Below are 144179 nucleotides of genomic sequence, written 5' to 3' on the forward strand. Positions count from 1 at the left end.
GACAATGTATCCGTTGGGGTTGCAGTCGACTCGCTCGATCTGGAGTCGACTCGGCTGTTGCTGGAGTCGACTCATGCTTTACTAGAGACGACTCGCCCACTGTTCAGGATTTGAGTTAAAGTGGCGTCCCAACCTGGAGTCGACTCGGTCCAACCCTGGAGTCGACTCGCCAAGATCTGGAGATGACTCGGCATTTTGGAGATGGCTCGTTCTCAGGATTCCAGAGATCTATTTTTCCGCATTTCTCTCTCGAGTCCACTCGGATCTTTTTGGAGTCGACTCGGCTCTCAGAGCCCGAAAAATCGATCCTCTGTCTGTTGATCCGAGCTGCCTCGGAGTCGACTCGCACTTTGTTGGGGTCGACTTGGCTGACTTGGGGTCGACTCTGGAATTCTCGGAGTCGATTCGTTCACAGGGTCACTGAGTTTGTTTTTCTGCCTTTCAGTCGGCTTTCCTCTGAGAGTCGACTCTGGAATGATTAGGAGTCGACTCGCCAAACATTAGAGTCGACTCGCATCCTTCTGGAGTCGACTCGCATCCTTCTGGAGTCGACTCGGTAACAGGGTCTAGAAAGCACTTCTCTGTCTTTCTGTCTGTTACTTCTTGGAGTCGACTCAGAACCGTCGAGAGTCGACTCGGCAAGCATCGGAGTCGACTCGAAGCCTTCTGGAGTCGACTCAGTGATAGGGTCTGAAATTCATCTTTCTGTCCTTCTGTTTGTTCTCAGTCGGAATCAACTTGTAGTGTATCGGAATCGACTCGATCTTGTGCCAAAACCTCTGAAACACTTAGAGTCGACTCGCAATCTTCCAGAGTCGACTCGAGCTTCAGACTTTGGCTCAATTTAGTTCAACACTTAGCCAAAATACTTTGAACCAAGGCTCGATGCTTTTAAAGATAAATTCACATATATTCGCCTGAAACACTAGATTGAATTCATTAGTACAACATTAAATATACTCAAATGCTTTGAGCTCATCAAAATCAAATAGGTGTATAATCAATCACTTCTTTGACTAGCCAAGCCTACCATTGGCGACTCCTACAATTCCAATCCAATTCCAAGACAGGAGGTGAGAAAGAGATGGACAAAGGCTAGGAACACTCCCAATTTTAGTCCATCTGATACAAAGTCCAACATCAAAACTAGTTCAAGTTTCTAACTTATGGTCTCATAAAAAATTAGGTTTTTGCATAATAATGGGAGGTCATAGAAACTACACTGCCCTTTGTATCAATTATCAACCCTTGATCACGAAGGAGTTGGATGTTTAAAGAACAAAAAAGAGAGTTGTAGAAGTGGATCCCCAAATCCCAAACTGATTAGCTTTTAAAAATACTTTTAAATTAAAACTTGGTTGAACTGGTATGCGTGTCCCATTACCTATTTTGCCCTTCACACCTAGATTTATTATTGTGAAGAATTCAGAAGAAAATGTACTGAAACAAATCTCCTATCTTAAAAATAAGAACATATTATTATTATTATTTTTTATTTTATTGTCTTTATTTTTAGTGGAGAGTTATTTTGGTTTTTGTACAATTAGATCCTTACCCCAACAAAGTTCCTGATGAGATTTTTTGTGAGATCATTACAAAATTATAGTATCCCGGTTTGAGGCACAATTCCTACTTTTGTATGACGGAGTTGCAGTTTTTAGCAAGAATTTTGTGGGGTGCTCACGATTGCTACTTGCAAAACTATAATCTTGGTTGTATCCACTTGGAGGTGCATAGCTAGAGCTATCAGCACACTTAAAACATTAAGCCATACTTTGTTTACGTTTCTCATCTTTCATGGTGATCTCACTGCCGCCATCCTCTAACATTACTTGAGTTATTAACTTTATATTTAAACTTCTTGCTTAAAAGGAATATAGATATAACTAATATCTAACTTGTCGATTATCTTTTTAAAACGAACAAAGACAACTAGAATCCAATTCATTTTTGTTTGGAACGAATATGGATAAAAAATTTATTTTTCTATTTTATAACATTTCTCTTCAACGCCTTTGAAAGGGAAAGACCTCAAACCTCAGTTTTCTTATGAACCAACTACGAGGGTTACAGGAGTGTCCATGTACTTTCTCTAGCTCAAGTTAGGCAACGACACATCTGTCTAAATTAGTTTCATGTATTAGATCTAGGGTTTCTTGGGTCTCATATGCTCTCAAAATGTAGCTGCCAGCCCTTCCTGCCCCAGCCACTAGTTTAGAACTAGCCCTAGCACCTATAGGCTGGGATGAAAACAACTACTCATATATTATAAATTTCAGTTATTCGAATTTTCACTGCAAGTTTTCGGCGAATTCTCTATTTTTCTCATTATTTTGTATCTTTCACCATAGCCTACAATATTTACTTTAGGTAAGATACTCGCAGCATGCAATCACTTGGCAGACCATGCACCTCAAGATCAGTCGACATGTGCTTCACCAAGAAATAGGAGAAGTGAAACACCCTGTGGAAGGCAACAAGTCGGAATGATCACTAGCAGCTCCAGTATTTACAAAGGAATTGGTCAACTAGCACAGCAAGCTGAACGGTGGCAGCCCATGCCCTTCTGGAAACAAGATCAGAACTGTAGCTATCCTAGCTGAGAGATGCATAACAAGAGATTAACCAGACATATACAATATTTTAGTTAATTAAATACTCTGTACTTAGCAAGAAAAGGAGAAAATCCATAAACCATTATTTTAGCATTAGCACTGTATCCATATCAGATCCATCACCACAGCTTAAGAAGATGAAAACCACATGGTGAGCATATTCAAATTTCTCAACAAAATGAATTGCTAGTTCCAAACTCCCATTTGCGAGAGCTTTATCATCAATTAACTATTCATGGAATCTCCATACCCTAACAAACTTCTCATTGTGAGTAGTGACAACCTTCCTCATGCCAACAGCCAGACAGGTGATGGGAGGCCGCAAGTATCTAGGAATGCTTTCCACAAAGGAGACTCCAGAGAGCACACTTGCCTTCTTCTCAACAACCTCCTTATTGTCTTTCAAGGAAGCATTTACCACCAAGCTGGAAATGATTTCACCAGTGCTTTGATTCAGAATGCGAAGTACACCATCAAGTCCCCCAACAACCAACGTCGATGTGTCACTTGATAGATGCTGCGTAGCATAGATGACATTTGAACTAGCCCGTACCTCCCAGAGAGGTCTCAGAGTCCTACGAAAAAGGTTAAATAAACCAAGGTACCTTTAGAAGATTCTCAAGCATCCAAAACACAGTTACAGATGCCTAAAGTTAATACAAAGTTAAAACTGACACTGATATTCTGTTCAATGGAAAATTTTCTCAAGCAATATGCACACCGTCTGACTTGATGTGTTCGAGCTGGAGAGATCTACATTAAAACATTAGGTCCTAAGGTGTGGGCCTCACATATAATGAGGCCCCCAAACAACTTCCTAATGTCTTGCAAGTCCCCAAGTTTCCTAGTTCTCCTGGCTTTCTTTACAAAACCTGGACTACCGAGCAACTTTTGGTTGCAAAATAAATTTTGGAAGGATAAGCAAGCTTATCTAGATAAGTTTGAAGGGAGAGGACTTGTTCCATGGAATACAAATTTTGTACTTTTGGTTGGAAGGATAAACACCAGGAATAAGTGCATACATTTAACGCGCATTTGATGCAATGATTTAGATTTTATCACAAGAACAAAATTACCCTTCCCACTTTTTGTATCATCAAAAAGTGGACGAAGACAAAAATATAATTGGAGAGGGAACTTTTCCCTTTTCTTCTGTATAAGACTATTCCACCAAAATGGTGGAATAGAATTACACCATCTCTCTCCAACTTATCCTGTGTTAGGATATAACCTTGTTCCGAGTGGCAACAAATGTTTTTTGACAACATAAACTGGGAATAAGAGGCGGCCATTCCACCTCTACCGACCAAAAAGGTCCTCAGTAGTACAATACCAAAATGAAACCAAGAACCACATAAAAATATACTGCATTTATTTACATGACGTACATTTGAAATATAGAATTGATTATCAACCATATTTTCTTATAAACTTGCCATAAGTTTGTGCTAAAATAACTTCACAAGAGCACAAGTTTTGACAAGCCATATCCCTAAGTTAGTCTTACACCTATTCACTTCTTATTGTCCACTTCCCATCATCTCCATATTTCATCATGTAGATTAATCCAGTGTATTGGCTTTTGAACTCCCTCCCTTCCTCTCCCATATGCACAAACGGCTAATCAAAAGCTAATAAATGCATTCAAATTTGTTTTCATCAGTTTGTCTTTGATACTTTTTTCGCAGCTTGCTCTTCTCTCCTACTTAAAGCAACAACACAGATCCATTCTGCATACCTTGCATCCTTTCTCTCTGTTCACATGTATGAGCATTTTCCATTTGCAACCTGCAATCCTACTGTGGGTCCTTGTCTGCTCGAAATCAAGATGCAATAATCATTGAAGATTTGCTACTAAGGCCTCTGAAAGGGTTCAACAGCCAAAAAAAAAAGTCAGCTCCAGAAGTGCTCAGATCACTGTTGTACCAGTGGAGGCTGAACTCATGCATTTGGACAGCAAAAAAGGTGACATCTATGAAGTGAGCACAAATGCTATCTCATCCAACATCCCTAGAGATTTGAGAAGCTTTATATTTTATTTGTAATAAATATTCAGATTAGTTTAAAAGTTAATAAGGGATGAGGTATTGTTCATGCATCACTGTAGCATAAATAATGGTCATAATAGTGCTCGGCATAGTCGAGAGCCGGATTAAATATGAAATAGAATGGCTCGCAATCTTGGTACCAGACCCCATATGGTCATAATAATGGTCATAATAGTGCTGTTGTTACCCAAGGGATGAACCAACCCTCCTGATTTATACACCACTCAATCAGCCTCCAATAGGGGTTTTACAAAGATAAAAACAGAAAATCAGAAACCCCCACAGTACAACCAAAACAAAGGTGTTATATGGACTGCAGAAATTTCCATATGACCCTAAACAGCAGAATTTTAAGATGTAGAATTTTACTCCCTTCAGATCAGCCCCTAAAACCTCCTGTGGATGTCACCCAAAGAAAGATCCAACCCTGCCTTGGTTGCTGCCTAATCCCTGAACAACCTCACCTCAAAACAGAGATTTAATATGGACTGAAAAGGGTTTAAAAAATTTTGCGAATACACAAGTGTATGTGCCGCAGAATTTTCTGTGGGACACGAAACAGCAGAATTTTTTTGTTGCAGAATTTTTAGACCCAATCAAACTCTACCAATCCCACGAAATCAATCTCCAAACCTCACATGATGGGGTTTACAATGATCGAATTCAGAAAACTAAAACTCCCACCGAACACAAGCAACCAAAGGGGAGGTGCAGAATTTGCAATATGTCTCCAAACAACAGATTTTATGCAGAATTGTGACTCTATCACAAACACTATCAATCCCTCTATTGCAGAAAGTTTTAAACACCCCCTATCTAGACAATATAGGTTGCAGAAAATTCAGAACACCCACTGATTCAGGATTTATGTGTTGCAGAAATTCTAAACACCCTCAAATCAGGATATATGTGCTGCAGAAATTTTAATCACCCTCAGATCCAAGCAATATGAGTTCCAGAAAGTTAAAACAGCAATGGATCCAATATTTTCAACAACAAATCCAATCACCAAACACTCCAAATCAGATCTGAAAATTTCTGCAGAGTCCTAAAAGATCAAGATGTATGTGTTGCAGAATTTCAGATCAAGGACATGTGGTTGCTGAATTTTAAAACACTCCAGATCCTACAATATACTCCACAAATCTATTCCCCCAATCACGAAAAATCAGATCTGGAATTTTCTGCAGATGAGAACGTTACCTCCAAGTGCAGTCTTTGACGGAGTTTCTCTTGGAACTCCTCCCGACGAAGATCTCAATGAAAGCACCAATTGATGGGGGCTCATGGTCCAAAGCCCCGCACCAAGCCCGCCGCCTTGTGCTCCTTGCGTGCGCCCTTAGAAATCGCTGGATAATTGGACCGATTTGAGGTAACGCCGATAGTCAACAATGAAACTAAACTGAATTTTATTGCACTCCAAATTGAAGAACAAACAAGAACAATAAAAAGCAAAACAATCTAGTAGCGCAATTAAGTATCTCTACGAGCCCAAATCTAGCAAAGGATCGTAAAGATCCCCTCCTAGCCTAATCTAGTGGAGATTGATGTATCAACCACTAGCCCAAGTCCAAGGCCTAACCCCTAGACCGAAATCGGCACAATGCTGCCTAAACCTCTCGGCCGAAGAACTCTCAACAATGAGAAACAAGACTCAACTAATGGGATCCTCACAATGGCCCCTTACAACCCCTTTTATAGACTCAAAACCCTAGGACTCCTAAGAACATTGAAAGACAAGATAAAGTAAATCTTCCTAACATAGAAGCTAAGATAAACATGAAAAACAACCTCCCCAAGGCCCCTTGCTGATGTGGTTGGCGTGCAAGGCCCTTAATCCCCTTGATTTGGCATGTAATCATTGATTTGGGAAGTCCTAAAGGATCTCCAACTTGTTCTCCCGGATCTGCATGGGATACGCGTCCCGGATGCACGGGATGCACGTCTCGGTTGGCCGTCGCGTCTCGGTTGACTTGTTCCTCCTTGGCTGATGGGGGGGATTGGATGGCTGGGATGCGTCCCCTGAATGGCCGAGACTCGAGTCTTGGTTGACCGGGTCACGGATCCCGGTTGGCCACTGTGGAAGAAGACTCCTTGCCCAAGGAGGATTCCTAGATGAAGGATCCTGCGGACCAGGATGCGAGTCCTGGTTGAACTCAAACTTCGGCTGGGGAACGCTCCTGCGGGTGACCGGGTCGCGTGGCTAGGCTGGACTGGGACGCAGGTCCCATTTGGCCAGGCCCAGGCTCTACTGTGGCGCGCGGGCCCATGCGGTGCTGGGGCCCGCACGACCGCGTGCGGAAAAGAGTGCCCGCATGCGAGGCAACGCACCCACACGGGCTGGCAGACTGCATGGGCCATTTAATGCCACAGAGTGGCATTTAATGCTACTTCGTGGAATTTAACGCGTCCGCGAGCGAGAGCCGCACGCCCAGCTCGCACTTGCGCGCGATTCCCCACACCCATGGCCAGTTTCCTTGCATGGAATCACGCCCGTGCGTGGATCCCCATGCGGGGCAGTGTGCCTATACGGCCTGGCAGCCCACGTGGGCCATTTAATACTAATGCCACTCTGTGGCATTTAACGAGTCCGCGCGCAACGCGTTGTTTTGGCTTTTCGCATCTACGGTTCGGTAACGATCCCAACTGGTACCAAACTGGTACCGGTGCCCACCTATACGTCGGTACAGTCGGTCCGACAGACCTTGGTGCAAACTAGTAATATAGTACGGGTTAGGTACTATACTATACCAATCCTTGTCCAGTAGATAACTAGTACCGAAACAACGGACCTTGGTTTCTTGCTTCCTGTTCTCGTCTTGGATAGCCAATGACTGATCCAGTTAAAATCCTATTCCCCTAGTTCTTTTGCACAATGTAAAACCACTCTTATGTTGTCCTGCATCAATCCATCCACTTTCTTTCTTTGGTCTCTTTTCCCCTTTTCCCACCATGATCTCCAATGTGGAATTAGACAATTGACTTAAGGCCTTTGTCCAAGTCTATGAGGGAACTGAACAAGAAGTTGTGCATCTTCAATAGGAAGTATGGGAAGTGACTTCAGCAGAATCAAATACGATAAAGCAAACTCTTGCATCATTAGTTCTAGAGATGAAAGATTAGATCTTCTTCAGTTCCACAACTTCCATAGATCAACTTTCAGATACTACATGTCAAAATTCATGCTCGTATCAGTGGAGATCAAAGAATTGTTGAAATAGACCATGAAACAAGTCTCGAGGTCGCTGATTTCGTGGTGGATATAAGTGAATATCAAAGAGTTGTTGAAATAGACCATGAAACAAGTCTCGAGGTGGCTGGTTTTGTGGTGGACATAATCCTGGGGCTGTCTTGATTTGCATTTATGCTCTTGAAAGCTACTTCAAGTGGGACCAGCTTTTAAAGGAGTGTTGACTTCTATTTATTGAAATGAAGCTAGCGATGAAAAACAGATGGAAATTAGATCTTTTCTATTCCACAACATCCATATGTCAATATTCAGATATTCCCTCTAGAAATTCTGTCATATGAGTTGAGATCAAAGAATTGCTGCAATGGATTGTGAAACAAAACTCGAGGTGGCTTATTTCATCATGGATTTATTGTCAAAATCTAGAGGTGGTCCTGATTTGGGTTCATTCTCTTGGGACCAACTTTCACAAGAAAATCGACTTCTGTTTATTGAAATGAAGTTAGAGGAGATGACACATACAAGGTGAATGACATACCAAACATCACCAACTTAATCATGCCACCATGAACACATGAAGCAGCAATGATTCGTTGATTCATGCCTCCAAACTACAAGCAATTGCTCCTACTGTAGTTTACACATTTCATGGCAAAGTTCTACATCAATCAAGAAGTATATTGCCAAGTTCTACAGCATGGCGATTCATTCTGAAATTTCATGGGTCAACAATGCTACGATCTTAATTGTCAAGTTTTAAACCCCCAAGTCTCAAAAGCTTAGCTATAAGCAGATTTTATGCCAAGCTTTGCAATCTCAGTACAGGACCACGTACTGATACCAACTTGACACAGTATCGGCATGCCTGGTACAGGATTGATTCAGCATACTAATATTCAATACATCTCCCATACTGCATACCAATTTGGTATCAATATGATATGTCATTGCCCGGTATAGTATACCATCCATTATACACTAATGAATGCTGTGTATATTGCTTAACATATTAAGGAATAAATGAAGAGATCAGCTGTGAAGTTTCTTCAGTTTTTTTTCAAATCTGAATATGTTGTACCAGAAATTAAACCAATCGAAGACACCAACAGCTTCCACAGCCACTAGCAACAAGCAAGGAAAAATATATCAATGCTTTACTTGCAAAGGATTTGAGCACTTTTCAATGATGCCCTAAGTAGTTGGTAACATTTGTTGATAAGGGCTCACCTCATCACCAATACTAGCTCTGGGTAGAGGGCCAAAGAGGTTGTCTGTCTCAAAGCCAAATAAAGTGATGAAAAGGGCTTTAGCAGTGAAGTAGGAGAAATATGAACTGCATCATTCTTTAACTTCACTTCATTACACATTAGGAAGGTGATCATGAAGATTTAAGATTGTTGCCCAAGGTGACAAGCCAAGAGGGGGGGGGGGTGAATTGGTTTCTTCTAAATTTTGGTGCTTTAAACGTTTTCTTAATTAAGTGCGGTGGATGCTTCCTTAAACTATTTGAATGATTTAAACTAGTGCAAAGATAGAAGATGATGCAAGAATAAACGTAAGCACAAGCACAACACAAACACAACAATATATAGTGGTTCGGTGCTCTCCTTAGCACCTACGTCCACTCCCTAAGCGTCCCCTTGGGAATTCACTATAATTCCGCGGATTACAGTTTGATTGTTTTCCGGGCTCACAATCCAAAAACCTTTGTTGGTTTTACGGGCTCACCAACGAACCTATACACTTTGGTTTTCCGGGTTCACCAAAAACCTTTGTTGGTTTTACGGGCTCACCAACGAACCTATGTTGGTTTTACGGGCTCACCAACGAACCTTTACACTTTGGTTTTCCGGGTTCACCAAAAACCTTTGTTGGTTTTACGGGCTCACCAACGAACCTTTACAAAGTGTTTAATAAACAAAGGAAAGATTCAAACTCCTAAATGAGCATATGAAACAATATAAGCTACAAGGAAGAGTTAGAAAGTATTTATCGCTTTGAAGTGGCTTTGCTCTTCTTTGTCAAGGATGCTTCACTCTTTAAGGGGGATGGAGCTTTTGATGACTCTTTGAATCTGCTCAACCCCATTCTTTTGACTCTTGAATGAAGCACTTGGATGAAGCTTGCCTTGCTAGGGTTCTCTCTTGAATGCACTTGATGTATTTTCCCAAAAGCTTGCTTCCTCTGATGAATACTCCTTCTTAAATACTTCTCCAACCTCCAAATAGTCCTTTCTGACCGTTGGATTGAAGAAACTAGCCGTTTATAGCCGTTGGGAGTCCAAAAAGCATTTCTGCACAACTAGCCGTTATGTTCAGCCCGTGTTTGGGTCGGCTCAACCTGTCCTTGGGTCGACCCAACTTTGCCTTGGGTCGACTCAAACATTCCTTGGGTCGACCCTCTCAGAAACCACAGAAACCTCAATTTCAGCCTTCCTTCCCATGGGTCGACCCAACCATTCTTTGGGTCGACTCAAAGTTCACTTGGGTCGACTCAACTTCTTCTTGGGTCGACCCTCTCAGTAATTCCAGAGAACCATTTTCTGTCTGTCTTTCTGTCTTGCCTTTGGGTCGACCCTCTCAAGGTTTGGGTCGACTCAAGCTTGGGTCGACTCAACCACTGTGTGGGTCGACCCTCTCAGTAAATCCAGAGAGCATTCTTCTGTTGTGTTTTGAGGTTCTTTGGAGGTTGGGTCGACTCATGCTTGCCTTGGGTCGACCCAACTCACTGTTCATTTGTGCCATTTTTGCAGGAGTGTGCCAGATGACTTCTTGATGTGCCGGGGTCGACCCAATCAACCTATGGGTCGACTCAAACCACACTTTGCTGCATTCTCAAGGTTAGATTCATCCAAATGAACAAGGCCATTTATCCATTTTCAATTAAACAAATATACTGAGAGTAATGAACTTATAAATGAAGTATCAATTTAACTTATAGCATGCTCTAGATAATTGCTTGTTAATCATCAAAATAACACTATCATCCTCAATCTCCCCCTTTTTGATGATTACAAAATAAAGAGTATAAGCCTATTGATACTTGTCTTTAAAATCAGTTTATAAAAGGGATTAAACTGCTGAATTTCAGCTTTTCATATATACTTGTGAAATCTCCCCCTATATCATTTAAATGTTGCCAATTTGACTCTTTGAATTGCTCCCCCTTTCATTTATAATTCATTAGCGATGAAACTTCAAAAATTTGAGATAATATGAGTTTCAGGCTATGTATCGGGGTACGAGAGGTGCGTGCCAAATTCTGAATTTATGTGTGCCAAATTCTGAAATTTGATATAAATTTTTGAGTTGATCATTTTCATTGTTGCAAATTGCTCCCCCTTGGATGTATATGCTTTCCTATATGATTTTCAATTTGTTTTACAAATTATTTCTCTTTCTTTCTTTACTTCTCCTCTTATTACTCTTTCTTTACTTCTCCCCCTTTTTGTTACTCTATTAACTCTAAAGATATCTTTACTTCTCCCCTATTACTCTTTCTTTACTTCTCCCCCTTTTTGTTATCATCAAATAGGTACATGGGAAAAGATGCAATAAATACCAAACTTCAAACTTCATTGATCAAAATAGGAACATTTTAGTATATCAAAAGCAAAAGCAAATACAATATTCCTCAATCAAAGTTTAAAGATGCATGATAACCACCAAATATATATGAGAACTAGATACATATTCTAGTCTCTAAACAAGATCGTGAGACTCTCCCGGATCGCTTGGCTACGGCTCTCTCGGGTCCCTATTTCTCCAAGATCTTGAAGTAATCTACTGTTTGGAGATGATTGGAGAAGATTTGAGAGTGGAAAATAAGGTTTTCGGAAGAGGACAAAGGGTAAACAGTGCCCTAGATAGCTCACGGGTCCCCCTTTTAACAGTGGGATCCCGACGTTGGGTCGACTCAAGAAACCTCTTGGGTCGACTCAACGTTGGGTCGACCCTATTCTGGGTTGGGTTGACCCAAGTGCAGAATTTTTCTTTTCTCTTCCTTTTTGCTTCTAAAAATTTTCCTTGCTTCCAATCCTTATAAATTCTTTCTGGGACAATGATACATGAGTAAGGAATCTATAGATAACAAGTTTGACTCATGTTTCATGGATTTTTAGAAATTGGAGGAATGTATCATGAGACTACTGGCTCCCTTTTATATTTCTTCAATAAAAAGGATCACATATACCTAATTCTCTCCTTAGCGTGCAGAATCTATCTTCACTCAAGGGTTTTGTGAATATGTCGGCTAATTGTTTTTCAGTGCATATATGCTCAATACATATGTTTCCATTTTGCACATGATCCCTAATAAAATCATATCTTATTTCTATGTGTTTGGCTTTAGGAATGAGATATTTAGGATATAAGCCAGAAGTGATCTCTAAATGTAGATTCCAAAGATATTTTTCAAATCAAGTGTAGATGGAATCTTTTTCAAGTTATTTCAAGGAGTATCAAGAATAATATTCAAAGAAGGCACGAATGAAAACTCAACATCTTTATATATATATATATATTAAGTATATAACAAGATGAGAGCAATCTAATTAATTTTCAGAGTATAGTATAAGAGCAAATAAAGATCAAAACTTATATACTCGAAAAAACATAAGATTATGTTGAATCCTTAATTCTTAATGACTTCAAAGTTCTTTCATGATATAAAAGTATTGGGGCATATATACCAAAACATGAATTTATGCAGTGTAGGATATAAAATTCAAGGCTTTGAAAGTTCTTTTAGAGCTCTCTTAAAAATTTTCTTTTACTCCTTTAAAGATCATAGCATCAAAATCAATTAAAATGAATTGGCTCAGGATTGAAACACCAAAGTGCAAGCCAATAAGAACTCATAAGTAGATTCCAAGATAAATTTTCAAAACTAAGACAGATGGAATCCTTTTCAATTAAATTTTCAGAAATAAATGATTTACCGATGAATACAGATGGAAATCCAACTTTCAAAAGATATTCAATGAAGCACAAAGTTTAATACCACTTTACATTTAGTATTCTTTGTCTCATCTTTAGATGCGAATTTATACGATTAAGTTCTATATGATCTCTCACTCTGAAATTTTCTTTCTCCCCCTTAATTAATCATTCCATTTGAGAGTTTAGAGTTTGAAGATAATTTTCAATAAAGAGATTGAGTATTTAAAGCTCCCCCTCAAAAGATGCATTTTCTTTCAAACCTTTTTTTTTTTGTTCTTCTATGATATCAAGAATGTAGAGTGATCTAGAATTTTTCAAAATTTATAGCAATCACTCTTTTTAATCTTTCAAGAATAAATTATATTTCCTCTTATTTTTTTGAATATGTATGGAAATATTAATCAGAAAATAATTCTTTTGAAGCTCAAATTTCGTTCAAAAGTAATTACATTTTCTTTCCTATAAGAATTATTGAAGTGAGTTGAAATATTCTAAGCTTTAGAATCATTAACTCTCTTCTTAAAAATAGCTTTTCTTTTTAATGATAGAAGCATTTAATTATGTAGGAGTGTATATTCAAAATATTAATTTCTTAGTCATAGTTTTTCAGCAATGTATATATGAAGCACCATAAATCTTTTTAATATCAAAATAATATCATATGTTTAGAACCATTTATTTGCAATCAAGATCATTGAAAAACGCATCATTTAGACTAATTTTAATAAACTTATAAGATAGAAAATGATATGTTTCAGATGCATATCGGAGCAAACAATCAAGGCATCAAAATTAATTCTATTTTTCTTAGACCGTAGTTTTCATCTAGGAATCATATTGAGTTATTCCTCAAAATGATGCAATCATTGAAGCATATAATGAAAGTTACAAAAATGCAATGATAGAAGCATTTTTTTAAATTAAGTTTAAGCTTTTATACAAAATCAGATTCTGAATTTCATAAAAATTTTCAAGGAGGCTTTCAGGATTATAATTTGAGATATGCATCTTCTACATTGTAGCTCATCTTAAATTATTAAGATTGAAAACACATATTTCAAGAACATTAGAGCACATCCAGAATCTTTGTAATTCATATTGAATTTTGGTACAAATTGGAGGACATTATGTACTAATGTTAGACAAGATAAAAGATAAATCAGAATCAATTCATTTTGCCTAATTTGCAAATTCAAATTATTCTTTTTTTTTATTTTTCAAAATATATTTATTAAAACAAAATGATGTTGTTGTTGGTAATAACATGTTTCAATCAAATTTTATAGGCATGAACCATTACAAGTTATATTTAGGAAAGATCTTTGTTATTTGAATATTGAAAACACATAATTCATAACATCATGTTACATGCAAAACATAATATGCATTAAGTCATAACATCATGTATTAAAACATTAAGAGCAAGCATGTCAAGGATCAAAATTTATTCTTTTTAAATAAACTCTCCCTATTTATATATAATTCTACACTGATTTTATCCTAAAGGTGTGTTTTCAAGTGATCGAAACTTCATTTGGTTTTTCACAAGCTTTTTATATACTTTCATTTATCTTGTCATTCATTTCCTCATTTTTGAATTTCTTCCTTTAACCACTTAGTGAACATTCTAATCTTTATTTCTTTTGGTTTTACTTTTCTATGCTCTATACTCTATTTGCTCCCTATCCGGTGGAGTTGGAAGGGGCACGAGGTACTACCACTAGCCTCCCTCTTGTGCCGTCCCTAATATGCCCTACACCGAATAGTTGGGTCAAATAGTGTCGGGTACTACCACTAGCCTCCCCATTGACACCATCCCTATGATGAGCAATATAGAAGGGTTAAAATGTTCACTTCAAACTTTTCTTGTAATTAATTACGGATTTTATCTCTTCCAAAGGAATGTTCATATTAGTCTTACAAATGTGCCAAATATATTATGCTTGTTTTGCTTTTCCTAAAGATTGAAGCATTTGCCTTTACTTAGATTTTACTTTCCTTGAATAATTGTTCATTTTCTTTTCTTTATCTCTCCCTCTTTTTGTTATTCTCAAGTAATTTACATGAAAGAGCAGAATAAAGAATTAATCTAATATGCTGCATATAAATGTATATCATGCAAACAGCATTTTCATTATGCCCAATGATTCATAGCTTATCACAAGTTATTTTGAATTAGAAACTTGAGGCATAAACTTGTGTATTTCATGGTTAAGCATTATACAGGCAAAAGTGAACTTCAATTTAATCATACCATGAAACAATTATCATTAGCATGAGAATGAAGCATGATATCAAGAAGATTAGCAATTAAATGTTTAATCATGCTACCATATAATTTCAGACTATTAATTTTGCTCAACTAACTCACAAGAGAAGGGTTTAGATTACCAATGCATTTAGCATTCTTCAAGCCAAATATCTTTTAAATTCTTTACATCCTTGGCTGAAGAAAATCTCTCTTTTTTTTTTGTTTGCAAGGGGATGTTTATTGTATCTTTCATCGAGGTGTCCTTCAAGTTGAAATTTCTTGCTCATAAGTCCTGTATCATTAGCTAAATTTTTTTTTCTTTTCTTGAAGGCAATTCATTAGGTTCTCTAGGATACAAAAACATTCATACAACATATTTCTTAACTAGATGACTCAACATGAGACATGATAATAATTGAATTTGAGTCACTTTACTCAAGAGATTGCCTAAATATAAGCAAGCACAAGTCACTTGAACTAAAGAGATAACTTCATTAAGTAAAATGGTTCAAGGACAAGCATGTGAGGCAATAGAAGGATTCATCAAGGTCAAATCAATTTTTTTTTTATTTTCAGAATTAATTTAGCTTAGATTCTATTTGCTTAAGATAATTATCAATAAGATATACAAGTTGAGTTTTAATCAAATTATCTTAAACAGTTGTTTCTATCAAAAATTTTGATTATGATTTAGTTTTCAACACTAATAATCATGTTTCAGGGAGTTAAACAATCTTCTTTTAGAGCAATTAGGATTTTATTTTGACTTATGAGTGATAGTTTAAAAGAATTAATATTCATGCTTTAAAAGATTTTTATGATCAAGTTAAGCATGACATGTTACAATTAATCAGTAGAATTTGAAATAATTTTAGAGAAAGATATTAATCATGGATACAATGATTATACTAAATGAAACACTTTAAAGATCAGATTTATTAATCTTAGATTTTTAGAATAGTCTTGAGAATTACTTATAAAGAAAAAACAATCCATTGTTATAAAACTTTTTAGTAGAATTCTCATTATGATCACGACACATTAATCATTTATGATTGAAACATATGATGCATACATGCGACTTATAGAGTAAATCATAATATATTTCAAATAATCACATAAGGAATGAGTGATATAATGATAAATTATACTCATACCTTTACAAATAATGAAATAAGATTTCATAAGTATTATGCTCAATAAAGTTTTAACATGAAGTCAGCATCAACCATTTATATTAGAGCAGAAATTTAGATTTTGAAAAACTTAAAGGAGAAGGTTATACATATTCATTCATTGTTTTCTTATTATGATGCAAGCACTAGAAAGTTTCATGCTAAAATCGTTGAGATAAGATTTAATGAATAAATTGAGACTTATCTTTAATTATGTGTCAACGCACCCATTTGTATGAAAATTTCATTTATTCCATGGGTAGCTTGGCACACCTACATCTACACCCTCATATTTTCATTTTGGGTACCCAAGCTTGCTTGGGTCCTTGAGGGTTAGTGCATATGGTTCCCTTTGGAATCCAAATCTGTTTAATCGTAATAACTTTACCATTTGATTTATTCGTATTAGAACCATAGGTAAAGTTTTTATGCCCAATCTTTTTATGTTTGAAATAAGTTATCTTATTTGATGGTTTGCTTGGCGAATTGATAACCTTTTTCTTTAGGGGTTTATTATTGAGCAAAGGAATCCAGCCAAGTCTTGATTTATCAAAAACAGCATGTTGGCTTTCAAACATCGTTTTTAATCTTTCTGAACTTACAGTGAATTTGTTAATAAAAGATTTCAATTGGTTAACTTCTTCACTTAAGTTTTGATTTTCTTTAATTAAATTTTGATTTTTCTGAATCAATTCTTCCGAATTTAATCTTAAGCGTTCATTCTCAGAATTTAATTTGTCTTTCATTTCAGCGGAAGAATTTCTTTCTTCTGACATTTCCAGATTTAGCTTTTTAAGATTTTTATTTTCGTAGCTAATTTTCTACATTCACCATACAAATCATGAAAAGCATTTAATAGTTCATCATAAGAGAATTCTTCCTGAAATTCATTAGGTATGAAATCAGATTCAGATTTTACCTTATCTTCTTGTGCCATAAGGCATAAGTTAGTTACCTCTTGTAGTTCTTTGAAGCTAGTATCATTATTGTTGCTCCTCACTTTTATTTTCTTGCTTGACTCTTCCTTGGTCAAGGCTTTCTTGCTTTTTATCTCTTTCTTCCTTTCTTCTTGCTTCCTCTTCTTCTTTGTCTTTAGGAAGCTTTTGAATTTTTCGGTGTTTGGGAATGGGTCCTTGTTTTCATCACCGAATTCTTCATTTGTTGTTCTTTCTTCCGGATTGGGAGATTCAACATCTTTTTCTGCAGGCTCACTGTTAGTGTGTAATTGAAGCACATGTGAGCTAATCTGAATTTTGTCATAAATATTTTCTAAAGTATCCCAGATTTTCTTAGCAGATAAGCATGCAGAGATTTTATTAAATTCAGTTTCATGGATAGCACAATATAGTATGTTCATAGCATTAGCATTCAATTGTGCTAAGTCTTTTTCATTAATAGTGTGAGAGAGTGAGTGAGGGCCTCTAGTAACAATGTACCATAATTCATAGTCTAAAGCTTGAATGAATATCCTCATCCTAGCTTTCCAGTATGTGTAGTTTGTGCCATTAAATAGAGGTGGTCTATCAATTAATTGTCCCTCACTCATAGAACATCCCACTTGGGTTGTCATGATCTTTAACTCTTGATTGTGAGATCAATGAGTACTATTAGAGAACCTGGCTCTGATACCACTTGTTGCCCAAGGTGACAAGCCAAGAGGGGGGGGGTGAATTGGTTTCTTCTAAATTTTGGTGCTTCAAACGTTTTCTTAATTAAGTGCGGTGGATGCTTCCTTAAACTATTTGAATGATTTAAACTAGTGCAAAGATAGAAGATGATGCAAGAATAAACGTAAGCACAAGCACAACACAAACACAACAATATATAGTGGTTCGGTGCTCTCCTTAGCACCTACGTCCACTCCCCAAGCGTCCCCTTGGGAATTCACTATAATCCCGCGGATTACAGTTGGATTGTTTTCCGGGCTCACAATCCAAAAACCTTTGTTGGTTTTACGGGCTCACCAACGAACCTATACACTTTGGTTTTACGGGCTCACCAACGAACCTTTGTTGGTTTTACGGGCTCACCAACGAACCTATATTGGTTTTACGGGCTCACCAACGAACCTTTACACTTTGGTTTTTCGGGTTCACCAAAAATCTTTGTTGGTTTTACGGGCTCACCAACGAACCTTTACAAAGTGTTTAATAAACAAAGGAAAGATTCAAACTCCTAAATGAGCATATGAAACAATATAAGCTACAAGGAAGAGTTAGAAAGTATTTATCGCTTTGAAGTGGCTTTGCTCTTCTTTGTCAAGGATGCTTCACTCTTTAAGGGGGATGGAGCTCTTGATGACTCTTTGAATCTGCTCAACCCCATTCTTTTGACTCTTGAATGAAGCACTTGGATGAAGCTTGCCTTGCTAGGGTTCTCTCTTGAATGCACTTGATGTATTTTCCCAAAAGCTTGCTTCCTCTGATGAATACTCCTTCTTAAATACTTCTCCAACCTCCAAATAGTCCTTTCTGACCGTTGGATTGAAGAAACTAGCCGTTTATAGCCGTTGGGAGTCCAAAAAGCATTTCTGCACAACTAGCCGTTATGTTCAGCCCGTGTTTGGGTCGGCTCAACCTGTCCTTGGGTCGACCCAACTTTGCCTTGGGTCGACTCAAACATTCCTTGGGTCGACCCTCTCAGAAACCACAGAAACCTCAATTTCAGCCTTCCTTCCTATGGGTCGACCCAACCATTCTTTGGGTCGACTCAAAGTTCACTTGGGTCGACTCAACTTCTTCTTGGGTCGACCCTCTCAGTAATTCCAGAGAACCATTTTCTGTCTGTCTTTCTGTCTTGCCTTTGGGTCGACCCTCTCAAGGTTTGGGTCGACTCAAGCTTGGGTCGACTCAACCACTGTGTGGGTCGACCCTCTCAGTAAATCCAGAGAGCATTCTTCTGTTGTGTTTTGAGGTTCTTTGGAGGTTGGGTCGACTCATGCTTGCCTTGGGTCGACCCAACTCACTGTTCATTTGTGCCATTTTTGCAGGAGTGTGCCAGATGACTTCTTGATGTGCCGGGGTCGACCCAATCAACCTATGGGTCGACTCAAACCACACTTTGCTGCATTCTCAAGGTTAGATTCATCCAAATGAACAAGGCCATTTATCCATTTTCAATTAAACAAATATACTGAGAGTAATGAACTTATAAATGAAGTATCAATTTAACTTATAGCATGCTCTAGATAATTGCTTGTTAATCATCAAAATAACACTATCATCCTCAAAGATGAAGCAATATTTTCCACAAAAGAGTACATTGCACAAATATTTTTCAGACAAGAATACATTGCAATGGACAACCATGCAGCATAGTGATTGATTCTCGGAATTGTACCAAGTTCATCTCCAAAACACCATTTGTAGTGTGAAGCTAAACATCAAGCCTACCTCAGAAATACCAATCTTAAAGTCCATAAGAGGTGTTTGGTTTTAGATAATTGGTCACGTCGTGGATGCAAGACAGTGTCACATCATGTACTTCTTAACAACCATGGCTTTTTTTATAGAAAGGTACACCATGACGTCTTCATGGATACAAACGCTTTTCAGCATGGAGGTCTCCACATATGTACCTTCCAAAGACCTCCAAACAATGAAAGTAAAGCAGGCTACAGCAAGTTATCCGCTCAAATAAAGATGCCTCATTTGGTCCCTACCCCAATTACCTGAGTTGAGTTGTTTTACAGTTAATTAATGTAATGATCATTGAAGATCAGCTGCAAAGGCCTAAGGCAGGCATAATTCCTATCAGCTTAAAAGCATTCAAATCACAATTCATACCTACAGAGGGCTGATGATGCAAACTAGGGCAGCATTTGAGGTATGTTCAGGTCCCACCTTGCTACAAGGAACATCTGGTACAACTACTGTTAGAAGTATGCTCTATAAGCCAATTTGGCAGACGCATTGCATTTGTTCTGGGGCATAAAATTTGTACTTGACCTTTTTATTAATTAACAAAATTGGGCATTTTGTTCATTCATGTTATTATGTGTCCATGAATCGTCCTAGAAATTAATAAGATAATAACACATTCTCAAGAGTTGAGAATTTAAGACATGTGTCATTAGGTAGTTAATTTCTGAATTGCTCCTGATCGATGGATCATCACGAAGGACATCAGATTAGTGCACAGATCACTTTCCTTGATGGACGAGTCTTAAGTCCACAGTGTGGGGACACTGGAGTGACTATGCAAGTGCTTATTAGAGAATAAGGGTATGGAGCGTGACCAAAGCAAGAAGTCACCTGGAGGTCTATCTACTCGTCAGTGACTTACTTGATGCTGCAGTTGTATGATCAGTACTTAGACCTGAGATGCCTCAGCTAATCACGGTGAGGTTGCTGTAGTTTGACGAGCACATAAACATTGGCCCTAAGGGTCCTTGTGGTGCAGATTGGCTGCAGTAGGTTCACTGTTGGATTAGGATTGCATCTAGATGGGATCTATCGACCTTGATAGATTAGGAGTGATCCTATGTGATTTATGAGACTAATAAATTTAACATATTACAGACGATGGGATTTGACGAGTTATCCATAACCTCCGTTATGTCGGAATCCACGATAGAGGTTGTGAGGACCCGTGCAGGCGTGTGTTTAGGTTATTCGCTGGGTAGATCTTGGATACTCATACAGGATCAAGGAGCCTAAATAATAACTTCCGGCTAGCCATTTTGGGTGAGATCCTAGGTTGTTACAAATGGTATCAGAGCGGACCTGGCCCATAACCTATGTGGACTGGGGGACACTGCAGCACGGATCCATTGGGGCTAACCACGGGCTGATCGTGATGTTTGTAATTAGATTTGAATGGATATGAGCCCTTAGCCTGACGAGAACATCAGGGCTTGAACGGAGGGAGTATATGAGGATCTGTGCGGGCGTGTGTTTAGTCCCACATCGGTTATTCGCTGGGTAGATCTTGGGTACTCATACAGGATCAAGAAGCCCAAATAATAATTTTCGGCTAGCCATTTTGGGTAAGGTCCTGGGTTGTTACAGAGGTACTGCATTATACGCTAACTGCACCTAGAGGTTTATTCATTCCGTTCTGTTGGATTGCCACTATATGTTGCTAGGTGTCACTAGTGGATTGTGGGACTCAAAGGCATTCACTTGATGATCAGTGAACTCTGATGAGTAGAGTTGAAATTGTTTCAACCCATTAAAAGAAGTTTCAATGATATTATCTCATTACCAGACAGAATAGAACCTATAGGGTCACACACAATAGAGGTTTTGATCGTTCCGACGGTTGGATTGCGATTTAGAATCGCAATAAATCGTGATTGTCAATTTGATTGACAATTGGTTTAATCCACTAAGAGTTAGTGAGTTAAAGAAGAAAAATTTGCAATTGGATTGAAATTTAATTCATTCAATTGGACCTAATTAAATTAGGCTTAACCTTATTGGATAAGGATGGGAAGGCCTAATTAATTAGAACTCCTTATTAGATAAGGAACTTAATTCATGAAGTCCAATTTGGATCCTAATTGGATTAGGATTCATATAAATCAAATTGGAGGACACATTGGGTTCTAATTGGATCAGAATTCAATTGATCAAGAGGGACCAAATATTTCCTAATTGGATTAGAAAATTTGAGCATGAAAGGATGGGATTGTCCCATCCTTCATGCGGGCCACACAGGGGAGAAAAGGCGGCCTTGTCACATGCCCAAAGAGAGGAGGGAGGTGTCTTCCTCCTTTCCTACTTTGGTCCCACATGCCACATGGAGGGCATTCCCTCCTCATTCACGCGGATTGCCACACGGCGCAAGCTCATCCTTTAGATTCTTTCCAATCTCTTTTAAGTAAGGAGTGTGATAGAATTAAGTAAGGGATGTGGTAGAATTTGGAGGAATGAATCAAGGAGTGATTTATCATTGAGATTATTCCTTATTTGAATGGGTATGAGATGCCTATAAAAGGGGGCCTGGCGTGGGACATTAGGAGCATTGGAAGTTCTATTAAATTAGCCGCCAACCCCCTTCCTCCTCCCTGGCGTGAGCAAAAGAAAGAAGAGAAGAGGCGTCTTCTTCTTCTTCCTCTTCGTCCTTCTTCGTCCTCCTCTCAAAGTAATCAAGGAGTTGATTAAAGGGAGAGAAAATCAGCCATCAAAGCGATCTCTGCAAGGGAGCTAGCACCCCAGTGAGATCAAGGAGCTTGGAACGATCTACCTCGTGTAGATACCTGTAGAGGCCGGACGCTTGTGCGGCTTCAAACAAACCAAATCCAACTATCATCAGATAGCGGTGAAGTTCTACCCGCTCAAAGGTAAAGATTAGATCTTTATAAATTACAAATTGTAGTAGATCTGAAAATTAATCTAGTCTTTAATTTTAATCTTTTCTTTAGATTTCATAAATCTGAGTTAGAGAACTCAAGAAAAGTTTTTAAAATCTACGTTCCCTAGGACGTTCATGAGATGAACGACCCCGTGAGTGTCTTTCCGCTGTGATCGTCGCAACGTGTGCGGGGGTAACTCGACAACTACTCCCGTACTTATCATTGGTGTAAAATAATACTTTTAGATTACTTTTGAAGTTAAAAGAGGCTGGATACCAATCACATGTCAGTATAGCATGAAAAATGATTGCTACACTGTATGAATAGTGAGGAGTCTTATGAAGTATTAACAGTTGGTTGAATGGGGATTTTATTATATGTTGTTCGCTGACTCAAATTAGGAAAGGATAGGGGTCTGATTGGCCTTATATGGGGCCTAGCTTGTGGCATCCAACAATCATGTATGCCGAAATTTCTTCGAATAAAAGAAGAGCTTATTTGAAGCCTCGTTAAGGGCAGTATCTCCCCATACTTCCTCTCTCTCTCCTCTACTTATTGTCTTGTTTCAACATTAACATATTCATTTCTCCTTGGTATTTCTAACATCTAAATCAATATCTTATGTGATCTATTTGCTGCTGCTATTTATCTGAATTTAACAACATATAATTCATCTTTCTAATAACTGTGCATTCTTTTGGCTGGGCCTAGACAAAATATCAAAAGTTAAATTTTGGCCCAAGACATCCAGCTTGAAACCAGTGCCACTCTAGGACTAATGCTTAAGGCCAGCCTAGCCTAACCCGAGACCTATTGCGCTTCAACTAGATTTTCGCAATGACTAGAAACGGAAAGGGGGATGGATAGGCACTATCTTGTATAAGGTGTTAATGATGGGGTTGAGAGAAAGGACACCGTGGAGGCAAATGCAGTGGTCGCAGCATACATACACCATGAAGTAAACATGGAGAAGGGAAAGAAAAAGAGGGCAACACCCAAAAGAGATGACGAGTGGGAGCGGAGGATGCCATAGCAGCAATAACAAAGGCAGAGTGTGCGGTGGCAAGCGGTGCAGGCAAAAGCAATTGAGGGATGTGAAGATGGAGAGATCAGAGGAGACTAGGAGATTTGAAGGACTGAGGAGACATCTATTTATTTTAAATTATTATTATATTATAGCTAAAAATATATTATAATATAATTAGTCTCGAGTTAAATTGGGCCAAGCTTATATAGTTTTTGGTTAAGCTTGAGCCTGGTCTGAATACTAGTCAAGCATTATAACATTTGGGTCTCCAGCCCCAGCCCTCTATAAATCGGGCCAGGCTAGGCAGGCCAGGTCAAATTTGCATAGGTCTAATCAAGGTCCGCCGTACCGGTACCGGTCGGCGTACCGGTGGCGTCCCGGACCGGTCCGTACCGGTCCCTACCGGTCCGTACCGGTCCCTACCGGTCCCGTACCGGTCCCTACCGGTCCCGTACCGGTTCTTCAACAATAAATTACCGGTACCCGATTTCACGCTGATCCGGTACCGGTCCCAGGCCGGACCGGTACGTACCGGCCCGTACCGGCCGGTACGGACCGGTACGGCAGACCATGGGTCTAATCTTTCATTTATTGGTCAAAGATATAACCTTCCTATTTACACATTTAAATTATACTTGATTGCTGATTAGGCATATTGATTAAATCTGATTGCTGTTAGACTTTTCCACTTCTTTTTATGTGAAATATTTCTATGTTAGATCATGCTTTGACTTGAATCTGCTGCTAAGTTAGCTAGTTTTGCATCTCTATCTATTGATCTTGAAATTAAATCACTTTGGATCATTAAGTTCCAATAATAGAAGACCTACATCTTGATTTCTACCACCTTCTTTTGCTTATATAAACCAAGAGCAAGCTTATTAATCCTTTTCTTTTCCAGGAACTATAGGTTCCTTGTCGCCTCTTCTCAGATCTTGAAAACAGTGTGAATGATTTAATTGAAAACGTCATTTAAACTATACCCCTGGCCCTTTTTCATGTTATAGCCTACTTATAAGTGGTCCTACATCAAAATAATAATAAACAATCACCCTCCATCTTCTATATGTCTCCTCCTTCCCTCTTCTAGTTCTCTCCTTGACTATCCATGATAACTGCTTTCCTAGCTAGTACATCAGAATCCCTCATATAGTTTCTAATGCAAAAATCATAAAGTAGCACAACAAATTATAACTTATTGATTAGAAAACATTAGAGCTTTAACAGATGAAGGGTTCATTATTTATACTTTTAGAAATATTTTGTTTTTACTTTCTTAGCATATCTTTATAACACTGAACATCTAGTTCAACAGTTTACTAAAATATTTAACTAGAGCAAAATAACCTTTCCCATACTTATAAGACAGCTTGTTGATGCCAGGTTGACACATCTTCTCTATACCTATTTCATGAAGTTGGACTTCTCGGTCATCATTTCTTGGAGCTCCCCCTTGGCATATCTAAGCTCAGCCATAGATATCATATGGCACCAGGGCCACACCTGTCTGCAGCCTCCACACCTTGTCCTTCAACTGGGCCCGCAACTCAAAATAGAGGATTTTGTGGGAATTGTTTACAAGAGGAAGGGGTCGAGACTAAAATATATAGAACAAAAAATACCAGTAGAAAGCCATGCTTACTAGGAGTCAGCTTGAGAGAATACATCCATTGTTGCTTATATGCCACAGTGCCTCAACGGTTGGCTATCAAAGCCGACCAAATGCTAAAAGTCAAATCCGTCAGTTTAGGTGAAGGAAAGGCAGAGAGAAAGGAGGAGGAAAGGAAGAGAAAGGCAAAGACAAAGGCGTGAAAAAAATTTAGAAGGGTCGGAGAGCGTCGTTTTTCTTGAAAAAAAATCCAGCAAAAACTAAATAAGGTAAAATTTCTTTCCCCTACATTGTTTTTTTAATATTTCATTTCAATTGCTTAAAAAAATTAAGTCAAAAATTGCCAAAAAATATCTTCTCAGAGCCAGAGCTTCAGCGAGAGATCCGAGAGTTCTTATGACCCGACGCGCATTCCTCGAGGATTGAGCATACAAGACTACAATGCCGCTTGGTTAGAGGGATGGGTTGATCTGCCTCAAAATTATGCTAATGATCCAGATATTGACGAGAAACATCGCCACTCGATCCGATTTTAGATATCCGAGAGTGCTTTAAATGTATGTAATTGATTGTATCTTAATTTAAAAATATTTTATGTTTTTCATCTCATTATTTGAATCATTTGGAAGCAATAAGTTGCATCATCTAGTTTTAACCTTAAACCTAAACATAAAAACATCAAAAAAAATCCAAAAGTGAAAAAACTCCAAAAAAAAAAACGACGATGGGGTCAAAATCAGGCCGAATGTGCCCTATCGATACGGTATCGGTTCGGCTCGGTTCCGTACCGTTACCGGTACGTCGGTACGTTCGGTACCGCGAACCTTGGTTGACACTAAGAATTGGTCTCATGCAGCATGAAGCAAACAGTGGTGGTGAGGATAACTTTTACATTAGGAATCCAACATCCCATACCATCCACGTCTCGTCCCCTAATAAATTATCTTTTCCTCAGTGTTAATGCGATCCGACTAGGATATGTTTCATGAAGTAGATGAACAGAAAATTAGAGATAATCCTAGTAATAAGCAAAAGGTTGCAGTGCAATATGTTGTCTTTTGCAGTCTTTATTGAGTTTCTCTAGTCTACTCAGTTATCCGAGTCTGTCAAAATCATGTATGTATTTGAATCCTACGATGTTGATGACACCGTATATGGATAATGCTGGATCTATTGTTTGCTTGTATTTCATGATCTTACCCTACATAATTCTTTTCCCACATCACTTGGCTAACATGAAACATAAGGTACAACTATGAAGTAAAAAAACCAGTCACATCAGTTAACTGACTGTACAGAGCCACTATGCGATCATTGCCTGAGATGAGACTAAAGATTAAAAAACCATAGTCTAAAAAAGTAAAAAAAAAAAAGATAAATAAACCATAAGACACCATATAAAGTTAAAGAAGAAAAGGCCGAACAACATGTTTAATGGGTCAAAAATTAAAATGGGTAACAAGGAAACATTAAATACCCATAAGACCACCAGAAAAAAGAAAAAAGAAAAAAGAAAGATAAAGAATCTGTTAAAAGGCTCAAACAACTATTAGTGAACATGGAATAATGTATCCAGGCCAAGGTCCAGAGCTTGTAATACCCAAGAAAACAATCTAAGAAGGCAAAAAATAATCCAAGTTCCAAAGATAAAACAAAAAAGTGACAAACTGATTAAGAAGCAACACTCATCCAAATCTATTAGGTGGAAACCATTGACATTACAGAACTTGAAGGGGGAGCACCAAGTCCAATCAATAAAGGAGGCACCCTCTAGTGAGGATTGTGGGCTTTTATATTATCTTGCATTAAATTAAACATGGAACAACTATGCAACTCAAATTGTAGGATAATCTACATTGTTCACTCCCAACGAACAATTTATAGAACATGTCAATGGACAAAAAGGAGAGGCATTATTGTTCTGGGCCAAGACTCAGAGAGAATTTTTGTTAAGTTAGGAAACAGTTAGAAATGTTGAAGACTAACAATCAAATTTCAAGACAAAGATGATAAAAGAACCATGATGAAATACCAAAAAGGACCAATATCTAATGATTTCAACCCTGGAGTCGACTCGCCAAGATCTGGAGATGACTCGGCATTTTGGAGATGGCTCGTTCTCAGGATTTCAGAGATCTATTTTTCTGCATTTCTCTCTCGAGTCCACTCGGATCTTTTTGGAGTCGACTCGGCTCTCAGAGCCCGAAAAATCGATCCTCTGTCTGTTGATCTGAGATGCCTCGGAGTCAACTCGCACTTTGTTGGGGTCGACTTGGCTGACTTGGGGTCGACTCTGAAATTCTCGGAGTCGACTCGTTCACAGGGTCACTAAGTTTGGTTTTCTGCCTTTCAGTCGGCTTTCCTCTGAGAGTCGACTCTGGAATGATTAGGAGTCGACTCGCCAAACGTTGGAGTCGACTCGCATCCTTCTGGAGTCGACTCGCATCCTTCTGGAGTCGACTCGGTAACAGGGTCTAGAAAGCACTTCTCTGTCTTTCTGTCTGTTACTTCTTGGAGTCGACTCAGAACCGTCGGGAGTCGACTCGGCAAGCATCGGAGTCGACTCAAAGCCTTCTGGAGTCGACTCAGTGATAGGGTCTGAAATTCATCTTTCTGTCCTTCTGTTTGTTCTCAGTCGGAGTCGACTTGTAGTGTATCGGAATCGACTCGATCTTGTGCCAGAACCTCTGAAACACTTAGAGTCGACTCGCAATCTTCCAGAGTCGACTCGAGCTTCAGACTTTGGCTCAATTGAGTTCAACACTTAGCCAAAATACTTTGAACCAAGGCTCGATGCTTTTAAAGATAAATTCACATATATTCGCCTGAAACACTAGATTGAATTCATTAGTACAACATTAAATATACTCAAATGCTTTGAGCTCATCAAAATCAAATAGGTGTATAATCAATCACTTCCTTGACTAGCCAAGCCTACCATTGGCGACTCCTACAATTCCAATCCAATTCCAAGACAGGAGGTGAGAAAGAGATGGACAAAGGCTAGGAACACTCCCAATTTTAGTCCATCTGATACAAAGTCCAACATCAAAACTAGTTCAAGTTTCTAACTTATGGTCTCATAAAAAATTAGGTTTTTGCATAATAATGGGAGGTCATAGAAACTACACTGCCCTTTGTATCAATAATCAACCCTTGATCACGAAGGAGTTGGATGTTTAAAGAACAAAAAAGAGAGTTGTAGAAGTGGATCCCCAAATCCCAAACTGATTAGCTTTTAAAAATACTTTTAAATTAAAACTTGGTTGAACTGGTATCCGTGTCCCATTACCTATTTTGCCCTTCACACCTAGATTTATTATTGTGAAGAATTCAGAAGAAAATGTACTGAAACAAATCTCCTATCTTAAAAATAAGAACATATTATTATTATTATTTTTTATTTTATTGTCTTTATTTTTAGTGGAGAGTTATTTTGGTTTTTGTACAATTAGATCCTTACCCCAACAAAGTTCCTGATGAGATTTTTTGTGAGATCATTACAAAATAATAGTATCCCGGTTTGAGGCACAATTCCTACTTTTGTATGACGGAGTTGCAGTTTTTAGCAAGAATTTTGTGGGGTGCTCACGATTGCTACTTGCAAAACTATAATCTTGGTTGTATCCACTTGGAGGTGCATAGCTAGAGCTATCAGCACACTTAAAACATTAAGCCATACTTTGTTTACGTTTCTCATCTTTCATGGTGATCTCACTGCCGCCATCCTCTAACATTACTTAAGTTATTAACTTTATATTTAAACTTCTTGCTTAAAAGGAATATAGATATAACTAATATCTAACTTGTCGATTATCTTTTTAAAACGAACAAAGACAACTAGAATCCAATTCATTTTTGTTTGGAACGAATATGGATAAAAAATTTATTTTTCTATTTTATAACATTTCTCTTCAACGCCTTTGAAAGGGAAAGACCTCAAACCTCAGTTTTCTTATGAACCAACTACGAGGGTTACAGGAGTGTCCATGTACTTTCTCTAGCTCAAGTTAGGCATCGACACATCTGTCTAAATTAGTTTCATGTATTAGATCTAGGGTTTCTTGGGTCTCATATGCTCTCAAAATGTAGCTGCCAGCCCTTCCTGCCCCAGCCACTAGTTTAGAACTAGCCCTAGCACCTATAGGCTGGGATGAAAACAACTACTCATATATTATAAATTTCAGTTATTCGAATTTTCACTGCAAGTTTTCGGCGAATTCTCTATTTTTCTCATTATTTTGTATCTTTCACCATAGCCTACAATATTTACTTTAGGTAAGATACTCGCAGCATGCAATCACTTGGCAGACCATGCACCTCAAGATCAGTCGACATGTGCTTCACCAAGAAATAGGAGAAGTGAAACACCCTGTGGAAGGCAACAAGTCGGAATGATCACTAGCAGCTCCAGTATTTACAAAGGAATTGGTCAACTAGCACAGCAAGCTGAACGGTGGCAGCCCATGCCCTTCTGGAAACAAGATCAGAACTGTAGCTATCCTAGCTGAGAGATGCATAACAAGAGATTAACCAGACATATACAATATTTTAGTTAATTAAATACTCTGTACTTAGCAAGAAAAGGAGAAAATCCATAAACCATTATTTTAGCATTAGCACTGTATCCATATCAGATCCATCACCACAGCTTAAGAAGATGAAAACCACATGGTGAGCATATTCAAATTTCTCAACAAAATGAATTGCTAGTTCCAAACTCCCATTTGCGAGAGCTTTATCATCAATTAACTATTCATGGAATCTCCATACCCTAACAAACTTCTCATTGTGAGTAGTGACAACCTTCCTCATGCCAACAGCCAGACAGGTGATGGGAGGCCGCAAGTATCTAGGAATGCTTTCCACAAAGGAGACTCCAGAGAGCACACTTGCCTTCTTCTCAACAACCTCCTTATTGTCATTCAAGGAAGCATTTACCACCAAGCTGGAAATGATTTCACCAGTGCTTTGATTCAGAATGCGAAGTACACCATCAAGTCCCCCAACAACCAACGTCGATGTGTCACTTGATAGATGCTGCGTAGCATAGATGACATTTGAACTAGCCCGTACCTCCCAGAGAGGTCTCAGAGTCCTACGAAAAAGGTTAAATAAACCAAGGTACCTTTAGAAGATTCTCAAGCATCCAAAACACAGTTACAGATGCCTAAAGTTAATACAAAGTTAAAACTGACACTGATATTCTGTTCAATGGAAAATTTTCTCAAGCAATATGCACACCGTCTGACTTGATGTGTTCGAGCTGGAGAGATCTACATTAAAACATTAGGTCCTAAGGTGTGGGCCTCACATATAATGAGGCCCCCAAACAACTTCCTAATGTCTTGCAAGTCCCCAAGTTTCCTAGTTCTCCTGGCTTTCTTTACAAAACCTGGACTACCGAGCAACTTTTGGTTGCAAAATAAATTTTGGAAGGATAAGCAAGCTTATCTAGATAAGTTTGAAGGGAGAGGACTTGTTCCATGGAATACAAATTTTGTACTTTTGGTTGGAAGGATAAACACCAGGAATAAGTGCATACATTTAACGCGCATTTGATGCAATGATTTAGATTTTATCACAAGAACAAAATTACCCTTCCCACTTTTTGTATCATCAAAAAGTGGACGAAGACAAAAATATAATTGGAGAGGGAACTTTTCCCTTTTCTTCTGTATAAGACTATTCCACCAAAATGGTGGAATAGAATTACACCATCTCTCTCCAACTTATCCTGTGTTAGGATATAACCTTGTTCCGAGTGGCAACAAATGTTTTTTGACAACATAAACTGGGAATAAGAGGCGGCCATTCCACCTCTACCGACCAAAAAGGTCCTCAGTAGTACAATACCAAAATGAAACCAAGAACCACATAAAAATATACTGCATTTATTTACATGACGTACATTTGAAATATAGAATTGATTATCAACCATATTTTCTTATAAACTTGCCATAAGTTTGTGCTAAAATAACTTCACAAGAGCACAAGTTTTGACAAGCCATATCCCTAAGTTAGTCTTACACCTATTCACTTCTTATTGTCCACTTCCCATCATCTCCATATTTCATCATGTAGATTAATCCAGTGTATTGGCTTTTGAACTCCCTCCCTTCCTCTCCCATATGCACAAACGGCTAATCAAAAGCTAATAAATGCATTCAAATTTGTTTTCATCAGTTTGTCTTTGATACTTTTTTCGCAGCTTGCTCTTCTCTCCTACTTAAAGCAACAACACAGATCCATTCTGCATACCTTGCATCCTTTCTCTCTGTTCACATGTATGAGCATTTTCCATTTGCAACCTGCAATCCTACTGTGGGTCCTTGTCTGCTCGAAATCAAGATGCAATAATCATTGAAGATTTGCTACTAAGGCCTCTGAAAGGGTTCAACAGCCAAAAAAAAAAAGTCAGCTCCAGAAGTGCTCAGATCACTGTTGTACCAGTGGAGGCTGAACTCATGCATTTGGACAGCAAAAAAGGTGACATCTATGAAGTGAGCACAAATGCTATCTCATCCAACATCCCTAGAGATTTGAGAAGCTTTATATTTTATTTGTAATATATATTCAGATTAGTTTAAAAGTTAATAAGGGATGAGGTATTGTTCATGCATCACTGTAGCATAAATAATGGTCATAATAGTGCTCGGCATAGTCGAGAGCCGGATTAAATATGAAATAGAATGGCTCGCAATCTTGGTACCAGACCCCATATGGTCATAATAGTGCTGTTGTTACCCAAGGGATGAACCAACCCTCCTGATTTATACACCACTCAATCAGCCTCCAATAGGGGTTTTACAAAGATAAAAACAGAAAATCAGAAACCCCCACAGTACAACCAAAACAAAGGTGTTATATGGACTGCAGAAATTTCCATATGACCCTAAACAGCAGAATTTTAAGATGTAGAATTTTACTCCCTTCAGATCAGCCCCTAAAACCTCCTGTGGATGTCACCCAAAGAAAGATCCAACCCTGCCTTGGTTGCTGCCTAATCCCTGAACAACCTCACCTCAAAACAGAGATTTAATATGGACTGAAAAGGGTTTAAAAAATTTTGCGAATACACAAGTGTATGTGCCGCAGAATTTTCTGTGGGACACGAAACAGCAGAATTTTTTTGTTGCAGAATTTTTAGACCCAATCAAACTCTACCAATCCCACGAAATCAATCTCCAAACCTCACATGATGGGGTTTACAATGATGGAATTCAGAAAACTAAAACTCCCACCGAACACAAGCAACCAAAGGGGAGGTGCAGAATTTGCAATATGTCTCCAAACAACAGATTTTATGCAGAATTGTGACTCTATCACAAACACTATCAATCCCTCTATTACAGAAAGTTTTAAACACCCCCTATCTAGACAATATAGGTTGCAGAAAATTCAGAACACCCACTGATTCAGGATTTATGTGTTGCAGAAATTCTAAACACCCTCAAATCAGGATTTATGTGCTGCAGAAATTTTAATCACCCTCAGATCCAAGCAATATGAGTTCCAGAAAGTTAAAACAGCAATGGATCCAATATTTTCAACAACAAATCCAATCACCAAACACTCCAAATCAGATCTGAAAATTTCTGCAGAGTCCTAAAAGATCAAGATGTATGTGTTGCAGAATTTCAGATCAAGGACATGTGGTTGCTGAATTTTAAAACACTCCAGATCCTACAATATACTCCACAAATCTATTCCCCCAATCACGAAAAATCAGATCTGGAATTTTCTGCAGATGAGAACGTTACCTCCAAGTGCAGTCTTTGACGGAGTTTCTCTTGGAACTCCTCCCGACGAAGATCTCAATGAAAGCACCAATTGATGGGGGCTCATGGTCCAAAGCCCCGCACCAAGCCCGCCGCCTTGTGCTCCTTGCGTGCGCCCTTAGAAATCGCTGGATAATTGGACCGATTTGAGGTAACGCCGATAGTCAACAATGAAACTAAACTGAATTTTATTGCACTCCAAATTGAAGAACAAACAAGAACAATAAAAAGCAAAACAATCTAGTAGCGCAATTAAGTATCTCTACGAGCCCAAATCTAGCAAAGGATCGTAAAGATCCCCTCCTAGCCTAATCTAGTGGAGATTGATGTATCAACCACTAGCCCAAGTCTAAGGCCTAACCCCTAGACCGAAATCGGCACAATGCTGCCTAAACCTCTCGGCCGAAGAACTCTCAACAATGAGAAACAAGACTCAACTAATGGGATCCTCACAATGGCCCCTTACAACCCCTTTTATAGACTCAAAACCCTAGGACTCCTAAGAACATTGAAAGACAAGATAAAGTAAATCTTCCTAACATAGAAGCTAAGATAAACATGAAAAACAACCTCCCCAAGGCCCCTTGCTGATGTGGTTGGCGTGCAAGGCCCTTAATCCCCTTGATTTGGCATGTAATCATTGATTTGGGAAGTCCTAAAGGATCTCCAACTTGTTCTCCTGGATCTGCATGGGATACGCGTCCCGGATGCACGGGATGCACGTCTCGGTTGGCCGTCGCGTCTCGGTTGACTTGGTCCTCCTTGGCTGATGGGGGGGATTGGACGGCTGGGATGCGTCCCCTGAATGGCCGAGACTCGAGTCTTGGTTGACCGGGTCACGGATCCCGGTTGGCCACTGTGGAAGAAGACTCCTTGCCCAAGGAGGATTCCTAGATGAAGGATCCTGCGGACCGGGATGCGAGTCCTGGTTGAACTCAAACTTCGGCTGGGGAACACTCCTGCGGGTGACCGGGTCGCGTGGCTAGGCTGGACTGGGACGCAGGTCCCATTTGGCCAGGCCCAGGCTCTACTGTGGCGCGCGGGCCCATGCGGTGCTGGGGACCGCACGACCGCGTGCGGAAAAGAGTGCCCGCATGCGAGGCAACGCGCCCACACGGGCTGGCAGACTGCATGGGCCATTTAATGCCACAGAATGGCATTTAATGCTACTTCGTGGAATTTAATGCGTCCGCGAGCGAGAGCCGCACGCCCAGCTCGCACTTGCGCGCGATTCCCCACACCCATGGCCAGTTTCCTTGCATGGAATCACGCCCGTGCGTGGATCCCCATGCGGGGCAGTGTGCCTATACGGCCTGGCAGCCCACGTGGGCCATTTAATGCTAATGCCACTCTGTGGCATTTAACGAGTCCGCGCGCAACGCGTTGTTTTGGCTTTTCGCATCTACGGTTCGGTAACGATCCCAACTGGTACCAAACTGGTACCGGTGCCCACCTATACGTCGGTACAGTCGGTCCGACAGACCTTGGTGCAAACTAGTAATATAGTACGGGTTAGGTACTATACTATACCAATCCTTGTCCAGTAGATAACTAGTACCGAAACAACGGACCTTGGTTTCTTGCTTCCTGTTCTCGTCTTGGATAGCCAATGACTGATCCAGTTAAAATCCTATTCCCCTAGTTCTTTTGCACAATGTAAAACCACTCTTATGTTGTCCTGCATCAATCCATCCACTTTCTTTCTTTGGTCTCTTTTCCCCTTTTCCCACCATGATCTCCAATGTGGAATTAGACAATTGACTTAAGGCCTTTGTCCAAGTCTATGAGGGAACTGAACAAGAAGTTGTGCATCTTCAATAGGAAGTATGGGAAGTGACTTCAGCAGAATCAAATACGATAAAGCAAACTCTTGCATCATTAGTTCTAGAGATGAAAGATTAGATCTTCTTCAGTTCCACAACTTCCATAGATCAACTTTCAGATACTACATGTCAAAATTCATGCTCGTATCAGTGGAGATCAAAGAATTGTTGAAATAGACCATGAAACAAGTCTCGAGGTCGCTGATTTCATGGTGGATATAAGTGAATATCAAAGAGTTGTTGAAATAGACCATGAAACAAGTCTCGAGGTGGCTGGTTTTGTGGTGGACATAATCCTGGGGCTGTCTTGATTTGCATTTATGCTCTTGAAAGCTACTTCAAGTGGGACCAGCTTTTAAAGGAGTGTTGACTTCTATTTATTGAAATGAAGCTAGCGATGAAAAACAGATGGAAATTAGATCTTTTCTATTCCACAACATCCATATGTCAATATTCAGATATTCCCTCTAGAAATTCTGTCATATGAGTTGAGATCAAAGAATTGCTGCAATGGATTGTGAAACAAAACTCGAGGTGGCTTATTTCATCATGGATTTATTGTCAAAATCTAGAGGTGGTCCTGATTTGGGTTCATTCTCTTGGGACCAACTTTCACAAGAAAATCGACTTCTGTTTATTGAAATGAAGTTAGAGGAGATGACACATACAAGGTGAATGACATACCAAACATCACCAACTTAATCATGCCACCATGAACACATGAAGCAGCAATGATTCGTTGATTCATGCCTCCAAACTACAAGCAATTGCTCCTACTGTAGTTTACACATTTCATGGCAAAGTTCTACATCAATCAAGAAGTATATTGCCAAGTTCTACAGCATGGCGATTCATTCTGAAATTTCATGGGTCAACAATGCTACGATCTTAATTGTCAAGTTTTAAACCCCCAAGTCTCAAAAGCTTAGCTATAAGCAGATTTTATGCCAAGCTTTGCAATCTCAGTACAGGACCACGTACTGATACCAACTTGACACAGTATCGGCATGCCTGGTACAGGATTGATTCAGCATACTAATATTCAATACATCTCCCATACTGCATACCAATTTGGTATCAATATGATATGTCATTGCCCGGTATAGTATACCATCCATTATACACTAATGAATGCTGTGTATATTGCTTAACATATTAAGAAATAAATGAAGAGATCAGCTGTGAAGTTTCTTCAGTTTTTTTTCAAATCTGAATATGTTGTACCAGAAATTAAACCAATCGAAGACACCAACAGCTTCCACAGCCACTAGCAACAAGCAAGGAAAAATATATCAATGCTTTACTTGCAAAGGATTTGAGCACTTTTCAATGATGCCCTAAGTAGTTGGTAACATTTGTTGATAAGGGCTCACCTCATCACCAATACTAGCTCTGGGTAGAGGGCCAAAGAGGTTGTCTGTCTCAAAGCCAAATAAAGTGATGAAAAGGGCTTTAGCAGTGAAGTAGGAGAAATATGAACTGCATCATTCTTTAACTTCACTTCATTACACATTAGGAAGGTGATCATGAAGATTTAAGATGAAGCAATATTTTCCACAAAAGAGTACATTGCACAAATATTTTTCAGACAAGAATACATTGCAATGGACAACCATGCAGCATAGTGATTGATTCTCGGAATTGTACCAAGTTCATCTCCAAAACACCATTTGTAGTGTGAAGCTAAACATCAAGCCTACCTCAGAAATACCAATCTTAAAGTCCATAAGAGGTGTTTGGTTTTAGATAATTGGTCACGTCGTGGATGCAAGACAGTGTCACATCATGTACTTCTTAACAACCATGGCTTTTTTTATAGAAAGGTACACCATGACGTCTTCATGGATACAAACGCTTTTCAGCATGGAGGTCTCCACATATGTACCTTCCAAAGACCTCCAAACAATGAAAGTAAAGCAGGCTACAGCAAGTTATCGGCTCAAATAAAGATGCCTCATTTGGTCCCTACCCCAATTACCTGAGTTGAGTTGTTTTACAGTTAATTAATGTAATGATCATTGAAGATCAGCTGCAAATGCCTAAGGCAGGCATAATTCCTATCAGCTTAAAAGCATTCAAATCACAATTCATACCTACAGAGGGCTGATGATGCAAACTAGGGCAGCATTTGAGGTATGTTCAGGTCCCACCTTGCTACAAGGAACATCTGGTACAACTACTGTTAGAAGTATGCTCTATAAGCCAATTTGGCAGACGCATTGCATTTGTTCTGGGGCATAAAATTTGTACTTGACCTTTTTATTAATTAACAAAATTGGGCATTTTGTTCATTCATGTTATTATGTGTCCATGAATCGTCCTAGAAATTAATAAGATAATAACACATTCTCAAGAGTTGAGAATTTAAGACATGTGTCATTAGGTAGTTAATTTCTGAATTGCTCCTGATCGATGGATCATCACGAAGGACATCAGATTAGTGCACAGATCACTTTCCTTGATGGACGAGTCTTAAGTCCACAGTGTGGGGACACTGGAGTGACTATGCAAGTGCTTATTAGAGAATAAGGGTATGGAGCGTGACCAAAGCAAGAAGTCACCTGGAGGTCTATCCACTCGTCAGTGACTTACTTGATGCTGCAGTTGTATGATCAGTACTTAGACCTGAGATGCCTCAGCTAATCACGGTGAGGTTGCTGTAGTTTGACGAGCACATAAACATTGGCCCTAAGGGTCCTTGTGGTGCAGATTGGCTGCAGTAGGTTCACTGTTGGATTAGGATTGCATCTAGATGGGATCTATCGACCTTGATAGATTAGGAGTGATCCTATGTGATTTATGAGACTAATAAATTTAACATATTACAGACGATGGGATTTGACGAGTTATCCATAACCTCCGTTATGTCGGAATCCACGATAGAGGTTGTGAGGACCCGTGCAGGCGTGTGTTTAGGTTATTCGCTGGGTAGATCTTGGATACTCATACAGGATCAAGGAGCCTAAATAATAACTTCCGGCTAGCCATTTTGGGTGAGATCCTAGGTTGTTACAAATGGTATCAGAGCGGACCTGGCCCATAACCTATGTGGACTGGGGGACACTGCAGCACGGATCCATTGGGGCTAACCACGGGCTGATCGTGATGTTTGTGATTAGATTTGAATGGATATGAGCCCTTAGCCTGACGAGAACATCAGGGCTTGAACGGAGGGAGTATATGAGGATCTGTGCGGGCGTGTGTTTAGTCCCACATCGGTTATTCGCTGGGTAGATCTTGGATACTCATACAGGATCAAGAAGCCCAAATAATAATTTTCGGCTAGCCATTTTGGGTAAGGTCCTGGGTTGTTACAGAGGTACTGCATCATACGCTAACTGCACCTAGAGGTTCATTCATTCCGTTCTGTTGGATTGCCACTATATGTTGCTAGGTGTCACTAGTGGATTGTGGGACTCAAAGGCATTCACTTGATGATTAGTGAACTCTGATGAGTAGAGTTGAAATTGTTTCAACCCATTAAAAGAAGTTTCAATGATATTATCTCACTACCAGACAGAATAGAACCTATAGGGTCACACACAATAGAGGTTTTGATCGTTCCGACGGTTGGATTGCGATTTAGAATCGCAATAAATCGTGATTGTCAATTTGATTGACAATTGGTTTAATCCACTAAGAGTTAGTGAGTTAAAGAAGAAAAATTTGCAATTGGATTGAAATTTAATTCATTCAATTGGACCTAATTAAATTAGGCTTAACGCTTAACCTTATTGGATAAGGATGGGAAGGCCTAATTAATTAGAACTCCTTATTAGATAAGGAACTTAATTCATGAAGTCCAATTTGGATCCTAATTGGATTAGGATTCATATAAATCAAATTGGAGGACACATTGGGTTCTAATTGGATTAGAATTCAATTGATCAAGAGGGACCAAATATTTCCTAATTGGATTAGAAAATTTGAGCATGAAAGGATGGGATTGTCCCATCCTTCATGCGGGCCACACAGGGGAGAAAAGGCGGCCTTGTCACATGCCCAGAGAGAGGAGGGAGGTGTCTTCCTCCTTTCCTACTTTGGTCCCACATGCCACATGGAGGGCATTCCCTCCTCGTTCACGCGGATTGCCACACGGCGCAAGCTCATCCTTTAGATTCTTTCCAATCTCTTTTAAGTAAGGAGTGTGATAGAATTAAGTAAGGGATGTGGTAGAATTTGGAGGAATGAATCAAGGAGTGATTTATCATTGAGATTATTCCTTATTTGAATGGGTATGAGATGCCTATAAAAGGGGGCCTGGCGTGGGACATTAGGAGCATTGGAAGTTCTGTTAAATTAGCCGCCAACCCCCTTCCTCCTCCCTGGCGTGAGCAAAAGAAAGAAGAGAAGAGGCGTCTTCTTCTTCTTCCTCTTCGTCCTTCTTCGTCCTCCTCTCAAAGTAATCAAGGAGTTGATTAAAGGGAGAGAAAATCAGCCATCAAAGCGATCTCTGCAAGGGAGCTAGCACCCCAGTGAGATCAAGGAGCTTGGAACGATCTACCTCGTGTAGATACCTGTAGAGGCCGGACGCTTGTGCGGCTTCAAACAAACCAAATCCAACTATCATCAGATAGCGGTGAAGTTCTACCCGCTCAAAGGTAAAGATTAGATCTTTATAAATTACAAATTGTAGTAGATCTGAAAATTAATCTAGTCTTTAATTTTAATCTTTTCTTTAGATTTCATAAATCTGAGTTAGAGAACTCAAGAAAAGTTTTTAAAATCTACGTTCCCTAGGACGTTCATGAGATGAACGACCCCGTGAGTGTCTTTCCGCTGTGATCGTCGCAACGTGTGCGGGGGTAACTCGACAACTACTCCCGTACTTATCATTGGTGTAAAATAATACTTTTAGATTACTTTTGAAGTTAAAAGAGGCTGGATACCAATCACATGTCAGTATAGCATGAAAAATGATTGCTACACTGTATGAATAGTGAGGAGTCTTATGAAGTATTAACAGTTGGTTGAATGGGGATTTTATTATATGTTGTTCGCTGACTCAAATTAGGAAAGGATAGGGGTCTGATTGGCCTTATATGGGGCCTAGCTTGTGGCATCCAACAATCATGTATGCCGAAATTTCTTCGAATAAAAGAAGAGCTTATTTGAAGCCTCGTTAAGGGCAGTATCTCCCCATACTTCCTCTCTCTCTCCTCTACTTATTGTCTTGTTTCAACATTAACATATTCATTTCTCCTTGGTATTTCTAACATCTAAATCAATATCTTATGTGATCTATTTGCTGCTGCTATTTATCTGAATTTAACAACATATAATTCATCTTTCTAATAACTGTGCATTCTTTTGGCTGGGCCTAGACAAAATATCAAAAGTTAAATTTTGGCCCAAGACATCTAGCTTGAAACCAGTGCCACTCTAGGACTAATGCTTAAGGCCAGCCTAGCCTAACCCGAGGCCTATTGTGCTTCAACTAGATTTTCGCAATGACTGAGAAACGGAAAGGGGGATGGATAGGCACTATCTTGTATAAGGTGTTAATGATGGGGTTGAGAGAAAGGACACCGTGGAGGCAAATGCAGTGGTCGCAGCATACATACACCATGAAGTAAACATGGAGAAGGGAAAGAAAAAGAGGGCAACACCCAAAAGAGATGACGAGTGGGAGCGGAGGATGCCATAGCAGCAATAACAAAGGCAGAGTGTGCGGTGGCAAGCGGTGCTGGCAAAAGCAATTGAGGGATGTGAAGATGGAGAGATCAGAGGAGACTAGGAGATTTGAAGGACTGAGGAGACATCTATTTATTTTAAATTATTATTATATTATAGTTAAAAATATATTATAATATAATTAGTCTCGAGTTAAATTGGGCCAAGCTTATATAGTTTTTGGTTAAGCTTGAGCCTGGTCTGAATACTAGTCAAGCATTATAACATTAGGCCTGACCCAGCCTAATTAGTTGAAAACTCCAGCCCCAGCCCTCTATAAATCGGGCCAGGCTAGGCAGGCCAGGTCAAATTTGCATAGGTCTAATCAAGGTCCGCTGTACCGGTACCGGTCGGCGTACCGGTGGCGTCCCGGACCGGTCCGAAACCGGTTCCGTACCGGTCCCTACCGGTCCCGTACCGGTCCTTCAACAATAAATTACCGGTACCGGATTTCACGCTGATCCGGTACCGGTCCCAGGCCGGACCGGTACGTACCGGCCCGTACCGGCCGGTACGGACCGGTACGGCAGACCATGGGTCTAATCTTTCATTTATTGGTCAAAGATATAACCTTCCTATTTACACATTTAAATTATGCTTGATTGCTGATTAGGCATATTGATTAAATCTGATTGCTGTTAGACTTTTCCACTTCTTTTTATGTGAAATATTTCTATGTTAGATCATGCTTTGACTTGAATCTGCTGCTAAGTTAGCTAGTTTTGCATCTCTATCTATTGATCTTGAAATTAAATCACTTTGGATCATTAAGTTCCAATAATAGAAGACCTACATCTTGATTTCTACCACCTTCTTTTGCTTATATAAACCAAGAGCAAGCTTATTAATCCTTTTCTTTTCCAGGAACTATAGGTTCCTTGTCGCCTCTTCTCAGATCTTGAAAACAGTGTGAATGATTTAATTGAAAACGTCATTTAAACTATACCCCTGGCCCTTTTTCATGTTATAGCCTACTTATAAGTGGTCCTACATCAAAATAATAATAAACAATCACCCTCCATCTTCTATATGTCTCCTCCTTCCCTCTTCTAGTTCTCTCCTTGACTATCCATGATAACTGCTTTCCTAGCTAGTACATCAGAATCCCTCATATAGTTTCTAATGCAAAAATCATAAAGTAGCACAACAAATTATAACTTATTGATTAGAAAACATTAGAGCTTTAACAGATGAAGGGTTCATTATTTATACTTTTAGAAATATTTTGTTTTTACTTTCTTAGCATATCTTTATAACACTGAACATCTAGTTCAACAGTTTACTAAAATATTTAACTAGAGCAAAATAACCTTTCCCATACTTATAAGACAGCTTGTTGATGCCAGGTTGACACATCTTCTCTATACCTGTTTCATGAAGTTGGACTTCTCGGTCATCATTTCTTGGAGCTCCCCCTTGGCATATCTAAGCTCAGCCATAGATATCATATGGCACCAGGGCCACACCTGTCTGCAGCCTCCACACCTTGTCCTTCAACTGGGCCCGCAACTCAAAATAGAGGATTTTGTGGGAATTGTTTACAAGAGGAAGGGGTCGAGACTAAAATATATAGAACAAAAAATACCAGTAGAAAGCCATGCTTACTAGGAGTCAGCTTGAGAGAATACATCCATTGTTGCTTATATGCCACAGTGCCTCAACGGTTGGCTATCAAAGCCGACCAAATGCTAAAAGTCAAATCCGTCAGTTTAGGTGAAGGAAAGGCAGAGAGAAAGGAGGAGGAAAGGAAGAGAAAGGCAAAGACAAAGGCGTGAAAAAAATTTAGAAGGGTCGGAGAGCGTCGTTTTTCTTGAAAAAAAAAATCCAGCAAAAACTAAATAAGGTAAAATTTCTTTCCCCTACATTGTTTTTTTAATATTTCATTTCAATTGCTTAAAAAAATTAAGTCAAAAATTGCCAAAAAATATCTTCTCAGAGCCAGAGCTTCAGCGAGAGATCCGAGAGTTCTTATGACCCGACGCGCATTCCTCGAGGATTGAGCATACAAGACTACAATGCCGCTTGGTTAGAGGGATGGGTTGATCTGCCTCCATATTATGCTAATGATCCAGATATTGACGAGAAACATCGCCACTCGATCCGATTTTAGATATCCGAGAGTGCTTTAAATGTATGTAATTGATCGTATCTTAATTTGAAAATATTTTATGTTTTTCATCTCATTATTTGAATCATTTGGAAGCAATAAGTTGCATCATCTAGTTTTAACCTTAAACCTAAACATAAAAACATCAAAAAAAATCCAAAAGTGAAAAAACTCAAAAAAAAAAAAAACGACGATGGGGTCAAAATCAGGCCGAATGTGCCCTATCGGTACGGTATCGGTTCGGCTCGGTTCCGTACCGTTACCGGTACGTCGGTACGTTCGGTACCGCGAACCTTGGTTGACACTAAGAATTGGTCTCATGCAGCATGAAGCAAACAGTGGTGGTGAGGATAACTTTTACATTAGGAATCCAACATCCCATACCATCCACGTCTCGTCCCCTAATAAATTATCTTTTCCTCAGTGTTAATGCGATCCGACTAGGATATGTTTCATGAAGTAGATGAACAGAAAATTAGAGATAATCCTAGTAATAAGCAAAAGGTTGCAGTGCAATATGTTGTCTTTTGCAGACTTTATTGAGTTTCTCTAGTCTACTCAGTTATCCGAGTCTGTCAAAATCATGTATGTATTTGAATCCTACGATGTTGATGACACCGTATATGGATAATGCTGGATCTATTGTTTGCTTGTATTTCATGATCTTACCCTACATAATTCTTTTCCCACATCACTTGGCTAACATGAAACATAAGGTACAACTATGAAGTAAAAAAACCAGTCACATCAGTTAACTGACTGTACAGAGCCACTATGCGATCATTGCCTGAGATGAGACTAAAGATTAAAAAACCATAGTCTAAAAAAGTAAAAAAAAAAAAGATAAATAAACCATAAGACACCATATAAAGTTAAAGAAGAAAAGGCCGAACAACATGTTTAATGGGTCAAAAATTAAAATGGGTAACAAGGAAACATTAAATACCCATAAGACCACCAGAAAAAAGAAAAAAGAAAAAAGAAAGATAAAGAATCTGTTGAAAGGCTCAAACAACTATTAGTGAACATGGAATAATGTATCCAGGCCAAGGTCCAGAGCTTGTAATACCCAAGAAAACAATCTAAGAAGGCAAAAAATAATCCAAGTTCCAAAGATAAAGCAAAAAAGTGACAAACTGATTAAGAAGCAACACTCATGCAAATCTATTAGGTGGAAACCATTGACATTACAGAACTTGAAGGGGGAGCACCAAGTCCAATCAATAAAGGAGGCACCCTCTAGTGAGGATTGTGGGCTTTTATATTATCTTGCATTAAATTAAACATGGAACAACTATGCAATTCAAATTGTAGGATAATCTACATTGTTCACTCCCAACGAACAATTTATAGAACATGTCAATGGACAAAAAGGAGAGGCATTATTGTTCTGGGCCAAGACTCAGAGAGAATTTTTGTTAAGTTAGGAAACAGTTAGAAATGTTGAAGACTAACAATCAAATTTCAAGACAAAGATGATAAAAGAACCATGATGAAATACCAAAAAGGACCAATATCTAATGATTTCATGATGTTTTGATGACATATAGTCAACAAAGGATGATGGGCATCCAGATTCCAACAACTGCATGATAGGCAAAGAAGTGTTGCAATACTGAAAGTTTGTAAAATGATATAGCAAAGAGTCAGACAAATAAACTGAAACAATAATCCATTAATGCGAGGGAAATACTTATCTTCATATAATTTACAATAGGTGAGAACTGAGAACCCTTCATATACAACTGTTTTGAATATGACCAGAGTTTAATATTGTATCTAACAATTTATCTTACAAATAGAACCATAGAAGTCTCTTAGAATAGATTCATATGATGGATCTAGCATAGCATGCTAACAAATAAAATACGAAACAGTTATATTTTAGGGAAACATCACTTTAGGAACTTGAAATCCATAGGCTTTCTAATGATTAACCCATATCATTAAACCAAAGAAAATGAAGACAGTCCATTAATCACAAAATGAAATCTCTTCCATGATGCTCAATTATGTAATTGACACTTACCGGAGATCCCAACAGTGAGCATAACCAGCAGTTGATCCCGCAAATAGTAAGAATGAATGCGGGTTAAAACACATGCTTTTCATGCCTGCTTCAAACAAAAACTTCATCATCTTGACAGAAAGATATGCTAGCATTTCAGTGACAGAGTCAAACTGAATACAAAATCTATTATATATATTAGAAGATTAATTCTATCTAGAAAAAAGTTAAAAAACAAAGAAAACTCCCAAGATCTTAAGTTCTTAACATTGTTAGAGTGCAAAATAGTAATTATTTAGCAAGCATATGACTGCACATGAAATACAGGTTTTGTGAAAACAATGCAATCTCAGAATTATTAATTAAACTGCAAATCAGTTACATAGCAGGCATAGACAGTAATAATAATAAAGTACATGTAAATTTTGTTTTATATTAAAAATTTCAAGAGAAATAAATTGTCTATAACAAAGTTTTAATAAAATTATTATGCTTCTTTTACGAGTCCAAATAAAGATCTGAAGGAATCTAATTTCAAAACGAGCTCATATGGAGGATCAACTTTCTAGGAAAAACATAAAGGGTTAGGTTGAACGCATCCTGTCGGAAAAGGATTCAATTGCTTGAGATTCAATACTACATACAAGGTTGATAATTTTAAGTGATATATGACTGTAGAATTTTCCAATCAATAAAAAAAAAGGACAAAAGCAACAATTTAAAAAACTAAACAGATTTTCATTGGTATGTCATAAATAATATGACTACTTTAGGGAGGTCCATGAAAATTTTGAAGAAATGGGAGACTTCACATGCATGCTTGTTTACATGGCCTATCATGGGCAACCTTGAATAACATGAATATTACTACATTGTTCTTGATTCCTCAGTGAGTGATTGAAATTGCCACATGGTCACCAAGGGAGGGTGACTCTTGGTGCGACAATAAAGTTACTCCATTGTGAGACCTAGGTGCCACAAGTTCGAAACACAGAAACAGCCTCTATGCATGCAAGGGTAAGGTTGTGAACATCAGACACTCCCTAGCCTCCTACACTTGGCCACCCTTTTTTAAGGGCATGGCTCAACATAATATATATACAAGGTGTATGTAGTCACCACACAGTGAGGACAACACATAGAAAATATACAAAAGGAAATAGAAACTATGACTATATAAAGAGTACGTATGCGGTGTACTATCTCTAACACCCACCTTGAAACTCAAGGTGGGTCTATGATGCAGTCGGAGATGGGTGTTGCTGGATTTTGTGGATGAGGGCTGAAACTCTCTCTTTTTTTTTTGTTTCCTTTGGCAATGGCGGCTAGGGTTCTTGGATGGAGGAAGGGGGAAGAAGGAGATGGGAAGGTATCGATGTCAATTGGGTCTATGGTTGGCGGCTGAATTTTGAGAATTGTATTGGCTTGGGCTAGGGCGGATGGAGTTTGCTTGGGACCCAAATTAGTTTGGATTTGAATGTGAGGGCAGGGGGCTTGAACGTGGACAGAGTCTTGGAATTCTAAAGGAAGAAGGATTCTAAGGAGGGATAAGTATGAGTTTAAGGGAAGAGTCTCACCCAGACTTAAATACCCACAAAACTAGGAGGAAGAGATGCAGTCGCACCTTCTTCCTTCACCTCTTCTTGGCGTAACACCAAGAAAGGAGAAGAGGCTCTCTTCTCACGTGAAGGGCTCTCAAAGCTCTCAAAAACTCAAGAAAATTTCACTCAAATTAATTCTGAATTTTATTTTTCAACCTCCTCTATTTATAGAGTAAGAGATTGGATAAACATGGACTCTTATAATTTGACATTTTAAGGACTCCAACCAAACACAGGCTCTTTTAAATTTAAATCTAACAATTGACTCAATCAAATAACTTGCTAATTAAGACTCCTACCTAAATTGAATCTCCTCTTGGCGCATGGGATAGGCGCCAAGTTGGCTTGGACTCTTCATGCCGCATGGGAAGAGAGTCCAATTCTTTTAGAGCTGTTCCCCACATGACATAGACTCATCACACAACTCTTAAAGCAAATCAAGATCCTTTAACGCCTTGGACTCAATTAAATTAGGCGTTGGAATAACTAAACCCAATGTGACTTGACCCACTCCAGATATGGACTCAATCTAACATTGGACACACCCAATGTTGGACCCAAGTCTTTAATTCAAGACTCCTAATCAACTAGGACTCATGGACTCCAAATAAACTAGGAGTCTTCAACGCTTAAGGACTCAATTGAATTAGGCGTTGGAACACTTGAATCCAATGTAACTAGGTGCTGAAATCTTGGACCTACTGTAATTCGGTGTTGGAACTTTGTGGACCTAATGCGATCTGGTGCTCACCTAAGAAAGGAAATCAATCTCCATGCACGCCCCAGGCTTGGGCTTCCCCCAAAGATTTTGCTTGATAAATATCGAAAGTGAGTAGTAATGAATATCTTCACGAGGGCGGGTCTACCATATCAGAGAATTGCACTATAGTTGTCATAGTATAAAAGACCGGGAGAAGAGATGTGGACACCGATATCAGAGAGTAGTTGATGAAGCCAAACAAGCACTGGTACAGTGTCTGACATAGAAAACTAAACCTCGACACTGGAGCAAGAAACATCTTGCTTATTACTTTTCCATGAGATGTGAAACACCAAAGAAGACAGAAAGCCAATAGTAGAGCGTCGATCTATAGGATCACCAGCCTAATCAACATCTATATAAGCTCAAAGCTCCAAAGTTGAGGTAGAGGGAAGAGAAGTGAGCAAGTAATGGTTGCATGAAGATATCGAAGGACAAAGACAGCAGCATAATGAATAGGTCGTAAAGCACTGACAAATTGGCTCACAACACAAACAGCATGAGCAATGTCTAGTTGAGAAATAGTAAGATAGACAAGGGCTCCAACAAGTTGTTGATAATGGGTGGGTTTAGAAAGCAGCCCACCATCAATAAGAAAGAGGCTATCCACGTGCTACAGCAACACAAGAACATGAATAGAAGTCATCTTCACAACAAGAGAAAAAGTTTCTTCAAGATAAATACCATACTCCTAATTGAATCCTTGGTCCACAAGGCAAGCTTTATAGCACTCTGCGGAACCGTTTTAATTTTATAAACCCTCCTTCCAACCTTTTTTCAGCAGGAAAGGCAACAAGATCCCAAGTATGAGTTTCTTGCAGAGCACATGGCTCTTTAGAGATAGCAGCACACTACTCCGTAGCTGAACAACCTCACAGTTGGACTGGGGCCCACGGGGGTATAAATAGTCACAAGGAAGGATTTGAACTCAGAAGTATAAAAATTAATCATAAGCCAAGCATAGCAAGCAAGAGAATGTTGAGACTTGAGAAATCTTCAGATTATGACAAGGCATCACTAGAGGACCATCATCCAAACTAGGCGAAATAGCTGATTGATGGCAAGCATCAAGTGGAGCATCAAGATGGATGTCTAGAAAAATAGGACTTATGAAGTGGTCGAGGATGACACAAATAAGTGTGATCGATAGGAGGCCATGTAGTTGGAACAGATAAGGCACATAAATTAGATGATGGCAGCATAGAGTGGGGAAGAAGATATAGGAAAGGGATCCAAAGTGGGAGATGAAGTAGGAAGAGGCTCAAGGTGAGGAATATCCACAAATGAATGATCTTGAATGAAGAAAAGTAATAAGGAATTGACTTAAAGAAAGTGACATGATGACAAATGCACAATCTCTAAGTAAAGGGGTCATAACATCAATACCCTTTATGTTTGGAGCTATATTGTGGAAAAATACATTCAGCTTCCCTTGGTGAGAATTTAGTGCATACCCCAGGAGGAAGAAGTATAAAGCAAGTACATCAAATAGTTGAGAAGCTGAACTTGAGCAATAGCTGGCTCATTGTTGTTTGTATTTTTGCAAAAGTTAGCCATTAAATAATGATCAGAGACCCTTTCCAGATAAAAGCATATCCTACTTTCCAGTTAGCGTTATAGCTTCTTAACTGGTACCCATGGCCAAAATACACTTAGTGAAATGGCCAATACCTGAGCAATTCAATAGCATATAAACATGTCATATTAATTATAAGCTGCTTGTATGACGATCACCTGTAGGTGAAAAAGATGATTTTAGAAATCCCAATCGTTCACCAGATGAGAGATCTGCAAGAGTTACGCTTCCAAATGTAGAACCACCAAGGATCAATTGGTCATCAGTTGCTAGGCACGTCACTGGACCAGAGTGCATTCTACAAAAGTGTTGAACCCAGAGTACGAGTAAAAGGTCATCAGCTATGTGGGACAATGTTACATATTTCATTTGCAATTTTATAGTAAAACAGAATGATGAAGCAATCTAGCGAGTTGTTATGTAAAAAATGACAGAGAGAAGTTATTTGGCATGTAACTAACACATTAGACCAAAAATAAGAACTGTAAAGTACCTAACAAAACATGCTTGGAGAAAATGACTTTTTTCTCCGAAATATTGGTGGACCTAAATAAGCTCAAAAAGCAACATCTTGTAATAACAAATAAAAATGCATAGCATACATCATACATGAGATTCCTTGTTCTTCCAACATGTACCTAATGATTCGAGAGCAGCTCCCACTGTACATATCAAAAATACGGGCTCTGCCGTCATCACAACCAATGACAGCCTCCGGATCAACATAGCTGCATCAATAAACGAACAAATGATTTAAAGCAGATAAAAGATCCACTAGTTTTAGGAGAACAAGACTTCCATCTAAAGATTACAGAAAAAGGATAAATAAACTAGCCAATAACACCTGAAATATAATAAAATAGCCAAAGCAGCAAATTGTTTGTAAGATGAACTTGTATGGCTGTTTAGTTCTGGGATAGTACAGAATATACTGGAGAAAACCTCCTTCCTTCCCTTTTCTCCCACTTCACCTAATTCAACGACGACTTTTTGATATGGGAGAGTACCAATTTTAAAACTCCAAGCAGTCCATGTTTCAACAGAGTTGTAGTTATGACTAAAAGGCCTTCAATGTTAAATTGCTGTAGCATTACCGTAGCAGGTTCTGTTCATAGGTACTATTCATGAACTGTAGCATGTATGGTTCGCCGTATCGGCCAAAATCGGACGGTAGGGAGCGTGCCATGCCGTACCAATTCGGTACCGGTACCCGGTACGGATGGCATACCGACATTCGGTACGTCGAAAAAATTTCGTACTGTCCCGTACAACCAGTATGGAGTTCGGTACTGAGACGGCGAACCTTGGTAGCAAGAACTATTCATAGTATAGTAGCAGCAACTAACTAGGCTCTTTTGTTTCTTTCAGATTTTTTTTTTCTTATGTTTTAATTGATGACTAAGATTTGTTTCAAGTTCAAGGGCCAAGATTTAACAATGTTAGGGTGTCAAGTCTATAAACTAGTAATCTTCACTTTTCACATATGGTTTCGGGATGATTTGATTGAAAGAAAGAAAAGAAGCCATAGTTCACCTATCTTATCTCCCCTTCTCTTATTCTCTCTTTAGTACTTCTTTCCACTGATTCTTCTATCTCTAGTAGTCTTCTATTTTCTCTATTATCATATGTTCTTACTGTTTATTTTCTGTAGTTGATAACTACTTTTGGTATCAGAGTTAAAGGATCCTTTCTCGCTCTTTCTTCCTGTTTCCTTGTTTTTCTAGCCTTATTTATTTCCTCTTATCATCAACATATTGAATGAGGAACTAGGTTTCAAGATTAAAGCTTTTCATTAGCATGTAAAATATGAGAAAACAGATTTTGGGTAGACACATGATGAAATGATATCCATCAAGAGGACCCGTTGTCAACAAGCAGGGACACCTCATGTCTTCCGATCCATGCCATCATCCTCATAGTAGATGGGCGTTGCACTCCGGATAGTGCATGCAAGGAAACTTCAGCATTTTCGTGGGCGAATCTCGTGGCTTCGACTTCATGGTTCTCTTCATCAATGGTGCTACCTTCGGAGGATGATGTAGCACCTTCATCGGCCTCATCTTTGCTGCTCACAAGGTGGATGGCGAAGGATTGGCCGGGCTTGCATTTGTGGCCTTTCTCCCACTTGGAACCACACTTGAAGCATAGGCCTTTCTTGATGTACTCTTGCAACTCCTCTCGATTGAGCTTTCTAACATCATGTTGCTGTGGTTTGGAGGGAGTTGCTGCAGAATGTTGAGGCTTCATTCGCAAGGGATTGGAGTCCTTGCGGTTGGATGGTTCTTTGTTTGGCCGCCGGTCATGGAAGCCACTTTGGTCTAGGATTTCGGCCATCCTCATTGCATCTTGAAGGCATGAGGGCTGCTTGAGCTTGATCTCTTTGGAAAGCCATGACTTGAGCCCATCAACAAAAGTACCAAGGAGTGCTTCTTCGGACCACCCATCCACCATTGTTTGAAGTTGGTGGAATTGGTCGATGTAGTCTTGCACTTTGCCTTCTTGCCTCAATTTGGCCAATTGGCCATGATGATTGATGGTTGGAGATGGTCCCCATTGTTCCAAGAACTCATTCCGTCCATCCCAACCGATTCCCCTCTCTAGCATAGATGCTCCTTAGCCACCTCCACCACCTATTGGCTCTCCCCTCTAAGTGGTAGCTAGCTAAAGTCACCTTCTCCTCTCTAGGGCTCTCATACACTAGGAAGTATTGCTCCACTTTGTCTAACCATTCATATGGATCTCCTCCTCCAAATGTAGGAAAATCAATCTTCGATTTTCGGATCCTTTCATGATGATCCAAAACCCTAATATCATCATCTTCATCTCTTCTTCTCCTTTCCTCCCGATCTCTCCGGCCATAAGGCCTTCGATGTAGAGGATTTCTTTGGGGCTCACTCTCCTCCCCTTCATACTCTCTTGGCCGATCCTCCTCTTGGATATCATCGGCCCATCTTTCAAATGCTTGTTCTCCTCTTTCTACTCTATTCCCTCTTCTTCTTCTCTCATTTTGAAGACCATCACTACCATTACTCTCTTTTTCTCCATATCTTCTTTCTAGCCTCTCGGCATTAGCATTGCTCTCCCTCCTCATGGCGGCCAATGTCTCCATCACATTCTCCAAGATATTGCTTAGCCTAGCACTACTCCCTTCTATGGCTTCCATCAACTTTTGGTTGTTAGAATCTCCACCTGACTCCATCACAACTCTTCTATTTTTTTCCCTTATGAAAACCACTCCAAACCTCCGATGGCCGTCACCCAAAGGATGATCCAGCCCTCCAATATGAGTAGTATTACGAAGCAAATGCAAATACCCTCGCGGGTTGTACAAGGATGGTAAAAATACAGAATTTTTAAGCACTCAACCCAACAAGATTCGTCTTGTTGAATCACTTGCTCCCTATCCCGTGTAGAGCGGTTACGACACGAGCTACTACCAGTAGCCTCACCCGTGCCGGCCTTTTAGTTCTCTAGCACCGAATAGTTGGGTTGCATATTGCCGGGTACTACCAGTAGCCTCCCCATATGGCAAAGTTTCTAGTTTTTGAGCAAAGTGAAGAATAATCCGATCTCCTTTACAAAAACTTTCACTCACCACAAGATAAAAATTCTAACCCCAAACTAGATCTCACAAGATAAACAATGAAAAATATGGATCTAATTTTCAGATCTCATAAGAATTGCAATGAACAATGTAGATTCGAAAGAGAATGCGTTACCTCTTGAGATCGACCTTCCGTGGGTCTCAACTAGTCGAGCTCCCGACGATCTCCTTGAAGAATTCTCTCAATGAAAGCACCAGTGTTGGGTACCCAGGGACTTGCGGTCCCGATCCCCGGCCCAATCGCCCAAAAGGATGAAGTGATTCGGTTGGCTTGTGCCTTTGGGACCGACTTGTGGGTAACGCAGCTCTTCTTGTTGCCTTTGGCCCTCACCAAAACTAGTCCACACAAGGGATTCGGCAAGGGAAATGAATCAATGATGTGGGGAAATAACTGAGATTCAATTCCAAGAAGACAACGAAATTACAAGGAATGGTTGGCCAAGGGATGGGAAGTGTCCTTGCCTATCCTAAGAACAATCTAAGGGGAGTGATGTTCTCCACCCTAGCCCAAGCCTTTCGGCCAAATGACCCCTAAGGGACCTAAGGGATAACCCTTTACAATGACTCAAAATATGATAGATGATAAGATGCTTGGCTCGGCCCTAATGGCCTCTTCTTATAGGCCTAATGCCTTATTGGCAGATTGCCTTCAACATTCAAAAGCTTTCTACTTTGGCCAAATCAATTTGAATTTGAATTCAAACTAATTTAGCCATGTGTTGCATAAGTTGGTGCTTGGCCGGCTTCGGTTTGAATTTGAATTCCAACCTATCAAGGAAGGAATGTCTTTATGCCGATGGTTGCACCGGTTGCCATGTGTCCGCTGTGGTTTGAATGCTTGGCTTGCTGTCGGGCTGAAGATGTGCCTTGTGCTTGTTGCCCCTTCACGCGGATCCTTGACATGGCATTCTGCTGGCCATTGGTTCGGCGGCCTGCTGCATCTAGGCCGCCCATGAATCTGCTCGCCAAATCTCTATGGGAGAGCCTGCGGGCTCCCCCTTTGGTTCTGCCTTGATGCGCATGGGATCTGGCTGGGCGGATGCTTGGGCGCCGCTACTGGGGCTGCTGCCATGGGCCCCTTTGGTTATGGCCGCGCGCCTTGCTGGGCGTGCTGCCATGTGCCACGGCCAGTTATAGCCGTGCGCATTGCTGGGCACTTCTGCTGGGCGTGCTGCCATGTATCTCGACCTGCTGCTTCAGGCCGGGCGCACTTGTCTTGATGGCTGCAGTGCTTGATCGGGCGCCACTTGGACTTCGGCCAGATCTTTGCCTTATTTGTTGGGCGCACATGTGCCAAATGTTGAGCGCCTGCTTGGCCCACCCTTGGCTGACTTGGGCGCAATGTGCGCGGGCTTGAACTTGGCTGTCGCCCTTGACCCGCTTGTTTGGATTGAGCTCGGCCACTCGGTCGGTTGGCCGGACCTTGGACTTGTCGCGCTCGGGTCTTCTTCTTCCGTTCGCGCGTGCTTAGGTGCGTGCACACGGGCGGGTGCCCTTGGACATCACCCATGTCCATGCCCTTCAGTGGCATGCGTGCAGCTAGGTGCTGCGCGTGTGCTGGATGCTGGCGCGGCGTGGGCTAGTGTCATGGCAGTGCACCGAGCCTCTTTGGCTGGGGTGAGGTTTTGGTGCCAGAACCTCGCCTGAATCCAGTCCGGGTGAGGTTCGGGTCGACCTGGCGCTGGGGCGTTGGCCGGCCCGGCTGACGGCTGGGAGCACGCAGGGGCGCGCACAGGGCACTGCGCACGGCTGCTGCGGGCTGGGCGCGCGGTTGGCCGCGCAGCTGCTGTGGTTGGCCCAAAACCTCGTGCGGGCGCTTGGCATGGCCTGCGCGGGGCTGAGCCAGCTGCTGTCCACTGCTTAGGCAGACCTCCAAGCAGTGGATATTAGCTGCTTCTTAGACTTGGCCGAGGTTGGGCTCGGCCAAATGTTCCGAATTGGGGCTCGGCGGACTGAGGTCTCCATCACGCGCGCAGGGGGCTGCGTGCGTGCCGCCGTACCGCACAGCAGGATGGTGATAGCCACCTCAGCCCGTCGAGCCAAATACCAACAAGCACAGCCAAGGCCAAGCTCGGCCAAGATCATCGCACGGGCCAAATCCACGGCTTGGAGGTCTGCCCAAGCAGTGGCCTACCATGCCAGCCACCGACTCAGCCCCGCGCTGGCCATGCCCAACGCCTGCGTGAGGTTCGGCGCTCACCGCAGCAGCGCACGGCCGACCGCGCGCCCAGCCAGCCACAGCAGCGCACAGCCAACCGCACGCCCAGCCAGCCCCCGGCATACACAGCCCCTTGCGCGCAACCACTGCCGACGCGCGGCCACCAGCGCGCACGCCAGCAAGAGCGCGCACCAGCCAGCCCACATGCCAGCCCGCGCGCGACCTGGTGACCGCACGCCCGCCCGCGCGCAGCCATGCGCCCGACGCCCTGCAGCGCGCAGCCCTCCGCGCGCACGCCCAGCCGCGCGCCCGAGCAGAACCCGGCCGGCCAACGCCCGAGCGCCAGGCCGACCCAAGGCCCCGCACACCAGCGCGCGCCCAGCGCCCGCGCCCGCCTGGCACGCCCGAACCTTGCCAGACCCAGGGATGGCCAATGCACAGCAAGGCCGCCTCCCCGCTCCTCGCGGGCACTTGGCGCCCGCGCAACGATGGGTTGCGCACATGCCAGACATAGGCATGGACACGAGCGGCAACCAGGGGCACCAGCTCATGCGTGCGCACTTGGGCGCGCACGCATAGAAGGCACAGCAAGCGCAAGGCTCGGCCGAGGCTGCATCTGGCCGAGCGCACCCAAGCCAAACAAGTCCAAGGTCAGCGCACGGGTCAGGCCCAGCCAAGGACACAGCAAGTAATCCGATCCCGCGCACATTGGACCCGGACCAGCCAACACGCGTGCGCCTGAGAGCCAAACAAGGAAAGCCCTGCAAGGCAGCGCCCGACCAAAGCCAGCCGGCCGAGACACATGGCAAGAATCCCTTGCATATGTGCTCCTTGCTTTCTTCTACGGCCCAAGGGCTTTGGAAATATAAGCTAGTGGCCGCTTGTCTTGGGCTAGCACCGCGCCAATTCCCTCGTTGCTTGCATCGGTGAAGACATGAAATGGCTTGCTGAAGTCGGATAATGCAAGTACGGGGGTTTGCGGGGTTCGGGACCGCAAAGCCCCGCGGGCCAACAGCCAGCCCTGCCGCGCCCATGCTGGACGCCTGCAGCGGCCTGCCAAGGCCATGCCGCCCGCCTGGCCGCCTGCCTGCCAGGCTATGCTCCCAGCCTGCCAGCCCCTACGACACCTCAGCCATGGCCTGCCAACACCATGCCTTGCGCCCAGGCCAGCCAAGCCATCTTCCCGGGCCCTGCCAAGGGCCATTCCACCCTGTAGCGATGCCATGGCCTGCTGCCTTGGCCTGCAGCCCTGCCAGGCATGTCCATGGCCCTGCCAGCCCCTGCCAGCACCATGCCAAGCCCTGCAGCCATGCTCAGCCACCTGCCATTGGCCTGCCAAGGCCTTGCCACAGCCATGCCTTGCCCAGCCTGCTGCCAAGACCTGCAGCAGCCTGCCATAGCCAAGTCAGCAGCCACCATGCCCTGCCTTGCTGCCAGCCCAGCCAAACCTTGCTGCCAGCCTTGCCAAGGCATGCTACACCCTGCCAGCCACTGCAGAACAGCAGCCATAGCCCAGCCACTGCAGCCATGCCATCAGCCGTGCCAAAGGGCTGCAGCCTTGTGCCACATGTCACCGAGGCCTTGGCCATGTCTAGGCCCTAGGAAGCCATGCCTTAGCCTCCTCTTTGGGCAGCCACATGGGGACTTGGAAGCCTATAAATAAGCCTTGGAGAGGCACCATTGGAGAATCTTAGATCTTTGAACATTGTAGTCTCTTGTATTTCGGCCTTAGGCTTGGGAGGGCTTTGCCCTATTTTATTCGGTCCTGGAGCTTGCTCTTGGACTTGGGCTAGGGGAGACCAATCATAGTTTCCTCTAGATATTTTGTTTGTAGCTTCATTTGGGAATAGAACCAATCTTTTAAGCTTTCCTCTACATATCTTGTTGTGAGTGATTGTCTTCTTCTCAAGTCAAGGGTCGGGTCAAGCTGCAGCCAGTAGGCTCTCCCCTTGCCTTAGTTCCCACAGTCACTTAAGAGCTTGGCACACCGCGGCACAAGCTCGGCACACAATCGGCATTACCCGTTCGGCCCGCATTCCTACATTTCTAAAGCATCCGCAAGGAGCAAAGGTACAAGGCTTGGTGTGGCGACTTGGGGCCGACAGCCGCCCTCCAACAGCTTGACTCAGACGGGCCACGCGCGCGCCTGCTTGCCGCGTGCCCGCTCCATGTGTGTGCGCTCGCGCACGCCGGCTTGGGCTTGGGGCGCCAAGGCAGCTCGCGCCGCCGGTCTGGGCCTGGGGCTCCAAGGCCGCGCGCGCGTGGGGCTGCTTGTCACACGCTCCTTCCTTGTGCGCGCGCGCGATGGCCGAGGCCTGGGGCGCCCTAGCCGCCTGGGCCAAAGGCACCGTGGCCGCTCTCACGCGGTGCTGATTGCTGCGCGTCTGCTCCATGCGTGTGCGCACGGGCTGGTGGTCGCGCGCCAGCTACCTTCATGTGCACACGGTCTGCCGGCCGTGCACCTGCTCTTTGCGGTGTCCTGTGGTGCCCGAGTAGGTCGAGCGCCCATTGCATTGGGCATGGCCGTGCCAAACCCTTGCGTGTGGCCTTTGGCTGGGCGCGCAGGGCTAGCACGTGCCAAGCCCAATGCCAAGGGAAACGAATGATTCTCGCCAAGCCTAACGTGAGGTTCGGCTTGGCGTGGCAACAAGGAAAGATGGCTAACCTCGATGGACATCAAGTGGGCATTTGGCGAGGTTGGGTTTGACTTGGCCTCCACCTTGGCTTCATGAAAGTAGTTGTCCTCCTTGGTTCAGCCGCCATCAAAGGCAAAATTTGAGGGAACCTCACCAGGGTGCTGCGCGCTACTGCTGACTGCACGCGGGCAGGGCACCGCACGTGGTCGGGCATGCAAGACGGCTGGGAGGCGCGCGCTGTTGACGATGCGCGCACATGGTGCCGTACGGTCCTCGTGCGCGCCCGCTGGATGGCCCATGCACTGGGCGCTAACGAAGGCCTGCAGGCTCAAGGCACCGCGCGCCCGGCCGTGGTGCACACGAGGTCCATTGCATGCGCACCCGGCCGCGGTGCGTGTGAGGTCTGTTGCGTGCCGTGGAAGAACCTCGCCGCACCGGGTCGCTGGGCGCATGCGGCCTATAATGAGGGGCGCTCTCGGTCCCCAAGCCCCACACCATTGCCTTCCTTTACTGCTTGGCTTCTAGCCGGGTTGCAATGCTATCGTGGACCGGTAGGAAGATAAACGCCAAGGGTTGCTCATAGAAATTGAAAATGGCAGCAGAATCCTACGCCTAAGTTAGTTGGAACACAACTTGGATGGATGGAACTTGATTGCACAGTGGTTATTCATTTGAACTAGAATGAAGAATATAAAGTACAAGTGCAGCAAATAAATCTAGTGGGATATACAAGGTTCCCGCACTAGCCCAATCTGCTAAGGACTCAAAAAGAATCCCTAATAGCCCAATCTAGCAGAGGTAGACATTCCTCTGGCTAGCCTAATCAAGGAATCACTAGATTAGGCTAGCCAAAGGAATGGGCTCTCCCTAGCCTAAGCCCTAAGGCCGAATTATACAAGTGGACTATCCACAGGTTTCTTCACAATTTGGATGGATGCCCCACACTTCTGCCCTTCAAGGATATTTATAGACTGCAAGGTTGGATGCAGTTGCTGGAATGCAGTTGTCCTTTGGCTGCAGTTGGCTGCGGTTGGCTCGCGGGATCTGGCTGACCGGGCCGCGTATCTTGGAAAGCTGGGCGCGCACCCAAGCGAGGTTCTTGGCAATGCTCCTCGGTCTTTTGGACCCTTGGGGTGGGATTTGGGCGGATGCCCTGCCGGAATAGTAGGAGGCTGCTGCAGCAGCGCGCCCGATGCATGGCCAAGGCCATGGCTCGGCCAAAGCCACGACTCGACCAAATCCATTTGCAATGCTCCTCAGACTTTCAAACCCTCGGGGTGGGCTTTGGGTGGATGCCCTGCTGGATTAGTAGGAGGCCGCTGCTGCGGCGCGCCTAGCATGGCCAAGGCCACAAAGCGGTCTGGCTCGGGCCAGACCCATTTGCAATGTCCCTCAGTACTTTGGAACCTTTGAGGTGAGCTTTGGCCGGATGCTCTGTTGGGATAGTAGGGAAGGAATTGTGATGCAGGACGGATGTAAGGGATGGAAGGCAGCATGAAAGAGGAGAAGAAGAGGAAGAAGAAGAAAAGAGGAGAGGAGGAAGAAGAAGACTAATTTTCTTGCATTAATTCATCGAAAAATAAACAAATGCATGCCCTATATATATATATAGGGCCACAAAATAACAAATAAGTCCCAACGAAGAAAACAATTCGAAAAAGATCCTCAAAAGACAATATGCAAATTAATCCTAACCACATAAAATAAATAAATAATAAAAAATAACATCAATCAATCCAGCCACAATGAAAGTGGCTGGACCGTCCTCCTGCGACAACCATGATCCCGCAAAATAATCAGTCCAGTACTCGTGTCCGCACCAACTCCCCCCGGGTAAGAAGAAGTCGACCCCGATGAATGACTCTGGTAATACTCCAAGAGATCTGGGTCAATGCGCTGTAACTCCGCACGTGTAATCCATGTAGCATCAGACTCCGGGCGTCCTCACCAGCGAACCAAGAAACGCTGAACACCCCCATCACTGGTAGAAACAGTCTGCTCATCTAAAATGGCATCAATATGTTCTTTTTGTGCTGGTGGTAAAGCTAGATGGGTCGGAAATGGTATGGAATCAAGAATAGGAGTATCATCAAGCTCAAGTGATGGCTGAGTGAAAGGATCAGTAGGAATAGAAAGGGGGCCCTTGTAAGCAACCAAATCCTCAATATTAAAAGTGGAGCTAATACCAAAATCAGAGGAAAGATCAAGAACGTAAGCATTAGTGCCCACTCATTGCAATACCCGAAAGGGCCCAGCACTACGAGCCTGCAGTTTCTTGACGGTTCCAGATGGAAACCGCTCAGGCCGAATACGTATCATAACATAATCCCCAGTTTGAAATTGTTTATCTCGCTTATGAGAATCAGCCTGTAGCTTATATTGAGCATTACTCATATGAATACGCTTGCTAATTTCCTGATGCAGAGTATGAATGTGTTGTGTAAATGCATGTGCAGACTCAGAAATGCGAATATGGGGGGACATAGGTAGGAGATCTACAGGTTTGCGAGCTTTATAACCATGGACCACTTCAAATGGACTCATCCTGATAGATCTATTGACCGACGAATTATATGCAAATTGGGCGACAGGCAGAATAGAATCCTAGTTTCGATTGTGATCCCCTACTAGACTTCGCAGAAGGTTACCTAGACTTCGGTTCTGTTTGGCCATCGGTTTGAGGATGATAAGCAGTAGAAAATTTAAATTTGGTGCCAACCATATGCCACAAGATTTTCCAAAAATAGCTCATGAAGCGGACATCCCTATCGGAGACAATGGTTTTTGGTAAACCGTATAACTTAACAATCTCATCAAAAAAAATCTTGACTACACGAGAGGCATCAGAAGTTTTGGAACAAGGGAGGAAGTGGGCCATTTTAGAAAAACGATCCACAACCACAAAAATGGAATCATGTTTCCGAAAAGTGCGAGGAAGGCCGAGCACGAAGTCGATACTAAGATCAAGCCAAGGGCGATCTGGGACAGGTAACGGAGTGTAGAGGCCAGTATTTTGTTTTTCGTGGTTAGCTAGTTGACACGTGCGACACTGTCCCATAATTTTAGCAACATCCCGTTTCAAACTTGGCCAAAAAAATTGACGTTCAACTTCTTCTATGGTCTTATCACGTCCAAAATGTCCAGCGAGACCGCCGGCATGCACTTCCCGTATCAAGAAATCGCGTACGGAAATTCACGGAATGCAGAGCTTGGAAGCTTTGAACAAGTACCCGTCTTGAAGATAAACACCATCAATCAAAGGTCCTTGTCCATCAGCTAGGCCATTATAGAGTTGGCCAAAATCTGGGCAAGACAAGTAATTGAGCTTAAGTCTGTCAAAACCGGTGATAGAAACAGACATGGCGGACAACAGAGTTACTCGTCGACTTAGCGCATCAGCAGCTTTGTTCGCAGCACCTGACATATGCTTGAGGACAAAAATGTAATCCTGGAGGAATTGAACCCACTTGGCATGTCGATGATTAAGTTTTTTTTGGGAGTTAAGAAAACGAAGTGCTTCATGGTCAGAATAGTGAACAAATTCATTTGGAAGGAGATAATGTCGCCAATACCGTAGAGCCTGGACTATTGCATAAAATTCTTTGTCATAGGTGGAATATCTTTGTCTAGCCTCATTCAGCTTTTCACTAAAATAGGCTATAGGATGACGTTCTTGACTAAGCACACCACCTATTCCTAAGCCAGATGCATCACATTCCACCTCAAAAACTTTGCTAAAATCAGGGAGTCGCATAACTGGCGCTTCCGTCATTCTTTTCTTAATGTCATGAAATGCTTTAGCAGCTGCGCGTATCCACTGAAAATCACCTCGTTTAAGGCAATCTGTGATAGGTGACATAAGTGTACTGAACCCCTTTATGAAACGACGGTAAAATGTGGCCAGGCCGTGAAAACTACGGATGTCAGTAATATTCTTAGGTTCAGGCCATTCAACAATTGCAGTGATTTTCGCAGGGTCAGCAGATAAACCCTCAGAGAAGACTATATACCCTAAGAAGTTTACGTGAGGAGTGAAAAATGAACACTTCTTAAGGTTAGCATAGAGGCTCTCGTTGCGTAAAGTCGTACAAACTTGCCTCAAATGGCTTAAATGTTGCTCCTTAGATTGGCTATAAATAAGGATATCGTCAAAGTACACGACTAAAAATTTGCCCATGAAAGGTCGTAGTACTTGAGTCATCACTCCCATAAATGTACTAGGAGCGTTTGAGAGGCCAAAAGGCATTACCAACCATTCATAGAGGCCATCTTTTGTCTTAAAGGCTGTCTTCCATTCATCTCCTAGACGAATCCGGATTTGATGGCAACCACTTTTTAAGTCGATCTTGGAGAAAATCGTGGCTCCTGCCATCATATTCAACATATCGTCGAGCCGGGGAATAGGAAAACGGTACTTGACCGTGATTCTATTAATAGCCCGACTGTCTACACACATTCTCCAAGTCCCATCTTTTTTTGGAGTAAGAAGGGCAGGTACGGCACAAGGACTTAGACTCTTCCGAATAAATCCCTTTTGTAGGAGCTCGCTAATTTGCCTTAGGAGCTCTGCATGATCAGAAGGGTTCATCCGATAATGGGGCAAGTTAGGAAGAGTAGCTTCCGAGACTAGATCAATGGCGTGCTGAATATCACGCAAAGGGGGTAAATGATCCGGGAGATCCTCAGGAAAAACTTTTTTGAACTCCTCGAGGATAGCGAGGGATTCAGCTGATAATGTGCTTTTAAGATGTGGCTGAAGTTTTTTAACTAGCAGGGCAAACACCGGAGAGTCATTAAATACGTTCCTCTCAAATTCCATGGGACTAAGAATATGGAGTTCCTTCCCCCTTTGATTTACTCTTGTTCGTACTCTTATCTAGTGTTTTGGGCCGTAAAGGATTAAGCTTAATCTTTTTACCCTGGAATATAAAAGAGCAAGAGTTAGTTCGACCGTAGATGGTGACATCGAGGTCGAACAACCAAGGTCTACCTAATATCAGATGACCTACGTCCATTGGGAGTACATCACACCAGACAGTGTCTTTATAAGAAAGGATTTGAATAGGAACAAGACATCGTTCCTCAATGTTAATGGACGACGTGTCGATTCAGGAGACCTTATATGGTTGAGGTTGGGACACAGGAGTCAGACCCAAGCGAGCGACAATGCTGGAAGATATCGCATTAATGCAGCTCCTGCTATCAATGATAACTTTACAATCTTTTTCTCTGCATTTAATGTAAGTGTGGAAAATTGAGGTTCGTCTCCAGTTATCAGTCTCCTTAGGCTGGGTAATTGCACACCTTACTACATTCATAGTGGATTGGTCAGGTTCGTGGGCGCTTATCTGGGGAGTAGGTCGGATACAGCCTAAAGTGTGTGATTCTTCCTCAGGTTCGTCTTCGACATCTTGAATATCATCTAAATTAGGCTCATAAATTTGTTCCTCCAAATTATCTATGTCATCCTTCTGTTCTTGTGCATCAATAACAAGGGTCTGATTGGCACATTGGGAGGCAACATGACCAAACCCTTGGCATTTAAAACACTGAATTCTTGAGCTTGTCTTTGGAGGTTCACCTAAAATTCCTTTGCCTTTAATATCTCGATTTTGGATAGGTGGAGAAGAAAAGGGTTTAGGTGGGACAGAACCGACTGGGGGTCTGGGTCCAGATGGTTGGGCACTAGTGGGAAGCCGCCTGGTGTCAGGGCGCCTAGCAAACATAGATTTGGAGAATTGCTCATAGTTTTGCACAAATGTATAGGCTTGGTCTAAGGTGGCCACTTCACGAAGGACAAGTTCTTTCCTAAGCTCATCATTTAGGCCTCGTTGAAACCGGCTCAAGATCATACGTTCATCTTCAGCTACATTACTTCGCATCATAAATTCATAAAATTGGGCGATGTGGTCAATAGCTGTGCGGCTACCTTGTCTTAAATTGTTTCATTGACCTAGGAGGTCAGCTTGATAACTTAATGAAAGGTGTTACGGGGGAACTTAGCCACCATGCCCCACGTGACCGGCACGCGCGCCCAGGAAGACTACGGCTGCCCCTTGATCCAGCAAACCGACCTCGGGTCGGATATCTTCAGCTCCGCAGCCCGACCCCGAGTCGGCTGCCCCTTGATCCAGCAATCCGACCCCGAGTCGGATATCTTCAGCTCCGCAGCCCGACCCCGAGTCGGCTGCCCCTTGATCCAGCGATCCGACCCCGGGTCGGATATCTTCAGCTCCGCAGCCCGACCCCGAGTCGGCTGCCCCTTGATCCAGCAATCCGACCCCGAGTCGGATATCTTCAGCTCCGCAGCCCGACCCCGAGTCGGCTGCCCCTTGATCCAGCAAGCAATCTCTCGACAACAACAGACTGTTCCTCTGAGGCACGCCGCGGCCCCCTGCTCCACTACTCCCTATAACGGCCGTATCCGGCGCTGCCCCACGATCCCCTGTAACAGCCGTACAAAGCGGAGCTCCACTACGCCCTGCCATGGCTGTACCCAGCGCTGCCCCACGACGCCCTGTAACGGCCATGTCAGTGGCAGCCCCATCGTGCCACACGATGACGAATCCCCGGAAAAACCCCCCAGCCTGATATATATGAGGCTGGGGGGGAAGGGGGAGGGTAAGATATATCTTCCAGAGTATCATCTCACCTGCTACCTTCTCCTTCTCCTTCTCCTTTAATCTCCTCTGACTTGATCGTCGGAGGGCCCCCACTACCCCGGTGGTGGTGCGAGGCTTGCTTGCAGGTTTCACGGCGGAGGGCGGAGCGCAACCAAAGCAACTCAAAGGGAACCCCGTTCACACCGCTGTGCCAATCGTTCTCGGTTTGGACCACCAGCAACAGTTGGCGCTAGAGGAAGGGCCCGGATCTCAGAGCGATCGTAATGGCACGGCGAGGTGGTCGTGGAGCTTCCAATGCTTCTGGTCGCGGGGCCTCTCGCGCCACTGGCCGGGAGGCCGCTGCATCTCCAACACGCTCTCAGCAACACTCCACCGTCCCACCGCCCATTCAGATGGTCGAAGCCGCCCAGTTCGACCAGCTAACCCAGCAGGTTCGCACCCTCACGGAGGCGGTGCAGAATCTGCAGGGCGCGATGTCCCGGGCGCCACAGCGGGCTCAGGAGCCACTGCTCCCTGAGCGCTCGCCTGTCCTCCTCAACCCGCGCTCCTTCCTCTCCCATGGGGAGGAGCGCCGGCGCAAGGAGGATTCTCGAGCACGGTCTATTCTGCCGGGACCTTTCCATCGGAGCTGCGCGGGGTACGAGAGGCGGGCCCGGGCGCGTTCCCAGACCCCCCAGTCCTCGAGGAACCCGCGCTCCAGTCGGTCCCCCACTCGCCGCTCCTTGTCTCCCACCCACCGGTCGCGCTCCCTGGACCGGCGGGTGGACGATCTCCACCGACAACTCCAGGTCCTGAAGGGCCATTCCAAAGATCCCTTCGCCGACTTAGAGATCTCCTCCCAGCCGGCACTTGCCTCGAGGATCCTGCGAACTCCGAATCCCCCGGGGTTCAAAATGCCGGCGATCGAGCCCTATGACGGGGCGGCAGACCCGCGGGATCACGTCGAGAGTTTCAGGACCCTTATACTCCTCCACGGAGCATCAGATCCCCTTCTCTGCAAGGCCTTCCCGGCAACCCTCCGTGGCCCGGCGAGGGCGTGGTTCGCCGGGCTGGAGGCTGACTCAATCCGGTCTTTCGACCAGTTCACTCGCCTCTTCATCACTCATTTCGCCGTCAGTAGCCGGCGGCGACTGGTCTCCGACTCCCTCTTTGACGTCCGGCAAAACGAGGGAGAAAGCCTGCGGAATTATCTTACCCGCTTCAACAGGGCTACGCTGGAGGTCCGGAACCTGAGTCAGGAGGTAGCTCTTTCAGCCCTGAAGCGTGGCTTCCGGAAGGGCAGGCTCACCTTCTCTCTGGACAAACGCCTGCCGCGGAGCTTCCCAGAGCTGTTGTCCCGGGCGAACCAGTATGCGGACGCCGAGGAGGCGGCCGCCCACCGGAGCAAGGAGGCTGCCGAGATCCCTCCAAAGCTTGGGAAGAAAAGGCGGAAAGAGGCACGCCAGAGGAGGAGCCCGATGCCCCAGCGTCGGCGCAGAAGCCCGTCGCCGGTGAAGAACCACGGCGCCCCACGCCCTCGTTCTCCGCCCCGACGTTTCAACCGGTACACCCCTCTCCTGACTCCCCGGGCCCAGATCCTTATGGAGATCAAGGGGCGGGAGGACCTCCCGGCCCCGAGACAGATACGAAGGATCCCTGGAAAGAGGCCCTCCCGGGCGTACTGTGAGTACCACCGAGACCACGGCCACGACACAGAGGACTGCTTCCAGCTTCGGGACGAGATCGAGGCTCTTATCCGTCGGGGGCGTCTCGGTCGATATGTGAGCGACCGACGTCCCCCCGCAGACCCGCGTCCGGCCGACCCGGCTCCTCCGGAGCCTCGGGAGCAGAATCGACCCGTTGCGGGCGTGATCCACACTATCACTGGGGGCTGCTCTCGGCCCGTGAGGAACGCAGGGGGCTCGACGGAAGCGTCAGGGACGGCCGTCGTAAAGAGGCAGAGGGTCGGCAATGTAATCACCTTTTCTGATGAGGATGTAAAGGGGGTTCAGACTCCCCACGATGACGCCATGGTGATCTCCCTCACTATGGCAAACTATGATGTAAGGCGTGTTCTTGTGGATAGTGGAAGCTCAGCTGATATTTTGTTTTACGAGGCCTTCCAAAAGATGAGCTTGTCCAGACAGTTGTTGCACAAAATGTCCACCCCCTTGTAGGATTCACCGGTGACGCTGTCCCGGCGGAAGGTGTCGTTGAGCTGCCTGTGACTGCGGGCGTCGCACCCGCAGAAGGCACGGTGCGACTCGGGTTCTTGGTCGTCCGTGTTCCCTCGGCCTACAACGCTATCCTCGGGCGACCCGGGCTGAACGCCCTTCGCGCGGTGGTCTCCACGTACCACTTGCTCATGCGGTTCCCCACGGCGGTCGGGATCGGAGAGGTCCGAGGTGACCAACCGACCGCACGGCAATGTTTTCTAGCAACCCTCAAAGGGAAGAAGCCCGTGGAAGCCCTAAGCGTCGAGTCCTTTGATGCCAGAGACGAGGTGGCCTTGCGGCAGGGAGAGCCGACCGAGGGTGTGGTCGAAGTCCCCCTCGAGGAAGGCCGCCCCGACCGGGCGGTCCGGGTCGGCGCCAATCTCGATCCGGGAGCTCGGGCCCGGTTGGTGGAATTCCTCCGAGCCAATACCGATGTATTTGCCTGGTCGGCGGCCGATGTACCTGGGATCGACCCGGAGGTCATTTCTCACGCCCTCAACGTCGACCCGACCCACCGACCAATAAAGCAGAAGAAGAGACACTGTGCCCCGGATCGGATCCGGATGGTCGACCAGGAGGTAGACAAGCTCTTGGAGGCAGGATTCATAAGGGAGGTAAGCTACCCCGAGTGGCTGGCAAATGTTGTACTTGTCCGGAAGGCGAGCGGGAAGTGGAGGATGTGCGTCGACTATACCGACCTGAACAAGGCGTGCCCTAAGGATAGCTTTCCGCTTCCGCGAATAGACCAACTGGTCGACGCGACTTCCGGGTATCAGCTGCTGTCTTTCATGGACGCCTTCTCCGGGTACAACCAGATAATGATGGCCCCACAAGACGAGGAGAAAACTGCCTTTATAACAGACCGGGGGCTGTACTGCTACAAGGTAATGCCCTTCGGTCTGAAGAATGCTGGCGCCACTTACCAGCGCCTCGTCAACAAAATCTTCAAAGAGCAAATCGGCCGGAACATGGAGGTGTACGTGGACGATATGCTGGTGAAGAGTCGCCATGCAGACCAGCACATCGCGGATTTGGAGGAGACTTTCACCACCTTGCGGAAGTTTCGCATGAAGCTGAACCCAGCGAAGTGCGCCTTCGGCGCTTCGGCCGGGAGGTTCCTCGGTTTCATTGTCAACCAGCGGGGTATCGAAGCCAACCCGGACAAAATCAAGGCTATCCAAGGTATGTCCCCTCCGACCAAAGTAAAGGAGGTTCAGGAGCTCGCTGGAAGGGTCGCCGCGCTTGGACGATTTGTGGCAAAATCGGCCGAACGCTGCCAACCATTCTTCAAGGTGTTAAAACGCCCGAAAGACTTCCACTGGACGGCCGAATGTCAAGCAGCATTCGACCAGCTCAAGGAATACCTGGCGTCTCCTCCCCTACTGTCCAAGCCGCAAGAAGGGGAGATGCTCTACCTCTATCTGGCGGTCTCCCCAACCGCGGTCAGTGCGGTGCTGGTTCGGGAAGAGGCAAAGCTCCAGAATCCCGTGTACTACATCAGCCGGGTCCTACGGGATGCCGAGACGCGGTATACGAAGGCTGAGAAGATCGCCTTCGCGCTGCTGACCGCGACCAGGAGACTTCGCCCCTATTTCCAGGCCCATTCTGTCACCCTCTTAACTGATCAACCACTACGACAGATCCTCAGCAACCCCGGAAATGCGGGACGGCTGGTGAAGTGGGCAATAAAACTCGGTGAGTTCGACATCCACTACCAGCCTCGACCCGCCATCAAGGCCCAGGTGCTCGCGGATTTCCTCGCTGAGTGCACGGTGCAGGAGGCGGAACCTAGACCGCCGGAAACGCCCAGCCTCAACCTCCCGACCTGGACGCTTCACATCGATGGGTCGTCGAACCCCGAGGGCGGAGGAGCCGGGCTGGTCCTTACCAGTCCTGATGGAGTGATAGCCGAGTATGCCTTGAGATTTGGATTTCCAGTGACCAACAACGAGGCGGAGTACGAGGCCCTAGTCATGGGACTCAAACTCACCAGGGAGCTCGGCATCCGGCGTTTGAAGGTCTTCACCGACTCCCAGCTGGTGGTCGGGCAGGTCCGTGGGGAGTTCGAGGCCCGGAGCCCGACCATGCAGAACTACGTCCGGAAGGTGCAAACACTCATTCCCGATCTCGGCAGTGTCGACATCCAGCAGGTCCCCAGAAGCGAAAATGCTAGGGCCGACAGGTTGTCCCGCTTGGTGAGCGCAGAGGCGCACAACTTGTCGAGGGCAATCTACCTGGAGACCCTGGAGGCCCCGAGCATCGGCGAGGCTGGAGCGGTGATGGCGATTGATCCGGAGCCGTCTTGGATGGACCCGCTCGTCGCCTACCTCGCCGAAGGGATCCTCCCTGAAGACGAAGATCAAGCTCGGCGACTTGTCAAGAAGTCCGCCCACTACGTACTCTATGAAGGGAGGCTGTATCGGACCTCGTTTACCGCCCCCCTCTTAAGGTGCCTCCGCCCCTCGGAGGCGGCCTACGTCCTTGGCGAAGTCCACGAGGGCGTTTGCGGATCGCACTTGGGGGCTAGGTCCTTGGCGCACAAGATCATGAGGCAAGGCTATTATTGGCCTACCTTGTTGGAGGACTCAAAGGATCATGTACGGAAATGCGACGCCTGCCAGCGCCACGCCAACGTCCAGAGAGTCCCTTCTGTCCCCTTGGCACCAATCACCGCACCCTGGCCCTTCGCACAGTGGGGAATGGATATCCTCGGACCATTCCCCGTCGCTTCAGCCCAGCGGAAATTCTTGATTGTTGCAATTGACTACTTCACCAAGTGGGTGGAGGCAGAGCCGCTGGCCACTATCACGGAGGCGCAAGTCCGGAAGTTCGTGAAGAAAAATATCATTGTCCGATTTGGGGTACCCCGAGTCCTCATCTCGGATAATGGTCGACAGTTCGACAACAAGCATTTCCGTGATTTCTGCGAGGAGTTCGGGATCGAGCATCGGTTCACATCTGTGTCGCATCCCCAAACCAACGGTGAGGCCGAGGTCACAAATCGGACAATCCTCCAAGGAATTAAGGCGCGAATCGGTCGGACGGGGCAAGCTTGGGTCGAAGAACTCGAGAATGTCCTTTGGGCGTATCGGACCACGCATCGGACCCCTACCGGGGAGACACCTTTCAGCCTAACCTATGGCACGGAAGCGGTTGTTCCCGTGGAGCTCGGACTCCCCTCGCCCCGGGTGGCCGCACACCGACCCGAGGCCAATTCGGAGCAACTCCGAGGGAACCTGGACCTCTTGGAAGAAGCAAGAGAAATGGCGCAGGTTCGGATGGCGATGTATCAGCGGAGGGTGGCCCGATATTATAACTCCAAGGTCCGACCGAAACTTTTCAGAATCGGAGATCTGGTGCTAAGGCGAGCCAAAGCATCTCAACCCGCGGAAGGTGGGAAGCTGGCGCCAAATTGGGAAGGCCCGTATAGGGTTCGCTGGGTAAACCGACCTGGCTCCTACCAGTTGGAGGCCCTAGATGGTCGAGAAATTCCGAGGAGCTGGAATTCCGCTAACCTGCGGGCGTATTACCAGTAGAACGACAAAGCCAGGAAGACAGTTCGAAAAATGTACAATTCTTTTCATTTCAATAATTCCTGGTTACAATGGCGTGTTCGTGTGATTACAAAGAATTCCCAGAGGGGGATTGGGGAGTAAAGAAAATAAGGAAGAGGTGGGGACTCCGTAGAGTTGAAGATCCGGGATCCCGAACCCTCCACCCGAAGCAGCTGCAACCCCGCCGGGCGTGGGTGCTTCTCCCCGGAGGCGCCGTCGACGCCTCACGCAAAAGACGAAGAGCCGGCACGGACGAAGAAGAAGTGGACGAAGGAGGAGTTCACGCTGCCTCCAGAGGAACGCCACCTCCAAGGGATATTCCGGTCCTCCCCAGGAGAAGGGGAGGGAAGGAATACAAGGGAGAGGAGCGCGAGGAAGCGTGATCCCGGATGAAACGCCTAGAGCGGAGTTCCGCCGGGGAGAACCTCCTTGTTGATCCCAGATGAAACGGCTAGTTGGCGGAAGTCGCGAGGGGCGCGCCTCCCGTTCCTCCGGCAGGGGTTTCCCAGCCACACGCCGGAGAGGAGGTCCACGATCCATGGCAACCTGAATAGCTCCGGCTTGGGAGGCTCCACCGCACCTGCACTTATATTTATAGCCAAACTGTGGCCCCCCGGTCGTTCCGATGCGAGTGGCTCCAATAAAGGCGGGCGCACCGAATCCGGAGCTATTCCAGCTCTCGAGGCGTATCCTCCCACGATCTCCTAAGCATCGTTCTCCTTAATTGCATTCTTCATGCAGGACACTCCGGGCGGTGTGTATCCCACGGCCCACGTATCTCCGCTCGCGTCCAGGCCGCATCCGCCTCGAAGAGCGCGCGTATCGCGGCCGCTTAACTGACACTCCTTGCAAGCAGCAACTGGCGATCCGATTTCCCAGGTAACACCTCAATTAGCATTTAATATCCTTCTGGTGTTCCCCAGGCGACGCTTGGAGAATAGGAGAAACACGATCGTAGCTGGCCACGGAGAAATCCCGTCGAGCGGCAAGCGACAGGCACGTGACCAACGAGCGGAATTTCCCGAGGCTCGGCCCTCGGATGCCAGGCTAACCCGATGATCATCCCGGGAGCAGACTAGCCTGAAGCCCCGACCGGTCGCCTCGGCTTGCGCCGGCCTTGGCCGACCAACGAGCGGAATTTTCCGAGGCTCGGCCCTCGGATGCCAGGCTAACCCGATGATCATCCCGGGAGCAGACTAGCCTGAAGCCCCGACCGGTCGCCTCGGCTTGCGCCGGCCTTGGCCGACCAACGAGCGGAACGCCCCGAGGCTCGGCCCTCGGATGCCAGGCTAACCCGATGATCATCCCGGGAGCAGACTAGCCTGAAGCCCCGACCGGTCGCCTCGGCTTGCGCCGGCCTTGGCCGACCAACGAGCGGAACGCCCCGAGGCTCGGTCCTCGGATGCCAGGCTAACCCGATGATCATCCCGGGAGCAGACTAGCCTGAAGCCCCGACCGGTCGCCTCGGCTTGCGCCAGCCTTGGCCGACCAACGAGCGGAACGCCCCGAGGCTCGGTCCTCGGATGCCAGGCTAACCCGATGATCATCCCGGGAGCAGACTAGCCTGAAGCCCCGACCGGTCACCTCGGCTTGCGCCAGCCTTGGCCAACCAACGAGCGGAATTTCCCGAGGCTCGGCCCTCGGATGCCAGGCTAACCCGATGATCATCCCGGGAGCAGACTAGCCTGAAGCCCCGACGGAAGAATTTCCTGAGGCCTAACCCTCGGACGCCTGGCCTAGCGCCGGAAGAATTTTCTGAGGCCTAACCCTCAGATGCCTGGCCTAGCGCCGGAAGAATTTCCTGAGGCCTAACCCTCGGATGCCTGGCCTAGCGCCGGAAGGATTTCCTGAGGCCTAACCCTCGGAGGCCTGGCCTAGTGCCGGAGGAACTTCAAGAGTCAGGAGTCGGCGAGACGCTACCAAGAGTTAAAAAGAGGAAGGACGAAAGTGAAATGAGGAAACACTTTGTTTGCATTAACTTTCGTTGCATCAGGGCCGAGACCCATACAACATGACAAAACGCCAACATACAAAGAAAAGAACAAAGAAAAATACAGAGGGTCAGCTTGGAGGAACCCCTGGGTCGGGAACGGCGAGCACACCCGCAAGGGGTAGGGAGACAGTTGGAGAATCAGCAGGCAATGGCATCGAAGAGGAGTCGAGGAGGGAGACCCCACTCAGGTCAATTTCGGGGTATCTAGCGGACACCCTCGGCAGGCCTTCATCGAAGCCCAAGACAAAGGAGTCGGACCCCGCGTCCGACATGTCACGGATGAACTCGGCGGACTGACGATAGGCCTGTACCGCCTGACGCCCGATTTCCGCGCTCCTCTCGGCCAGCGCCGCCTCCGCTCGCTCCGTAATCTGAGCTTTCGCCTCCATGACCTTCGCCACAATCCGGTCGTCCGCCTCGGAGGAGACCCTCAGCAGATCGGCCCGAGCCTCCATGTGCTTCGCCTCGGCAGCAACGCGAGCAGCCTCAGCCTCCTCCAGGCGCGAATGAAGCTCCTGGTTGCTCGCGCGGGACTCCTCCAAGGCCGATTCCAATTCGGCCAGCTTGGCTTCAAGAGATCGGGCTCGGTTGCGGGCGTCGTCGGCTGACTGCTGGGCCTTCTCCCACCTCTCCCGGAAGTCGGCAGCCTTCCGGGACTGCTCTTCGGCCCGCTCCTCCGCCTTCCTGATCTCGCCTTCGAGACCCGAGGCAACCTTGAGTTGCTCCTGAGTCTCCAACAGTTGCCTCTCGAGGGCGGCGAAGCCGAGTACCCGCTCTTCGGCCACCTGGAGCCTCGTCTCGAGGTCCCTGGTCGTCCTCCCCGCCGCAGCCTGGCCTCCCTCCTCTACAGCTTTCAGTCGGCTCTCGGCCCTCGCCAGAAGCCTCGCCTGTTCCTCGTGGCTCTCCTCCAGACGGATCATGTACTGGGCGAGCTAAGAGATAGGAAAAATGAGGGCGTCAGGCGGGGATCAATAGAGCCTATAAATGACGAAAGCGGCCAGAAGAACACTCACCGACATGAGACAGACGCAGCTGGCAGCCCCGACGTCAGGGATCCCCATCTGCCGGACCCGCCTACGGTCACTCTCCAGCAGCACCGTCTCGATGAGGTTTCGGGCGCCGGCGAAAGTGAAGGCTGACCCCGACTTCGCCCCGGAGCCGGACGGTGGTTCTGCGGCCTTACCCTTACCCATTGCTTGGGGGAGAGTCGTGCTGACCGTGCTCGGGGTGGGGGCCGCTCCAGAAATCGACAGGGTCCCGCTCGGCCGGGGCCTCGGCGCGCTCCTTCTCGTATCATCCGAAGCCGACCGAGTCGAAGGCCGGGCTGGGGACCGATCGCGTCCGACCCGGCCGTCTCGGGCGCGCCCGGGTGACGCCTCCGGAAAAGCGGTAGTCTCATCACCGGAGGGCTGATACGGCGTCAACTGTCGGTCCAAGCCCGCGGCGTCCCCCTGACCGGTGGGTCCGGACCCGTCTGTCGGCGTCAGAGTCGCCTGCTGGCGGGACTTCTTCGCCGGTGGGACCCCGCTCGGAGGAGTCCGTTTCTTCCTCCGGACCGCTTCCAGTAGGGACGCCCTACTGACAGCCGTCGCCTTGTCCGACCGCATGACGTCGTCGATTTCTGCAAAAAGGACGAGATGGTCGGAGACTGAGAAACTGATGGAAAGAAGAAACGAAAGAGGAGAAAAGAGCTAAAAAAGAAGTGGTGGCGGGCTCACGGTCGGCGGGGACCGAGCTCAGACCGACGTTCACCAAGGCATCCTCGGAAATAAGGCGGGCCACCGGGGGAAGCCGGCCCTCGGCAACCAGCCCCCTCAAGACGGCAACGCCATCGGACTCCTCTCTCGACAACCTCGATAAGCCGATCGGGGACTTCATCGGCGTCTCCCAGGTTGCTCCGATTCCCCAAGAGGGATCTACGTCAATGAAAAAGAAACGCTCCTTCCAGCCGTGAATGGAGGAAGGAGCATCCTTGACGAGGCCGCACCCTCGCCGCGCCGCAAAGCACCACCACCCTCTGTCCCGGGGGTGGCCGCTCAAGCCGTAGCATTCCCAAAAGACGTTCAGGGTGGCGGGAACCTCGTGCATGCGGCAGAGAACCTGGAAGGCCGTCAGGGTACGCCATGAGTTCGGCACCAGTTGCGTCGGCGCCATTCTTAAACCCCGAAGCACCTGCACGACTAAGTCCGAGGGGGGAAAGCGGAACCCAGCCCGAAGGATGTCCTCATTGATGGCGACCTTCCCTGGAGGAGGATGGGACATCCTCTCCTCAGGCCCCGGGAGCGTAATGTTGCAGGCTTCGGGAAGGTGGTACCGGGCCACGAACCTATCTAGGTCTTCAGGGACCAGCTCCGACCGAATGCCGTCCGCCCTTACTTCGTCCATCCCTAATGGCCAGTGAACCTACGGTCAGGACGGGGTCAAGAGGGGGGAAGGCACCGGAACGACTGGAGTACACTAACACGAAAGGAGAAAGTACGGAGAGCCCTAAATTGAAGAGTGGGGCAACTCACCGGAAAGGGAGGAAGAACGGCTCCGAGAGCGTCAAAGGAGGAGCAAACGAACAGTTCGGCGGCAACGGCAGCAGCACAAGGGAGAAACTTGAAGATGCCTGTGAAGAGAAAGGCGGATGGGGGAGGGCCCCCGGTTAAATAGGCGGAAAGGCGGGTGACGCCTCGGTGACGCCAGAGAACGCCTGGCTGCCGAAAGTTTGTTCGCGCCCCAAGGGCGAATCGACGCCATTAAGGAAGGATGTCCGCCGAAATCTGCAGACCGCCAGATCCGCGACAACTGCCATACGCCATAAAGAAGGCGGAAAGCTCGGAGCGCGCGCGCCTTTCCGAGGGATGGCGGCAATCTCGAAGCATCACTCCCTTCACCCGTTCCCCACCTGGTTCCAGGCTCGGGAGTGGGGGGCTACTGTTACGGGGGAACTTAGCCACCATGCCCCACGTGACCGGCACGCGCGCCCAGGAAGACTACGGCTGCCCCTTGATCCAGCAATCCGACCTCGGGTCGGATATCTTCAGCTCCGCAGCCCGACCCCGAGTCGGCTGCCCCTTGATCCAGCAATCCGACCTCGGGTCGGCAATCTCTCGACAACAACAGACTGTTCCTCTGAGGCACGCCGCGGCCCCCTGCTCCACTACTCCCTGCAACGGCCGTATCCGGCGCTGCCCCACGATCCCCTGTAACAGCCGTACAAAGCGGAGCTCCACTACGCCCTGCCATGGCTGTACCCAGCGCTGCCCCACGACGCCCTGTAACGGCCATGTCAGTGGCAACCCCATCGTGCCACACGATGACGAATCCCCGGAAAAACCCCCCAGCCTGATATATATGAGGCTGGGGGGGAAGGGGGAGGGTAAGATATATCTTCCAGAGTATCATCTCACCTGCTACCTTCTCCTTCTCCTTCTCCTTTAATCTCCTCTGACTTGATCGTCGGAGGGCCCCCACTATCCCGGTGGTGGTGCGAGGCTTGCTTGCAGGTTTCACGGCGGAGGGCGGAGCGCAACCAAAGCAACTCAAAGGGAACCCCGTTCACACCGCTGTGCCAATCGTTCTCGGTTTGGACCACCAGCAACAGAAGGTATTTTTCTTTTAATTTTTCTTTCATTTCTACCCAATCTGTAATAGCAGGTTGATGTCTCCTGGCTAACAGTTGTTCAGTGTTTTGCCAAAACAACTTAGCTCGACCAAGGAGTTTCATTCTAGCGAATCGAACCTTTTTTTCCTCCGACAGATTGTACCACTCAAAGAAGTGGTCCATTTCGCGTAATCAATCGGAGAAGACCTTCGGATCAAGACGACCATCAAAAGTGGGGGCTTCAACCCTAATGCCTCGCATTACATCTTCATCCGAGTCACGAGGTTCTCTAGGTTCTACGGTATGTCGGTGACCTCTATCAACATGAGGAATGGAACCAGGTCCTCTAGGGCGAGGGAAGGCATGATGGGGACCTGGAACAGACCTATTATCAAAGTTGTCCTGCCGAACCGAGCCTTGTTGTTCTAGGATTTGTTCTACGGTGTCGTCCTCATCAAGACCCGGTAAATGGGGAATACTAGCTCTTTGGGATTCAATAATCCTTTGAAGTGAAGCCTCAATTGAATCGAGTCGGGCATTAACCTGGGTGGACAATGTGGTTAAGTCATGAATTTGGGCATTGTTTGCTTGGACTTGGGCATTGGTATTTTGGACTTGAGTATTAGTTTTTTGAACTTGGGCATTAGTGTCGTGGATAGCTTTTAATAGGGCTTCAATTTTGGAATCCATGTCTAGGTGGGACTCATGATGAGATGCGACACGACCACTACGTAGATGCATAAAATGAATGACAAAATGGATGAGCCGACCAACTATAAAGGTTCCTAAGTAGACCTAATGCATGAAATGAATTCAAAATTGCAAAGTAGATGCTCAATATAAACTAAAACTACTCCCTAGCAAATAGTTATTGCGAACTGAAAATTAATATAAGACGCAGGCCAACAAGTAGCTGCAAACAAGTAGTACCAAGTTCTCGGACTATGCAAGGTGTCACGGAGCCACGTATGTCTCCCCGATTTGATCTAGCTCCACAGTTAATATTAAAGAAATGTGACTACTAGGGTTTCTGGTTGTCTTGTGGATGTATGTGGTTGCATGTGTTTGAATATGTGGAACTAATCACCAAGCACAAAATGCGATAATTAATGCCAATTTAAATGAACAAATGTAACCTGCAAGGGAGGGGAAACAGAGCTGACCCAAACTGGATAGAGGCCTGTGCTTGCAGAAGATGTTCAGGCTGAGATGATGCTGGGAAGATGGTCACGGTGTTGCAGGGTCATCACTACGACAATTCCCGTGGAGGTGGTCGGAGCAACTGATGGCGGCTGCGGTTGGAGCGGTCTGCGATGGCTCGCTGATGGCTGTCAGAGTTGACAGTGGTGGTGCAGCAGCCGACGGCGGCGACGGCAACGCGGCGGCGCGGCAGCGACTAGCAGCGGCAAGCGGCGGTACGGAAGGGCGGGGGCGGCGCGCGGCGCGGTGGTGCAAGCAGCAGAGATGGCAGCGGCGGTGGGACAAGGGCGGGGGCGCAGAGAGCAGTGGAAGGCCGAGGGAAATGGTGGTGGTGGGACAGTGTGGGAAGTGGTGGCGGGTACCAAATAGCCGGTGACGTTTGGTGGAGCCGCAGCTGTTGCGACAGAGGGAAGAAACGGGGTGGCGCGGTGGTGCAAAGAGAAGATGGTGTTGGCAGCGGTGACGGCGGGGAGCTGGCGTGGGGCGGCGGGAGGCGGTGATCGGAGAGACGAGGAAGAGGATCGGAAAAATAAAGAAGAGGAAAGGGGAGGAAGAACACCGCGGCACGTGCGTGACTTACGCATCACGTGCAGCGGCTTAATTTTTTTTTTTTTACCCAAATGGACTTGGGTTATCGGGTTAACAGACACAACCCGTTAAGACAGTCCGATCCGCAATATTGAATTTTGTTTTTTTTTTTTTTGAATTGGTTCGGGTTAATGGGTAAGGGGCTAACGGGTCTAGACCTTACCCGCACAGTGGATCGTCTTCAACCTCCGACGATTCTGAGAGATCACGCCTGAATCCCGATTTCGCGGCGGTGGTTGCGGGGAAGCGTTCGCCGGTGGAGGAGTGTGCTGGGGCGGCGGCGAGCGGGGCGGTGACGTCCTTCGCCTGGATCCGGCCATGGAAGGTGGCAGTAAGATGCTGCCGAAGCCTCCGGGGAAGCACGGTGGTGTCCGATGGCGAATCGGCGGCGTGACGAAGCGGTGGCGGCGGTGGCTGCAAGCACGGCGACGGCTGGAGAGGAACACGAAGCAGAGGCTGGCTTATTTGCCTCCCGAGCCGCCGTGGGGATAACCGTGATGGGGTTTTCCTTCTCTGTGTGAGATCCGAGAGAGGGAAGGGAAGGGAATGGAGACGGCGGCGGAGGCAGCGGCGCTGGGGGACGGAGGCGGCGACGGCGTCTTGCGAAGGAGACCGGTGGACTGGCGTCGGGTCGGAATCGACCGACGGGAGCGCTTTGCCCCTTTTCTCTTTACGGTGGGTGAGATGATGGAGAGGGAAGAGAACAAAGAAGAAAGGGAACGACCCTTCTTCTTCGGAATGCGTGCCGTGCAATGACCCTCCGTGCATTCCGGCGTTTGCGGTGCAAATACTCTAGCAAAATGCAGATGAGGGAAAGGCCGAAAAGGAATCGGCGGGGGTCCGTCCATAAACTGGATCCCTTGACTTCAGCAACAGAGGCAAAATCAGCCCTGCTCTGATACCAAAGCTGATGTAGGACGGATGCAAGGGATGGAAGGCAGCGTGAAAGAGGAGAAGAAGAGGAAGAAGAAGAAAAGAGGAGAGGAGGAAGAAGAAGACTAATTTTCTTGCATTAATTCATCGAAAAATAAACAAATGCATGCCCTATATATATATATAGGGCCACAAAATAACAAATAAGTTCCAACGAAGAAAACAATTCGAAAAAGGTCCTCAAAAGACAATATGCAAATTAATCTTACCCACATAAAATAAATAAATAATAAAAAATAACATCAATCAATCCAGCCACAACGAAAGTGGCTGGACCATCCTCCTGCGAGGACCATGATCCCGCAAAATAATCAGTCCAGTACTCGTGTCCGCACCAAATTGCCTGCTAGGATCAGATTAGAGCGTGCGCAAGGACGCGCACAACTGGATGGGCGCGCCCAAGCTTCTAGATTGCGCGCTTGGGCAAGAGCGCGCGCAAGGGCGCGCACGGCTAGTCGGGCGCGCAGAAGCTTGTAAGTTGTGCGCTCGGCCATTGCCTCATTTGGTTGGTGTGCGCGGCTGGCCGGGCGCGCTGCGCACTTGGCGCGGCCATTGCTTCGTTTGGATGGTGTGCTCGTTTGGTCGGGCGCGCTTGGCTGGCCGGATGTGCAGACATTGATGCGTAGCGCACTTGGCCCTTACCTTGCTCGGTTGGCGCCCATTGTGCTGATGGGGCGAATTCTGGCATGCGGGCTGGTCCTGCGCACTGTTGTTGGTGTTATCGTTGTGCACAGGCGCTGGTCTTGGCCTACGTATGGGCCTATTTGCCTTTGCCCTTTTTGGTTGTCTAAGGCTTGATCAGCCTCTAGGCTCATCAATTGCCCGATCTGGTCCTTGAGTGTTGCTTGGACCTCGCCGGGCTGAGTGCCATGGCTATGTGGTTTTGGGGGGTTTCCATCGGCCTGGCATTGCATGCGGTCAGGCGCTGTGCGCGCACGGTCTTTGCAGGCGAGCACCTGGGCTACTGCTGGTGCTGGTGGTCGCGCTTGGTGTGGACACCGCGCGCAAGCCCAAGAGCCGTGTGCACAGGATCGAGGTCGCGCTCGGCGTGGACACCGCATGCATGCCTGAGAGTCGTGCATGCAGGGTCTGGGTCGCGCTAGGCGGGGACGCTGCGCGTAGGCCCGGGGGCCGCGCGCAGGGCTAGTGGCTTGCTGGTGCCGCACATAGGCGCTGGGCATGGCCTATGCGCGGCGCTATCCGCTACTCCTCTCGGCCAACCAAGTGGTGGCTGGCCTCTGCCCACATCAACCATGCCCCACCTGCCTCAATGCTCGCCATTTGCTCCTTTGGGCCTCCTTGAAGCCCTTAGCCTTCGTTTGGCCTGTTGCCCTGGCGATGTGGCTTGCAGGGGTTCTTGACAGACTTCCTCGTGCGCCCGCGTGCGAGGCAGCGTGCCCCACACGTGGAGAAGGACGCTCGAAACCGCGCGGGCGCGTGGGGTAGCGCACCCACACGGACTATGGCATTTAACAAGAGGGCGCGCGCGTTTAGCGAAAAAGGTACCAGTTCGGTACCGGTTTAAACCGGTATGAACCGAAACCGTACAGATACTAGTGCCCACCGGTATGTCGTTATGGCAGACCTTGATTTAGATTACCTAGACACTTAAATTGAGTTTTTTGATGTGTCGAACACTTGGGATACTCCATGACACTCTTTGATAATTCAAATCATCAAATCATGATGTCATCATCATGGCATATATGCTTTTGGCACTTCTATATAGCAATTATCAAGTCTAAGATAATAGCTATCCGTTATCAAATTTTACGAACTTAAAGAGCATAGGTTTAACTCATAATTTGTGATGCATATAAACTAGTACATATTTACATATACATTTATAAGATGCAGATGCGTTCCAATATGCAATTTTTAGAAGATTCTTTTTTTGATTCTTCCGGACACTTGACACTCATGTCATGCATCTAGCTACCATTGCTAGTATGCAACACTTTTAGCATATGCAATTAGATATGCACATCAAGAAATGTGTTTCTTTTTAATAAGATGTTCTTATTCGATAAGACAAAATATGGCTTGCATATTAGCTCTAAGCATTTAATTGCAATGAAAGAAGGCAAGTTAAATAAGCACCATTGATTGGTCGATGGAAAAAGAAAGGAGAAAAACTTCACCATGTAGATATAAAGATAAGCAACCAGAAATTTCTGGAATTAAGTGATGAATATTTCCAAACACTGGAAGGATTTGAATTGCTTTGAGAAGATAGCAGCTGCATGCCCAGTTCAAACCTCTAATGGAACAGTATTAACTTAGATGTTTGCAACCGTGTAAACTTCACAATAATATCATCAACATGAAAATAACTAGCAAGCCTTACCCAACTATTCTAGGATGGTTTTACAATTCCTTTTTTCTCAGTTATTCCTATTGCAGGCTAATTCTGCTGGCACTTAAAGCAGTTCCCAACTGTCTCTCATTATTGTCTAAGAATGCTACTTCTATCGTCTCTCATGTCCTTTCAACACAAAATTAAGTTTCTCTCCCTACAAAGATACTGAAGTATTCCATAGGAATTATGGCATTAACATGTCTAGGAAAAAACCAATACCTATCAAATAATAACTTTTTGTGCGTGCAGATCAAGACAATTATATAAAATTTTCTTTGCCGCATTACAGCATCATTTTCCATGAAAGAAGTTATGTAAATCTACCGAATCTTAAACAATAATTACAGATCTATAAGCATCTGATTGCTCACCGCATGCATAAGCCATGTTGGAAGATAGCTTCACGTAATTGAAATATGCTTCTTTGACCTCTGCGCCTCCATATGCATAGTTGAGCACTAGTCATACCGACAATCTAGATAATACAAAAAGACTGAAGCATCAAAATAAAATCATTCGTCAACTTCAACTGCTTTGTAGTTAAGCCAGTGAATGTAATTCTTGGTAAATATTGTAATTTTTGACCATTTGAAACTCATCTCGTTTTTGCTTTTGAATACAACCATTGTTAAAGCAATATCTGAATTCTTCATTAAGTTCATGTAAAAATATAATTTTCCCATTAATGGTCAAGTGTTGGGTCTGTATATATGGTACTATACCATACTGATGCAAGTATCGGTCAAGTGCTAGTTAACCTAGAACCTAGGTTTTACCCATAAAGTTTTAGAGAGAGAAGAAGGGACGAGGGAGTCATGGGTTTGACTGTCAGCAAAGATGGCGGTCGATGGTGAAGCCCAAGGTCATCATTGGTGCCAAAAGGCATCGAGGATCTCAAGGCAAGGAAATAGCCGGCAGAGTGAGAGCCAAAGTTAGTGGAGGTGATAGAGATGATCTCAGCAGCGAATCTATCATCTGCTACATGTCTGGCATGGAGAAGATTTGAGAGAAAGTGAAGCGAAGCCCCACACTATGGTTTTGCTTGGTGCCGTCAAGGACTAGGAAGCCCTCATCGAAGGAGCTAATGGAAAGGTCATAATCGTAATGGGGGACGGGAATTTTATAAACTAGAACTAGTTCAGCCCAGACAAATCAGGTCTGTGTTGCTCAAAACTGTCTAGAACCGGACAATTCCACCTGACTCGAAGTGGTTTTGACCAGTTTTGGTCCTAACCTAAACAGAACCTAAGATTGTCCCGATTTTGGCCTAGTTCAGTTCGCTACTCCCCAAGTCAGGTGGTTCGAGATGGTTCCATGGACCTTGCCTGGCACAAAGATGAGAACATCAACCGTATGAGAGGGCCGAAGAGACAAAGGGTTGGATCTAGGACTTTCCTCGAACATCATCTTCAACTGTCATCGAGTCATCTTGGAGGTTAGAAGATAGGAGAATGGTTTAGGGGCTAGGACTTTCTTTGTAGGTAGGGAGGGAGAAGGATGGGAAATAGCCAAAAGGAGAGGGTTAGAGAAAGGGCTGGTGGCTAGGGCTTCCTGTAAGCCTTTTTCCCATCCTACTAATTTCATCCCATCCCTTTGGCTTACTTGTGTTGTACATCTATGATCTAGTCTAAAATGTCTAACAGAAAATAAACATCTGTTAGAATGATATATGAATCACTTCAAATACAAATTTTAAATTATCTTCGCAAAAAATATAAAATAATAAAACAAGATATAAATAATTTATAATAATTCATATACGTGAATATAAAAGTATATGTATATATGCATGTGTGTATATCGAACTATTCAAGTCAATGACGAGCAAGCTAGGCTTAACTCATATTCAGCTCTTTTGTTTTTTGAGTGCAAAAACTTTTGGCTCATTCTCAGCTAGTTACAGACAGAAGAAGCCAACATCAAGCTGAATTTCCTGCCAAGTATGAGCTGCTCACAAAAAGCTTATTCAATTGACAACCCAAGTAAAGATATTACTAAAGGATGACTTCCATATGGTACAAGCTATTAAATGTGATGCTTGAACAAAATCATACAGATACATGAAACCTTAAGATGGAGAACAACATTAGTGAGTGTGTTCAAACCTCAGACTGCAACACACTGAAAAAATAGTCATAATGTTTAAAAAAAAAAAACAAGAAGAAGATGAAGAAATCTTGATCTGCATTTGCATGTGAAAAAAAAATGGATGCTGATCTACAGATATCTACGGAATACTTCCAAGTACGATGGAAGAAGGGAATGCAATCAAGCATCATTTTGTAACTAGGGTAGAATCTCAAGGAATTTTTCTTTGAAGAACCAGACTCCCCTGTTCTCATCCAAAATATAATCAAATCTGAATTTCATCAAGCATTATTATCTAACTAGAATAGAGTTTCAAGGCATTTTTACTTAATGAACTGATTTACCTTACTCTCATCAAAATCACAATCGACTAATGGGTTCATGTCCGGGAGGGAATACTCATCCAGATATTTGCAGCTTTCAGCAGACCATAGCCGCAGCACCTAGCATCAATATAATAAAAAAATGTCATAAAGATTTATAGGCCATATTATCCATTTTTCTAGTAAGAATTCAAATCTCTTGAGGTCATATTGCTCAATATCAAAAGTTCATATAATTGACTTCAAGAACAAAATTGAGTTAGACCACAGATCACAAGCTAACAATTGCTAATTCTACAACATCACTACAAAGTGCTAAAACACATTGCTAGTGTACAGAGAAAATAACTTTAAAATATCTTCAAATTTTGGAACAATAACAAATTCATTCTAATAGCTGCAGTTCAAATGGAAAACATTCCAATACTGAAACATGCATATGCACTTACACAGAAAAGCTCGACTAAATAAATTCAACAAATTAAAGATGTTAGAAATTTTAGAATGCCATTAGACCATCAGTCATATTCAATCTATCATCTACTAAGGGCTTTACAATGTCATGTGGGCTTCCCGCGGGTAAAAAGAGTGCACTAGAGATGGTCCAGATGGCAAACAATGATAACATATGGAGGCCAACTGATCCACATATGATGGGCATTTCAGCATTTCATTTCCTAGAAAGAAAAGCTGTAGAGTTCAACAATAAGGGGGATTCACTTAGATAAAATTTTAAATTTGCAGCTCTACATCTCTCCACTTTCCCTTCCACCTTTCTTCTTCCCATTGACTCTTGTTCTCTTTTACCTTCCTTGCATTCTTTTTCTAATTCATTTCCTCTACCCACTCTCATATTGTAAATAATATCAGCTTTAGTCTTCAACTTTTTTTTCTTTTTGAAGAAAAGATTGGGCATTCGTTAAGATGACAAAAATTTTAAAAAAAGGAGCATCAGGAACCAGGTGAAAGAACCATAACACCCTTCCCAGATTAGAGGATATGTAAGTATAGGCTGTAACCTCCTCTTGTGCTATCTGACAGCATATTTGTAATAACCCAACTTATATCTAGGAAAATTCATATATGTGAGTGCATACAAAAATCTGAAAATTGGCTGTTGTATAAATAAACCAAAACTGAATAGCACTATAATAGGTGATATGAGTTGGAGACTAATGAATAAAACTTTTTGAGCTGGACTTTTGGGTTTTCATGATTTTTTAGGTTTAATAGAATGAACAAAACCTTTAGATTTGAGAAACACTTTAAGCATTCAGAAGTTGAAATTTTACCTTGGCCAAAAATTTAGAATTTGAGTGAAAGTTGGGAAATCAATTTTTTATTCTTGAGGAATTTGAATTTTTAGTATTTTTATTAAGTTCAAATAGGGGATACTTCCTTTACATGTAATGTCTTAAAGAAATGGAAATAGAAACAAAAGGAAGAAGAATTACATGTAAATAAGTCTGCCTGCACACTTGGCTTCTTGTGCTCCTCTGATTGCTGAGGAATAGACTCAACTTGTCAGTCTTGTGACCAACCTCAACCAACTGACCTACTTAGGATAGTGGATCTAACCTGCCTTCATGACTGACCTAGTAGGACCCACCTAAACCACCATACTCCACCAAGCCTAAAATAGAGGCTGATAAGTGCTGTTTAGGGAAGAAGAAGGAATGGGATGAGAAGAAGGAAAGAAAGGGTTAGGGTTTTCTTTGGACAATCAGATGATCAGATTCATTATATCTTGTGAAAAAGCAAGTTAGCTCATGCATTCTTCTAGAATACCTTATCGCATACAATACAAAGACGTTTTATCAATATCATCTTTAGGAAAAACAATCTATATGCAACATATAAACATCTTCAAATCACATGTTTAAGCGAACCAGATCTGGCTAAACCTAGGATTTATGTCAAGTACGCACAGATTTGTTGGATGAATCCTTATCCTTATTTAATTTAAGTGTTAAAAAGACAAAATAGTGCTGCATGATCATATGCATAAGTATACCTACCTATTACCTACTTACGAATGTATTTGGTTTAGGAATTTAACATGATGGACTGGCCATAAAAGCAACTATAAATAGCAAGCTATTAACCATATTCTATTTAGTCCTGAATTCCAAGAGCATGCATAGCACACTGAAGTGCATCCAAATCCTTATCCTTATTTAATTTAAGTGTGAAAAAGCCAAAATAGTGCTGCATGGTCAAATGCATAGGTATACCTACCAATTACCTACTTATGAACGTACTTGCTTTAGGAATTTAATGTGAGAGATTGGTCATAAGAGTAACTATAAATAGCAAGCTATTAACCACATTCTAATTAGTCCTGAATTCCAAGAGCATGCTTAGCATGCTGAAGTGCATTGACTATTCTACTGAACAAGACATTCTATATACTTGTACGGATATATGGTTGAGTGCCAAAAGACATGCGACCATGCAAGGTCTTTATTCAGGAGAAGGCAGAACAAGGATGAACACCTTTTGCCAGAGCACATATTGCAGATGCTTTTATTGAAAGTCTTGACTGGATAAGACCAATAGATTTCTCCCACAAGGTGGGCATGATCAAATAATATATGCAATAATTTGATGTTAAATTGCTCACTGTCCATCAATTATTTATATTTTTCACCATTAATTGGTTTATCATGTTGTGTGGGGTCTGCATGTGCAGACTAACCCCTTGTAAAAGGATCATTTCAAGAAGGAAAATAGAAAAGAGCTCCTTGCATAATTTCTCTGTTATTGGAAAACACTTGGATATGTCTATTTGTCTAGTTGTGCATAGCATGAAAAAATTACTATCACAATAATCACCTTTTCATCTGCTTGATCTCACAAGATTGCCAGTGGTTCTGGATCATCGAGCTAGGGATACATTTATCCTTTGGTTCTAGTTAGCAAAACCTCTAACAAAAATGTAGGATCAAAATACAGATTAAACTTTAAATAATAAAGGAGTCAGGTATACTCAGGTTATTGCCCAGATATACTTAGTTCCATCTTCACCAGCCTCTTCTACGTGTGTTGCACTGGTCTTAAACTAGTTAACTAGTTAAACATGAATATATTAGGAAATAAAGATGAACTTTGTTCAGCACTACAATATGTATTCTACTACATTGTACATTTTTTTGTACTGATATTTTACAGATATACCTTGACAAAAGCCTACAAATGTAAAAGTCTTATACAACTTTATAAAATAAGATTTACTGTAACTGATTCTTTAATCAGCAATAACAAAGCGATGGAAGATATTAATACAAATTATCAATACCTTATCTCCAACTCCTGTAAGAATAACTCCCCTCTTCATGCGACATATATTAACCCTGTAAGAAAATAAAATAGTAAAGAAGCAAAAACAATCTACATATATGCAATTTCATCCTAGTTCTAAAAAAAACTACATAAAGGGTGTGTTTGGTTCATGACCGGAATCGGAATGGCCGTATCCCCGGACATGTTTGGTCCATGACTGGAATCAGAATTGGAATGAAATTTGAATACTAGAGGAGAGTAGGGATTCGGCTTTGGGGGATTGGGGCATTCTCATTCCTCCTTGGAATCGGAACGGGAATGGGACTCCTCCAACCAAACAGCTAGAATGGGATTCGCTCATTTTCATTCCTGTTCCAAAGTCCAACTCCCCCCAACCAAACAGGCCCAAAAAGTAATGAGCGGCCTCTCATGTCAATCTAGTGGATGTTATAAAGGTCTAGCTTTTTCTCCTGCAAAGCCCCTAGACTTGACAAGTAGCTAAAAAACAAGCATGTGTGATAAACTTATGCATAACAAGTTCTTTCCTATTACTAAACTCTTGTTATGAAGCAAAAAATTTGAAGGATGTAGCCCTATTGATCGGAAGAATAGGAAAATTGCCTGGCTAGAAAAGCAGTTAGGGTGGTGGAGTGAAAAAGAAAACCTAAATTGGTGGCATCCATCAACAATATAAGAAGGATCATGTCGATAATGGTTGCTTAAGACTAAGTCATTTCATGATGTAGACAATTTTTTGGTGACATTCTGTGGGATAATGGTTGCTTAAGAATGAATAGGACAAATACTTGATCGATCAAGATGCATGTAATCATCTTGGGGATAAAAGAGACAGGCCAATATGGAAAAAACATATATTTCTAATTTCTCCAAATAACTTCAATTTGATTAAGCTTTCTATAGTCGATACTTCATCTTTGGTCAAAAAAAAGGATTATTAAAAAAATTTAGAGTTTAAACCAAAATTTTTTGAACTGCGTAATTTATGACTTAAGAAAAAAACTTGTATAAAAGATAAACTAAAGAGGTATTGCATGTGACGGATCAAAACTAGGCAAATAAGATCAAGGAATATGAACTACAATATAAATATGAAAGCAAGATATCCCATACCATACCAAACCGGACAGTATAAACTATAAAGCATACTGTACCATACCGGTTCAGCACCGATATACGGTATAAGAGATATAGCGACACTCGGTATGCCAAACCAGCCTCGTACCGTATCCTACCGACACAGTAATAGTACGGCACTGGTACGGGGCTCGGTACCAAGAAGACGTACCTTGCACATAAGCATGACAACATATTATTATATTCCAAGCAATTGGTCATAAAAGAAAGAATATACTATTGCAGCTACTACATGTGTCTGTTTTTCCCACCACGATAAGTAGGTATAACTGTCGTGTCACAAAATCAGATCACAAAGGGATGTCAATGACCATCAGATGGTTCAAGTGTTCCAACATCTCTAACAGCAAAACACAATGATGCAACTTGAATATATACGCATACATACACATCGATAGATATAGATATATAGACATTCATTTAAAAATAGGAATTAACCCGTTTATGTTATAATAATCCAAAGACATCAAACCAAAAGAATAGAAAACACCATGAGTCCCTAGATCCTTAGAGCCACTCTTCAGTTAAAAGATTTACCAACTATAGTTTCAAGGAAGACATACAAAAACCAAGGAGTGCAGACAAGATAAGAGCAAGTCCATTTGTTTATAAAGCCAGGGCCCGGTAAAGTTTCAATTGCAACTTACAACTAAGGAGTACCCCCCCACACACACACACCAAAAAAAAAAAAAAAAACACAGGATAGTTCATGTGCAACGATCCAAAACCTCACCCAAAAAAGTAGCCAGAAGATTTTTTTGGCTTCCCTAGACCTGCATACATATCCAAAATCTACCAAGGTTATTGCTGAATATTAATTAAAAAGAAGAGGCTCTTAGTTTAAATGTTAGTTACGGGGTAACCTTTACGTAGACTAGAATATGAGCCACTCATGGCACATCATAGCCCTCTCTACTTGCATAAGATGTAGTAGTGTTTTTTATTGCTTACTTTATATGATTTTATTATGACTCCTCCCATAGATCTCCACAAGGTAGAGCGCTATTCTTGCCTAGAGCACCTCACAGAGACCTTCAAGACAATTGAAGCAGAATACCAAACATCAGTTCTCCACCACTAATTCTTGACTTATGTTGCCCTTAAGTGTTCTGAATAAGGTTTCAACTATCAACTTGTACTAGCAGGTCCTAGATGTACTATGCTTACCTGATACAATATCAACAAAATTTAGGGCTTGATACACCCTTATAACACCACATGGTACAAATGTTATGCAAACTCCAGCAGCACACCATGTGTTGAGTACAATGTATACTGTACCGGACTGCTGTATAACAGTAAGGTATCAGTATGGAGTCTGGTATTGACACTTAAGATATTGGTTACGCTACCTCCTTTTGCCAACTGTTATTCTGATCAAGGTTCGCCGTACCGGTACCGAACCCCGTACCGGTGCTGCACTAGTATAGGCGTACCGAGTGTCGGTACGGTACGGTATGCGGTACGCCAGGCGTACCGACATTGGTGTACCGATACCGGTACCCATCGGTACGGGTACGATACGCTTGGTACCGACCGGTACCGATCGGTACAGCGAACCTTGATTCTGATACTTATAAGTCAATGCAAAATGCACCATCAATGGCTTCAAATGTGCTAGATAATTTTAGACTCCGCAGATCTTTTAGCGATCCTTTTGACATGTCTACCTTGTATAGCATTTCATTATCCTTTAGATATTGTTCCCAAAATGTCAAAACAATAAATATCACTTCTGACCAAGGTTCGCCGGACCGACCGTACCGGTATACCGGTGAGCACCGGTACCGGTATGGTTCCGGTTCGGTACCGGCTTGGAACCGGTACCGATCCGGAGCCGCGCGCGCGAACATCAAAAAAAAAGCAAAAAAAAAAACAACGCGTCCGCACGCGTCCGCGGACGCGTCAAATGCCACTCTGTGGAGCGTGATTCCCTGCTGAAGAATCATCCGCGAACGCGGTTCCTGCGTGGGGAATCGCGCGCGGGCGCGCGTTCTCCGCTCACGTGTCCGCGCGCGATTCCCAAAAAAATCGGCGCGTCCATGCGGATGCGTTAAATGCCATAGAGTGGCTTTAAATGGTTGGACCAGTGCGAACCAGCCGGTTCGCACCGGTACCGGCTTGTACCGGCGCGAACTGGCCCGGTTCGTACCGGTACCGGCTAAACCGACCGGTTCCGGTCAGTTCAGCATACCTTGCTTCTGTCAGTAAATTCTTCATCCTTACAGAGACTCTATGTCCCCTATCCATCTTGTAATGTGGCTGATCTACCTTCTCACACTAATTGGTCATCTATCACCACCAATTTTTTTGCATATTTTCTCATCCAAGACAAGGTTGTAATAGTCTAGGCCGAATGTTGGAATCAAATTTACTTTGTCTCATTGTCTTACCATGTTAAGGATCCTGATAGCCTGCGGGATCAGATCCTCCATAACCATTCTTCTTCAAACCTTGACCTCATTTTGAACCAATGATCATCATATTTGATTAGTGCATTGCTTCTAATTCAGCTTAAATACTAGAGCTTCTCGTGGAAAGATATTGTAAAGGCTGAATAACAAGACAAAACAGTACAGCAGAAAACAGAGAGAAAAAATAGGAGTAGGATGGTTGAGGCCTTTGAGTGTGTTGATGCATCTAAAGGCTAGGGAAAATCACGAATCCTGAAGAATTTAATAGATTAAATCTCATTCTTTAGTTTCAGACTGTAGACCTGTTGTGATACATAGAAGGGTTGCTAGGAAGGAACAAGACAGACTGTATGATGAAGCAAGAACTTAAACATTTGAAAGAAAGAACTAAAAAATTTGAAATAGGTTTAGCATCTCAAACATATAGTTACTTTAGGATAATATCTTGGCATATGTACAGAGCTCCAGAGATGAGTTCTAAGAAGCCTTTAAGACGTCTGCTAGACGATACTTTGGAACAGATTAGGATTTGGAATATGATGGTTAAGCTACTAAATAAGAAACAGGAAGAAGGAAGCACTGAAGGAAAAATACAAGGATAGAAAGAAAATGAAAACTAGAGAGAGGAAAATAAAAGCTTAAATGCAACAACTAAACCTCCAAAAATCGAATTACTCCAATTCCAAATTCTTCTGCTTGATAACAGTCATCTTCCTCTTTAAAATAGATGGGCCAGCCAATATCAAGGACTCTTTGAAAAAGAAGAACGATAAAATTAAAAAAAAATCTCAAAAATCTTTTGATTCACAAAATCAAGAATATCAAGCTTTTCTAGGTTGCCCAGCTAACCTCTACAGCTATGCCCTGTTTGGCATTACTTCCCATTTCCAGTTTTTGTTTCCAAAAACACAGAAACTGAAGTAGAAATAAAATTTGGTAACCCAATTTCCTTTTTCATTTGTTTGAAAACCCGTTCTCAGTTTCTAGAAATTGTGGAAACTATCGAAGTTCTTAAAAGCCAAAACCGCCTATGGTCACCATCACCACCTCCCTGTCGCCACCGCCACCAAACAAAACCCAACCGACTACCAAACAAGTTCTGGGTACCAGTTAAAAATAAAAATGAAAATCATCATCATCAACAATAATAACAGTAGTAGTAGTAGAAGAAACTGGTTTTAGTTTTCATGAAGACTGAAAAATAAAAGCTGGAAGTGATGCCAAACTCTATGCCCTCTCATTCAAATTTGAAAACCCACTCCATGTCTACATGAAGTTTGCTTCTTATCCTTGGAAACTAGTAAACAGCTTACTGGATTCTTACACCTTGGGATCTAAAAATCCCTTAGTAACCCCAACGTGACATTATATGTAGCACGCTGCTTGTAATTTGACTGATCTTACATCAATAAAATGCTTTGAGATTGACAGGTTATTAGCCACTTCTAGCCTCCAGATTAATCATTATTTGATGTGAGGATCATGCAATGAAGATGAAATTGGAAAAAAAATGGGTACAAGAGAGCACAGAATGGAACTATATTACTAAATGAAACTTCCCGATAAGGAGGATCTTTGTACGGTTTATTTACAAAAAAAGAAACAAAAGATAGAGAAAACTATCTCACAATTTAGTGCTTCAGTGAACCCAAAATTTAAGTTAAACCAAGATCAGGTAGCAGGGCCATCCACACAAAGAATCCTTAGTAAGAACTTAGCATGAGTGATGGAAATAGTTATTTTGATTATTAAACATTTTAGCATAAATTATTAGTTATTTTGGTTATTAAAAAAATGTTATTTTTGGAAAAAAGATATGCATATGAGTATAAATAATCAAATTGTGAACATATTTTCAAAGGATGCAAGAATACATGCATGCACCAACATTACAGCCTTACAGCAGTACTGTTTTCGTAAAACAGCAAATTGAACCACGATGGTTTTATTATCACAATTTTTATAGAAGTAGCTTGTAAAAATAAAAAAAAAAAAAAAAAAGTCTGGTGCAGATCTATTCAGTGCATAGCACAGGCAATAAAAACTGACAAATACCACATATATAGGATGAACCAGACAAATGAGCATACCTGACAGGATGACCAGTCCATTGATGAACTTCAGCAGAACCACTTGTAAGAGCTAATCTATGCTGTTCCATGGCTAGCTCTTCTAAATAGATCTTCATCGATGTTTCTAAAGGAATTGATATATCGGAGCTGCTCCTGATACGTGGATTCTTTTTGTAATATAGATCTCTCATTAATGAAGATTGGTAGATGACATTGTTCCTGATATAAAGATAAAAGGTTGCACTTCAGATCTCTTAAGAGATAAACCCATGTAATTCAAAACTGACAAATATTAGTTGCCACTCAAAACTTTACTTATCTTATTTTAAACAATCTCCATGTGTTTAGTTTTACATCAAAAAGTTCAGAGAAGAATGAAGATCTTTTGTTCAAATAAATAAGAATGTTTACCCCACCGATGCTGCATAATGAACTCCATGTCAAGTGAAAATGCATAAGGAACTCATGTCATAAATTTTCTCGTATTGTATTACACATGAGGCATTAAGAAGCATATTTTAATAGTGAAGACTGAAGATGCAGCAATTTAAGAAGGCAGTAATGGTACCAAGACCCGTGCCAATTGTCTGGCAATATCGTCAGGGCATACTGACAAAGGGGGAACCTACAAGGGAGGGGAAGAGGGAGAAGGATGAAGAGGAAAGGAGGACCCTTGGCCCTTGTTCCGTTCGAAATAGGGGAACCGAAGGGTCCAGCCCTCCCTCCAACTCTTTCCCTCCCTCCCTTCCTCTCCCTCTCTATCCCTCCCTCTCTCTCTCTCTCTCTCTCTCTCTCTCTCTTTCTCGCTCTCTCCTTCTCCCTCTCCCTCTCCCTCTCCCCTTCTCTCGCTGGATTTCTTGAACCAAGGGGCAAAACCATACCGGTCCACCTCTGATACGGCTTGGTACATCCCAAACCGGGCAGTTCAGGATGGTACCACCTTTCCTGGCAGCATAGTCTTACACAAACACCATATGCTTGAGAACCGAGGGAATTTATAAGACACAAGGACTACCTTGCAATGGATCATAGTGCTAAGAAATAAGTTCCTCGGACAATACTTTAGATGAGTGAATTAAGCAGCTAGGAACATAGTTTCAGATGTCCACCACTACCCCTAGGATACCATAATTGTATCAATAAAAATATAATCAAGATTCTATATAAATTACTAGAAGGTATATACCCCTAAGACATACAATGTTTTACAGAATTACATGATGCCCTTAAGAAAATCACATCATGCACATGATTAAAAAATAAAGCTTTCATTATGATGAATGCATGAGAACAATCTCATAAAAAAACAAGAAGGATACCGTTGTATGATAATTCTCCTTATATTGGAATTCTCATTGAATTATTGCAATATGGATAAAATAATGAAATGGGGATGCACAATAGTTCCATGAAAAAGTTTCATGTTTTTGAAACCTGCAAGAATTTCATACAGTCAATATGAAGTTCACTATATGGAGTGCCAGCACACCATAAGGAAATCTCTGACAAAATGCCACAACAGCCAAAATACACTTTCAAATGCACTCCAATAGGAAGGCTACTAAATAAGCACTCTAAGAAAAGGCTGCACATTGTTGATTATTGTCAATAATATAATTTACATTCAGTAAAGCACTTCAGAGAAGGGAAGCTTTAACACCTGTTGTTAAAAAGGATGACAATGAACAACAGCATACGAAATCTTCAACAAAATGTCACGTCAATTAAGCTTTAGTATGGTACAATTTTTAAATTCACTCAGAATACAAAAAACAATATTTATAAAATAGGTAGCACATTCTCTTGACCGTTTATATAAAAGCAAGATACCACTTTGCATATGTTGGTTGTGAAATACATCATTTTCTGTGAAGTATGATCAATATGACTATCAGAAAATAACATATTGTTGGAATAGTTGTATAATAACCCAGGATCTGACCCAAAAAGTTAGCCAAAAGATGTTATTTGGATTCTTTGGCTCTATATAAACACCTAATATCGACTTGTGCATAGCCAATGTCGGACTAAACAAACACCCTACGAGTTCTCATATACTCTTCCGTTTAAGCTTTAACGTTCTCGTCAGGCTAAAGGTTTTAATCCAGTTACAAGTACCACAAATCCAATCACAAACACCATGATCAGCCCATGATCAGCCCAAATAGGACTCTAATGTAGTATCTTCTAGTCCATATAGCCATGAGCTAGGTCCGCTCTAAGACCATTTATTACAAACTAGGACTTAACCAAAAAAGACTAGACAAAAAGTGTTATTTGGGTTTCTTGATCCTCTATATATGTCCAAGATCTACATAGTGCATAGCCGATGGACTAAACACACACCCGCACGGGTCCCCACAAGTAGACTTGCAATAGAAATGTGGATTGTAGCTTTTCTGAGTTCATATGTGGAGAATATTGAGTTAGAGAAATCCATACTCGTAAAGTTTTGGTACACTATATTTTGGACAGTACATGAAAACATTAACAAAATCAGGCTGAGCTGTCTATCAGGGCACAAACAGATTCTTTGTCATGTAGTTTTAAGAGGGCGTAACTGAGCGGCTACCATCTACTGTTGAGATCTGAAGGCAAATTTTATAAGACAATAACGGGCCATCAACACCTCGTGGATCAAAAAATTAAGAAATATTTGTAATGTCCACAATCAACCTTTGATCGAATTTAAGCACTTTAATCAAGTAAATACAGTATTTGTTTATGCCGAGACGAATTTAACACAATAGCCAAGAAAACAATATAGAGTTTACATCCCAGTTTAGTTTTATAACTGTCTACACAGAGCCAAAAATACGTGGAATTACAGGGAATTTTTCATCCCACTAATTTTCTCCATCTTGAGTTTTTTTTACCAAAGATTAGGTAGTTAGAAACAGAAAGTTTAAATGGAAATGCTCTTAACATTTGCGTGAACACAGCACGTTGTTGAAATAAAGAAGAAATTAGAAGGGGAATCTTGAAGAGGGGAGAAAGAGACCATGACTTGCAGACGACGGAGCAGCGGACGAGTACGAAGAGGTCAAGACGGGAAAAAATCGCGCAGAGGAGGTCGGTGCCGAGAGAGTGGATTGAACTCCGATTCCTGCCGCTGGCTGGCTGCGGGGCGACGCTCCTGTACCTACGGCCGCTCGCCTCCATTTTTCCTCCCTCTATTCCTCTACTCGGCGCGGTATCAGAATAGATGCGGATTTCTATAGGTAGACACGGTCTACATCTCGCTGAGATGGGATTTACATGGGTTTATCACCAGCAATCTCGGCAAAGAAAAACCGATACAATGGTTAATTTTGCACCGGGCCACGACATCGGCTTAAGAGCCTGGCTGGTACAGCGACGCTAACGCGTGTACCCAGTCAGGAGCAGACGTGTCACGGCGATAAATAACCTAAATAAGGGATATGCTTCGGTGCTTGTTTTTTATTTTTCTCAAAAAAATATAGATTCGTCAGCTTTCAGTGGTTATAATCAGAAAATTATATCTTATACCCGATCCACCAGCTCAACTGTAGATCAGGGTTTTAGCAGCCCACAACATGGAGCTACAATACTTGCAAAAAAAAAAAAAACGAAAAGAAAATCCCAAACAAACGCAAGCTTGTGCCTAGCGCCTAAAAAAGTCCGAGCACCGCCCCACCCACTCGCGACACTTTTGTGCACCGCTCCACCAGAAAAAATCCTAAACCTTTTTCCTCTTCATCCTTCCAAACCCTTCCGGATAGTGCCGCAACCTTTGCCCTGCCCGCTAGGCTTGGTTGTGACGCCTGTGTCCTCCGCCGGCCCCTTCCACAATCCACCGCCGTCACCAAGTTCGTCGAACTCATCCGTGGCTAGCGTTGGGGCCTCAACACCCACCTCAGTCATCACCTCCCTCTCCCCACCATTGAACCCGAACACTCCGTCTCCCTCTTCCACAAGGCCCACTGCCAGCCCTAGTTAACCCTTTCGAATGCCACTTGCTCCCTCCTCCTCCACTGTCTCACTGCTGCCTCTGACCTTAATGCCATCCATTCCCTCTCCAATGATTTTCTCAAAGCTTTCACGGTTTCACTTTTACTTGTGGTGAGCTCTCTCTAGGAAGCATTAATGTTGGCACACATGGCCGGCAGTTGGGGTGACAATGGCCCACGAGGAGGAGGAGGAGAAAGGAAGGGGCAGGGTCCACGGTGGTGGGTGTTAGCATGATTTTAGGGCTCACATAACAACCTTTATTACCTTTTTCTTTTTTTTTTTTTTTAGACTGATCTCAACCAATATTATCTTCTTTGTTAGCATGATCGATCAGTATTATTTTTCTTTACCAGCATTATCTTATATCAGCCTATATTATTTTTCTTGTATAGAGTCTATATACAAGTATATATAACCCCTGAGATGTATCAAATATGATGGAACGGAGAAATAAAATTACTTTTCTCTCTCTTTTTTTGTTTTTCTCTTTTTCTCCAAATATTTCAACATGGTATCAGAACCACCGATCACATAACCTGCTGCTATCATCTCTTATGCCTTTGCTATGGTCATTGTCGTCACTCGTAGATCATTTGTTTCTCCTACCTCATTTGGGGAGGGCGTAGCCGGGGCTTCGGACACGGCGGCTTTTAAAACCTCCTTCTTCAAATATGAAAGAAATCTAGCCTTTTCTTTTTCTTCATCTTTACTGCAATCGGAAAGATATGCTGACCCTAACCTATGTAGGCATTGCAGTCGCCCCTCCTGTCTACGCCCTCGGTTGGGATGGCTCTCTTCCCGTGCCGAGACCATTTGCCGATGGCCGCGATAGCGGTGGCCCTCGAACACGTCTCTCTCAAGAGTTAAGCTCCCTAAGCACCCGCTTCTGATGCTCCTGTTCCTCCATGTCGGTGACCTCCTCCTCCACAGCCTCATCGGGCGAGGACATGCTGATGCCACCAGAGATAAGAGAGTTAAGCTTCCGAGCACCCACTTTCGGTGCTCATGTTCCTCCGTGTTAATGACGACCTCCTCCACAACCTCGTCGGGCGACAACACGCCGGCACCACCAGAGATGAGGGAGTTTAGCTCCCTGAGCACCCGCTTTCGGTGCTCTTGTTCCTTCGTGTCAGGCAAAGACACGTCGGCGCCACCGAAAATGAGGGAGTTAAGCTCCCCGAGCACCCTCTTCCGATGCTCCTGTTCCTTCATTGAGGTGGCGGGTGGCGATGCCTAGGAGAAGCCCTGGAGGTCGATGGCGGTGGCCATGAAGGCCTCCATCATTGAGGCATTGTCGTCGATCCACAGGTTCATCTAGGGCGCAACAGTGCTTGGACTCCATCACATCAATGGGATCTGGCCGGCGGGGTAACCACGGTATCCTCAACTTCGGGATGGGACCAGAGCTACCTCTGGCTCCTTCATTATTCAGTTCGAGGTCACTTGCTCTTCTTCCATGGTGCTTTCATCTACAAGCATCCTCGAGCTTCGGTTGCCTTCTCTCTAAGATCTGTCAACACTTCAACTATCATCTTTTTTGTATCTTCTCGCTGCCACATCACAAGCAAGCTAATCAGCCACGTCGACAAACATGTCAGTCTGTCACGTCAATTAGACATATTAGTCTGCTATATTAGCTTTTGAGTTGTTATGTCAACTCCTAATCCACTACATCATCTTTTGAGCTGCTATAATAGCTCGTGTTCTGCCACACAGGCTCTATGCTGCCACATCAGCTTTTGATCTACCACAATGTCAGTCTCTGAGCCGTTATGTTAGTTCCTAGTCTATCATGTCACATCAGCTTTTGATCTACTCCAACTTTTCACCTAGTACATCAGTTTTTCGGTACATTCGTGATTTAATTTCCAAACTCAAGTTAGTACTTATAGTACCATTTTGAGTCTGAAGGTGGATGCCCACTATCCTGCATGGCACCACCAGTCTCTAGATTCAGATTATTTTCGAAGAAAAAAAATTGATCTAGAGTGGAAAATACAAAAAGCCCCAAAATTGGAAAAACATATTAGTAGAAATAAAAAAAGGGGCAAAAAATAAAAAAGGTGCAATACGAAGACTTCCCAGGAGGTCACCTATCCTAGTACTACCCTCGCCCAAGCACGCTTGACAACAATGTTCTGAAGGGATCCATTGCATTAGTGCTGCTATGATCGCACCAATGACATATTCTTTGAAACTCCATTTTATAACAAAGCAGCAGACCTTGGCAGCCTAGGGCAGTCGCGTCGTTCGGCTCATTTTGGCGCAGAACTCGTGGGGCCCACTATGCTGCATCGCACCGCCAGTCTCCAGACTCGAATTATCTTCAAAGTGAAAAAAATGATCTGGAGTGGAAAAAGCAAAAAGCCCAAAATTGGAAAAATATATTACTAGAAAATGAAAAACGGAGTGAAAAATAAAATGGGTGCAACACGAGGACTTTCGTGGGGGTCACCCATTCGTTGCATTAGTGCTGGTATGATCACACCCATCACGTACTCTTCGAAACTCTATTTTAGAACAAAGCAACAGACCTTGGTGGCCCGAGACAGTCGGGCCGTCGGTGCCATTGTGGCATAGGACTCAATGCGTGGGGCCTAAGCACGCTTAACAGCGGAGTTCTGATAGGATCTGGTGTATTAGTGCTGATATGATCGCACCCAACACATACTTTTCGAAACTCCATTTTATAACAAAGCAACAGACCTTGGCGGCCCGAGACAGTCGCACCGTCGGAGCCATTCTGGTGCAAGACTCAATGCGTGGGGCCCACTATGTTGCATGGCACCGCCAGTCTCCAGACTCGAATTATTTTTAGAGCGAATAAATGATTCGGAGTCGGAAAAGCAAAAAGCGCAAAAATTGAAAAAAATATTATTAAAAAATAAAAAAAGGGCAAAAAATAAAAAGGATGCAACACGAAGACTTTCGAAGAGGTCACCCATCATAGTATACTACTCTTGCCCAAGCATGCTAAACAGCAGAGTTTTGATTGGATCTAGCGCATTAGAGCTGATTTGATCGCACCCAACACATACTCTTCGAAACTCTATGTTATAACAAAGCAGCAGACCTTGGCGGCCTAAGGCAGTTGCACCATCGGAGCCGCTCTGGCACAAGACTCAATGCACGGGCCCACTATGCTGCATGGCACCGCCAGTCTCCAGACTCGAATTATTTTCGGAGCCAAAAAATAATCCGGAGTGGAAAAAGCAAAAAGCCTAAAAATTGAAAAAAATATTACTAGAAAATAAAAAAGGGGCAAAAAATAAGAGGGGTGCAACACGAGGACTTTCTAGGGTGTCACCCATGCAAGTACTACTCTCACCCAAGCATGTTTAACTGTAGAGTTCTGATAGGATTCGGCACATTAGTGATGGAATGATCGCAACCTTCACATACTCTTGGAAACTCTATTTTATAACAAAACAGTAGACCTTAGCGGCCTGGGGTAGTCGCGCTGTCGGAGCCGTTCTGGCGTAAGACTCAATGTGCGGGGCCCACTATGCTGCATGACACCACCAGTCTCCAGACTCGAATTATTTTCGGAGCAAAAAAATGATCCAAAGTGAAAAAAGCAAAAAGTCAAAAAATTAAAAAAAATATTATTAGAAAATAAAAAAGGGGTGAAAAATAAAAGGGGTACAACACGAGGACTTCTCAATGGGTCACCCATTCTAGTTCTACTTTTGCCCAAGCACGCTTAACTGGGGAGTTCTAATGGGATCCGGTGCATTAGTGCTGATATGATTGAACCTATCACATACTCTTTGAAACTCCGTTTTATAACAAAGCAATAGACCTTGGCGGCCCGGGGCAGTTGTGCCGTCGGGCCATTCTGGCGTTGGACTCAACGTGCGGGGACCACTATGCTATTGATGAGGACCCCATCAAATTCTGCCATAAATGTTAGGAGATGTCACATGCCGCTGAAAATTTAAAAATTTTCAGATATGCAGCGGAAAGACATGTGCATATCCTGTTCATCGCATGAACGTTTTTTAAAACCATTTATAGATAGATTAGTGTGGAGTGATTGATTAAAACCCCATTTGATTTTGATGAGCTCAAAGCATTTGAGTATAATTCTTGTTTACTAATGAATTCAATTAAGTGTTTCAGTGAAAATCCTGTCTACGTGTCTCTAGACTTGGTTCATAGTATTTTGGATAAGTTAAGAAATCAGCCTGAACCAAAGTCTGAGACTCGAGTCGACTCCAGAGTATCACGAGTCGACTCCAAGCGTATCAAGTTCACTGGCACGAGCTCGAGTCGACTCCAGATCAGTACGAGTCGACTCCGACTGAGAACAGACAGAAGAACAGAAAGCTTCAACTCAGAACCTGCCAACGAGTCGACTTCCAAAGTGCGCGAGTCGACTCCGATGTTCACCGAGTCGACTCCAGGGTAGTAAGAGTCGACTCCAAGAGGAACACAAAGAAAAAGTCAGAGAGCAGTTTTCGAGTCTGAGATTCGAGTCGACTCCAGTGGAACGCGAGTCGACTCCGATGGTTGGCAGGTCGACTCCAAAGAAAGCAAGAGTCGACTCTCAGCGGTACACAAAGAAAAAGTCAGAGAGCATTTTATTGACTCTGAGATTAGTCGACTCCCGCAATACGCGAGTCGACTCCAAGACTCCGCGACCATCAACAGACAGAAGACCAAGTTACTGCCTCTGAGATTCGAGTCGACTCCCAGACAGCTCGAGTCGACTCCAAGACAGCTTCACATCAAAAAGGCAGAAGACCAAGTTTCGAAAACTGAGAGCCGAGTCGACTCCGAGGAAGCTCGAGTCGACTCCAAGACTGGACGAGCCAAAAGACAGAGGATCGGGAGTTCGGGCTCTGAGATTTGAGTAAACTCCCAGGACAGTCGAGTCGACTCGAGTGGATCAAATTCAAAATTGGATCCACGGACTTCAGTGGATGAGCCGACTCCGAAATTGCCAAGTCAGCTCCAGAAGTTGGCGAGTCGACTCCAGGTCAAGACGAGTCGACTCCCAGTCGTGAAGGCAACTTTAATTCAAATTTGGAACAGTTGCCGAGTCGACTCCGGAAAAGCTTGAGTCGACTCCCGCTACAGCCGAGTCGACTCCTGATCGCGCGAGTCGACTCTAACCCACCAACGGACACATTGTCAGGCTGCGCAGAGTGTGCAGAACGGGCAGAAAAAACTCTCTAACGGCTAGTTTCCATGGGGGTTGGTTTAAATAGCCACAGAAGACTGTAGCAAGGCAGAGAAGAACCATTCCACTCCAACTAATCAAGCATTCAAGCTCTGCAACGTGTTCTTCAACGAAAAAGAGGAAGATCTGCATTTACTGCATCCACCTACATCTTCCCAGCAATTAAAGCCTTCTCCTCCTGCATTCAAGTCGACTACTCACTCAAGAGGAGACCAGAAGTTTAAGAAGCCATTCCTCTTCTCCAACCTAAAAGCGTTTGAGGCTTCTTAACTTCATTTATTGTTCATATTGTCTTTTATCTGCTTTTGAGAAGCTGTATTTTTCTGTTTCTTCTTTTTATTTACACATTGTATTTGCTTGGTTCAATCGGGGGATTGAATCAAGGGGATTGAGGTTGGTTGGTGAGCCGAGTATAAAACCAACGTGTGTAAGGGTTCGATTGTGATCCCGAGAAAATAATCGGGGTAGTTCTAGTCGGTGAGCCTGGGAAAACCGACCGAGTTCGTTGTGAGCTCGTAAAACAACAAGTTTGGTTGTGAGCTTGAAAAACAACCGGCTGTAATCCAAGGGGGTTATAGTGAATTCCCAAGTGAGACTTGGGGAGTGGACGTAGGAGCAAGGGTTAGCTCCGAACCACTATAAAACTTGGTGTTTGTGATTGCGTGTCTCTATTCTTCTTCCTTTCATATCACTCACAGCACATAGTAATTAATTAAATAACTTACACTAGTTTTAATTACTTATCCACATCGTTTTAAATACCCAAATTATTTTAAAACCCAATTCACCCCCCCTCTTGGGTTGTCTATCTGGGCAACAAGTGGTATCAGAGCCTAAACTCTTCCACCCAAGAGTTAAAAGATCAAAATGACAACCCCATTTGGATCTTCCCACATTGAGGGTCAGTCCACCCAAAGACCCCCTTTCTTTAATGGATCCGACTACTCATACTGGAAGGCTAGGATGAGAATATTCATCCAAGCCCAAGACTATGAGATGTAGACCATTGTAGTAAATGGCCCATACATCCCATCCACATATGTAGAGGGTATCACGGTACCCAAATTAGAAAAGGATTGGGATGAACATGACATGAGAAAGGCACAACTAAATTCTAAAGCTATGAATGTGTTTTACTGTGCCTTAGACAGAAATGAATTCAATAGGGTCTCTACTTGCAACTCTGCAAAAGAGATCTGGGATAGACTTGAAGTGACCCATGAGGGCACAAATCAAGTTAAAGAATCCAAAATTAATATATTGGTTCATAAGTATGAACTATTTAAAATGGATTCTAATGAGACAATCACTAGCATGTTCACTAGGTTTACTGACATTGTCAATGGCCTAAAAAGCCTTGGCAAGAACTATACTAACAGTGAGCTTGTCAGAAAAATCCTTCGGTGTCTACCAAGGTCGTGGGAAGCTAAAGTGACGGCAATCCAGAAGCCAAGGACTTGAACAAATTACCACTCGAGGAGCTTCTTGGATCCTTAATGACGCACGAGCTAACCATGAAGCAACACAACGAGGAAGAGTCCTCCCACAAGAAAAAGGTAATAGCTCTAAAATCTACTTCATCTAACAAGGAATTATCTTGCAGTAGCAGCAGTGAAGGAGAAGAACATGAGGAAGATGATGGTGAGGCACTTCTTGTGCGCAAGTTCAAAAATTCATCAACCACAAGAAGGCTTATCATCAAAGGAGAGGCCCCTCAAATTCCTACCGCAGGGACAAAGGTAAGGAAAGGGAAAATGAGGGGATTGGGTGCTATGAGTGCAAAAAGCCGGGACACATCAGAGCTGAGTGTCCCTTACTAAAGAAGGGCAGCAAGTACAAGAAGAAGAAAGCCCTTGTCACCACCCTATCGGACTCCGACACATCATCTTCATCATCGGATGAAGAACAAGAAGAGAAGGCCAATTTCTGCTTCATGGCCAATGAAAATGAGGTAACTTCCGAAACACAGCTTGATTTTACATTTGATGAACTTTATGATGCTTTTAATGAATTAATGATAGAATATAAGGCAATAAATCTTAAGAATAAAGAACTAAAAATAACTAATCAATCATACCTACATAAATACGATAAATTAGTTAAGGATAAGGATTTAATCACCAAAGAAAATATAGAACTTAAGACAAGCAACCAACTTTTAACTCAAAAGACTAATACCTTAACTAAAGATAATGAAAAACTAACTAAGGAATTTTCAGAATTTAAAAACCATAAACAAATCTTAAACAAGGATCTAACAAACAAACTAAATGATCTAAAAACAGAAAATCAAACACTAACTAAAGAACTTAACAAATACAAACCCTTAGTTGAAAAATTTACATATAGTTCTGAAAAGTTAAATATGATACTCAATAGTCAATGAGCAGTATTTAATAAAGCGGGTTTAGGATATAAACCAAGAAATAAACAAAAATTTCTTAGTAACTTCTTTGTTAAAGCTGGAGAAACTAAAACTAAGAAAATAACCTGCTTTTGTTATGGAACTATAGGTCATAAAGCAAATGTGTGTAATTTTAGGAAAGGTAAATCAAGTAGGAAAATTAAAAGGGTATGGGTTCCAAAAGGAACCAACTTGACTAACCATGAAGGACCCAAAAAAACTTGGGTACCTAAGTTGACATGATTTGCTTGTGTAGGAGTGTCTTGCAGCCAAGGTCAACAAAAACTGCTGGTATTTGGATAGTGGCTGCTCAAGGCACATGACGGGTGATAAGGATCAATTTTTCATCCTTGAAGCTAAGAAGGGAGGTGCTGTGACTTTTGGAGACAACAACCAAGGTCACATCATTGGTATTGGTAATGTTCAAATCACCCCTTCAACTTTTATAGATAATGTTAGATATGTTGATGGTCTTAAGCATAACTTGTTAAGCATTAGTCAATTATGTGATAAAGGATATGATGTTATGTTTAAACCATCACTATGCATTATAACAAACCCTAATGACAATAGTTTAGTTTTTAAAGGGATTAGACGTGGAAATGTATATGTTGTTGACCTAGAAGATCTTGCAAAACATAACCAATGTTTAGTTGTTAATGAAACTAAAGATAATGATGCTAGTTGGTTATGGCACCGTAAGTTAGGTCATGCAAGCATGGACACAATAACTAAACTAGTTAAAAGAGATTCCGTGATAGGTTTGCCAAAATTAAAATTTGAAAAGAACAAAATATGTGAAGCATGTCAATTTGGCAAACAATCTAGGAACTCATTTAAATCCATAAAATGTGTCTCTACCTCTAGGCCTCTAGAATTATTACACATGGACCTATTCGGACCAACTAGAACAACAAGCCTAGGTGGAAATAAATATGGTCTAGTTATTGTAGATGATTACTCTAGGTACACATGGGTCATGTTCCTAGCACATAAGGATCAAGTATTTTCTGTTTTTAAGAAGTTCCATAAGGAAGTAACAAATGCTAGAGAGTCTTCAGTCATAGCCATTAGAAGTGACCATGGAACTGAATTCGAAAATCAGTCATTTGAGGAATTTTGTAGTAAAAAGGGGATAACCCATAATTTTTCTGCACCTAGGACACCACAACAAAATGGAGTTGTGGAAAGGAAAAATAGGACTCTAGAGGAAATGGCTAGAACTATGTTATGTGAAAGTAACCTCCCTAAGTACTTTTGGGGAGAAGCCATTAATACTTCTTGCCATATATTAAATAGAGTTTTATTAAGACCCATCATAAAGAAAACACCTTATGAACTGTGGAAAAACAGAAAACCAAAAGTTAATTACTTTCATGTTTTTGGATGTAGGTATTTTGTTCATAATAATGGAAAAGATAATCTAGGTAAATTTGACTCTAAATCGGATGAAGGAATATTCTTAGGTTACTCTACAACTAGTAAAGCCTATAGAGTCTTTAATAAAAGAACCTTAGTTATAGAAGAATCTATACATGTTGTATTTGATGATTTTAGTGACATCTCCTCTAGTAAGAAAGTTAATTTTGATGATGATGTTGAAATTCTTGAAGAAAAGATAGATGAGATGGCATTACAAGATGATAATCAAAAGTTGAGTGAAGGAGCACCATCAAGCCAAGAGGCTATTGTGGATCATGGGCTAACTAAAGCTTGGAGGTATGCTCACGGGCATCCTAAGGAACTAATTCTAGATGATCCATCTCAACCGGTTAGGACTAGAGCATCCCTTAGAAATTTAAATAACCATCTAGCTTTTGTCTCACACTTTGAGCCCAAACACATAGAAGAGGCCGAAAATGATGTAAATTGGATAAATGCAATGCAAGAAGAATTAAACCAATTTACTAGAAACAAGGTATGGAATCTAATAGAGAGACCTTCTGAATATCCTATTATAGGCACGAAATGGATATATAAAAATAAACTTGATGAAAATGGAATTGTTATAAGGAATAAGGCTAGACTAGTAGCAAAGGGTTATAACCAAGAAGAAGGTATAGATTTTGATGAAACCTTTGCTCCTGTAGCTAGACTTGAGGCTATTAGACTATTATTAGCATATGCATGCTCTAAGGACTTCAAACTTTTTCAAATGGATGTAAAAAGTGCATTTTTAAATGGGTATATTAATGAGGAGGTATATGTAGAACAACCTCCTGGTTTTGAAAATCATCAATATCCTAATCATGTATATAAACTGAACAAAGCACTTTATGGTTTAAAACAAGCACCTAGAGCATGGTATGAGAGACTTAGCAAATTCCTATTAGAACATGAATTCTCTAGGGGAAATGTAGATACAACCCTATTTCTGAAAAAGCAAAACAAAGATATGTTATTAGTACAGATTTATGTTGATGATATCATTTTCGGTGCTACTAACAATCGCCTCTGTGAAGAATTTGCTGATTTGATGCAGAGTGAGTTTGAGATGAGCATGATGGGAGAGCTGAACTACTTCCTCGGGCTTCAAATCAAAAAGTCTGAAGGAGGCATCTTCATCAATCAAGCCAAGTATATCAAGGAGATGCTCAAGAAGTTTGATATGGAGGAAAACAAGTCAATCAGCACCCCCATGAGCTCATCATGCAAATTAGATCAAGATGAATCAGGTAAATCTGTAGATCAAAAACTTTATAGAGGTATGATAGGATCTTTATTGTATCTTACTGCAAGTAGACCTGATATTATGTTTAGTGTTTGCATGTGTGCTAGATATTAGGCTAATCCTAAAGAATCACATCTAGCTGCAGTTAAGAGAATTTTTAAATACTTAATAGGAACTAAGAACATAGGGCTATGGTACTCTAAAGAATCTAGCCTAAACTTAATAGGATACACAGATTCAGACTTCGCTGGATGTAAGCTTGATAGAAAAAGTACCAGTGGGTCGTGTCAATTTCTAGGAGAAAATCTTATCTCATGGTTTAGCAAGAAACAAAACTCGGTTGCATTATCTACTGCTGAAGCTGAATATGTTGCAGCCGGGAGTTGCTGTGCTCAAATCTTGTGGATTAAACAACAATTAGAAGATTATGGCATTAAACAAGATAAAATTCCCATTAATTGTGATAATACAAGTGCCATTAATCTAACTAAAAATCCAATTCAACATTCAAGAACTAAACACATTGAGATAAGACATCACTTCATAAGAGATCATGTATTGAATGGTGATGTGACACTCCAATTTGTTTGTACTGATAATCAATTAGCAGACATTTTTACAAAACCCCTAAGTGAAGAGAGGTTTAGTGTGCTTAGGAGGGGATTAGGAGTGATTGATCCATCCTAGTGGTGGTTTTCACTAGATTCATTGATTTTGATGACTAGATTGTGGTTAAAATAGAGTTTCTTTTCAATAATCATCAAATCAGATCATACTTTAGTGTTTTTCCCTCATTTGGCACGATTATAGCATGATTTTTAGGTGCGTGCCAAGGTTAGAGACGACTCGAGTAAGTTTCAGAGTCGGCTCCTAAGGGTGAGTCGACTCGCGCATTTGCGGGAGTCGATTCGCAAAGATGGCAGCAGAGGGGGAGTCGACTCGCATATAGTCGGGAGTCGACTCGAAGTCTACAGGCGCATAAGAAGAGTCGACTCGCGCATATTCTGGAGTCGACTCGAGGTCGAGTCGACTCGCGACTCAGTGGAGTCGACTCGCAGTCGGGATCCGACTTTTTAATCCTAGATTTGTCGTTTCGAAAACACTTTTCTCTCAAGCCGCCACTGTTCAAAAGCCCTAGAACCAACTCCTAGGTCGTCCCCGATCGTCTCCAACCCCTTTTTCCGTCGATCTTTCACCGGTTCTTCGGTTTTTCATCCCTTCCTAGGTCGCCCCCGGTCGGTCCCAAGCCTCCTCCGTCGACCTTTCTCCGTCCTTTAGGTTTTTCATTCCGTCTAGGTCATAATGCCGCGTAAGACCGTTGTCCGGAAGAGGTCCCGACCCGAGGCCGGTCCCGAGCGGCGCTCCAAGGTGCGGCACGATCCCGCGAGGCAACCACCTCCGGCTCGTTCCCCGCCTAGGGCGGTTCCCGCGAGGCCATTGGCCGGGAAGGCCGTCACCACCGGGAGATATGTCGACTTCGACTATCTCTCCCGGGAAGGGTTCACCATAGGTGATAGGCTTAGGACACAGGGATTAGAGTACTTCCTCACTTTAGATCTCCCCACTTACCCTGGCCTTATTAGAGAGTTCTATGGTACCGTCCATCGGGGAGATGGGGGTATCGAGGGCACAGTAGCCGGTGTCCCTCTGTTTGTTACGGAGGATCTTATTGCCCACATCCTCCACCTTCCATTAGTAGGGGTGGCTCCCACACACCCTGAGGACAGGGTTGAGGCCCTTACGGCCGTTCTAGGGCATCCACCCCAGTCACCTCTAGACGAGGTTTCTGCTAGCTCACTTCCGATTGAGGTGAGAATCCTTTTGAGTATACTGTCTAGGTCCATCTTCCCTAAGACAGGGAGATTTGATTTTGTAAATGAGAGAGACCTAGCTCTTATGTTTTATATTCTTCAGGACACCCCGATCAACTTCCCCAAACTCATCTATAGGTATATGTGTGAGCCCCTAGATAGACCTAGGCTCACCCTCCCATACGGCATGATATTCACCCTTCTGTTTAGGGAGTACGAGATTCCCATTCCTGAGGAGGAGCCCTTTCGCGCATTGCGATGGACTGATCGCACGCGTGCAGGGACCCTACACAGGATCGGGTTTCGGAAGAGATAGGGGATCTGGGTTAGGAAGTCGTCCCTCACCTCACAGACCACCAGACATTCCCCCAGTCCTGAGCCCGATTCAGACTACCCAGACCTTCCAGACCATCCAGACCTTCCATCCACTCCTCCTGCTCCTACCACCTCCGCCGGACCCTCCTCCTCAGCTCCACCCACTCAGCCTATGGAGGTCCGGATCTCGTCTGAGCAGCTCCGGGAGCTGCGGCAGGAGATAGTCCGAGATCTGCTCCAGGAGCTCCGAGGTTCAGTGCCTGCTCCCACTCCTGCACCTTCGTCAGCGTTGGTCCCTTCCTTGACAGCCGTAATTGACATGACGGCCCATGTGCGGGAAGAGATCGACAATGTACGGTTCCTGGTCCAAGCCCAGTTCCATAGCATGAGCGAAGTCTCGAGCACCACTCGGAAGATGCGCGATAACGTCCGACAGGATATGAGCACCACCACCCAGGGGGCCGAGCGCTTGTCGAATGTGCTCATCGACAAGCTGGATACACTTCAGACGTCGGTGACTGAGCTCTCCACTACACACAGCAGGGCCACCTCATCCATCATCACTCAGCTCGGGCATCTTACAGATGCGGTCACCCTCCTCATGGAGGAGAACAGATTGAGAGGAGGAGCCACATCCTCGAGAGGAGGAGCCACATCCTCGAGAGGAGGAGATACATCCTCGAGAGGAGGACCTACATCCTCGAGGAGACCGTAGCTACTTTTTGTATTTTGCTTTGACATGTATTGCTTTACGTTACTTATTGTATTCTGAAATATACTTACATACAAATTAATACAATGAGTAGCCGCATTTTTTCTTCAATAATGTGTCTTTTGATCTATGTTTGATTGTGTGTTCTGTTTACCTCCTTTTTGATATGATGACAAAAAGGGGGAGAAATATGTATAAAATATGTAAAAGGGGGAGAAATATGCATAAAATATGTAAAAAAAATCAATGAAAATCAATAAAAACATAAACTCTTAAAACACACAAATTTGTTCTTAGTGGATTCGGTACCTCGAGGCTCATTATCTCTCTTTTGGGGCTCCTAATGGAGTAATCTCCAGAATCTATTCAAGGGATATTCGGAGATTAGCTGAATCCTACTCAAGAACAAATTGACAGATTTTTCCTCTAAAAACTAAAAATTTCAGTTCATAAACTTCAAAGCATTAAAAGGAAATTCAGAGAATCAAAACATAGTAGAATGCATATGTTGAGGGGGAGAATCTGAATTTTAAGCAAGCTAAATTATTAAATATATATAAGCCAAACAATTGATTGCATGATATGAAGGCTTATATAATTCCAAATGAAAGGGGGAGCCTTGACTCCGAAATTTATTGTTTCACTCCTTTCAAGCTTGGATAAATTGAATTACCAGACATTTGAATTCATTTATGGATTTTATTTCATTGTTTATTGTGCAATTCACTTTACATATACTCAATGTTTTGTCATCATCAAAAAGGGGGAGATTGTGGAGTGATTGATTAAAACCCCATTTGATTTTGATGAGCTCAAAGCATTTGAGTATAATTCTTGTTTACTAATGAATTCAATTAAGTGTTTCAGTGAAAATCCTGTCTACGTGTCTCTAGACTTGGTTCATAGTATTTTGGATAAGTTAAGAAATCAGCCTGAACCAAAGTCTGAGACTCGAGTCGACTCCAGAGTATCACGAGTCGACTCCAAGCGTATCAAGTTCACTAGCACGAGCTCGAGTCGACTCCAGATCAGTACGAGTCGACTCCGACTGAGAACAGACAGAAGAACAGAAAGCTTCAACTCAGAACCTGTCAACGAGTCGACTCCCAAAGTGCGCGAGTCGACTCCGATGTTCACCGAGTCGACTCCAGGGTAGTAAGAGTGTTGCCCAAGGTGACAACCCAAGAGGGGGGGTGAATTGGGTTTTCCAAAAATTATGTTCCCTAATTTTTACTTTGAATAGAATGCAGCGGAATAATAAGATGTTATTTACTTAAGCTCTAGGCAATTACAAGTAAAACAGTAGAAGATTAAGCTAGAGCAATTATACTATGGCTTTAGGGTGCAATTGATCTAAAATTAACTTATAGTTGTATGATCAATTTTAATCTATGTGTATGGTGAGAATGGAGTGGAAGCTAGGCAAATCACTTATAACTCTATAGAAAACAAAGCTAGAGATGTTACACACTCAAGCATGAATGGAAGGCATGAAATACAAGAGATAAGGCATCACAAATACAAAGATGTATAGTGGTTCGGTGCACCCCAGCACCTACATCCACTCCCCAAGACCTCTTGGGAATTTCACTATAATCCCTTAGATTACAGTCGGTTGTTTTACAAGCTCACAACCCAACTTGTTGTTTTGCGAGATCACAACGAACTCGGTCGGTTTTCACAGGCTCACCGACTAGAACCAACCGATTGTCACGGGCTCACAATCCAACCCAGTTGGTTTTTCCAAAGGCTCACCAACCACAACCTTACAATGATTGTTTTCCGGGTTCACAATCAACCCAGTTGGTTTTCCCCAAAGGCTCACCAACCACAACCTTACAACGTTGGTTTTTCCCTTTGGCTCACCAACAAACCTTATCCCCTTGATTCAATCCCTTGATTGAATCAAGTTACAAGATATTAGAACAAGAGTTTAAATCAAATACAAGCTTCTCAAATAAGCAAATATAGCAAATGTAAATAAGTAAAGAAAAGAGAAGAAGCCCTCAAACTAATTTGTAGATGGAGGAACTCGGCTTCTTCTTCACTTGCCCCTCTTCTGATTTTGCACGAAGTAGAGGATCTCCGAGGCAGCACACGGATGGAGAGGAAGCTTTGGGATTCTCTTGGATGCTCTTCTTCTCTCTATTTTACTTTGAATGGCCCTTTTGTGCTTATGGGAGATTTTCCTTGTAATCTCTTCCAAATCTCTTCCCTAAATGTTTTCTCCCACTTCCATGACTTCTCCCCTAGCTCTTTTCTTGTTTTTATAGCTTTAGATGGCGTGGAAACAAGAATATAGCCGTTAGAGACAAGAAAAAGAGCCGTTGGACACAGTCTGCACTTCCTGACAATATTACCGTTGGGATCGGAGTCGACTCGCGCGATCAGGAGTCGACTCGCCTGTTGCAGGAGTCGGCTCGTGCTTTACTGGAGACGACTCGGCTACTGTTCCAAATTTGAATTAAAGTGCATGCCTTGACTGGGAGTCGACTCGACTTAACCCGGAGTCGACTCGCCAACATCTGGAGCTGACTTGGCATCTTCGGAGTCGGCTCATCCCATGAATCCAGAGGACATACTTTCTGATTTTCTTCCTCGAGTCAACTCGGATTCTCTTGGAGTCGACTCGGCTCTCAGAGCCCGAAAACTGATCCTCTGCATTTTTGGGGTCGCGCTGCCTTGGAGTCGACTCGAACTGTCTGGGAGTCGACTCGAATCTCAGAGGCAGTAACTTGGTTTTCTGTCTGTTGATGGTCGCGGAGTCTCGGAGTCGACTCGCGTATTGCGGGAGTCGACTCGAATCTCAGAGTCCCAAAAACGCTCTCTGACTTTTTCCTTGTGTTCCGCTGAGAGTCGACTCTTGCTTTCTTTGGAGTCGACCTACCAACCATCGGAGTCGACTCGCGTTCCACTGGAGTCGACTCGAATCTCAGACCCGAAAACTGCTCTCTGACTTTTCTGCCTGTGACTCCTAGGAGTCGACTCATACTTCTCCGGAGTCGACTCATACTTCTCCGGAGTCGACTCGAATTCCACTGGAGTCGACTCGAAGACTGTTCTTTTGAATTTTTCTTTTGATTTTACTCCTCCAATTTGAATCTTTTGAACTTTAAACTTTGGGCCAATAAATTGTAGCTTTCTTCCAACTTGAGAGCTTTGGAGGTCTTCTTGTGTTCTTCCAACTTGCTATGTTCCTTGCAAAATAAATATCTTTCTCCTTGCAACATACACATTAGTATCTATACTTCAAGGTTTTGTGATCATCAAAATCAATCTATGAATCAATCTTTGGGTCATCAATCTCCCCCTTTTTGATGATGACAAAACTTGGAGTATATGCAATATAAAAGATATTGATTTCTAGAAGTAATACATAGCTAAGTTGCATGAAGTAGAAAACATATATATTTAAAAACATACTTCATGATAATGCTTTAGATTTAATCAGCTTAACACAATCAACATATTTAAATTTTAAGCTGATTTGTATTCAATTCAAAGTAATAAAGCATTCTGAGTATATAGCATATACTTAGATATTTCTCCCCCTTTTTGACATCATCAAAAAGATAGTGAAACATTAAGTACAAAGATCAGAGCAGAACACATCGAGTGTGAATTCAAGAGGTTTTTTTTTTTTAATTTGATACCACAGATAGTTTTCTAATCAAGTGTAGGTGGAATCTTCCTTAGGTTAATTCAAGAAGTACCACAAATGATATTCAAGGAAAAATATGAGTGGAAATCTAACCTCTCTTCACTAAGTATGAAAACTTGTTCATTTAAGACCTTTTGCCCAATCTATTAAGTATTTTATCAACATGAGAGCAATTTAATTAATTTTCAGAGTAAAAGATCAAAACTTATATATTTGGAAAAACATATCATCATGTTGGATCATTAATTCTTAATGACTTCAAAGTTCTTTTATGATAATAAGAGCATTGGGGGCACAAATACCAAAATATGAGTTTATGCAATTTTTGATACATCTTTGAGCTCTTTTAAAGACTTTCTTTTATTCCTTTAGAAAATAAGCACAATTTGATACATAAAATAATGAATTGGCACAAAATAGAAGTTCTAGAGAGCAAGCCAATTAAAACTCATTAGTGAGGTTCAAAATAGATTTTCTAAGAGATACTCAAGAAAATTTAATACATTGTTCTCCCCCTGTTTTATTAAATTAGAGGCTCTTAAGATTTGTAATTTGGTTCATGAGTGATGCATAAGATATACTAACCAAATAACACGCCTCAAGGTGTATCATAAAGATTTTCAGATTTAAATTTCAGATGATACATATTGGAGAGTATTAGGATCACTTTTCATTTAGTATTCTTTCCCTCTCCTATAGATTCATGTAATTAAGTTCCATAAGACCTCTCCTTCTGAAATTTTCTTTCTCCCCCTCAATTGATCATTCCATTTAAGAGTTTAGAATCCTAAGATAATGTTCAACAAAATTGTCAATCTCAAAAATATATTTTCTATAAGTTTCAGCTTATTTTCATAAGACTCAAGGTTTGAGATAAGACAACCTTTATAGAACTCATCTTAAGGTAATTAAAGCATGTCTTGCAATATAAGGAGGTTCATCAAAATCAATCCATAAAATTCAAAGCATGCATCAAAATAAAGTGTCTTTGGGATAGAATACTGAATATCTAAAGCTCCCCCTCAAAAGATGCATTCTTCTTTAATCATTTTAAATTGTTGAATTTCAGATTATAGTGATAAACGTGAATAACACTGAAATCCTGTAATATCGAGAATGTAGAGTAATCTAGTATTATTCCAAAATTTGTAGTAATTACTCTTTCTAATCCTTTACGAACAAGTTATGCTTTCTCTTAATCTTAGAGAAAATATATAGAAATATCAATCAGAAAATGATTCAATTGAAGCTTAGTTTCTTTCAACCGCATTTACATTTTCTTTCTTTTAGAATCATTTGAGTGAGCTGAAATATTTCTAGTTTTAAGATCATTCACTCTATTGATGGAAGTTTTTTAATAATGTAGGGGAGAAAAACATATAGATGATCATTGAGGTATATATATTTATAGAACTCAATTTCTTAATCATAGTTTTTCAGCAATGTATACATGAGACACAATAAATCCTTTTAATATCAAAATAAAATCATATATTTAGAAATTTTTGTTTGGAATCAAGATCATCGAAAGACACATCATTTGGATCAAAATTAGTATACTTTGAAGATAAGAAATGATATGTTTCGGATGCGTATCGGAGCAATCAAAATAAATTCTGTTTTTCTTACATTAACATTTTATTTAGTAATCATATGGAGTTTAAGCTTTTATACAAAATCAAATTCTGAATTTCATAAAGATTTTCAATAGAGCCCTTTTAAGTCATAATTTGAGATATGTATCTTTCACATTGTGGCTCATCTTAAATTATTATGATTGAAAAATACATATTTCAATAACATTAAAGCACTTTGTGTTTAATTTTGAGTTTTGATACAAAATAAAGGATATTTTAACAAGTATTAGGACATTATGTATCAAGGTTAGGCGAGTAGAAAGATAGATCAAAATTAATTTATTTTCCCTAAATAGAGATATTCTTCTCTTCTCCTTTCTACAATGATTGTGAATGAATCTATTTTATTTAGCTTTCAGATTTTAACAATGATTGTGAATGACAAATCTGAAATTTCTTTTCAATAGGATCAAACAAAAGATGTTATGTAGCAATTCAAACATTCAATCAAGTTGTCCAAGTATGAAGCATTACAAAATATTGAGAACCGATAAATCAAGACATCATACCATATGCAAAACATCTCATGTGTTAAATCATGCATTAAAATATTAAGAACAAGCATGTCAAGGATCCAAGTCAATACTTTTCAAATAAACTCCCCCTATTTAAATATAATCTTGCAATGATTTCATCCTTAAAGTGTGTTTTTAAGTGATTAAGAGATTTGACTTAATTCTACTTTCATTTTCTTTGTTTTTCATTTATAACTTTCTTATGCTCTATACTCTATTTGCTCCCTATCCGGTGGAGTTGGGAAGGGGCACGAGGTACTACCACTAGCCTCCCTCTTGTGCCGTCCCTAATATGCCCTACACCGAATAGTTGGGTCAAATAGTGCCGGGTACTACCACTAGCCTCCCCATTGGCACCATCCCTATGATGAGCAATATAGAAAGGTTAAAATGTTCACTTCATACTCTCCCTGTTTAAGTGTAATTAATTATGGATTTTATCACTTCCAAATATGCCGAATATATTATGCTTGTTTTGCTTTTCCTTAAGATTGGAGTACTTGCTTTTGCTTAGATTTTTCATCTATTGAGTAATATCCATTTTCTTTTCTTTATCTCTCTCTCTCTTCATTATTCTCAAGTAATTTACATGAAAGAGCAGAATAATGAAATAATCTTATGTATCATATAGATGTATATCATGCAAACAATATTTTCATTGTGCTCAAGGATTCATAACTTCTCACAAGTTATTTTAAATCAAAATTTTATGCATAAACTTGTGTATTTCATGATTATGACATAGGCAAAGATATATTATAGTTTGGGCAAACCATGAAACAATTTCTAAAAGTATAAGTCAATCAATATATGTATATATAGACATGATATCAAAAATTAATAATTAAAGACCTTAACCATGCCATAATAAGATTTAAGTTATTGACTTTGCTCAATGAATTTATGAGAGAAGTATCTAGAATTACCAATTCATTCTGCATTCTTCAGTCAAATACCTACTAGATTTCTTATGTATGAACTTTTGGCTGAAGAAGGTCCTCTCTCTTGTTTGCATGTGAATGTTTATTGTATCTTACATGGAGATATCCTTCAAGTTGAGATCTCTCATTTTCTTGTTAAAGGATCCTGCATTATTAACAAACTCCTTTTCTTTCTTGAAGGAAAGTCATTAGTTTCTTCAAGATACAAAACATTCATCCAACATATTTATTTTTTTTTTTAACTAGATGACTCAATATAAGATATGACAATAGTTGAATATTGAGTCACTTTACTCAAGAGATTGCCTAAATATAAGCAAACACATATCACTTGAACTAAAGAGATAGTTTCATTAACCAAGATGGTCCAAGAACAAGCATGTGAGGCAATAGGAAGATTTATCAAGGTCAAATCAATTTCTCAAAAATGATTTAGTTTAGATTTTATTTGCTTAAGATAATTATCAATAAGATGTGTTAACTAAGTTTCAATCAACTTATCTTAAACGTTTGCTTCTATCAAAATTCAGATTATGACGTATTTGTTATCAATAAAATATGATTAATTAAAGTTAGATTGAAGTCTTGCACAAGGTCACATAATGAGCATACAGTCTGGTCTACTAGCTGTATGATAAAATAATTATTCTATCATGCTTCAATACAGCTTTAAACAATAGATCTATTTTGCTCATCCTTTACAAATTCTACAAGATGGGGTCATAGACATACCTTCTTCATGCCAATCTTCTATCAGAGTTTTCTTGTGGACTAATGTTGGTCAATGAAGATCCCCTTTCTTGTTTATCATACATATTTCAAACTCACCTTACATGAGCTAAGTAAAATCTTCATATAAATCTCCATTAGTAGAGCCAAGAATGATGTCATTAATGTATACTTTGAGTAAGTAAGATATCACACATTTTTGATGCAAAAAATTATCACTATTACTTTATATCAAAAAGGTTGCTTAAGCTTTTATATCATGCTTTTGATGCTTGTTTCAAGTCATATATTGCTTTATCATATTTGTAATGAGTGTTTTCAAATATGGTGGTTATTTAACATATATCTTCTTTAATAAAATAAGCATATAGGAGTCCATTCTACACACTCATTTGATAGAATATAAAGCTCATAAAGCAAGCAAATGATAATGATGATCTTTACTTCTAATCATGCAAGAATCAAGATCTATTTCATCTTCTAAGCAAACAATTTTTCTTCATTAAGTGCATTTCTGAAAAACTCAATTTGGTTATAATTATTAACATGTTTTCAGATTGTTATATGTAAAAGATTAGCCATATACATATATAATTTAATTTTAGTATCTTGATAATAAATCATTAATCTCATAAGGAACAAAATGAATTAATATTTCTACAACTCGAATCTTTTCATTGAATGTTCTATATGCATTGCTTGATGAATGATATCCAAGAATAGAAATATCTTTATCAGATTTGGCATTATTTTCAGAAGACCATATCAAGCATAGTATGTACGACTGAAAAATATGAGAGATATGCAATGGTTCATTTTCTATTTTTCAGAAGATCAAAAGAAGTTTTCATCCAAAATAGATCTAATAGAAGTCATATGTATGACAAGCAGTGATGATAGCCTAAAAAAAAATCATTTAAGTAGATGACTATCATACACAATTGTCTTTGTCATTTCTTCAAGAATTCTATTAATCCTATTTTACTTAAGGTGTCCTTGGTGCTGAAATCATTGGATTTAATATTATTTTCTGCATAACCTTTATCAGGATTTTGGTTTTCAACACTGTGCCATGATACTCTTTATCTTCACAGTTTGGAAACCTTTATCATTTGAACCACTTTTACAAGATTTAGTAAATACAGAAAAATACTTCAGTTTTATTTTTCAAGAATAAATCCAATGTAAGCTTTTGAAAAACTTGGAGATGGAAACAACATCTTTAGATTTAGAAATGACTTTTGTTTGTTTCCTTAGTTAGCATGCATAGCAAAATTTTGACCTTTAAGTAGATAATCTAAGTAAGCCTATGGCAAGGTATTTTGAGATTAAGTACATACTGGCATGAGTTGATTTTATATGCCAAAGATGGTTTCTTCAATCTTGGTATTCATAGTGCATATATTCCAAAGCATACCAAGTACACATTATCATATTTATGATTAATAAACAATAATGCCATGGATACAAATTCTTAATCAAGCATATAGAGAATTCATAGAGTTATTCTTAATAAATTAATTAATCATTTAGCAACTTATCCAATAGTGAGTGGAGCATACTATAAAAATGAAGTGATTTGAATATATTTTCTTTTCATACCCAAAAAAAATCACTTATATTACAAAAATGATTAATACTTTCAAGTTATGTTTTAATCAACTAATAAAGTAATTTCAATACGAGAAGATGTAAGAATTACTTATTTCATTCTTTCTTTCATTTAAATTATTCTTTTAAATTACATTTTAAATTCAATTCTTTAACACATGTCTAGAGCACCCATTGTTTAGATAACATCTTTCATTAGAACCTTGGATAGCTAGACATGCATGCTGAAAGAATAATCATATTTTCAATTTAGGAACCCAAGCTCTTTTGGGTCCTTGTAGGTTAGCTATAATTGTTCCTTTTGGAACCCATATTCTCTTAATAGCTATTTTGTCCATGAATTTACAGATTTTAGGATTACAAGGGATGTATTTCTGTATCCTCTTGTTGAATTTAACAAACTTAGATCGAACATGAGTAGTAGGAAAACTTTTAATTTTCTGTTTCTCCCTTTTTGGTTCATCAAATTTGTAATGTATAGATTTAGGAACAACAGAAGAGATTTTACTTAGCTTTTGTTTATAAGAATCTGTTTTAGAGTAATTAAAAACTGTTTTAACAAACATATTCTTAAAAGGTTTTTGGGTGTACCAAGGTTGATATCCTAATGTAACTTTATCAAATTCAGCTATTTGATTATTTATCATTAGGTTCAATTTTTCAGAGCTGAGGGTAAATCTTTCAACAACAGGTTTTAATCTGTCAACTTCTTTAGTTAATCTTCTGTTATCTTCTGAAAGTAGCTCATTGTTTTTCTTAAGTTTATCATGACTTTCAGTGAGAAGTTGATCTCTTTGATTTAGTTCTTGATTTTCTTTAATTAAGATTTCAGTTTTACTGGTTAGTTTCAGTTTTTCATCTATTAGAATTTGATTTTCAATCTTTAAGTTTTTGTTCTTACAAATAAGTTTCTTATATTCTAAATACAAATCAGAAAAGGCATCATGGAGTTCATCAAATGTAAAATTGCTTTCAGTTTCAGCATGTACCTCTTGTGCCACCAAGCATGGATTTTCAATGTGATACTGCTCTCCTTCTACACATGATGTTTCAGATTTGTTAGTGCATTCATATTTGTCTTCAAGCATATTCCATATTTCTTTAGCAGTCATGCAAGAAGATATGCAATTAAACTCATTCCTATCTAGTGCACAATATAGTAGGTTCATGGCTTTTGAATTTTGTTGAGCCATTTTCTCATTATGACTAGTGTTTGTGTGTGTTCCATTGACTATAATGCTCCATAAATTATAATCAACTGATTGTATAAAAATGCGCATGCGTATTTTCCAATGTGTATAGTTTATGCCATTAAATAGTGGAGGTGTATCAATTGATTGTCCTTCTCCTAGAAAACTATCTATTTGAGTTGTCATGATCTTTGGCTCTAGTCGGTTAAGACTACAAATAATATTTGAGCACCTGCTCTGATACCACTTGTTGCCCAAGGTGACAACCCAAAAGGGGGGGTGAATTGGGTTTTCCAAAAATTATGTTCCCTAATTTTTACTTTGAATAGAATGCAGCGGAATAATAAGATGTTATTTACTTAAGCTCTAGGCAATTACAAGTAAAACAGTAGAAGATTAAGCTAGAGCAATTATACTATGGCTTTAGGGTGCAATTGATCTAAAATTAACTTATAGTTGTATGATCAATTTTAATCTATGTGTATGGTGAGAATGGAGTGGAAGCTAGGCAAATCACTTATAACTCTATAGAAAACAAAGCTAGAGATGTTACACACTCAAGCATGAATGGAAGGCATGAAATACAAGAGATAAGGCATCACAAACACAAAGATGTATAGTGGTTCGGTGCACCCCAGCACCTACATCCACTCCCCAAGACCTCTTGGAAATTTCACTATAATCCCTTAGATTACAGTCGGTTGTTTTACAAGCTCACAACCCAACTTGTTGTTTTGCGAGATCACAACGAACTCGGTCGGTTTTCACAGGCTCACCGACTAGAACCAACCGATTGTTTTCACGGGCTCACAATCCAACCCAGTTGGTTTTCCCAAAGGCTCACCAACCACAACCTTACAATGATTGTTTTCCGGGTTCACAATCAACCCAGTTGGTTTTCCCCAAAGGCTCACCAACCACAACCTTACAACGTTGGTTTTTCCCTTTGGCTCACCAACAAACCTTATCCCCTTGATTCAATCCCTTGATTGAATCAAGTTACAAGATATTAGAACAAGAGTTTAAATCAAATACAAGCTTCTCAAATAAGCAAATATAGCAAATGTAAATAAGTAAAGAAAAGAGAAGAAGCCCTCAAACTAATTTGTAGATGGAGGAACTCGGCTTCTTCTTCACTTGCCCCTCTTCTGATTTTGCACGAAGTAGAGGATCTCCGAGGCAGCACACGGATGGAGAGGAAGCTTTGGGATTCTCTTGGATGCTCTTCTTCTCTCTATTTTACTTTGAATGGCCCTTTTGTGCTTATGGGAGATTTCCCTTGTAATCTCTTCCAAATCTCTTCCCTAAATGTTTTCTCCCACTTCCATGACTTCTCCCCTAGCTCTCTTCTTATTTTTATAGCTTTAGATGGCGTGGAAACAAGAATATAGCCGTTAGAGACAAGAAAAAGAGCCGTTGGACACAGTCTGCACTTCCTGACAATATTACCGTTGGGATCGGAGTCGACTCGCGCGATCAGGAGTCGACTCGCCTGTTGCAGGAGTCGGCTCGTGCTTTACTGGAGACGACTCGGCTACTGTTCCAAATTTGAATTAAAGTGCATGCCTTGACTGGGAGTCGACTCGAATTAACCCGGAGTCGACTCGCCAACATCTGGAGCTGACTTGGCATCTTCGGAGTCGGCTCATCCCATGAATCCAGAGGACATACTTTCTGATTTTCTTCCTCGAGTCGACTCGGATTCTCTTGGAGTCGACTCGGCTCTCAGAGCCCGAAAACTGATCCTCTGCATTTTTGGGGTCGCACTGCCTTGGAGTCGACTCGAACTGTCTGGGAGTCGACTCGAATCTCAGAGGCAGTAACTTGGTTTTCTGTCTGTTGATGGTCGCGGAGTCCCGGAGTCGACTCGCGTATTGCGGGAGTCGACTCGAATCTCAGAGTCCCAAAAACGCTCTCTGACTTTTTCCTTGTGTTCCGCTGAGAGTCGACTCTTGCTTTCTTTGGAGTCGACCTACCAACCATCGGAGTCGACTCGCGTTCCACTGGAGTCGACTCGAATCTCAGACCCGAAAACTGCTCTCTGACTTTTCTGCCTGTGACTCCTAGGAGTCGACTCATACTTCTCCGGAGTCGACTCATACTTCTCCGGAGTCGACTCGAATTCCACTGGAGTCGACTCGAAGACTGTTCTTTTGAATTTTTCTTTTGATTTTACTCCTCCAATTTGAATCTTTTGAACTTTAAACTTTGGGCCAATAAATTGTAGCTTTCTTCCAACTTGAGAGCTTTGGAGGCCTTCTTGTGTTCTTCCAACTTGCTATGTTCCTTACAAAATAAATATCTTTCTCCTTGCAACATAAACATTAGTATCTATACTTCAAGGTTTTGTGATCATCAAAATCAATCTATGAATCAATCTTTGGGTCATCAAAGAGTCGACTCCAAGAGGAACACAAAGAAAAAGTCAGAGAGCAGTTTTCGGGTCTGAGATTCGAGTCGACTCCAGTGGAACGCGAGTCGACTCCGATGGTTGGCAGGTCGACTCCAAAGAAAGCAAGAGTCGACTCTCAGCGGTACACAAAGAAAAAGTCAGAGAGCATTTTATTGACTCTGAGATTCGAGTCGACTCCCGCAATACGCGAGTCGACTCCAAGACTCCGCGACCATCAACAGATAGAAGACCAAGTTACTGCCTCTGAGATTCGAGTCGACTCCCAGACAGCTCGAGTCGACTCCAAGACAGCTTCACATCAAAAAGGCAGAAGACCAAGTTTCGGAAACTGAGAGCCGAGTCGACTCCGAGGAAGCTCGAGTCGACTCCAAGACTGGACGAGCCAAAAGACAGAGGATCGGGAGTTCGGGCTCTGAGATTCGAGTCGACTCCCAGGACAGTCGAGTCGACTCGAGTGGATCAAATTCAAAATTGGATCCACGGACTTCAGTGGATGAGCCGACTCCGAAATTGCCAAGTCAGCTCCAGAAGTTGGCGAGTCGACTCCAGGTCAAGACGAGTCGACTCCCAGTCGTGAAGGCAACTTTAATTCAAATTTGGAACAGTTGCCGAGTCGACTCCGGAAAAGCTTGAGTCGACTCCCGCTACAGCCGAGTCGACTCCTGATCGCGCGAGTCGACTCTAACCCACCAACGGACACATTGTCAGGCTGCGCAGAGTGTGCAGAACGGGCAGAAAAAACTCTCTAACGGCTAGTTTCCGTGGGGGTTGGTTTAAATAGCCATAGAAGACTGTAGCAAGGCAGAGAAGAACCATTCCACTCCAACTAATCAAGCATTCAAGCTCTGCAACGTGTTCTTCAACGAAAAAGAGGAAGATCTGCATTTACTGCATCCACCTACATCTTCCCAGCAATTAAAGCCTTCTCCTCCTGCATTCAAGTCGACTACTCACTCAAGAGGAGACCAGAAGTTTAAGAAGCCATTCCTCTTCTCCAACCTAAAAGCGTTTGAGGCTTCTTAACTTCATTTATTGTTCATATTGTCTTTTATCTGCTTTTGAGAAGCTGTATTTTTCTGTTTCTTCTTTTTATTTACACATTGTATTTGCTTGGTTCAATCGGGGGATTGAATCAAGGGGATTGAGGTTGGTTGGTGAGCCGAGTATAAAACCAATGTGTGTAAGGGTTCGATTGTGATCCCAAGAAAACAATCGGGGTGGTTCTAGTCGGTGAGCCTGAAAAAACCGATCGAGTTCGTTGTGAGCTCGTAAAACAACAAGTTTGGTTGTGAGCTTGGAAAACAACCGGCTGTAATCCAAGGGGGTTATAGTGAATTCCCAAGTGAGACTTGGGGAGTGGACGTAGGAGCAAGGGTTAGCTCCGAACCACTATAAAACTTGGTGTTTGTGATTGCGTGTCTCTATTCTTCTTCCTTTCATATCACTCACAGTGCATAGTAATTAATTAAATAACTTACACTAGTTTTAATTACTTATCCACATCGTTTTAAATACCCAAATTATTTTAAAACCCAATTCACCCCCCCTCTTGGGTTGTCTATCTGGGCAACAATTAGGATTAAATTCTTATTAAATCATTTTAAAATCATGATTAAGAAGATCATATCTTCATCTTGTGCGGATAGATGGTCTCTGCAAATCTGATTTACGTGGTATTTAATGGAGGTTTAGTGGAAGCCGCACACGCGTCCGGCTTCTACAGGTATCCACACGAAGTAGTGAGTCGATCGAAGCCTTTGGATCTCCCCGGGATGCTAGCTCCCTTGCAGAGATGGCTATTGATGGCTGAAGTCCTCTCCTTTGAATCAACTTTTGATTGCCTTGAGAGGAGGAAGAAGAAGGAAGGACCAAGGAAGAAGATTTGAAAAACCTTGCGCAGCCTTTTTCCTTTTCTTTGTTTTGGAACCAAAAGGAAGAAGGAGGAGAGCCACCAAGGATTTTTCTTCCTCTTTTCTTGCTTGCGGATCAAAGGAGGAGGAGGAGGATGACTTGCTGCCATGAACACCAAAAGAAAAGGATGAGAGGAGGGGACGAACCCCTCCTCCTTTTATTTTTCTGTTAGATAAGGATGAGCTCCTAATTTTTAGGAGCTCACCCTTATCTCCTTAATTCGGCAGCAAGGAGGGGCTTACGCCCCTCCTTTTTCTTCCACGAATATCCCAAGGGGAGGGGTACGCCCCTCCCTCAAGTCCAATTAAATCTACCATTTAATCAAATTAAAGGGTGATTTAATTTGGGTTCATTTCATGAGTCCAATCCTATTCAAAATAGGATTTATATGAACCCATTTCAATTTCCCCCTTATCCTAATTTAATTAGGATTTAATTGAACCATGACTCTATTGAACTCTTCAATCCTAATCAAATTAGGAGTCATTTAATTAATTAGATTAAAATTAAAATTAAACTTAAGAAAATCCTAATCTAATCAGGACTTATTTAAATTTCAGCCCTAAGACAATTAGGACTTTAGAAATCCTACTCCAAGTAGGATTCTAATTTAATTTGAAATCCTAATCTAATTAGGACTTCCAAAATTCTACTCCAAGTAGAACTCGTGATCAAGTCCAATTAATTAAATATAATTAATTAAATTAAATTGCAATCCGATTGCAATTGTTCCTTCTTCTAACCACTAACTTTTAGCGGGTTAACCATTTATCAATCTAATTGATCATATGTGATTCTTAATCACAATTCAACCATCGGATCGGTCAATACTTCTAATGTGTGTGATCCCATAGGTTCTATTCTGACTGGTAGCGAGATATATTGCGATCTCTATCACAATATCATTGAAAACTTCTTTCAATGGGTTGAAACAATTCCAACTCAACTCACCAGGGATTATCCACCATTGAGATGATCCCTGTGAGTCTCACCATTCACCAGTGACACCTAGCAGTATGTAGTGGCTACCCAGCAGAATAGAATAATGAACCTCTAGGTGCAGTTATCGTATGATACAGTCCTTCTATCGTGGATCCCTGCAGACCGGAGGTCATGGATAACTCGTCAAACCCCGTCATCTGTCATATGTCTAGATTTATTCGACTTGAGTTCGAGAGTGGAAAACTCTTTCTCCACTGTATATACTGCCCTGGCCAAGGTCTTAGAATTCAGTCTTATAAATCACATAGGATCACTCCTCATCTATCAAGGTCGATAGATTCCATGTAGATGCATACCCTACTCCTACAGTGAATCTACTGCAGCCAATCTACACTACAAGGACCCATATGACTAGAGACCATGTATATGTGTAGTCAAACTACAATAACCTCACTGTGAGTAGCCGAAGCACCGCAGATCAAAGGACCAGTCACACTACTGCAACATCAAGCAAATCACTGACGAGTGGATAGACATCCAAGTGACTTCTTGCCTTGGTCACGCTCAATACCCTTGTTCTCTAACAAGCACCTGCACTATCACTTCAGTGTCCCTACTGTTAGAAGTATGCCCTAGAAGCCAACGTGGCTGACGCATATTTGTAATCCATGATAGAGGGACTGTATCATACGTTAACTACACCAAGAGGTTCAGATATTCCATTCTGCTGGGTTGCCACCACATACTGCTAGGTGTCACTAGTGGATCGTGAGACTCGAAGGCATTCACTTGGTGATCAGTGAACCCTAAGAGTAGAACTGAAATCGTTTCAGTCCACTGAAAAAAGTTTCAGTGATATTGAGATGGAGATCTCAATATATCTCACTACCAGTCAGAATATAACCTACGGAATCACACATATAGAGGATTTAATTAGTCAGACTATCATAATTATGATTTGGAATCATAATAGAAATCAATCATCAATATGATTGGTGATTGAATTAACCCACTAAGTGTTAGTGAGTTAATGGAAGAAGAATTAAGTAGAATTGATTGCAATTGGATTGCAATTGGGCTAATTTAATGAGCCAAATCAAATTGGGTTCGATCCAAATTGATTTGGGTTCATGGTTGGGTCAATTTGATTAAACCAAGGTTTGTGCGGATTTTAAAGACCACATGTCGTCATAGGATGAATATGACTTAAGTCTTGTTCACACTATGCAGACTTTAAAGTCCACATGGCATCGTAGGATGCATGCTCCCAAATCAATTAATTCTCCTAATGAGATTAGGAATCCTAATGTGATTAGAAAATTAATCAATTGATTAAATAGACACATGTCATGCATCTATGAGCACAAGGATTGGACACTTGGCATTAATCCAAGGGTGGGTTATAGTTCCATACATCTAATAAGATTAGGAGGAGCCCTAAATCCAATCTATAAAAGGTTAGCAAGGGAGAAGTTATGAATTAATTCTCTCCTCTTCCTCTCCACACCTCCTCTTTTTTCTTCCTCCTTCTCCACGGCAGCAGGGGTCTTCATCCTCCTCTTCTTCCACGGTTGCAAGGCAAGAAAGATCCACATGCAAGGTTCCTCCTTCCTCTTCCTCCATCGCGAGCAAGGTTGAAGAAGAAAGGGTTCTTCTTTAAGGAGGTATGTTGCAGATTTTTATCTTCTAATCTATATGATAGTCATGAGAGGTCTTTGCAAGGAGCTAGCACTCCGGTAAGATCCTATCTCAGATGATTAGATCCTCGTGTGGATACCTGTAGAGGTCGGACAATTGTGTGGCTCAAACAGGAACCTAGATAGATCATCAGGCTGCGGTGTTCTTCACCTGCAGAATTTTTGAAGATGAGATCTTCAAATTAATTTATTCTGATTTTAGTTTCAGTTTTATGAATCTTAATCAACCTTCCTCAGATCCTAATCTCCCCTTCCTAATGAATTCAATGATCTTCTGGATTTGGATACAGAAATTTTTTTGAATTCTACGATCCGAGGCGCGTTCATACGATGAACGACGTTCCGTTCGAATTCCGCTGCGAATGTCGCATCGAACGGAGCGTAACTCAGCAGTGGTATCAGAGCCATGGTTCTAGGAAGCATGATTAGGACCTAAGGATTAATTACCATATTTTTAATCTGATTTTTAAAGGAATTATACTTGCTGGATTTTCTGCGTGCTGAAATTTCAGGTTGCTGAAATTTTCAGCATGCAGATTTTTATTTGCTATGATCTTGCAAATTATTTTAGAATTGCAATTAGATTACAATATTTTAAATCAAGTAATGCATGATCTGAAATCCAGAGAATAGCATAATAGGTTTAAAATTTCAGATCTGAAAATATACATGAGATGCATATGGTAATCATAATGTTCATACTTGTTTAAGGTTATGTTTAAAAAAATATATGCATGAGATGTATGTATTAGTTAAACAAAAATTTATTTGCATGAGATGTAAATAAAATTCTTAAACAATAGGACATTTACGTAAGATGTAAACTGAAACAATTATGTCATTTACATAAGATGTAATCACATAATATATGAAAGGGTTTCATAATTACATAGGATGTAAACCTGAACCAATGTGACATTTAGAGTTGGGCATCGGGCCGTGCCGGGCCGGACCGGCCCAGGCCCACCGGGCCCGAGGTCTAAACGGGGTATTTTGGAAATTTTTTTTTTTGGCTTCTATAAATAGCCCTTTCCTCCCTCATTCTCACCACACCAAACCAACTATTCTCTCCTTCTCTACTACTATTATTTCTCTCTTCTAAAGTACTCTTCTAGCAATTTAATTTTTAATTTGTATTTAGCAAGTGTTCAAGTGCTACACAAGAGGACGTTTCTGTTGAGAAGAGAAGGTCACTCCTGTTGAGAGCACAAGAGGAAGCTCAGAATCTCGGCTCTGCCTCTGCCCTCCGACCCTCTACTCAATTTCTCCTTGTGGTTAGTTTTTATTTTTTGAATTCATCAATTTAGATATGTCATCTTTTGAGGAAAGTCAGTTTGGCATTCCTCCTGTTTCTGAGGGAGAAGAAACTAATCCCCAACCCCATGTTCCTAGTTCCTCTAGAACTAGTGAACCGAGTGGAGATCAAACCTCTTCTCGTAAGAGGACTAGTGCTGTATGGAATGAATTTGATAGAGTTATGGTTGATGGAGTCTGAAAAGCTAAATGTAAAAAATGTGCCAAACTTTATAGTTGTAGTAGTAGTGGGAGAACAGGGCATTTAAAAAGACATCAAGAGAGTCATAGGATGCATGATTCTCATGCTCAAACTCAAAGTACCCTTAATATACAAGGGGGATTACTTGTAGGTAATTTTGCATATAATCATGAAAATCAAAGAAAAGCACTTGTAAAATGGATAGTTAAGGATGAATTACCTTTTAGTTTATGTGAATCTTTTAATTTTGAAGAATATGTTCAATTAAACCTACAACCTGCTTACAAAAGAACTAGTAGGCGTACATTTAGAAGAGTAGCTATGACTAACTTTTTAGCAATGAAACAAAGTTTAATTGAAACACTTTCTACTTTAAATATAAAAATTTTATTAACTTCTGATATTTGGTCAGCATCTGTAGGTAGTAATTGTTTTATTGCCATTACTGCTCATTATATTGATAATGATTGGCAATTAAATAAACGTATTCTTGCTTTTCGTGCTTTTGATTTTCCACATTCTGGGCAACAAATTTCAAATGTCATTTATCAAACTGCATGTTCATATAATATTAATGATAAAATTATGTCTATTACTTTTGATAATGCATCTAATAATAATTCTGCTGTTGCATTATTAAAAGACTCATTGCATCCCATGTTAGATGGAAATTTATTGCATATTAGATGTGCATGTCATATCTTAAATCTTTTTGTTCAAGCTGGCATGGGCATGATTCAAGATGTGATTTCAAAAATTAGAAATGCAGTTTCTTTTATTCATGCTTCAAGATCAAGACTTCAAGAATTTAAGGAACTATGTATAAATCATGGTAAACGTTTTAAAAAATTTAAACTTGATGTAATTACTCGTTGGAACTCAACATATAGCATGATACATGATGTATACCCATATAAAAACTTATTAAGTGCATATATTAATGATCGTGGATTAGGCTTTATATTGACTAAAACTGATTGGAATAAAGAAAAAATTTTGGAAGATTTTTTGCTTAGTTTTTATAATGCTACCAATGTTCTTTCTGGTATTTATTATCCAACTTCATGTTCATTTTTACAACAAGCATATATAATTAGTCAAAAATTTGCAGAACATAGATATGATGATGTTTTAATGCCTATTATTGACCTAATGGAATCTAAATGGAATGAGTATTGGGACAAGATATGTCCTATGCATAACTTAGCTGCTGTATTTGATCCTAGAGTTAAATTAAATGGCGTGCTAATTTTACTTGATGCATAGTACGAAAATATGAATCAAGATCCTGAACCTGCTAAAAATGAGGTAAAACAACTTCTTTATGATATTTATGCTATATATGATGAAAAAATTTGTGGATCTAGATTTTCCGTACAAACCTCTATTTCTTCTTCTAGTAGTTCTCGTTTGTCATCTATTTTTTCATTCATTGCACAGAGAAAACACACACATGCTTCAAGTTTATCTTCATCTTCTTCATCTTTAAGTAGTGAACTAGAATTTTATTTACGAAATGATCTTCAGTCTGCATACGATGAAAATCAAATAGAGAATCTAGATGTATTATCTTGGTGGAAGAGTGTTAGAAATCAATATCCTGTTATGTCTGCAATTGCACGCGATATTTTAGCTGTGCCGATGTCCACGGTAGCATCGGAATCCGCTTTTAGTGCAGGTCGGCGTGTTCTTGACGAAAAGAGAAGTAGGATGACGGGCGAAACGGTGGAGATGCTTCTCTGCTTCAAGGATTGGTTGGATGCTGAGGCAAGACTTCAAGATAAAGGTGGACATAATACAACATCCTCTGATGATGATGATACAAACACTACTGAAGAGTGAATACTGATTCACTGAATCACTGATGATTAGTAAGATTTCTTAATTTTTTATAATTGTACATTTTTATTGTATTCTGGAGGTCAGACCAAGGTCCAAACCTCGGCCCTTTCTTATTGTATTCTGGAGGTCAGATCAAGGTCCAAATCTCCCTTCATGTACCATTTTGATTTAAATTAATAAACTGGTAGGGGTCTATGCCAAACCCCCCACCATTAAGGTGGCTTTATATTAATAAATCCTTAGTTTTCAATATGTATTAATTTATTAAAAAAATTTATGAAGCATTAATTTTTATGGAGACGGGCCGTGCCTGGCCCGGCCCAGGCCCTTATGGGCCGTGCCGGGCTGGCCCGCGGGCCGTGCCGTGCTTGGCCCGCGGGCCAAGAGCGGGCCGTGCCGGCCCAGGCCCGAAGCGGGCCGTGCCGGGCTCGGCCCGCGGGCCAGAAACCCGTGACCCAGCACGGCCCCCTTAAATGGGCCGTGCCAGGCACGACCCAGTACTGTAGCTAGCGGGCCGTGCCAGGCACGGCCCGCTTCATGCCGGGCCGTGCCGGCCCGGCCGAGTGCCCAACTCTAGTGACATTTACATAAGATGTAAATCGAATGACATATGGTATGGGGTAGATGGTTACATTAGATGTAAATCCCAAGAGACCTAAAATCTTCCTAAATCAATCGAAAGTGAACGATACATTGAGCTAGCCATATTTGATTAATTGATCTAATTGGTATCTAGGCAAGCTCAAAGGTGGTTACTTAATTAGGACCTTACTCTCTGAGTAAGGGGAGCTTCCCACCTGCTTACCTGGCCAATTGATCGATTACCTCCTATGGAAAGCTCAAAGTTGGAATCACTAAGATCTGATTATCCAATATTAAGTCGATTGGTCTTCCACCGTAGTAGAGTTGCTAAGATCTTTTCGGCGTTGATTAGTCTCGGCTGGATACGGTGGGCTAGTTGCATCGGAGGATTGGACTTCTCTATTAACATGAGATGTTGTGGGGTAAAGGTGGGGTTGGGCTCCAATAACTGTTAGGTGAGGACCCAATCACAGCTTTATTTTCGCAGGATATACGGTGGGTCTGACTTAACCAAGGAACATGGTCCAATAACTGTTAGGTGAGGTCCTTATGACTTGGAGATCAGGTTAGCTCAATATGCTTACGAAGCATTATACAAGAGTTGTACACTCATCGTCTATATGTCTTCAATAACTGTTAGGTGAGGTGATATGTAGATTGGTGGGACCGCAGCACCCCACTCGAAATCCTAAGTCGCAAGTTTCCGTATCTTTACCAGGGGAGTGTGAGAGATCCGAGAAATAGTGGGAGGATTTGATCCAATTTTGTTTTAAAAGTCCCTAAAACAAATTAATGTCAAATACAAATTTCTAATTAGAATCTTTACTCTCTGCAGATGTCAATGGCATCCAACCTGATAGTTCGAATTCTAGATAACAATAGGTTGACCGGACCAAACTATAAAGATTGGCTCTGCAACTTGAAGATTGTCTTGAGTTGCGAAAAGATAGCTTATGTTCTTGACCATGAACTTCCGATGTTACCAATCCGTGCAACCAATGAGTAGCGTGAGAGCATGAAGATTGCTAAGGACATACTTGATCACCTACAAGAGTTGTATGGTGAACAGAGTCATGCAGCAAGGTTTGAAGTGTCCAAGCGGCTCTTCAAAGCCAAGATGCGTGATGGGCAATCCGTCCATGAACATGGTTTGACCATGATCAAGGATCTTGAGGAGCTTGAGAAGCTTGGCATGACCATACACAAGAATTTGCAAACGGATTTGATCCTACAATCGTTGCCATCTTCATATGGGCAGTTTATTGTAAACTACCATATGAATAAAATTGAATGCACCAAACTTGAATTGTTAAATATGTTGGTGACAACTGAGGGAGCCTTGAAAGGTTCAAGGGGCACAGTTCTCGCTGCTGAGCTAGCTTCTACTTCCAAGAGAAAGTCTACTGGAAAGAAGAAAAAGCCTGCGAAGAAGCAGAAGACCGAGAAAAAACCGAAGAAGGAAGTTCCTAAGAAGAAGGCCGAACCCAAAGAAAAATGTTTCCATTGCAATGAAGACGGCCATTGGAAGAGGAACTGTCCTATCTACATGGAAAGCATAAAGAGCAAGAAGGATGACACGCCTTCTGAAGGTATGTATAATATGCTCATTATTGAAACTAATCTAACGGTTTCTTCTATTTCCAGTTGGATTATAGACTCTGATTCTAGTGTTCACTTGTGCACTACCATGTAGGGTCTAAAGAAAAGTAGAAGGCTTACGGAAGGTGCGGTAACCCTAAGGGTTGGCAATGGAGCAAGAGTTGTTGCTGTTGCTGTGGGCATATTCTCTTTGCATTTACCGTCAGAATTTAGTTTGATACTTAGAGATTGTTATTTTGTACCTAGTGTTAGCAGAAATCTGATTTCTGTATCTTGTCTAGCACAGGAACATTATGAATTCAATTTCAATAATGACTACGTTTCTATTTATTTATGAAATAAACTGTTTGGACGTGGTTTTATGATTGAAGGTCTCTATCACTTACATATGGATGTATCTGTGAACGTATCTGAGCATATAGTGAGTACCATAGGATCAAAAAGATCTAGAGATGAGATAAATCAAAAGTATTTATGGCACCTCAGACTTGGTCATATAGAAGAAGACAGAATTAACAAATTAGAGAAACATGGGCTTTTAAGTTTATTGACTTCTGAGTCATATCGATTTGTGAATCCTGCCTTCAAGAAAAAATGACCAAATTACCCTTTGTAGGACATGGGGAGAGGTCCACTGAAATACTTGCCCTAGTACACACTGATGTGTGTGGCCCATTCGATGTGCAGGTTAGGGATCAATTTTTCTACTTTATTACTTTTACCGATGATTTCTCACGGTATAGTTATATCTATCTTATGAGACATAAATCTGAAGCATTTGAAAGGTTCAAAGAATTCAGATTTGAAGTAGAAAAACAGACAGGAAAACTCATTAAGGTTCTTCGATCAGATCGAGAGAAGAATACCTTAGTGGAGAGTTTCACGATTATCTTAAACAAAATGGTATAGTTTCACAATGGACAACTCCTAGAACACCTCAACTCAACGGAGTGTCAGAAAGAAGGAATCAGACCCTATTGGATATGGTCAGGTCCATGATGAGCTTCACTGACTTACTTTTATTCTTGTGGGGAGATGCCCTACTTACAGCTATCTATATATTGAATAGAGTTTCCTCTAAGTCCGTTCCTACCACACCGTATGAGATATGGCATGGTAAGAAACCAAGTCTTGGTTATTTCAAGATTTGGGGATGTCCAGCCCAAGTCAAGTGACAACAGGCGGACAAGTTAGAGTTTAGGACAATTGGTGCTCGTTTCATTGGATATCCTAAAGAGTCGTTAGGATACAATTTTTACATCCCAGAAGATCACAAAGTGTTTGTGAGCCGACATGCCATATTCTTGGAAAAACAGTTTATCCTTGATAGAGGCAGTGGGAGAAAAATTGAGCTCGAAGAGAAAGTCTCTGAAGAGCAACGAGCAATTGAGCCTAGTGAACCTATTCACATTGAGCCAATACATGAAGAACCTCGTCCACTTCGTAGATCCAGTAGGATCTCCCATCCTCCTGAAAGATACTTAGGTATGCTTACAGAGAAAATAGAGGAAGAGTTCCTCATGGAAGAAAGAGATCATAGTAATGATCCCAAGACCTACAACGAAGCGATGTTAGACATCGACTCCAAAAAATGGATGGATGCAATGAAGTCAGAAATAGACTCCATGCATTCCAACCAAGTATGGACCTTAGTAGATCCGCCTGAAGGTATAGTACCTATTGGGTGTAAATAGATCTACAAAAGAAAAATAGATTCGGATGGCAAGGTAGAGACCTATAAGGTAAGGTTGGTTGCAAAATGTTATAGTCAGCGCGAAGGCATTGACTATCAAGATACCTTTTCACCGGTAGCCATGCTGAAGTCCATTCGAACATTGCTTGCCATTGCAGCTTATCATGATTATGAGATATGGCAGATGGATGTAAAAACTGCTTTTCTTAATGGATATCTTAAGGAAGATATCTATATGGAACAACCTCAGGGTTTTACTTCCAATGATGGTGATCACAAGGTCAACAAGCTGCAAAGATCCATTTATGGACTAAAGCAAGCATCTCGGAGTTGGAACACTCATTTCGATGATGTGATCAAATCATTTGATTTCATCAAGAACGAAGAGAAACCATGTGTGTACAAAAAGGTCAGTGGGAGGGCTACAGTATTCCTCGTATTGTACGTGGATGATATACTCCTAATTGGAAATGATATTCCCATGCTCACATCGGTCAAGTTATGGCTGTTTAAGAAGTTCTCCATGAAAGATCTAGGTGAAGCATCTTATATTTTGGGAATTAAGGTCTATGAGATAGATCTAAGAGGATGCTTGGCCTATCACAGAAAATGTACATAGAGGAAGTGCTGAAGAGGTTCAGCATGAAAAACTCTAAGAGGGGATTGTTACCCCTAAGGCATAGGATAAATCTCTCCAAAAGGATGTGCCCCAAAACATCTGAAGAGATTCAGCGCATGAGTAGGATCCCTTATGCATCAGCAATAGGGAGCCTCATGTATGCCATACTATGTACTCGACCTGATATAGCACATGCTGTGAGTGTCACAAGCAGATATCAGTCAAATCCAGACGAGGAGCACTGGATAACTGTGAAAAATATCCTTAAGTACTTAAGAAGGACTAAGGATATATTTTTGATCTTTGGGGGAGGCACAGAGTTAAAGGTAGAAGGATATACTGATGCAGACTTCATGACTGACCCTGATGATAGAAAGTCTACATCAGGATATGCATTCTTATGCAATGGAGGATCGGTAAATTGGAAGAGTTCCAAGCAACCGATTATTATAGATTCTACCATGAAAGCAGAGTACATTGTTGCATCGGATGCTGCGAAGGAAGCATTCTGATATAAGAAGTTTGTCGAAGAGCTAGGAGTCATGTCATCAGATGCCATAACCTTTTTTTGCGACAACAACGGCGCCATAGCACTGGCTAAAGAGCCGAGGTCTCACCAGAAGTCCAAGCATATAGACCGGCGATTTCATCTAATTCGCGACTACCTCGAAAAGAAATATGTAGAGGTACAGAGAGTAGACTCCACTGATAACGTGGCGGATCCATTCACTAAGCAGCTGAGTCAGAAGAAATTAGAAGTCCATCTTGAAAAAATGGAACTTAAATATATGTCTAATTGGCTTTAGTGCAAGTGGGAGATTGTTAGAAGTATGCCCTAGAAGCCAACGTGGCTGGTGCTTTCAAAAAATTGTTCTCCCAAGTGCAGGAGAATCCCACAAGTAGTATAACTCGGAAGTCCGAGGTCGATTCCTCAGAGAACGGTCTATGAATTATTAGCATAATTTTTAAATGTAATTTTCAGTTGGTTTTCAGAAATTAAAAACAAAAAATAATAGATCAATAAATAAAGTTCGATGATATAGAGAAGGCTAGGGATCCGAAATCCTTCTTGACAATATTACTTTCAATAAATAAACTCGACGATTCTTGATTAAGGATTAATATGATAGAGTAGTTCTAGTCATGGAGTATACAATCTAAGAACATGAATTCAACATCCAAGTATTTATCGTGCCGGTTACGTCTACGACAAATCAAGCATCAAAACAATCCATGCATCAATATATATAAACCATACAAGTCTATCTCATAGATGAGTATGCAAGAATCAAAGTCATACCAATAGATATTAAACAATTAGAATACAAGTTTAGAGTATACTTGATGAAAGCAACATGCCAAGGGTTCATCCATCACCCTTTGCCAAAAGAAATTAGCCCTCCATTTTTTTTATTCTTTTCGAAAACAGGGCATCCCCTGTTTTCTCTCTTTTTTTTTCTTTCCTTCCCAAACGGCTGGAGCTCCTCCTCTGTTTCCTTCCTTCAACCGCAGCAGCCCCAGCCTCCACTGTTCTTCCTCTTCTTCTCCCCAAATGAGCCTCCCCCCTCCTCCCAGCCGAGAGAGATCCTTATATAGTTCATGAGAGCCCTATTGCTCGCCGGGAAATGGGCGCGGATGGCTGTGGAGGAGCTGATTGCGGACGCTGGAAACCCTGGGCGGTGATCGCGGGAGCTGGAGCTTGGACGATCGGGATAAATGGGGCTGAGAGGTAATCGCGGCTGGATCCGGTGCTGAGAATGGACGCGATGGAGGATCGCCACAGACGCTGGGATGATGAACACAGGAGAATCATGCTGAGAGCTGGATGCGTGAATGGAGGAGGCGGACGCTGGGGCTGCGCGTGAGGATCACTGGAGAAGATTGCTCACGGTGCGACGCTTCGCGAGAAGCTCACACAGGATCTGGAGGCTTGATACGGGTGCTCCGCGGACGCTTGGGAGGTGATCGCGGTCAAGACGGGATTGCAGGGAGAAGGGGACCGGACGCCGTGGATGAAGCGGACGCTGGGACTGGGAGGTTGAGAACGCGGTCAAGACGGGAAGGGAGCTGATCACTGGTGTAGATGGAATCAGGATGCTAGGATTGGGTGCGGGAGATCAGATCATAGATCCTAGCTCACGGACGGCTGGAAGCTTGGGTTGCATTGCGGAATTTGGGGAGTCGCTTGGGTGCGCGGAAGAAGAGTCATAGACTCTGTTCTGCAGTTGGGAAGATGCATCCCTTTTACATGAATTTATATAAAATAATGTTAAAAATTATAATAAGTGTTAAGGATAAAATATTAATCATGCAAATGTTAACATCTATTATTTATCATTATTTTTCTAGCATTAGGCTAAGTTAATTGGTACTTAGATCGCACTTTTGTGCTCTCATCATACCCCCCAACTAGCTTATTGCTAGTCTTTAGCAATTCAGAGTAAATAATAACATGAGAGTACAAAAAGTGTTGGTCAATTCTTTGACTTTTTATTAAAGCTAAAGACATAAAACTAAGATATGCACCCACTTTCGTAGGGCATCACGATTGCACTTAGCACATGCAACAAGCCGTTAAACCCCTAGGTTATCCTAGTGGACGAGTGTTGTCTCGTGAGGATTTTCAAGGATGTTACCCACAAACATCATGAATGATATGACATGAGATCCTAAAAAATATGAAATAAAGCCTAAGCTAATACACATGTGATATATATTTTTCTTAAGCTTGGCAACTATCAAAGCAAGAGGAATACTAAAGTGTAGTGTACATAAACAGAATGACTTTCTTAGAGCACTAAGATCTCCACCACAACATGGTACTACTTGAATTTTTAGGTGTACTTCTCAAGTTCACAAGTGTTTACTACAGTTTATTGGAGCCTGATCCATCAAATTTTCAGAATATCTCATGTTGTCTAAATTTGTCAAAAATGGTTCGCATATAAAGGAGGAGCTATCAAGCCCACTTAAATATCTAGAGTATACAGAGTTCCAATTTAATGGAGTCAAACCAGCCATTACCACATGTGTGGAGTGATTGATTAAAACCCTATTTGATTTTGATGAGCTCAAAGCATTTGAGTATATCTTTTGTTTACTAATGAATTCAATTGAGTGTTTCAGTGAAAATCTTGTCTAAGTGTTTCTAGACTTGGTTCAAGATATTTTGGATAAGTTAAGAAGTCAGTTTGAACCAAAGTCTGAGACTCGAGTCGACTCCGGAATATTACGAGTCGACTCCAAGCGTATTAGAATCACTGGCACGGGCTCGAGTCGACTCCGGATCATTACGAGTCGACTCCGACTGAGAACTGACAGACGAACAGAAAGACTCAACTCAAAACCTGTCAGCGAGTCGACTCCTGAAGTGCGCAAGTCGACTCCGGAGTAGTATGAGTCGACTCCAAGGAGTTACAGACAGAAAAGTCAGAGAGCGATTTTCGACCCTGAGATTCGAGTCGACTCCTGTGGAACGCGAGTCGATTCTGATGGTTGGCAGGTCGACTCTCAGTGGTACACAAGACAAAAGTCAGAGAGCAGTTTTCGGACTCTGAGATCCGAGTCGACTCCCGCAATGCGCGAGTCGACTCCGAGACAGCGCGACCCCAAAAAGACAGAAGACCGAATTATTGTCTCTGGGAGCCGAGTCGACTCCCAGACAGCTCGAGTCGACTCCAAGGCAGCGCTACATCAAAAAGGCAGAAGACTGTGTTTCGGAAACTGAGAGCCGAGTCGACTCCGGAACAGTTCGAGTCGACTCCAAGACTGGACGAGCCAAAAGACAGAAGATCGAGAGTTCGGACTCTGAGTGCCGAGTCGACTCCCAGGATTGTCGAGTCAACTCGAGTGGGCCAAGTTGAAAAATTAGCTCCATGGACTTCATAGGATGAGCCGACTCCGAAAATGGCAAGTCAGCTCCAGAAGTTGGCGAGTCGACTCCGGGTTAAGTCGAGTCGACTCCCAATCGCGGAGGTCACTTTAATTCAAATCCAGAACAGTTGCCGAGCCGACTCCAGAAAAGCATGAGTCGACTCCCGCTACAGCCGAGTCGACTCCAGATCGCGCGAGTCGACTCCGACCCCAACAGACATATTGTCAGGATGTGCAGAGTGTGCAGAACGGGCAGAAAAAGGTGTCTAACGGCTAGTTTCCGTGGGGGATGGCTTAAATAGCCACAGAGGACTGTAGCAAGGCAGAGAAGCACTATTCCACTCAAAAAAATCAAGCATCCTATCTCTGCCAACTGGTTTTCAACAAAAAAGAAGGAAGAGCGCCATTAACTCCATCCAGCTACCTCTTCCCAGCATTTAAAGAAGTCTCCTCCTGCCTTCAAGTGGACCAGACATTCAAGAGGAGACTCACAGTTCAAGAAGCCCTACTCTACTCCAACTCAAACGTGTTTGAGGGCTCTTAACTTCTCTCTAGTTTATATTGCTGTATATCTGTTTTTTAGAAGCTCTGTTTTTCTGTTTGTCCTTGTTCTTTCCATCTTGTCTTTGCTTGATTCAATCAGGGGATTGAATCAAGAGTGTAGAGGTTGGTTGGTGAGCCGAGGGTAAAACCAACGTGTAAGGGTTCGATTGTGATCCCGGAAAAACAATCGGGGTGGTTCTAATCGGTGAGCCTGGAAAAACCGACCGAGTTCGTTGTGAGCTCGTAAAACAACAAGTTGGGTTGTGAGCTTGTAAAACAACCGGCTGTAATCCAAGGGGTTATAGTGAATTCCCAAGTGAGACTTGGGGAGTGGACGTAGGAGCAAGGATTAGCTCCGAACTACTATAAACATTGTGTTTGTGATTGCTTGTGTCTCTCTCTCTCACTCTCATTTCACTCACAGCACATAGCAACTAATTAATCATCTTGCAAAAGTATTAATTAGTCATCCACAAACGTTTTAATTGCAAAATTATTTTAAAACCCAATTCACCCCCCCTCTTGGGTTGTCTATCTGGGCAACAAGTGGTATCAGAGCCTAAACTCTTCTACCCTAAGAGTAAAAGATCAAAATGACAACCCCATTTGGATCTTCCCACATTGAGGGTCAGTCCACCCAAAGACCCCCATTCTTTAATGGATCCGACTACTCATATTGGAAGGCTAGGATGAGAATATTTATCCAAGCCCAAGACTATGAGATGTGGACCATTGTAGCAAATGGACCATACATCCCATCCATCTATGTAGAGGGTGTCACTGTACCCAAACTCGAAAAGGATTGGGATGACCATGATATGAGAAAGGCACAACTCAATTCAGAAGCAATGAATGTGCTTTACTGTGCATTAGATAGGAATGAATTCAATAGAGTCTCTACTTGCAATTCTGCAAAAGAGATTTGGGATAGACTTGAAGTGACCCATGAGGGCACGAATCAAGTCAAAGAATCCAAAATAAACATATTGGTTCATAAGTATGAACTATTTAAGATGGATTCTAATGAAACAATCACTTGCATGTTCACTAGATTTACTGACATTGTCAATGGCCTAAAAAGCCTTGGCAAAAACTATACTAACAGTGATCTTGTCAAGAAGATTCTTTGCTATCTACCAAGGTCATGGGAAGCCAAGGTGACGGCAATCCAAGAAGCCAAGGACTTGAACAAGCTACCACTTGAGGAGCTTCTTGGATCCCTAATGACGCACGAGCTAACAATGAAGCAACACAGCGAAGAAGAGTCCTCCCATAAGAAAAAAGTAATAGCTCTCAAATCTACATCATCTAACAAAGACTTGTCTTGCAGTAGCAGCAGTGAAGAAGAAGATCACGAGGGAGAGGATGATAAGGCTCTTCTCGTACGTAAGTTCAGAAGATTCATCTACCAAAAGAAGTCCTTTCATCAAAGGAGAGGCCCCTCAAATTTCTATCGAAAGGATAAAGGTAAGGAAAGGAAAAATGAGGGGATTGGATGTTATGAGTGCAAGAAGCCGGGACACATCAGAGCTGAGTGTCCTTTACTGAAGAAGGGGAGCAAGTACAAGAAGAAGAAAGCCCTTGTCACCACCCTATCGGACTCCGACACATCATCATCATCATCGGATGAGGAACAAGGAGAAAAGGCCAATTTCTGCTTCATGGCCAATGAAAATGAGGTAACATCCGCACCACATTTAGATTTTACTTTCGATGAATTATATGATGCTTTCAATGAATTAATGGATGAATACAAAACAATAAACGTTAAAAACAAAGAACTAAAAGTAACTAACCAAACTCATCTCCGTAAGTATGATTCATTAGTTAAGGATAAAGATGTTCTTATCAAAGAAAATGCAGAACTTAAAACAAGCAACCAAATCTTGATACAAAAGAATAATACCTTAACTAAAGAAAATGAAAGGCTGAACAAAGAAACATTAGAACCCAAAAACAATAAACATATAAATGAGAGTCTCACAAAAGAACTAAATGATCTAAAAGCAGAAAAACAAACACTAACTAAAGAACTTGAAAAATACAAACCCTTGGTTGAAAAATTTACATATAGTTCTGAAAAATTGAATATGATACTTAATAGTCAACGAGCGGTATTCAATAGAGCGGGTTTAGGGTATAAACCTAAACATAAGCAAAAACTTCTTAGTAACTTCTTTGTTAAAGCAGGAAAAAGTAAAACTAAGAAAATAACCTGCTTTTGTTGTGGAACTTTAGGACATAAAGCAAATGTGTGTAATTATAGGAAAGGGAAAACTAAAAGAAAAATTAAGAGGGTTTGGGTTCCCAAAGGAACCAACATTACTAACCATGAAGGACCCAAGAAAACTTGGGTACCTAAGATTATATGATTTGCTTGTGTAGGAGTGTCTTGCAGCCAAGGTCGACAAAAATTGTTGGTACTTGGATAGTGGCTGCTCAAGACACATGACGGGTGACAAGGATCAATTCTTCACCCTTGAAGCTAAGAAGGGAGGTGTTGTGACTTTTGGAGACAATAACCAAGGTCACATCATTGGTATAGGTAAAGTACAAATTATCCCTTCAACTTTTATTGATAATGTTCGATATGTTGATGGTCTTAAGCATAATTTATTAAGCATTAGTCAATAATGTGATAGAGGTTATAATGTTATGTTTAAACCATCACTATGCATCATAACAAACCCAAATGACAATAGTTTAGTTTTTAAAGGAATAAGACGTGGAAATGTGTATGTTGTAGACCTTGAGGATCTTGCCAAACACAACCCATGTTTAGTTGTTAATGAAACTAAGGATAATGATGCTAGTTGGTTATGACACCGTAAGTTAGGTCATGCAAGCATGGACACCATATCTAAACTAGTTAAAAGAGATTCTGTGATAGGTTTGCCAAAATTAAATTTTGAAAAGAATAAAATATGTGAAGCATGTCCATTTGGCAAACAATCAAGGAACTCCTTTAAATCTATAAATTGTGTCTCTACCTCTAGACCTCTAGAACTACTACATATGGACCTATTCGGACCAACTAGAACCACAAGTCTAGGTGGAAATAAATACGGTCTAGTTATCGTAGATGATTATTCTAGATATACTTGGGTCATGTTCTTAGGCCATAAGGATCAAGCATTTTCAATTTTCAAGAAATTTCATAAAGAAGTAACAAATGTTAGAGATACTTCAGTAATAGCTATTAGAAGTGACCATGGTACCGAATTTGAAAATCATTTATTTGATGAGTTTTGTAGTAAAAAGGGGATAACACACAATTTTTCTGCACCTAGGACACCACAACAAAATGGAGTTGTGGAGAGAAAAAATAGAACTCTAGAGGAAATGGCTAGAACTATGTTGTGTGAAAGTAACCTCCCTAAGTACTTTTGGGGAGAAGCCGTCAATACTTCTTGTCATATATTAAATAGAGTTTTATTAAGACCCATCATAAAGAAAACACCTTATGAACTTTGGAAAAACAGAAAACCAAAAGTGAACTATTTTCATATTTTTGGATGTAGGTGTTTTGTTCATAATAATGGGAAAGATAATCTAGGAAAATTTGACTCTAAATCTGATGAGGATATATTCTTGGGGTACTCCACAACTAGTAAAGTCTATAGAATCTTTAATAAAAGAACCCTAGTTATAGAAGAATCCATACATGTTGTTTTTGATAATTTTAGTGATATCTCTTCTAGCAAGAGAGTTAATTTTGATGATGATGGTGAAATTCTTGAAGAGAAGATAGATGAGATGACATTACAAGATGATAATCAAAAATTAATTGGAAATGCATCATCAAGCCAAGAGGCTATTATGGATCATGGGCTGACTAAGGCTTGGAGGTTTGCTCACGGGCATCCTAAGGAATTAATTCTAGATGATCCATCTCAACCTGTTAGGACTAGAGCATCTCTTAGGAACTTAAACAATCATCTAGCTTTCGTTTCACATTTTGAGCCCAAACACATAGAAGAAGCTGAAAAATATGTAAATTGGATAAATGCAATGCAAGAAGAATTAAACCAATTTACTAGAAACAAAGTATGGAATCTAGTTGAAAGACCTACTGAATATTCAATTATAGGTACCAAATGGATTTATAAAAATAAACTTGATGAAAATGGAATTGTAATAAGGAATAAGGCTAGACTAGTAGCAAAGGGTTATAATCAAGAAGAAGGTATAGATTTTGATGAAACCTTTGCTCCTGTAGCTAGACTTGAGGCAATTAGACTTTTACTAGCATTTGCATGCTCTAAGAACTTCAAATTATTTCAAATGGATGTAAAAAGTACATTCTTAAATGGGTATATTAATGAGGAGGTATATGTAGAACAACCTCCTGATTTTGAAAATCATCAATACCCTAATCATGTATATAAATTGAACAAGGCACTTTATGGTTTGAAACAAGCACCTAGAGCATGGTATGAGAGGCTTAGCAAATTTCTATTAGAACATGAGTTTTCTAGGGGTAATGTAGATACAACATTGTTTCTAAAGAAGAAAAACAAAGATATGTTGTTAGTGCAGATTTATGTTGATGATATTATTTTCGGTGCTACTAACAATCGCCTCTGCGAAGAATTTGCTGACTTGATGCGGAGTGAATTTGAAATGAGCATGATGGGAGAGCTGAATTATTTCCTCGGGCTTCAAATCAAACAATCTGAAGAAGGCATCTTCATCAATCAAGCTAAATACATCAAGGAGATGCTTAAGAAGTTTGATATGGAGGGGAACAAGTCAATCAGCACCCCCATGAGCTCATCATGCAAATTAGACCAAGATGAAACAGGTAAATCTGTAGATCAGAAACTATATAGAGGTATGATAGGATCTTTATTGTATCTTACTGCAAGTAGACCTGATATCATGTTTAGTGTTTGCATGATTGCTAGATATCAGTCTAATCCTAAGGAATCTCATCTAATTGCAGTCAAGAGAATCTTTAAATACCTAATAGGAACAAAGAATATAGGGTTATGATATTCTAAAGAATCTAGCCTAAATTTAATAGGATACACAGATTCAGACTTTGCTGAATGTAAACTTGATAGAAAAAGCACCAGCGGGTCATGTCAATTCCTAGGAGAAAACTTAATCTCATGGTTTAGCAAGAAACAAAACTCGGTTGCATTATCTACTGCTGAAGCTGAATATGTTGCAGCCGGGAGTTGTTGTGCTCAAATCTTGTGGATCAAACAACAATTGGAAGACTATGGCATTAAACAAGATAAAATTTCCATTAATTGTGATAATACAAGTGCCATTAACCTAACTAAAAATCCAATTCAGCATTCAAGAACTAAACATATTGAGATAAGACATCACTTCATAAGAGATCATGTACTGAATGGTGATGTGACACTTCAATTTGTTTGCACTGATGATCAATTAGCTGACATTTTTACAAAATCCTTAAGTGAAGAGAGATTTAGTGTGCTTAGGAGGAGATTGGGAGTGATTGATCCATCCTAGTGGTATTTTCCACTAGTTCATTGATTTTGATGACTAGATTGTGGCTAATTTAGAGTTTCTTTACAATGATCATCAAATCAGATCATAACTTAGTGATTTTTCCTCATTCGGCACGAACATAGCATGATTTTTAGGTGCGTGCCAGAGTTCGAGACGACTCGAGCAAGTTTCCGAGTCGGCTCGTAATGGGGAGTCGACTCGCATACAGTCGGGAGTCGACTCGAGGTCAATAGGCGCATAAGGAGAGTCGACTCGCGCATACTTTGGAGTCGACTCGAGGTCGAGTCGAGTCGCGACTCAGAGGAGTCGACTCGCAGTCGGGATCCGATTTTTTAACCCTAACTTCATCGTTTACTCAACACTTCTATTCACCGCCGCCACTGTTCACAAGCCCTAGAGCCGATTCCTAGAGCATCTTCGGCCGACCTTTAGGTTTTTCCCGTCCATCTTCCTCGCTTCTTTAGGTTCCTTCCTCTTCCCTAGGTCAAAATGCCTCGTAAAGCCGTTGTCCGGAAGAGACCCCAACCCGCGACCGGTGCCGAGCGGCGTTCCAAGGCTCGGAACGATCCCGCGAGGCCACAACCTCCGGCTCGTTCCCCGCCGAGGGAGGTTCCCTCGAGGCCGTGCGCCGGGAAGGCGGTCTCCACCGGGAGATATGTCGATTTCGACTATCTCTCCCGGGAGGGCTTTACTATAGGAGAGAGACTGCGGGCCCAGGGCTTAGAGTATTTTTGTTCCCTAGATCTCCCCACATACCCTGGCCTAGTTAGGGAGTTCTACGGTACTGTACATAGGGGCGATGGGGGTATCGAGGGCACGGTAGCCGGTGTCCCATTGTTCATTTCGGAGGATATCATTGCTCAGGTCCTCCATCTTCCACA

General features: G+C 42.4%; 1 protein-coding gene across 13 annotated transcripts; it reads right to left on the minus strand.

Annotated features, from left to right (window-relative positions):
- Nucleotides 1-29727: 29727 nt before the first annotated feature.
- Nucleotides 29728-95425, minus strand: LOC103697300 (F-box family protein with WD40/YVTN repeat doamin). 13 transcript variants are annotated; one of them, XR_015977124.2, is made up of 12 exons: nt 94250-95263; nt 91267-91467; nt 86785-86913; nt 85624-85678; nt 82347-82445; nt 80286-80389; nt 49121-49210; nt 48641-48780; nt 44567-44651; nt 32917-33062; nt 31415-31539; nt 29728-30251 (listed from the first exon to the last, which is right to left on the minus strand). XR_015977124.2 is itself a non-coding variant. In XM_088719830.2 (10 exons), the coding sequence occupies exons 1-10, from the start codon at nt 94408-94410 to the stop codon at nt 29906-29908; spliced, it is 1410 nt and encodes a 469-aa protein (XP_088575956.2). In that variant the 5' UTR covers nt 94411-95263; the 3' UTR covers nt 29728-29905. The 13 variants fall into 13 exon arrangements, 9 of the variants coding, with proteins under 9 accessions (XP_088575956.2, XP_038989799.3, XP_038989802.3 ...); XR_015977122.2 differs by lacking the exon at nt 32917-33062 and having other exon boundaries at nt 30116-30251; nt 49085-49210; XR_015977121.2 differs by lacking the exons at nt 29728-30251; nt 32917-33062 and adding an exon at nt 30252-30520 and having other exon boundaries at nt 30558-31539; nt 49085-49210.
- Between the last annotated feature and the right edge of the window lie 48754 nt (nt 95426-144179).

Source organism: Phoenix dactylifera, chromosome 4 (genome assembly GCF_051530095.1).
Source record: "Phoenix dactylifera cultivar Ajwa chromosome 4, Ajwa_hap1_PhDact_Kaust_v1.1, whole genome shotgun sequence".
Classification (NCBI taxonomy): Eukaryota; Viridiplantae; Streptophyta; class Magnoliopsida; order Arecales; family Arecaceae; genus Phoenix; species Phoenix dactylifera.

What these genes read in the sequence shown, in the direction of transcription:
- LOC103697300 (XM_039133871.3), bottom strand. Translation starts at nt 94,410, where the DNA reads ATGGAGGCGAGCGGCCGTAGGTACAGGAGCGTCGCCCCGCAGCCAGCC. An exon ending in TGGACTGGTCATCCTGTCAG is followed by an intron (nt 86,914 to 91,266) that starts GTATGCTCATTT and finishes CTTATGTGCAAG; the next exon opens with GTACGTCTTCTTGGTACCGA. An exon ending in ATCATCTTTTTCACCTACAG is followed by an intron (nt 44,652 to 48,640) that starts GTGATCGTCATA and finishes TGTTTGAAGCAG; the next exon opens with GCATGAAAAGCATGTGTTTT.